The sequence below is a fragment of the Miniopterus natalensis genome, chromosome 11 (assembly GCF_054644295.1).
Source record: "Miniopterus natalensis isolate mMinNat1 chromosome 11, mMinNat1.hap1, whole genome shotgun sequence".
NCBI classification, from domain to species: domain Eukaryota; kingdom Metazoa; phylum Chordata; class Mammalia; order Chiroptera; family Miniopteridae; genus Miniopterus; species Miniopterus natalensis.
Genome location: NC_142091.1, coordinates 30,064,467 through 30,208,645, shown reverse-complemented (window position 1 = coordinate 30,208,645; position 144,179 = coordinate 30,064,467). Strand labels below are relative to the sequence as shown.

At 39.0% G+C, this 144,179-nt stretch overlaps 2 protein-coding genes, 1 non-coding gene and 1 pseudogene across 5 annotated transcripts; 3 read left to right on the top strand and 1 right to left on the bottom strand.

Moving 5' to 3' along the window:
- Positions 1–40,738: 40,738 nt before the first annotated feature.
- On the top strand, positions 40,739–40,863 carry LOC148091959 (U6atac minor spliceosomal RNA). Its single transcript, XR_015715352.1, has one exon. It is a non-coding gene; the product is annotated as a U6atac minor spliceosomal RNA (small nuclear RNA).
- A 30,256-nt stretch (positions 40,864–71,119) lies between these two features.
- Positions 71,120–71,219, bottom strand: LOC148091958 (U6 spliceosomal RNA; annotated as a pseudogene).
- Positions 71,220–73,145: 1,926 nt separating this feature from the next.
- On the top strand, positions 73,146–104,489 carry EED (embryonic ectoderm development). 3 transcript variants are annotated; one of them, XM_016206824.2, is made up of 13 exons: positions 73,146–73,259; positions 79,408–79,560; positions 81,651–81,743; positions 83,985–84,050; positions 85,181–85,306; positions 86,012–86,093; positions 88,827–88,918; positions 91,048–91,181; positions 93,690–93,795; positions 94,971–95,045; positions 102,457–102,615; positions 103,370–103,443; positions 104,080–104,489. In XM_016206824.2, the coding sequence occupies exons 1-13, from the start codon at positions 73,146–73,148 to the stop codon at positions 104,204–104,206; spliced, it is 1,401 nt and encodes a 466-aa protein (XP_016062310.1). In that variant the 3' UTR covers positions 104,207–104,489. The 3 variants fall into 3 exon arrangements, with proteins under 3 accessions (XP_016062310.1, XP_016062309.1, XP_087677747.1); XM_016206823.2 differs by lacking the exon at positions 94,971–95,045; XM_087821621.1 differs by lacking the exons at positions 83,985–84,050; positions 85,181–85,306; positions 94,971–95,045.
- An 8,294-nt stretch (positions 104,490–112,783) lies between these two features.
- HIKESHI (heat shock protein nuclear import factor hikeshi) lies at positions 112,784–142,649 on the top strand. Its single transcript, XM_016206822.2, has 5 exons — positions 112,784–112,904; positions 116,273–116,510; positions 136,567–136,718; positions 141,702–141,820; positions 142,424–142,649. Exons 1-5 carry the CDS (start codon positions 112,875–112,877, stop codon positions 142,476–142,478), a joined length of 594 nt encoding a protein of 197 aa, XP_016062308.1. The 5' UTR covers positions 112,784–112,874; the 3' UTR covers positions 142,479–142,649.
- Positions 142,650–144,179: the final 1,530 nt, after the last annotated feature.

Here is a 144,179-nt window from a genome sequence, read left to right as displayed (position 1 = left end):
GATGCATGAAACAGAATAACAGATCTAGGGGGTGGGAGGGGAGGACAGGAAGAGAGTAACCAAAGAATATTTATGCATATATGCATAACCCATAGACAGACAATAGCTCGGGGAAGGCCTGGGGTGGAGCGGGGGGTGGGTGGAGGGTGGCAAAAAAGGGGAAAATGGGAGACATCTGTAATACTGTCAACAATAAACTTAAATTAAAAAAAAAAAAAGAAAAAATACCTAAGGTTGTGATAACAACCACTTTCTTCCTAACCTAGTGGGTTTTTTTTGTTAAACTATCAAATAGCAGGAGCTTTTCAGGGAGTCGTTTTACTACACTATAAGGTACAGTTCAAGGCCCTGTGCATGGAAGTGAGTAAGACTGGAAACCAAATATGAAATGGGCAGGAGCCCCTGAACACACATGTTATTTGGCACGTAGGGCGTGGCATTCTGGAAAAAGTCCTGGACTGGTTGTCAGAAAACCTGGTCTCATTAACCAGCTGTGTGCCTTTGTGCCAGTCATTTCTCTCTGGTTCTTTGCTTCCTTTTCTGCCAAATCAAAGAAATGGCCTACATGGCTTCCACAATCTCTTCATCTCAGACACTTGAGGGGTCTATAAAGGAGAGCCTGTCTCGGCGGGCAGGGGAGAAAGGGATGTGCCACCACACGTAGCTGCCAAAGATCCTGAACATGTGACATCATAATGGAGGAATTTTTCCCTTGTCTGCCCAGACGCAAAAATGTTATTGGAGTGAGAGACTGGGAAACTTGCCTGGTATGAAACCCTAGTACCACGGCTTCCTGGTCTTGGCAATTTAGAGTCTTGGGAAGCTGTCCCAGCCCCTGTAAAATAAGGCAGACCATGTAAACAGGCTCTCCAAGAACCTTGATGGGGCTCTGGCAGCTTTCTGCTTCTAAGGTCCTCAATCCTTGGGGCCACCCTCAGGTTCCACCTCATTCCCCTACACTGATCAGCAGCCAGATTCTGAAGGCTCTTGAGCTTAAGGTCCCAGCCAAATGGCCCTACTGCCTTCCTGTTTGGGAAAGCCTCCAATTCCCGGCCAGTGGCCAAATCCAACTTTCGTAGCAACTCAACCCTTCTCCCAATAGCAACCGCGGGACCCCGAGTCTCCCAGACACCACAGACTCTATTCAGGCCTGAAGCAGCCAAACTGAAAGGAACTGGGCAGGGCAGACAGTGACCTTTCTCTACATTTAAGATAGTCCTATCCTCAGTGTGGGGATCGGCCCCTAGTCTGATAAGCACAGGGTGGGCAAGGGACCTGCTGCCGTGAGATTACCAAGACTCGGAGGCAATCTCCGCCTCACCCCTCAACAGACCTGCACTCCTGTGGCTTTTTTAGCAAAGACTCTTAAGTCACCTTAAAGCATGCCAGCGTCAGGAAGGGCAGCCAGACTCCAACCATGTTCCTGAGACCTCTGTCTCCCAGCCGACACTCACTCAGGGCTTGGCCTCCTGAGCTACCCACTTGGGGTACAGTGACCTGCAGGCTGAAGGAGTTATTTTTCTTTTTACCCTGGCCTAGGCTTAGCTGAATGTGGGGCTGGCTGGTACAAAGGCTGCTTTTTATAACGTGCTTCCTTGGTATTTTTGGTGTCTGGAAAGGGCCTCCTTTCCTCCCACAGTTAATTAGCAGCATCGGAGTATTTCCCTTTCCTCAACAGAAAGTCTGTTCCCGCCCCTGGGGCCAGGCAGAGGTGGCAGGTGTGGCTAAATGCTCCCTGAGGTTAACCTCAGACTCAAACTTAGAACCATACTTGGTGCGGAGCAACATGAAATGCAGGGTGAGTTTCCATTCGGGCAGAGTCGGCAAGCAGACGCAGGCCCCTGGCAAGCAAGGGGGTTGTTTTCTAGCCTCTGGATCAGGTGAGGGGACAGGAGGGGGGGTGGGGAACCAATGTGTGTTTGACACGTTTGTGAATTGTTCTGACAACAAAGGCTTTTTTGAAAACAACAGAGGGGAGCTTTATATGTTTGAATGAGAAGCACACAGAACCTATTGTCAGGAGGAAAGATTGCATGAGTAATTGTGCATGACTTCAGTCTTCCCAGTTGAAATGTTAGGCGTGTTAAGGATGATTGTGGACATTCCAGTGTTGTCAGCTTGGGAAGTGGGGGAAGGAACTCCAGGGAGGTGAGAAGGCACCTTGTCTAGCAAGACAAACAAGGCAGGAATCTGAGAAGCTCTTTCCCCACTTTTCTTGCTGCTTCCCTTTCTTCCTCTACTTAGTTGAGGCACCACCTCCTATAGGAAGCCTTCCTGCCCCTACCTCCTTCCCCCACCTCCCACTTTAGGTGTTACTGGCCCTTATGTCCTATCTTTTCATTATTTACTAGACTGTGATCTACTGATATAGGCTGTAGAGCAGTGAGCATCGACTCCACGGGCAGACTCCACCAGCTCCTTGGCGAAATTGCTTATCCTTTCTGGACCTCAGTTTCTTCATTTATAAATGGGAGTAATACCTACCTTCTAGAGTTGTTAAGAGGATTAAATGTATTAACATACAAGGCACATAGAACAGTGATTGACATGTAGTATCCACTCAAAAAATATTAGCAATTAGTATTTTTATTTGCATCCCCAGTGGTTAGCATGGTTTGTGATATATCATGGCTCAGTGGTTTTTCAACCTTCATATGCATCATAATTGTTGAGAAGCTTTAAAAATATATGGGCCTGGGCTCCACTGCTCTAGGAGTGAAATCTGGTCATAGCATTTTAAAAAACTTCCTGGCTGGTTTTATCATGCAGCCAGTGTCATAGGTGCTCAGTGAATATTCGTTGAATGAATGAATGAACCAAACGGGATCAAGATGGACAAACTCAGGTTTCTCCATCCTTAGGAATGTCAACATAATTCTGTCTCCCAGAAAGTTGGCTCTTCATGGGCAGGCTTAAAGAGAATAATGTGACAGTGAATATAACGGAATACATGAAAGAATGATAAGGCTAGGCATCTTAACATATTGCCATATTGAAGACATAGAGAGAAAAACATTAGCGAGAACTGATATTAGAGATCATTAGGTATTTCCCCCTGTCCTCCCTTCTGTTTAGGCAGACTTATTGCTCAGAGAGTTGCCATAACAACTCGAGCCAGAAGCTGCACTTTGACCTTTCCTCCAGTTTTAATTTTGATTTGCAACTCAATCGTTAATTTAGTGGACATAATAAAACATTTACAGACCACAAATAAAACATTTGCACCATTACTAATATATAATTATGTGCATGGTAATAGCATAATTGTAATTAACTGCTTTAGCTAGTTTGGTTTACAAAATTTAAACTGACTGCTGCTTATAGAATGTTGTCAGGGATCTCACAATAAAAATTAAAAACTATAGCTAGGGCCCCTACTTTCAAGAAACTTATATATTAATGGAGGAAGTAAAGATAAACATACTTAAAACTAGAGGAGACAAATATAACAGAAATATTTAAACAGTGTATGGAAACCTAAAGTGAGCTTTGGAGTCAGCCTTTAAGTCTATTTCTTATTAGCTGTATGACATCAATTCAATTAGCCTCCTTGGGTTGCAGCTTCCTCACTGACCTAATGTGGATTTTGGTGCCTCAATCACAGGATTGTTGTGAGGCTTCAAATCAATAATATATGTAAGTGTCTGGCACATTTTATTAAATGAAATTATTTTAAGTAACAGAGAAGTTGTATCCCAACAGCACACTTTGTTGTCAGAATTTCATTATCAAGAGGAGAGAGAATATGGACGAGAGGGAAGCAAATAAGATGGACAGCTAAGCACAAGCATATACCTGCCCTTCCACCATAAATCCCTTGAAAGACAGAAAAGATAGCTTTTAAAATCAGTAAGTCCTTACCAGCACCAGCAAACAAGAGAAGAGCCAGATGTTATGGTAAAAATCCGGACAGAAAGCATTTGGGATCCGACTAATAGAGAGCTGAGAGCAGAGTATTAACACACTCCAAACACTCTTAAGAGAAAATTACTTTGAAGGCAGAGCGGAGGATCTCCTAGCTCAGAGGAAGCAGATAGAAAAAATAGAAGGGAGTTGTGAAGCAGTCATCAGGGTTTGTAATCTTTTTTTTAAAGATTTTTTTATGGATTTTTTTTTTTTAAGAGAGAAAGGAAGGAAGAGGGAGAGAGAGAGAGAAACATAGATTGGCTGTCTCCTGCACACCCCCTACTGGGGATCGAGCCCACAACCTGGGCATGTGCAAACTTTCAGTGCAACCCACTGAGCCACACTGGCCAGGGCAAGGGTTATTAATCTTTAAAACCACCCTCTGAGCAACAGACCTCTCACTTCCCTCCATTTTAGGGAGCTGTAGGGGATGGGGGAGGGGGTGGATAAAACACAGGCCTTCACTCTAAGGAAGGAAATTACATCTGGGAAGGGCACTCGCTGGGACGTAAGAGCTTGTGAGAAAAGCAGGCTGGAAGTACCAGTCTGCTGACCTTCCACACACAGAGAGGAAAGAGGAAAATCTGTTTCTGCCCAGCCTGTCAACTGTGGCTATAGTGCAGTAGAGGTCTCCTTATTCTGGCTTTGGGGATGGGCAAAGGACTGGGGGGGGGGGGGGGGGGGGGAGGGACAGTTCCCAAGCCTGCTCTTTGCCTGTTCCAAGCACCTTACAGGGAAGTCTGCAGTCAATGTCCTACTCACAGAGTCCCAACTGACCCTCCATTCATCAAATGAGCCTGCAAGAGAAATGGATAGCTCAAAACTGAAATGAAAACTTAAACAAAATAGCTACTAATTAACCTAGTCTTCAAACGTAGAAGTGAATGAAAAACCAAGGACCACCAGATACTTGAGGAAATTCAACAATACTAAAGAAAAGGGCTAGGATAAACAAACTAAAAATCGATCTTAGAGAAAACACAGATAAAGGAACATAGAAGAATGTGTTCAGAAATCTAAATAGCATCATCCTCAGAGAGATGCTTGAGGATGTTGTAGCAGGCTACTGTGAAAAAGGAACAATTGCTGTGACAAAGGAAAACAACACACGAACAAAAAGGAAATAAAAAATTATGACAGTAAAACTAAAGAGGCAGTAGATGGGATGAATAATAAAATGGATATGACAAAAAATGGGGATGTTATCCAGAAGTAAGTGTGAGGAAATCCCCCTGAATATACAGGAAAGATCTGTATGGAAAAGCTGAGAGAAAAATTGACTGCTGTGGACTGAATTGTGTGCCCCCCCTCCCCCGGCAAAATTCATATGTTGAAGCCCTAACCTCACTGTGACTGTATCTGAAGATAGGGCCTCTGAAGAGGTGATAAAGGAAGTTTAAACAGGGCTATAAGGGCAGAACCCTAATTCAATAGGGCTGGTGCACTTATAAGAAGAGAAAGACACACCGGAGATAGCTCTCCTCCTTGTGAGGACACGGGGAGAAGGCAGCCATCTGTAAGCCAGGAAGAGAGACCTCACTAGAAACTGAATCAGAGACAAGCACGTTGTCTCATATCCAAAACTGTGAAAAAATAAATTTCTGTTGTTTGAGCCACCCAGTTACAGTATTTTGTTGTGACAACCCAAGCAGAATAATATAGAGACACAAAGGATACATTCAAAAGTGCCTCCCTTCACTCCAGAAGAGGTGCCAGGAGAGCACTGAGAACTGTGGAAAGGCAATCCACTAAGAAATAATAAAAAAAAATTTCCCCAACCCAAAGGAAAACTCAAGGCTTCAATAGGACCTGCCAAGTGTCAGGCAACATAAATTTTAAAAGATCCTTACTTAGGGATATTTCAGAGCCAAAAGGACACAGAAACAGTTTACCTACAAGCAACAAAAATGAGCTTGGCTTTCAGACTTCTGAAAGGTAACTGAATGCTGGGCTGCCATGAGGCAATAACTTCAAAATTTGAGAGAATTTAATTTTGAGCCTAGAATGATGTACCATGCTGGCCAAACTAGTATTCAAATGAGAAAACAAAATGAAGACATTTTCTACTTACCCTTCAGGGTGTAAAAAATGGATAAACTTGATAAAATCCAGCACTAGCAAGGTTTCAGGGCTAATGGCACTCTCATCTCTGTGGGAGGGTCCATTGGAAGTATGTATCAAAAGTTATCATGAGCTGTCTGCCCTGGGCATGGGCAATAAGTGGATTCATCAACGAAGGGCAAATTTAAACAACAACTTGAAAACAATAATAAATAATAATAAAATTTTCTTGGTCTGCTATTTATTATCACCATGAACAGTAAAAATAAACAATGTCAGTGATAAAATACTACTTCCTGCCAGGGCAGTCCATTCCTCCTTTCCCCCCAATTCCTATCCCTGTATGCTACTGAATCTTCCCAAGTGCATTAAAAAACTTATAGCAGAGACTTACAGTACTTACTAAATAGGAAAATAATTTACAGAAAAAAGGGGGTCCGGGAATAAGATTTTTACTTTTTTACTAGTTACCTGTTTATTTTTAAAAATTTTTTGCAAAGAATATATTCATTTATTTATGCTTACTTTCTTATGTAATTAAAACTTTTTTAATTTGAGAAAAGAAATAGCATGGTAGGCAGAAGGATTTATTCCAGGAAGTCAGAAAAACAGAGTACAAGGATAGCATACAGCCATTCCCCCAAATATTTTAGATTATGGAATATGGGTGAAGTAAAGTGCCTGCATTTTCAGAACGAAAAATCAGAACCCAGTGTCTGCCAAAGGATTTTTGGTGCAACTTCTGAGTAGAAGAGACAGCCTGGGACATCCAATCTGCATGCCAAACTAATGGAATTCCTGGGCCACTCTGATGGTTTATTATTACAAATAGACTATTTGAAACTGGGCCTGTCCATAAATCCCCAATCCCACTCCATTTTTGGATCCTGCTGGAACTGAACTCCTCCTGATATGATATCAACTTAAAACCTAGAATTCAGCGTGCCTTACTCGAACTCCCCCAAGTCCAAGGCCTTGCAGACTTTGCTCCCCCTGAGATCTGCCAGGAGCCCTGATAGAGTATTCCAAACTTCACAGTTGCCTCAGCAGCATCCCCAAGTACACTGTCTGCCGTTGCCCGAGAGGACAGCTGTTTTCCTGACTCTCTATCAGCTCTCTGGTTTCCTACTGGCCTCCCCCACCCCCAACTTGGTCACCTGCACCCACCACACACCCCACTATGCCTTCCACCCTCCACTCCCGACCCGACCCTTCGTGGGCCGTGGAGCCAGCCCTGCCTGGGCCGCTGGTACCAATCCTGCTGAGGCTAGCACAGACAGTCCCGGGCACAGAGCGAGCTGAGGCCATGGAAATGAAATTGCTGTGTACAGAAAGGACAGAGGATGACAGATCCAGAGAAACAGGAAAGAGTTTGCCAGGAAACCAGACTGACTCAGGCTGAGTGGAAAAGAGAAGTTGGAGCAGGACTCACAGACCATCCTGGGGCCGGGAAAGGAAGTGGGAGAAAGGTAAAGATTGTACACAGTAGTTGTAGTCCTAAGTGTGAGAAGGATGCAAGGCAAGTGCATGGACTCATCACCGAGAAAGAGACAATGAAAGGGGCCCCCCGAGCATTCTGCTGGGGAACTTGGAAAGAGCATGTGTCCCGAAGACCTGCTCCCAACCCTGTGTGACATGGAGCAAGTTGTTAACCCCTTGAGCATTACTTGTAAGCTGGAGGTTCTAACATTGAATGAATTCAGGCGAGTAAAGCTTTCAGGCCAGCATTCAAGAAATCTGAATTTCTTTCTGCTCCCATCAAAATGTAGATGGTGATGGTGGAAACCCTCCTGTACCTGTCACTATCCACTCTGTCCTCAGTGTGAGCAGTGGATACACCAAATAATAGCTAATTATGATAGCTGACATTTATTGAGGGTGTATCACTCACAGGCTCTGTTTTAAACCCTTTACAGCATTAGCTCAAGCCTCACAACAGGCCTGTGGGGTAGACAGTATTATTAGTTTACAAATGAGAAAGGTAAGGCTTAACAAAGATAACTAACTTGCCCAAGAGGCATAGCAGAACAGGATGAAAATCCAGCGCTAACTGCAAAACCTGTGCTCTTTTTCCCTGCACTGTATTCCTTCCCAGTAGAAAGGCAGAAAATAGAAAGAAGGTTAAACAAGCAAAGGCCCTATCAGAGGCATCGGCGGAGATGAGCAGGCGGGCTCCTATTAGCCTGTTCCCTCTGTGAGAGAGCAGCTGCTGCAGGAGGCTGTTAAAGAGCTCCCATTTGACAGTGGCACCCAGGGGAGATGCTACAGCTGAGATGAAGTCACAACCCCCTCCCCACTGCCAGAGATGGGTGATGGCATCCGAGAGCAAGCCAATCATATATGCAAACAGTGCAGATAAAGCTGTAAGCAGGGGCCCTGCCTCGTGTTATAAAAGTATCTTGCAATAAAGGATGTGGTAATAAGTCTGAACAGAAGGATGGTGAATCAGCAGGCAGTCTGAAACAAGCAGAGTCAGTGTGTCCATGTGTCCACAGTTCTGTCCACTCTGATTCCACTCTGGTGCTGTGGACAGAAAGCCTTGGGTTGAGAAGGGCCTGAAGGACATGCTGCCTAGGGAAGGTCAAAGCATGAAACAAGTAAAAGAAATTACTACTATTGATTTTATAATGCCAACGATATTAGAGGTTTTCATTAAGGTTATAGGCATCCCCACCACTTCATTTATTTACTCACTTATGTATTTATCCAGGAAATATTTATAGAGAACCTAGTGTGTTCCAGGCCTGCGCTAGGTGCTAGGACACTATAAAGAGTCCCCAAGTACTTACAGGGTAGTCAGTAGAAAGAGATTCTTCCAACATAATAAGGGAAAAGGTCTGCTATTGCCTGGCCTGGGTGGCTCAGTGGTTGAGCATCGACCTATGATCTAGGAGACAGCGGTTCAATTCCCAGTCAGGGCACATGGCCAGATTGTGGAGCTCGATCCCCAGTAAGGGATGTGCAGGGAGCAGCTGATCAATGACTCTCTCTCCCTCTCCCTTCCTCTCTCTGAAATCAATAAGGACATATTTCTAAAAAATTTTTTAATAAAAGAAAGGGCTGCTGTTGGTGAGGGCCTTCCACCTGCAACCACATGGCTCCCCCTGCAAGGAGGTGGTTGTGCTGGTGGGGAGTCAGGAAATACCTCCTACAATGTATAAGCTAGAAAGGGCCTTTGAGAAGTGGTCCAGCTCCCTCATTATAGAGAAGGAAACCATGAATCTAAGTTATAAAAAAGATAAACTGCAAATCAAGCCTGCATACAACCTTGGCTAGTGGGGCTCAGTTGGCTGGGCATCATACCATGCACTGAAAAGCTGTTGGTTCTGTTCCCGGGCAGGGCACATGCCCAGATTTCGGGCTCAATCCTCAGTAGGGGGTGTGCAGGAGGCAGCTGATCGATGTTTTACTCTCATATTGATGTTTTTCTCTCTCTCCCTCTCCTTTCTTCTCTCTCTAAAAATCTTTTTTTTTTTTTTTTTACAAAAGACTGCATATGATATCAGCTGAACAGGACTATTACAAGTAACTCAAAAGTTTAAGGGAGACAAGCATCATTGTAAATCAAGAAGGCTTCCTGGAAGAGGTGGGACTTAAGTTGTGCTTCCCTGGAAAAATAAAGTGTGTGTGTGTGTGTGTGTGTGTGTGTGTATGTAAAAGGAAGATACCTGGTTTTTAAGTATTAATTAAATTGTTCCTTAAAGCTGTCTAATTTCCTTTTATCTGGTTAATCACCAAAAGTCCTTCAGAACTGCAATTTTTTGTTTGTTTGAGAAGATCTGCTACCAGATGTGATATCATTTGTTGCACATGCTTTGGAACCTGATGGACCCGGTATCAAATCCAGGCTCTGCCATTTTCTAACTGTGTGACCTTAATTCTCTTATTTTTTTTAATGAAGATAATAATACCTACCATGTGATTGTTATGGACACTCAGTAAACACCTAGCACAGCTCCTTAAAGGTTGTGATAATTACCTACATGGACTCTAAGGCATTTACAGTGTGCCCTATATACATTAAGTTCCCATGAATTTTATGAAACAGTTGGGCACAGTGCCAGGCACCATGCTAGATGCTGGACACAGCCAAGTACCAGACAGACATTTTCCCTGCCTGCTTAGGGCTGTCTAGAGGGATGTCAGACATGCAGATGCATGCTTGGGGTACAACGTGAGGTGCACTGTTAATAGGAATAGGCAGTGGATACACTATGGACTTAGGGGGTCATACCAGGGCCTGAGGGCCTGACTTCTCCAGGTGCAGCTGCTCGGAGACCCAGCTGGCAGATGCTCCCACCAGCAAGTCATTATCACTTCTTTTTAATTTTTTAAAAATATGTTTTTATTGATTTCAGAGAGAGGAAGGGAGAGGGAGAGAGAGATAGAAACATCAATGATAAGAGAGAGTCATTGATCGGCTGCCTCCTGCACGCCCCCCACTGGAGACTGAGCCCAAAACCCAAGTATGTGCCCTGACTGGGAACTGAACTGTGACCTCCCTAGGAGGTCACAGTGGGTTGATGCTCACCACTGAGCCACACTAGCCAGGCCATTATCACTTCTTGACAGCACTTAGTTTGCTCTATATTGTCTACAATATAATATCCATTTAATAGCAGAAAAATCTGAATATAAAAAAAAAAGCCCTCTCTTACTAGTCCAGCATCCAGCAGAAACTACAAAAAGCAGTAAAAATGCACCTGAGCTGAAGCTTCAGAAAATTTTCCTGGCTCCTCTTTTATTCTGGTGTGCTGGCTGCCAATGGTAAAGAGCATCCAAGATTGACCCCAATGATCCCCAGCTCCTACAATTCACACACTTCTGTATTTCCCGCCTTCATTGTATCATGATTGGTCTTTGTGGCCAATAGAAAATGGCAAAAGTGATATCATGACACTTCTTCTTAATTTTTAATTTATTTTTCAACTACAGTTTATATTCATTATTACTTTACATTAGTTTCCGGTTTACAGTACAGTGGTTAGACAATCATAAACTTAGCATAGCACTTCTAAGGTGGGTTATAATCTTGGGTGCTCTCTCACATGCACACTTTCTCTCTCAGATGACTTGCTTTGGGGAAAGTCATGACTTGAGCAGACACATGGAGAGGCCCACATGGCAGGAACTGAAGCCTCCTGCCAACAGCCATGTGAGTAAACTTGGAAGTGGATTCTCTAGCTCTAGTCAAGTCTTCAGAGACTGCAGCCCTGGCTAACAGCTTGACCCCATGAAAGGCTCTGAGCCAGAATTACCTGGCTAAGCCATTTCCAAATTCCTGACTCTCAGTATATATGTGATAAAATAAATGCTTGTTTTAGCTACAAAGTTTTAGGATATTGGTTTTACAGCAATAGATAACTAATACAGTGCCCCTCCTCTGTGCTTCAAGCATTCTGCTCCTCCTCTCTCATGACTTACCACACTGTGATGTAATTATCTGTTTACATCTCTGTCTCTTCCTCAGATTGTGAGATTAGTGAAGATCTTGTCTTACTGTCTTTGCAACCTCATTTCCTGGCACATGCCCGGCCCATAGCAGATGGTCAAAAAACTTTGTTAGATGAGAAACTTGCATTCACATAGCACATTAGCGTGGCAAAGCATTGGTGCATTCATTCTCTCATGCAGCCTTCATGAGAACACTAGGATGTAAGCACTAGGATATGAGTACATTCAACAGGTAAGGCAATTGAGGCCCAGCGACTTGCTTAAATATCTCATAGCCAGTAATTAATAAAATCGGGACTCAGACCCAAGTCATCCATTTCCTAGTCTATGCTTCTTCCTCTATACCAACTGCTCTTCATTTAGCTTGGGTGGTGGGAGGGCAAGATGGGGATAGGAGAAAAGTTAATCTGGAGATGGGGTGCTGCCCAGTAATAATGGAACTCCACAGAAGGGGACCAGAGTGTGGCTCACTTATAAATAGACCAGGTCTCTGTGGGCCTTCTCTGCAGCCCACATTCACTATTTCATTCAATCCTCACAAAAATCCTGATAGGCAATCAGTTATTTTTATTCCCACTTTACAGATGAGAAAACCAAGTCAAGATCTCACCTATGTTAAGTGATACGACTGGCACTTAAGCAAATATATTCAAACTCCTAGTTTAAGTCTCTTTTTTAAAAACTCAAGCCACTTCCTTTTCCATGGGGTACCCAGGGCAAGACAGCACAGTCTCAGACAATGAGTAGACGTGACTAATGCAAGGATTCTACCTGTCTGGCTATGGCCCATCTCACCCTCGTGCTGAGCTGCAGTCAATTATTCTCGGGCCCAAGGTCAAAGGTTTCACAATATCCCTTTTATCAATAAAAGGAAACTGTTGTGCTTAGAGTCAGTTTCAGTCTGCACATCCTTAAAATGGGAAAGATAATTACATCGATGGTTAAATGTGATGATGTATGTAAAATGGCTGTAATAGGTATCCACGAGGATATAAATACCCTTCTCCCAGCTGGCCTTCCCGTCTATTCCTGTGGGACATTTTCAGGACAGGAGCACACATCGTTTTGTGAGCCTCCCTTCTCCCCATAAGCTGAGGGCTTAGCAGTGTCAGCGGGAAGCAGCGGGAGAAGAGGAAATGTCTGAGGCTCTGTGCCGTCTCCAGCCTGACGGGAGCTCACAGTGGGATTTCTGCTTTATGTCAGCTGCACAGTGGGGCAGGAAGACCTCCATCCTTAGAGAGCAGGTATCATGCTGAGGAGAAGAAGCCCCAGCTGCTCTGTGGGTCCTAATAGAATGGGGCTCAGGGCTGCCTGACGCCTGGCAGCCCTGATAAAGTTTGGATAGACTCAGCCTGTTCACTTCCATGCAACAGACCTTTCCCCTTGAGGACTCAGTGACCAGAAAAACATCCCAGAAGCCAATAATTTCTCATTCTCCAGGGATCCAGGGAGCAGACAGTTTCTGGGCTGAATGTTGGGGACAAACCAATGAACTGTGGGAGTCTCTGTGCTGAGGGCTCCACATGATCCCAGGGAATGGATGGCCGGTTCCATGTGCTAGAAGACAGCTTCCCGCCCGGAGGAGGACCTGGGCTTTGTCTCCATGTGTGCCAGCATGTAGATGTGGCTGTCTGGACTTTCATGGATGGCTGTGGAGACGGCTGGCCCCCAGCTGCAAATTGGAGTGAGCCTGACTCGCGGGTGGGGTCCTATTTGATGCAGTTCAGGACAATTAAACAACCCCATGAGAACCTACCAGGTCAGGTCTTGGAGGAAGCAGGTGATGTTGGGAAAAGGCCATGGGCTTTGAAGTTTGAGAGGCTTTGGTTTAAATCCTAGCTCCACCACCTACTAACTATGACTTAGGAAAGATACCCTCTTTGGGCTTTAGTTTCTTTATCTCTAAAGTAATAGTAATGCCTGCTTTGCAAGGCTGAGATAAAAATGAAATAGAGTTATCGTGTACAACGGGTATTGGATAATGTCAGCTGCCTGATCAGTGCTCACAAGCCAATCTTTCTTATTAGGTTTCTTGGGGAGGTAGAGGCGAGGTGAGTAACAGGCACAGTTAGGGAGATAGCACATGTAAAATTCAATATAACTGCTTTGATTTTTTTCAACCAGCACATGTTAGAGAACCGCTAGCAACTGGAGGGGAGATACAAGAACAATGGCCTCTGACCTAGAGGAATTCAGTTTTGCAACTGAGATGGATGAGTAAGCAAATAATTTCTATCATAGTAGAAGTAGTCTGAGATAAACAAGTAAAAATGCTATGGGAGCAGAGTGGAGGAGGTGCTTGTACTCTCTGAAGGAGTTAGAGGAGGACTTGCTGAGGAAGCAACTCTTGGGCTCCATTCGCTGAGTCTTAAAAGATGAACGAACAGAAGCTTAGCAGGTGAAATGGGGGTGGAAGGTCACTGTTGATGTCTGAAACAGTGTGGAAAAGACACAGAGGCATGAAAGAGCTTGGTTAGGGGAATTGGAACCATGGAGTAACTGGATACAAGGGACATGGTAAAGGACCATCAGCCTGGAGAGATACTAAAGTCCTTATTTGTTTGCTAAGGAGTTGGGACCTTGCTCAGGAGGCAGCAAAGGGATTTTAAAGCAAAAAACAAGAAGACTAATTTGTTTTCAGGAAAGGTAACTGGGTGGAGGGTGGAATGCAAGGGAGAAAGACTGGAGACCGGGAGACTAGAAGCATATGGAGATAAGAAGTTCATCTGGGTTACATAATCAGGAAGTTGTTGGGGGGTCAGGAAGAGAGGCTAGACCTTCTGGCTCTTGGTTTGAGCTTTTTCGATTAGATTGCTCCTCCTTTCACATCTCTGAAACTTGCCTACTAAGCATGCCTTGACCTAAAATTATAGTGCTCATGTGAACAGGAAAATAAAGCACACAAAACTGCAACTAGGTTTGAACTGGGCTGAGGTACCTGATTTTTATTCATGATTTACCACAGCATTAGGTATTTTTCTGAGCATCTACCCTATGAGGTCTTTATTCCTAAGAAGAATGCAAATCCTTACTGATTTAAGCCAGTCATTCATCCATTGGTTCAATAAATCCACCCATCCACAGAACCATCCATCCATCCATCCACCCACAGAACCACGGAGCCATCCATCCCTCCACAGAACCACAGAACCATCCATCCCTCCACAGAAATGCATTGCCAGCTACTGTATTCCAGTCTGGCTAAGTCCTGGTCATATAGAGAAGGAAGGCAATCTCTGCCATCAGAGAGCTCACAGTCTGGTGGAGAGGGAGACAGAAAAACAGACAGGGACAACCCAATGTGATGAGTGCTAATCCAATAAGAAGTGTGTGCTCATTGCTATGGGGGCTCAGAGCAGGCATACTCAACAGTCTGAGCCATCACAAAAGGAGGGGACACTTATGTCAAGCCTTGAAAGGCAAAAAAGAGGATGCAAAGGTACTCTGAGTGGGAGAGCGAGCATGTGCTGTTTGGGGTTACCGTGCAATGGTGAGAGCAATTAGAATTCGAGAAATCAACAGTCTTCCTAGTCCTGAGGCCAAACACTTGCTGTGCTTATTTTAATTACATGAACCACATTAATTCAGATTTAATTTATGGCTTCCCTCTGGCACCTCACCATACAAGACTAAGCCAGTGCCCACTTTCCCCAAATTTACCAAATAAACAAAGTTTGCTTGACATTTTCAGACCTATTCTTTCAGTGCTTGTCTCAACGCACCTCAACCTCTGGCCTCAATACCTTAAATTGTTCTTCCAACAACCAGCAGCCAATGTTAGTGCCTCCTGGGCAGTGGCCCAGGTTTCCAGTCTCTGTCCATTCTTCCTCACTTCCCTATCAAGCCTTAGCCTGTGCATCAAATTCTGTCGAGCTTTTAGATGGCTTTACATTGTTCATAACTACATTACTTTGTTCAGAACTACTGGCCAGCTTAAAGCATTACCCTGTCACAGATGTCTGCTCTCAATAGTCCTTTCCTCACCTTACTTGTCCTGTAAGGTACATGACCTCATCTTCCTCCACTCGTGGTTTTCAGTGACATCCCGTTCTCTGGAGTCACCGCCCTACCTCTCTGGCAGCCCCATAGGTAAAGCTCTATCAAACACAAGGAGTTTTAACTGTCTCCCTATTGTGGTCTCTCCAGACAAAAAGCTCTGTATCCTACTCAGTTTTTCTTTCCCCAGTTCCTCCACATAGTGGCAATAATAAACATCTGATGAATGAATGAATTCCTAAAGGAATGGACTGAAGTCTCTGAAACAAACTTCTGCCAATAGAATGGCACTCTGGAGGCAGGAATGGCCAGCATGGCAGGCAGGTTGGAGAACCAATGTTTGTATTCCTTCAGTGCACCTCTCTGCTACAGGCCAGGGCCCACTTTGCCTGTGTCTAAGATTTGTTGAGAAAAGAGAAATGCTGCTCTTGACACAGGGAGAAGATAGTGTCTTATACCGTAATTTCTTTGAGCCCCGCCTGGCCTAATTTCTCCAGGCCCATTTCCGTGGGCCTGTGCTACTTTGCATGGTTCCTATTCATGAACTAGGGACTATTAATGACACACCAGGAGCTGATATTATACTTGACCTCAATTATGTTTCAACATTAATGCTGTGAAATTGCACAGAAGAGAAGAAATAAATTGAAGTTAATGCTCACTAAAAAGAAAACGACTAGTCCCTGGTTTATTATTAGAAAAATCTTGGCCTTTGGTCTGTATTTTTCTTTTTTTATATATTAAGATCCAAAAATACTAAAAAGTCTGACTGACTAGCCATGGAAAACATATGCTGAGTCCTCAGCCAAAGCCAAATATAAGAAAAGTCAAACAGTGTATAGAAAACAAATAAATGAATCACAGTGTTGGGTAAACTGCTGTTTGGCACAAATCCATGAACACAGACCAAGAAGCGTCTCTGCAAAGACATGAGAAATATCTGTGCAAAATATCTCCAAAACAGATCTGAGTTTGATCTGAAATCCTGTCTACAACTGAACTTTGTCCTGCAGAAATAATCCATAATGTTTTCCTTTGGTACATATTTGTTCACCAATTTGTCCATGGATCATGGATGAGGCTGCTCCCTGCAGAGTGAACTGCACTCTACTGTGGCCTTGGTCGTCGTCATCGTGAGCGGCCAGCTGGAGCCAGCCTGACCCACAGCATGGGAAACAAAGGTGACAGAATCTGGCTGCTTGGAGGTGTGGCATGGGGCCAGGACTAGGAATTGGGGCCCTGGGTCAAATAGCTGTACACCACTTGGAACGCTTTTTAAAAGGCCCCATGAATTAGCATGCAACTGACTACAGACTGTTTAGTCTAATGTCCAACTTGACATTTAATTACCATAAGCTTCTTTAATTCTTTAATTCACGGAATCTCTTTTTTATGATTAAAGTCATCTTGTGAATCTTAGTGATGGAAAAAGAGGAGGGACTTAGGCTTAAGTTTTCCAAAATCTGTCAGATGACTAGTTTTGCGTGCTAAGTTGTAGGCACAACAGCAGCTAAAAAAAAAAAAAAAGAACAGGCACAAATCCTCTTGCTCTCAAGGAATGTAGAGTCTAGGAGGAAACATAAGACGGCGGTATTATATCTGTAAAGTGAGGTAGAAGGAGAGGAATAGTAATGATAGCTAGCATTTATTAAATACTCATTATGGGCAAGGCACTATTCTAAATGCTTTACATTTATTGGCTCTTTTAAACCTAACAAAAACCATATGGAGTATGTACTACCAGTAGCTCCATTTTACAGATGATGAAACTGAGGCATGGAGAGGTTTATAACTTGGCCAAGATCACCAGTAAGGTACCACAGGGATTTGAATTCAAGTGGTACGACCGCAGGCCCTGTGTGCCTAGCCACTGTGCTATTCTGCCTGCCGGGGACTATCTGAGAGGTGCGTATCAAAAGTTTTCTGGGAGCTCAGCTGAGGGAAATATTCGCTGCACACAAGGAGAAAGATTACCCACATTTTGTGGGGAGGTGACATTTACACTAAGCCTTGAAGGATGGGGATGGTTTGGACCCACAAATGGCAGTAAGAATGGAAGATGAATTCAGAGAAAAAGACAAAAACGTTTCCAAATTAAGAGTAGCATCAGTAAAATACGGAGCAGTAAACACGCAGGATCTAAGGAAACCGCCAAGGTTGCTGTGGTTGTATTTGAGTAGAGCGTGCAAAAGCAAAGCAGTGGGGGCTGGGAGGGTAAGCCGAACGGTTTGCTCAGAAAGATGATCCTTACTAACCTATTCCCGGTACTTTGTCAAACTCATTAACTTATCACCAAAAACCACTCTCAAAGAGAAACAAATTAACAGATGAGAACATTAAAAAAAAAAAGTCACCTTTCCCCAAGGACCTGAAAGTGCAAAAGGATTCAATTCTGGCTCCAGTTTTCTGCTTGTCAGCTGTGACTATCATTCCAGATGTTGCAGGTAAGCTATCCACTGTCAAACCATTAGATAAATAATTGGGGGTTGCCTTACTCTCACAGATATGCAAGTAACATGTAATTAGGATGTAAAAGAAATCTATGTATTTATTTTAGAATTGGTAGGGTCTTTAGAAACCATGTACTCTAATATTTTGCAGAGGAAGCAAAACAAACCAAAAAAAAGCTAAGAAGGTTAAATAGACTTACTTGAAGCCATCCAGCAAGTCAATAGCGAAATCATGTTTTGAACACAAAATTTTTGGAACATAAAACAAATGCTTTTATTGCACATGATAAAATCTGCTTGTGGATATATTCTGTGTCCTGCTGTTCCACCATTCCCTCTTGAATCTTTAAATTTTGGTTATAACACAATAGCCAAAGAAGAGGCTTTTAAAAATATTTAAAACAATTTTTTTTTATGTTCACTTACAAAGTGAGCTTTTTAAAAATATACCATGCCACAAAATAATTCAGTAGAGGTATTAAAATTAACAACAGCTGACACTGTTTGAGGACTTGCACAGTGGTGAGTGTCGTGCTGATCACTTAAAATGCTTTATCTTGCCCGGCCGGGAGTGGCTCAGCTGCTGAGCGTCGACCTAGGAACCAGGCGATCGGGGTTTGATTCCCAGTCAGGGCACATGCCCGGGTTGCGGGCTGCAGCCGATCAGTGACTCGCTCATCACTGATGTTTCTCTCTCTCTCCCCCTCTCCTTTTTTCTCTCTGAAATCAATGAAGATATATTTAAAAAAAAAAAAAAAAGCTTTATCTCAAATGTTAGGACAACAGGCCTCACAATGGTATTACTATTATCCAGATTCTGTGGTTGAGGAAACTTAAAGAGATTTAATAACTTGCTCAAGGTTTCACAGCTAGTGGACCACCTAACCCCAAATTCCATGTTATTAACTATTATAATATGTGACCTCCATAGATAGTAGTGGGTGAAACTTACCTTTTTATCAAGAAATATTAGTTATCCAGGCAAGGTGTAGAAATAAGAAGGCTTAGTTTTCAAGAATTTTTACCCCTACTGAAAGCCTCTTGGTAGATAAGACTTCTCACAGGTCTTCCTATCTGAGTATCACAACCAGTCTCCTTTGCTATACTAAAGGGTTAGCCTGCTGGGCAGGAGTCAAGGGTGTCTGGAAAAATAGACACCCTTAGTTTATCACAAAGTCAAAATTTCAGTGACTAGTAATGACTGTTAATGACTGTTAGCAGCCTGTGGTCTGGCGTGTGGCCATGAAACAGCTGCCACGAGTGAAGCCTGCTCAGTTAGCTTGGGACCCCAGGCAGGAGTCAAGGGCCATGAGAAGTTGTGCTCAGTGGGCCTAGGGCTCCACCTGGCCTCACCTGTGGTTCCACTGACCGTAGGCCCCACTGGCTGCATTTAAGGGAATGCCTTTGGGTCTCTTGCATCCTCATTGCCACTGCCCTTCTTTAGATCATCAGTCACCTCTTGCCAAGATTGCTCTTAGTATCTAACTCCTCATGTATCTAACCTGACACCTTCCAATCCATCTCCCTCTGCTACCAGCATGATTTCTCTAAAACCTATCATGTCAGTTCCCTCCTCTGAACTCCTTGATGGCTTCATGTTGCTGAGAAAATAGGATTCACACTCCTAAGCACGGCATCGAATATCCTTCACAATTTGGCCTTGCCTTCCCTTCTGGGATTCAACAAATACTTGGTGAATTAGTGAATGCTTTCCTGTCTAGGCAGCCTTTTAGCAAACATTTCCTCCACTTGCTATTCAATGATTGAATTTACCGAATGTCCACAATGTGTTGAATTTGTTTTGTTCTTGCTAATCCTCACCTGAGGTATTTTTTCCATTACTTTTCAGAGAGAGAGTCTGGGGTGGGGATGGGGGTGGGGGTGGGGAGAGAAACATTAATTTGAGAGAGACACATCAATTGGTTGCTTCCCGCACTCGTCTGACCAGGGTGGGGAGAACCTGCAACCTAGGTATGTGCCCTCAACTGGGAATCGAACACCCTGCCCTTCAGTCAGAAGGCTGATGCTCTGCCCACTGAGCCAAACCGGCCAGGGCCCCAATGTGCTGAATTTTAACAATCACTATTTTTTTTTTTTACAAGGTAATGAACACAGTTATAGACATAGAATCTAGAGATTTGGGTTTAGGTGCAGTTCTGGCCCTTTCTCTATATGTGGCTTTGGGCAAGCCATTTCCCTCCTCTGGGCCTCAGTTTCTCCATCTGTGTAAAAGAAAGATCTAAATTATCTCTAAGGCTCTTCCCGGCCCTGTCTGGTTCCTGATACTACAATCCCCTTGAAAGGAAAACCAAGAATATTAACCCATAGCCAGCCAAAGATGTGTGTCCCACAGCTAAGTCCCATGCTCAGCAGATTGGAGACAACCTTGCTTCCCCTTCCCACCACTTTAGCGCCGTCTCTTGGAATCTCTTGACCAGCCCTGCACTGAATCACAGCACTGGCATTTTCATCTTCACTGTAATGGACCCTAGAGCTGAGACAATGGAGCTCTTAGAGCCTTCAGCTATGATCTCATCTACTGACCAAGATTTTTCTTGGCTCAGCCCTTAACAAAAACAACCCCCAAAGCCCCTGCTTCAGGAAGTGCTGGTACTGACTCAGCATGCTCTAGGTCTAGAATTGGAGCAGGAACTTGTGTGGACCAGCAGGGAGGGATCTTGCAGGCTCCAGTAGGAAAGAGAAAAAGCCAGGCAATCCCAGAAGAAGCAATCCTGAGGGCAAAGAGACTTCAGAAGGTGGAAGGCAGGGAGACTCCTTTTGTTGTTGTTGTTGTTGTTAATCCTCACTTGAGGATATTTTTTCCATTGCTCTTCAGACAGAGTAGATGGGAGGGAGGGAGGTGGAGAGGGAGAGACAGAAACGTCAATGTGCAAGAGACACATGGACTGATGGCCTCCTGCATGGAAGTGGGGAGCAAACCTGCAAAACAGGTATGTGCCCTTGACTGGGACTAGAACCCCAGATCCTCCAGTGCAAGGGCTGATGTTCTAACCACTGAGCCACACCGGCCAGGGCGAGAACTTTTAAAATATATATATATATATATATATATATATATATATATATATATATATATATATATATATCTTTATTGATTTCAGAGAGGAAGGGAGAGGGAGAGAGAGATAAAAACATCAATGATGAGAGAGTCATTGATTGGCTGCAGCCCGCAACCTGGGCATGTGACCTGACCAGGAATCGAACCCAGATCTCCTGGATCCTAGGTTGATGCTCAAAGGCTGAGCCACGCCTGGACAGGCGAGAACTTCTTTTTTAAGAACCTTCTGTATACCAGGCACTTTCAATCTGGGCTACAGTTTTGCAAGGCAGGTATTATCCTATTTCCAAAGCTCAGAGAGATTAAACAACTTTTCCAAATCACATGACAAGTAAGTAGCTGTGGGGGTTCAAACCCTGGTCTCCAAAGACCTGCATTCTTCACATACCCTGAGAAGCACCTGGGAGGAATTTAGGAAGTCTGGAGAGTAAAGCCAGATGCTTAGGAAATACTGTATGCTTATTTCAAGGAATCAGGCAAAATAATGGAATAATAATGATGGAATAATATTGAGTCCAAAAATCGCCAACGCTAACTGTGAGAAAAGCTGGAATGACATTCACGATACTAAATAGCTTTAGGTCATAAATAAATGTTGTCCTTTAGGGGGAGGGCACAAAATGATGTTAATTCCTTGAACATGAATGTGACTAATGCACTGGGTGTGACATCAGGCATCTTGTCCGCACAGCTGTCTGGGTCTGCTAATCTGTCTTGTGTCTCCAGCTGCTGTCTGCCCAGAGGCACTCTGCTCTAATCTCCCGCTTCACAGTTTGCTTGACATTTTTGCTGAGTCTGGCTCACTCACTCCCAGCCTCAATTGTTCTGTGCCAATGCAGACTTCTTTTACAGTTGGCCTACTTAGAAACACAGGATGTTAGTGTTGGAAGGAAGCTACCTTCGAAGTCACCTAGTATAACCCCCTCATGTAACAGATGAGAAAACGGGCCCCAGACAAGGTTTGGTGATGTCTGAACCCGGGTGGGATTAGGTGTGAGGCATGACGGGATCTCAGCAACAGGGGCCTGCCAGGTAGGGGGAGGAAGCTGGGATCAAGCCACACTGACACTGGCAATACTAACTCCCCTGCAGGATTATTGGGGTGGTGGTGGCCACAGGGAGCAGACCCTCCCTCCTGGAAAAATGAGTTGTGATAGGGAAGCAGTGTCAGGGTCCTAGCCAAGCAGTCTGGAGTTCAGGGCAGGGCCTCTGTGCCAGCAGGGAAATGTGGGGCTGGGCGGGGGAACTGGACTGAAGGTCAGTTGTGAGGACTGGACCAACATGCCCAGGCAGGAGATTGGGTGTGAACAGAAAAGTCACAACTCAGAGGCTATCAGGGTGTGCAGAGTTCACCAGAAGCATGATAAAGTCCAGATTAGCGGCAGCATAGCCCAGCCCCAAGCTGGGTTGTGGTTGATGCACTCCATCCATTTTTGGAAGACTCCAGCGGGTAGCTGGAGGGAGAAAGTGACTCCAGATCATAGCTGGGGAGCCAGGGAGGATGGCACTAAAGTAGTACATCCATTCTGCCTCCCAAATGTGTCTGAAATATTCCTTTCTTCCATTTCTATCATCATCATCCTGAGCTCTGGTCATCGCCCAAACAAATTATTGCAACAGATTTTTTTCCACCTCTCTCCCTCTGCCTATAATAATGCACTCTTCTCTTTGTCACCAGAGAGATGTTTTTATGATGAGTGAGACTGTCACTTGCTTTCTATAAATGTGGAGTGGTTTACCATTGCCTAGCAGCCTTTCTCAACAAGGCTTCCGTGGGAGAATCAAGCCCTAGAGAAAACTGTTTGAGTGGCTGTTTTCTCAGTTCTTTCCAGGATGACGCATAGCTAGTACCAGTCTAGGTATACAGGAGAGAAATTGGTTTGCATATGGATGCCTCAGTCAGGAGGGAATAAAACCCAAATGTCTAAGCCTGGCGTGCAAGGTTGCACACAACCTCAGCCCAACCTTCCTCTAGCCCCCCTACCACACACCTTATGCTCTGGCCACACCAAACTCTTCCCATTTCTTCATCATGCTATTTTTTTTTTTTTTATGTCTTAATGTTCTTCCTTCTACCTGGCCTCCTTCTTGGTCTTGTAAAATCTTAGTCACCCTCAAGGCCTCTCTCAGATGTTACCTCGCTGAAGTGGTGCCTCTACAACCTTCTAAGGTTGATTAAATTGTTCCTTCCTCTATGTATCCATATTATTTGTGTGTGTGCACCACTGTTTGCACATCATTCAGAGCTGGAGGTTTACCTATCTGTGTGACCTACAATTTTGAGCACTACAGGCAGCATCCTGTCCCCTGACCTGAATAGATGTTTATCAAACCGAATGGCCCAAAGCTCCCTGAATAAGCAAAAAAACAATGCCAATTCTGGAACACAGGACTCTAGACTTTTAGTCCATCGTTACTTAGGTTTCTACGTGACAACAACTAGATCAAACATTAACTATGCTAGTGGCAGATACACAGGTGTGCATGGTGATAGCGTGGGCTGGGAGAAACCTTCTTGAGGAATTACTGACAGAGTGAGGGCGTGAGAGCTGGGGGGCCCACTGGGAAGGGAGAATGGAGCCAGGAAAATGTTTGGTAAGATACAGGAGTAGACCCCATCGGGCGTATGCATAGGACCAAACTTACCATTTTCCCAGGAAACAAGAAAAGAAGAATCAGGAGAAATGGTTGGTGGTGGGGTTAAGTGAAGGACACATGCATCAAGAACTGATGTTTGAAGTGACTCATCAAAGCTGAAATCTGATTAAAAAAGAACTTCCATTTGCATAGTGCAGAATATCATCCTATACATGATCTCATTTAATTCTTAGAATAACCATGTGGCAGGGGGAGGGTTGAGGTTAGGGTAGGAGTGGGGTGTGTGTGTGTGTGTGTGTGTGTGTGTGTGTGTGTGTGAGAGTGTGTGTGTGTGTGCGCACGCATGCGTGTGTGTGTGTATTGTTACACTCTTTCCTTTACAGAGGAGATGATTAAGGCTCAGAGAGGAGAAATGAGATGTCAAACACCCACTGGCCCTGAGTGGTGCCACTGGAACTAACAGGCAGGCTTGCCTGTCTAGGGTCCAGAGCCACATTCACTTTATTTAAGAACAGGGAGGTGCTGCTCTGGTCTGAAAGCTAAAGGCCTTTACAAAATCAAATAGCATGACCTGTAGAGGTTGTTCTGAGTCATGACTCAAGGGACTCTCCATAAACTCAAGACTTTTCTAGGCTGTTGTAAAAATGAAGATAGAAAACCGCTAGTCGGCTGACTCGCCGCAGGGAGGAGCTGACACAGAGTGATACTTGGCTTGAACTGGGCAAAAGTGTGACTTGACTAAAGAATCTGGGGCAGGACAGAAGAGCAGAGGGCAGTTTGCTCTCGCTCTGCCTGTGGCTCCAGGGGGTCTAGGGGACAGCAGATGAATACTAGGCTGCTGCACTTATTGGTCTGAGGAGGTTGGAGAAAGTGTCAGGAAGATGGAGAAGAAGAACTGGAACCACAAGAAATCACTCAGTTGGTCCTTTCCCTCTCGGATTTATCCAGGGACCTTGGAAACTGAGATCTTAGAATAAAAATACCACTGGTCAAAAAAAAAATTTTTTTTTTTAATAAATTAAAAAAACACTGTCCAGGCTCTGCAGGCAATTCCTTGCCTCATCATTTAGCATCTTTTGTATGCATTTCCTGTCTTTCAGGGGCACAGAATTGGTTTAAATAACTTTGTACCCCGCTGGTTAGTGCTCTGAATATATACAACAATTTAAGAAATGACCTTTTTCGGTTAAATATGTTTTCATTGATTTTTAGAGAGAGAGGAAGGGAGAGGGAGAGAGATAGAAATATTGATGTGAGAGAGAAACATCCATCAGCCACCTCCTCTACATACCCTGACTGGGGACTGAGCCTGCAATCTGGTCATGTGCCCTGACCAGGAATGAGCCGGAGACCTTCCAGTGCATGGGATGACACTCAACCAACTGCACTACACCAACCAAGGCAGGAAATGACCTTTTGATTACAATAAAGATTTCAAGTTTGTTAAAAAACATCTTTTAAAGACTTCACAGATGAGATTCCTTGATTTCTCTTCCCTCTCTTTCAAAAGTTACCTCGATAGGTTTTTTTAAAATCCTCATTTATTCATTTATACTAATACTTATAGGACCCACTGTGGGCTAGGTATTACAACATGTTAGGCCTCATGCTGGGTGCTGGGTACCCAGAAGTAAACAAGAGGTGGCCTACCCTCATGGAGGTTGGCGTTTAAGGCAACATGGGCTAGCATGGTTGAAAGAGACCACATAGATTCATTCAATTGCTTCATTTTAACAGTGAGAAAATGAAGGTCCAGAGAACGGTCATATCTTGCTGAAGGTCACACAGTTAGTCTATGGCAGAGCCAGATAAAGAAAACACTTCTACTTTTCAATTAAGATCCTGATCTGAAGTTATCCAGGAGGCCAAAGAAAGCATTATCTTCCTTCCCTTCTGTCCCAACCCAGTAAATCTCTTTCTTGGCTTCTTGATTATTGGAGAAAGTAAATATTTTCCTACCCTGTCTTTTCTGGAACTAAGCCTGGTCTGTTAGTAATAAACCAGAGTTTCCTTATTCTCTGGAACTCTATCTTCTGTGTCCTCTGTAAACCCCCCATCTCTACAGAGCCTCTCAGTCTTATAACCGCAGCTCCAGGACCAGGAAAAGCATGCTGCCTGTTTTATTTTTTTTCACAGGAAGCAGAATGTTAACTCTCTGTCAGAAAACATCATGAAGTTCTGTTTCACTGTTGTCTAAAAGATTTATACTGTAAGACATACTGATAATATTTGTATTAGTTAGTGTTGTCAAGAGAAATAGGACCAATAGGAGAGAGATGGGTGGGGAGAGAATTTTGGGAATTGGCTCATGCAATTATGGAGGCTGGCAAGTCCAAAGTCTTCAGGGCAGGCCAGCAGGCTAGAGACCCAGAGAAGAGCCAATGCTGCAGTTCATTTGCTGGCAGAATTGCCTCTTGCTAGGGAACAGTCAGTCTTTTGTCTATTCAGGCCTTTGACTGATAGGATGAGGCCCACCCACACGATGAGAGCAATCTGCTTTACTCAAAGTCCACTAATTTAAATGGAAATCTCATCCAGAAATACCCCCATAGAAACATCCAGAATAACATTTGACCAAATATCTTGGCACCATGACCCAGCCAAGTTGACACAAAATTAACCATCACAATACTATAAGCTGAAATTTTTACAACCCCAAGAATCGTGTCAGATTTCTGAAGTGGCCACATAGGTGTCAGTTGCTGGGGGAACCATGGATGTAAAGGCCTCATGAATCTATAGATAAACATCAGGGGGGAAGGAAGGAAGCCTGGCAAAGATGGAGAAACCATCTGCTGGACAAAAATGTTACAATTGGAAAAGGTGTTCAAAAGAGGGTTTTCTTTTGGCAAACCTAGAGACTCCTTAGCCCTAATCTTTTTCCTAATATTCTGTTTCATAGATGAAAAAGAGGAAAATCCAGAGACCAAAAACAAGTTAGGGGAGACATTGCCTTGCTCTTCCTTCAATATGCTTGTGGGCCAGAGTTCTAACAACCAGACCTTTGGGGCTGAGATATTTCCCCTCTTGACTCCTCTGTATGGGGGACTGGGACACTTGGCTTTGTGCTAAGGGAGTTAAAAAGCCTGTGGTTGTAGAAAAAGGTCTGTCAGGGCTCTGACCCTTTGCGAAGCAGCAGCAGTCTTGGAGCTCTGAACACACCCCGTGAAGAGCTAGGGAAGGGAGGTTCTTGTGTACAGTCAGCAAACATCTCTTATGCCAGGCACTGTTCTAGGAGCTGGCAATGCAGCAGTGGACGTACCCCACGAAAATCCCTGCTGTGCCGCAGTTCACATTCTACCAGGGGAGACAGACAATGCACAATATAACAATGTGAAATACAACATATAATATGCTAATGGCAAATGCTAAAGAGAAAAACAGAGCAGGGAAGGGACTAGAAAATGCTGGGAAATGGATGTTGCCGTTTCAAATAAGGTGGCTAAGGAAGTCCTTATTGAGAAAGTGACATTCGAGTAAAGACCAGAAGGAAGTGAGAGGGTGAGAAATGCAGACATGTGGGGAAAGAGTTCCAGGCAGAAAACGATTTTATTTTTACTTTTTAAACTGATTTTTAGAGAGAGAGGAAGGGGGAGGGAGAGAGAGAAACATTCGTGAGAGCAAAACATAGATGGGCTGCCTCCTGCATGCGCCCTACAGAGAATGAAACCAGCAACCTTTTGGTGCACAGGACAACACCCAACCACTGAGCCACACCGGTCAGGGCCAGGAGACCATTTTGTGGGTTGAACTGTGTCCCCAGAAGTTATATTGAAGTCCCAATTCCTGGTACCTGTAAAATATGTATGCCCTTGTTTGTAAATAGGGACTTTTGGAATGTAATCAAATTAAGATGAGGTCGTCAGGGTGGGCCCCAATGCAATATGTATGACTGATGTACTTATAAAAGGACACAGAGACACAGACAGATAGGGAGACTGCCATGTGATGACAGAGATTGGAGTGAAGCAGCTGCAATCCAGGAACGCCAAGGATTGACGGCCACCATCAGAAGCTAGGGAGAGGCAAGGAAGGCTTCTCCCCTGCAGGATTCAGACAGAGCATGGCCCTGCCGACGCTTTGATTTTTGAACTTTTGAACTGTGAAATAATAAATTTCTCTTATTTTAAGCTACCCAGTTTGTGGTACTTGGTTACAGCAGCCCTGGGAAAAGTGTATTTGTGCATCCTTTCCATCAGCCCTGCTCTCCCAGGGGCACATCTCTGAAATGACCAATCTCTTCCACATGCCTGTGAGTCAGCACCTGCCGCCCTCCTTGCCTGGAAGTATTTCCCCTTCCCTCCATTTATCTCCTAGCAATGCCTCCCTATCTATCAGCCTCCACCAGGTTTACGTCTTCTAGGAAGCATTCCCTATTCTCCTTTCTTCCTCTTCTGTTCTGTCCACACCGAACACACACTCACACACACACACACACATGCACGTGCACAAATACACGCATGCTGGGAGCTTGCAAGAAGAGCACCTAAATCAGATGTGCTTCTCGTTCTCATTGGGTATCACCTAGAACTGTAATTATTTGCTTTCTCACTCGCCTTCTTCACTAGATTGTGAACATCTGTGCAACAGGGGCTGTAGCTTTTGTTTTTACATTCCTAGTGCCTTACCTACTGCTCACCTCAAAAAAATTAAAATTATTATTTTTAAAATGCATGTGTGTTTTTTTAATCCCTAATCAGGACTCGAACCTGCATACTTTTGGTGCATGGGACAACGCTCCAACCAACTGAGCCACCTGGCCAGGGCAAAATTATTTTTTAAAATAAGTGAACAAAAACAGTTGAACTAGGGGTCCTGTCTCTACTTTTTCAGTGGAAGAAACAAGCTCAAAACTTTACGTGACTCCATTCAGGTTCATACAATTAATATAATACATGGCAGGAGAGGATCCCATAAGTGATCATTTGGTTTCAAAGTTGGACATTTCTTCTGTAGCCTCACAGTTGAGATGATTTTTGTGCTAGAGAGGCCCAGTTTCCTCAAAAGTCAAATGAGAATCAGAAGTATTCATTTTCCAGGACAGTTGTGGGGATGAGCTGAGATCAGCTTTGCCATCGCTCAGGGGTTGAGAGGTGCTGTGACTGCTGGCTTGAGGCGGTTCTCTGTGAGCCTGGGGATGAGGAGGAGGGCTCTCTGTTCTCCCCCTTTCACTCCAAGGGGTTTCATCCAGTGGCCAAGGAGATCACAGAAGGAAATGTCTCCCAGGAGAGAAGGGGCCTACAGACTGGGCCAAAAATCTGAGATCACACTGGGGTGAGGAGGGAGTGGAAATGAAGTTTACCTTGATCTGAGCCCCTTTCAAAGCCTGGCTCCTGGACTTGAGGAAGGTTTTCCAGTCCCATAAAAATGATTTCAAAAACAGCCTTCCCGGCACTAGGGATGTTTGCCTCTGCCCATTCTGAAAGGAAACAGTTTACCCAGATGCAGGCCTGGTCAGGCTCCCTTCTCTAATAAGATCAGGACGCAGAGCTCGGAAGGGTAGAGGGCAGCGCATCCGTTAACCAGCCGTTTTCACATTTTGTTCCCGCACAGCCTTCAGATTTGCGGGCCACATAGCAGGCTGAGTGACACTGGTGGAGTAACACTCTGTCCCTTCAGGATAACAGGCATGGTGGGGAATTTGCTACGGGCTGAAGCAGTTTTATAAATGGGGCAGATCCAGGTGTGAGAATGCTGTGGGGCTTGGAACAGACAGTAAATTATGTGAAGCACAAATTTAGATCTCCTTTCCAAAATTTCTGGTATACAACTTATTAGTGTCTTCTTACTAATGAACTGTAGTGTTCTATCCCAACCTCGGACTTCCAGGTAAATCCTGACCATTCATTCCTTATACAACTACATATGGAGCGGCTCCCACACGCCAGGCACTGTGAAGAGTGTATGGGATTTTGGTTCTGATTCTGAAGACGGGGGAGGAGATTGTTCTGTAAAAATTCAGAGGGCTTCTCCATTCAAAGCTATCTGTGGGGAAGTGAGAATGTCCCTCCTAACTGCATATGAAGAAGACAATTTCATGTAGAACGGCTTAGTTCTGGTGTTCACAGGACGCATCATCTCATCTGGGGGTAGCTCAGGATTGGGACGGGGAGAGCAGCGGAACAAGTTGCTGTGGTAACTCCCATTAACACACCTTGGCTCCTTTGCATTGCCCCCAAATTGCCTTTATAGCTAGTATACAATTTCAGAACATGGAAAGCTTTTCTTAATTTCCACACAGCCGGTTAGAAGGCATTTTCCAAGGCACACAGACAAAGGAGGGGTCCTTTGTGTTCGAGGCTATGCTGATGCTGTTTCCTAAGCCTCGAGCACGGAATCACCATTCAGGCTATCTTATTTTTTTTATGGAAGATTTCACTTTCAAATCCTTTTCACATGGTATCTCACTTTTTATTGCCACATTTTAAACCTGAAGCTTAAGCAATCCAAAATGGCAGGAAAATGAATGTACTAAACATTTATGCCTCAAGGTAACCACGTGAGGTAGGAACTAATATCCCTATGGTTCAAATGGGAGAACTGAGGTTCAGGGGGTTTCCATGATGTTCCCAAGGTCCATGATTAGAAATGGAAGGATTAAGAATGGAACCAGGCCTTTAGATTCCAAATTTGGTGTCTTTCGGTTCTACCTCCACTGATTCCTAGTCTTTTCCAGCCTTTGTTATTTTACAAAACTACAGATGTACGCAAAACAGCAGCAAATCTGTGCTTTGCTTTTTAAGAAAGCAGCTTAAAAACAGAGGACATTAATCTAAAAAAAAAAAAAAGATGAGTTTCAAGACAGCAACAGCAGAGCATAAGCATGAAGCTGGCCCTGGAATTAGGGTTAATGTTTATAAAATACTTTGTACAGAATGGATGCACATTAAATTGTAGCTATAATAACTGTATTATCTTCCTAACAAATTATTACAAACTCAGTGGCTTAAAACAACACAAATTTATCTCACAGTTCTGTAGATCAAAAGTCTAAAAGGAGTCTTATGGGGTTAATATCAAAATGTCAGCGAGGCCATGTTCCTTCTGGAGGCTCTAAGGGAGAATCCATGTCCATTCCTTGGCTATGGCCCCTTCCTTTATCCTCAAAGGCAGCAGTGCAGTATGTTCCCATCTCTCTCTCACTTTCTGACCTCTGCTTCCCTTGACACATTTCTGTCTCTGACTCTGACTGCTTTCCTCTTAGAAGGCCCCTTGTGATTACATTGGTCCTATCTACATAATCCAGGAAATCCCCCCATCTCAAGATACTTAATCACATCTGCAAAGTCCTTTTTGCCATATAAGGTAGCGTATTCACAGGTTCCAGGGCTTAGGACTTGAACATCTTTAGAGAATCATTATTCAGCCTACTACAGTAGCAATGAGGTGATGATGATGATGATGATAACAATGCTCTTCTTCTTTGATCCTTTGGTGATTTCGGGATAAAGTTCAAACTCTTTTGCAGGACATGGCCTGCCTATTGTGATCTGACCCACGCCTACATTTCTAGCTTCAACCCGTTCTACTGTCCCACAGTCACTAAACATTCCAGTAGCACTGAACCACTTGTAACTCTTTAATTGCAGCCTGCTCTCACTTACTGCTACCCTCTTTCCTACTGCTATTGCTGCACAGAATATACTTTTCCATTTCCCATCTTCAACATCCTTCTTTCCTTTCAATTCTTTTTTTTAAAGTATAGTTGGCATACAATTTTATATTAGTTTTATTAGTTCCAAGTGCACAATATTATGATTTGACATTTTTATACCTTACAATGTGATCACCCCACAAATTCTAGCAATTTTCTTTTAGCACTTAGCCCAAGTTTTCTTCTTGGGAAACCTTTAATCCACCACTTACCTGTGATCTTGAGTAAGTTACTTCACTTCTCTAAGTCTCAGTTTTTGTACCTAAGAATGAAATAATAAAATATTGCATACATTATTGTAAGAATCAAATGACATGATCAGTGTAAAGCACTTAGCAGTCTGCCTGACAGATGGTGAGTGCTCAAAAATAATCTATAATTGTACATATTTCTTGACCATCCCCTCCAATGTGATTTAAGAACTTCCTCCTCTGTCCCTCCTTAAGCAGTCAGTGCAGGGATGGTAGCAGCCTTTCTGAAATTGCCTGTTCAGTTGTAAGTCTCTTCTGCTAGACTGACCGTTCTTTAAGATCAGAATTCAATCACTCGTTTCCATATCCCTAGTGTCTAACACAGGGTTTGTACTGGTAGGTTAGTATTTATTTAGGCAAAATAGGAAAATAACTTAGGAGAACACATGCTAATTCTGTTCTCAGAATATTTCTGTAAAGCATTCCTTCCATTCTGATCTTCCTGCAGTACCAGTTCAAAATATTTCATTTGCTTATCTCCTGTTTAAATAAAAGTGCAGCATTAACAAAACCTACCCTGTTGTGCCAATTTTCCTTTTGTCTTTCTTTGCTCTAGCCACTTCCTTGTTTTTTCTTTTTACTTCCTCCTAGTAAAAGTCATCACTTTCTGTGTCACGATCCCATTTTTTTATTATTTTTTAAGAGTGACTGTCTTTTTCCTAAAATTTGCATTACTGCAAGCTTTACCGAAAGCTGCGTCATGATAGCTATAACAAAGGAACTCTCACCCTTAGCTTTAAGCCAAGTGCTGCGGTCCAAGGTCACCAGGATATCTGACCTTGAGCATAGATGGAGTCAGTCTGTGCTCCTTGTCCCGGCAGGTTACAGTCATGCTACAGCTAGACCCAGGGTTGAAGCATCCTGGTCACACACTCAGGAATTATTATAAAGCATGAAGCCAGTGGAGCCTGTGTGCTCCCTGAGCACAGGTTTGAGGAGGGTGTGGGGCTATGTAATGTATTCATGAAATCACTCACTTGACAAGCATCACAGAGATCCGAAGCTCGCCCTTTCACTTAGAGAAGAGACGCTGCACAGTTTAATGAAAAGAGTGCTAACTTTAGAGTCATGACTTGGCTTTCAGCCCAGCTCCATCACTTACCTGGCTGACTCCTCTTTTATCAAATCACCATCTGTAAGCCTCTGGATCTTCAACTTTAGGGTAACATTAGACCCAGTCCACCTACCTAATAGGGTAGATATAAAATTTTTTTTAAGAATGTAAAAAGACTGGTACTTAGCCCTAGCCGGTGTGGTTCAGTTGGTTGAGTATTGTCCCATATGCTGAGAGGTCACCGGTTCAATTCCTGGTCAGGGCACATGCCCTGGTTGCAGGCTCGATCCTCAGTAGGGAGTGTGAGGGTTCAGCCAATCATGTTTCTCTCTCAGCAATGTTTCTCTTCCTTTCTCTCTAAAATCAATAAAAACATTAAAAAAACACTGGTACTTATTGGTCACTAACTATGCACCAAGCACTGATAGGTGTGTTTTCCCTATTTTATACATGAGAAAACCAAGGTTCAGAGAGTTGTCATGTACTGATTCTTGTAACACATGGGGAGTCAGGATTCAAACACAGGTCTTTCCGCCTCAAGAGTCTTTGTTGTTGCTGTTGTTTTCCACTTAATTTAACCAAACTGATGCTCATGAATTATGCAGCTGATGAAGAAACTGAGGCCCAGAGCAGTGCAGTAACTTCCCTTAGAAATTGGTGGCATTTTTTAATCCAACAAATACTCAGTGAGGACTGTATGTGTGCAGGCCACTCAAGAATGAAGGTGTGGCTGCATCTAAGTGAAAGAGGGAAATCCAACATAGGGGGCGTGTATTTAAAACTACTTTCACATGGTTTCCACTTTGTGCTCACACTACACAGCTTAGGTGGCATAATCTCAGTGAACTGTTCAGGTCACAAGAGTTTCCAGGTTCCTTGTTGTGGGACACAGGAGGCCCTCAGCACAGTGACCGGGCCTCAGCATAAATCTCCTGCCTCATCTATTGTCAGGCTCCCCCTGCCACCACCTACCCCCAAACCTCCTTGTCAGTCAAATGAACCTACCTGGAAGGTACCCAATGGGTCGTGCCTCTGTGCCTCTGTTCCCTTTACCTGGAGTGCACTTCACCCTCTGAGTTCCCAGTGAGCACCTGTACTTATTTTCTAAGTGCCTAAATGTCACTTCCTGAATGAAGTCTTACCTAGCCTCCTCCCACCTCTCCCCACTTTAGATAGGATCAACCATTCTCTCCTTTGAGGCCTCTAGTATTTTCTCTACATATTTTTGTACCAATTTTGCTTTCTATTGTACCATTTTATGCAGTAAAAATGTTTATTACAGTGTGCTCTCCCACCAGGGAGCGTGCCCATGCCTTTCTTCCCTCTCAAGTGTGCATCTCCTAAATTCTGAGGGTCCCTATGAGACTTGCAACTGGCAATGGGCGGTGGCAGCTCATCCTGGGCTAGCCCCCTGAGCCTGTCTCCAAGTTCCCTTTTCTATGGAGACTGTAAAAAGATCAGTGATTACCAGGGGTGAGTGGGGAGAAAGGAATGAACATATATCACAGAAGATTTTTAAGGCAGTGAAATTATAATGGTGAATACATGTCACTATATATTTGTCAAGGCTCACAGAATGTATAACACCAAGAATGAATCCTAATATAAACTATGGACTTGGGGTGATAATGATGTATCAATGTAGGTTTAGCAATTGCAGCAAATGTACCACCTTGAAGCAGGATATTAGTAGTGGAGGTGGCCATGTGGTGGGTGAGGAGGAACTCTCTGTACTTTCCACTCAGTTCTTCTGTAAACCTAGAACTGCTCAAAACCTAAAGTCTATTTTTAAAAAAATAGAGACTAAAAGAAATGACAGCAATTTAAGACTTAGCCCAACATACGGGTATCACCAAAAAAATGTATACACATTTTAACAGTTGATAGCTCAATTTTGAAAATGAAATATATTTTAATAAACTCTGCCTTTATAATTATTCAAAGTGTGTGTATACATTTCATGGGACACCCCCTGCATTTATTCAATTTTTATTATGCACAACACAATGGTCTAGGTGCTATGAAGGTACCGTGATAATTAAAACATAGGTCCTGTTGTAAAAACTAAAAATTAATAAAAACAGTTCCTATTCTCAAAGAGCTTAAATATAACATGGTGAAGATATAAAACTACACCATATTGTAAAATCGAATTTCTAAAGTGCTATAATAAGAGGCACAAAGAACTGGTTATGAGAATCCAGAGAAAGGAATGATTTGCTCTGTTCTGATTAGTGGATCTTATAATACTTGACTGAGGCAAGAACACTTGAGTTGGAGCTTGAAACATAAATAAAATTTTGTCAGTCAGATATAGTGTGGCAAGAGAACAGAAAGAGCACTCTAGGCAGAGGGAACAGCATAGGCAAAGACATGAAGGCATGAAAGTCTGTATTGCCCTGGCCAGGTCGCTCAGTGGGCTACAGCGTCATCCCAATGCGCCAAGGTTGCGAGTTCAGTCCGGGTCAGGGCACATACAAGGTTCAACCAATGAATACATATATAAGTGGAACAACAAATCTCTCTCTCTTTCTCTCAAATCAATCAATCAATAAAAAACTTTAAGTGTATATTGATGTAAGGAATGGTGGCTGACTGTGTTGCTTCCAGGGATAAAATGGGAAATAAAATGTGTAAAATCTTGTGTTCTCCATGCTAAGTTGTTTACATTAATAAGATAAAAGGAGTCAGCACGGATCAGCAAAGTCTGGTAGACCTGGTTCTTTGTCCTGCAGCCAGGACAGGGTAAAGAGGTGCAGCCTTCAGTTGTCAGGGTCAGTATTCAGGGAGGATGGGACCTGGCAAGGCAGCACTCGGGAGCTGCAGCTCTAGCTCCCAGGAGAGGAGCATGGCTGGGGTTGCACCATCAGCACACTAAGAACATCTACTGCTTTTTGGGTCAGGGCAGCTCTGCCCTCCTTGCTCAGCCTCTCTCTGGCTGGGCAGAACTTCCATAATTAAAAATCAGGCTTTCTCATGCTTGCTGTCCTCTTTTAGGGTCGCCTTCTCTAGGCAGACAGAGGAGATTTGTGGGGATTTCTGGTGAGTCTGTTTTCTCTCCATTTTATTCCCCCTATTCTAGGAGTTAAGTGAGGGACCTGTCCCTTGATCTGACTCTCTCTGATCAACTGTATTTTAGTCAAAGAGTTGGTACTTTGGAATCTCTAAATTTTCCTGACTCTGGTCTTCGAAGCTCCTGACCTTATATTACTACCTTACTTTTTCCACTAATGTTCCATTTGTGTCCCTGGCTGATTCCCAGCTGTTCCAAAACTTCCTCGTTTCATGGCTTGGCTCTGCATTCTAACTTGACTCTAAACGTCCACCTCAGAAGCCTAAAAATAAGGGCTTGTCACCTAATATGCACTGAACTCATTGTTCCTAAGCTGCTTGTAACCTAATCAGGGGTGCACAATTTATGAACATTAAACAAAATGCAAGATTGGATGGAATTAAACTCTAAAATGCAATAGTTGGTAAAGGAAAGGCAGCAAGGTGAAATGGGAAGAAAGCTAAAGTCAGGACGCCTGGGGTCTGGCTCTAGCAGTCACTCACTGTTGGAAGGACCGGCCAGGTCTCTGAACCTCAACCATGAAACTGGAGGATTGTTCTATGCGATTTCTAAGAGAGCTTAGAACTTGGTGATTGATTACCAAGCCCCAGCTAGGGCTGGTGATCGAGCCTGCAACCAAGGTACGTGCCCTTGGCCAGAATCAAACCCGGGACCCTTCAGTCTGCCGGACAACGCACTAACCACTGAGCCAAACCGGCTAGGGCCATAGACTCATTTTCAGACATGAACATGCCTCTAAGATGAGCAAGTCTTTACAGGCAGTTAGAAATAAGCATATGATTGTCAGGACCAGATATATAGGGTTTCTAATCATTAGCACCAAGGCAGTAGTCAAAATCCTAAAAGTAGATACTGTGTATGAAGGCAAATATTACAAAAAGAAAGACATACAGAAATTATTGGAAGAAAAAAAAGAATAATAAGTCTTTTCCAATTCCCAGATTTCTGTTAGCTTTCACTGTATTATTTCCATCTCGTAGGGCATTCCTTTGACCTGTCTCACACGTCTTTTTCTATTCCATGAATGTTAGCGATCTTTTCATCTCTGGATAATTGTATTAGTAAGATAGATTAGCTTGTACTTACACTCAAAATCTCAGTGGCCGAAAAGTACTTCTAATTCCCTCTATTTGTCTCTCATTTCCATGCACATTTTATTGGCCAAAGAAAGTCACATAGACACATCAGTCTTCGGAAGAGGTGGGAAGTACAGTATACTCCCATGTGCATTAATGGAGAGTGGGAATATCTGTGAGCAGTTCTAGCTACAACCATAATAACAAATTTTTTTCCTTAGACTCCTTCTATCTGCAACCAAGCCTCCTCCACCATTTTATCTGTATCATCACTAAAATGTTGCTGGTATCAGCATTTTATAACCAGTGGTAACGCAACATAATTCCACCCGAGGATATTTTTCATTTATTTTTAGAGGGATGGGAAGGGAAAGAGAGAGAGAGAGAGAAACATTGATGTGAGAGAGAAACATGGATTGGTTGCCTCCTCCACGTACCCCACCTGGGCTGGGGATCGAACCTGCAACCTAGGCATGTGCCCTGACCAGGAATCAAACCCACGACCTTCAGGTGAATGGGACACTGCTCCTACCAACTGAGCCACAGTGGCCAGGGCTGTTTTCTCCTTATTTTGGTACTAAGTCTTGCTTCAGTTCCATGGTTGGCTCTTTTTTCCTTCCCTTCCCTATTCTTGAAACTGAAGACTCAAGAAAATGCTACACCTATAATCAAAACAATCTTTGGCCCTCTTTCTCCTCCCTGCAGTTCCGCTTCTTCCTTTCCCAAGAATAAGCCCCTTCCCTCTAGGTCCTGTCACACTTCCTTCTTGTACTTTCTCACTTCCCGATCACTCAGCGTTTACAGCCACCCCAGAGCAAAATAACCAGCTGACAAGCAATAGGTATTACTCAATCCACTATTTTTTTCTGTTAGACGTTAATTAGTTGGCTGCACTGATTTTCACAGCTTGTGCACATCCCATAAACTGTTGACTTGATTAATTCTGATCAGAATTAATTTTTCCCCATAGAATGTTGTTTGAATCTCTAATATGATTATCACAGTCTTCCCTGTCTCAGGGTTATCTTTGTATATGCTCCTTCACTAAATTGTGATATCCTTCTGTGTGATCTGTGCATAATAGACAATCATGGTTAACTCACCGATGAATGCTGTTTTTGACTTACTTCACCACTGGTTTGGTAACATTGGGATATATCTTGATTTAGCAAACAGCACTTACTGAACTCATGTTCATATCTAGGAAAAAGGGAATATACAGTATTTTTCCATTGATGACCTCTCTACTCTTCACCTCTCGTGTTAGACAGTAGTATTATTGCTTGTTTACTATCCATACTGCATCTACCTCCCACAGGGCTTTGAACAGATCTGAAGCATTCATTCATTCACTAATTTATTCAGTAATTACCTAATGAGTGCCTATTATGAACCAGAGATGGGTAGAAAGTCTAATAAGACAAGGTGGCCTCTTTCAAAATCTGGGAGCAGGTGGGAGACAGAATAAGTAAAGCAATTACTATAGTGTGATAAATGCTGTGGTGTAGAGGAGAAGCATCTAAATCAGACTGGGACTTTTTGGGAGATAGGACCCTGGAATAGCTTTGAGGTTAAGAGGAAATAGGTAGGAAATTGGGGTGAAACAAGCGCTCTTTATGAGAAGAAAACATGCCATGTGCAAAGACACTGAGATGGGAAAAAATGACAAGCTCTAGGAACTACTCAAGAAATTCAATATGACTGAAACATAACACAAGTTGAAGGATGGCAGACGAAGCTAGAAAGATGAGCAGGTGTCAGATCTAAAAGGGGCTTGTGTGCTAAACTAAGGCACGTTAACTTCAAAGCTATGGCACATATTTGAACTCCTCTCCCAGTGGAATCCAGGATGCCATTCTGGGATTATAGTTCCAGAAGCTGGTTCTGGTTATGGATAGGGTAAGGCTTCCCCATAAGGTGCAGGGATGGAACTAAGATTATCTGAAAGTGAAAGCACAGAGTCAAACCAGGATTTATTCAAGGTTGAGAGGAAAAATCAGGAATAATGAATATGAAACATAAACCGAAGGACAGAGCAAAGAGGTCAAAACAGAGGGCCAGGGGTGTGATTTCTGAAAGCCTCTTTTCCCATTCCTGGTCTCCTTCAGCCAGGTGTCTGGGTGGGAGAAGAATATTCTGAACCAATTTGGACCTGAGGCCTTCCAAGGATTTTAAGCAGAGAGTGATAGGGATTCTCTCTCTCTTCTTAATTCTAGACACACAGCATCTTGTCTTGTCCTGTGAGCCCTCCCCAACATGTATCTGGCCCAAAGTATCCTCAATAAATATTTAGTAAATGGTATGGACTTGCTGCTAATTGTTAAGTGCAAGAATGCTTTTGTTTAGTCTGTTCATATGTTATGTGAGTGTAATGCCACAGGAAAGCTAATTGCATACAAACCCACAAGGACTCACTCTTCTATTTTATTTTATTATTTTATTTTATTTTAAATATACTTTTATTGATATCAGAGAGAGGAAGGGAGAAGGAGAGAGAGAGAGAAACATCAATGATGAGAGACAGTCATTGATTGGCTGCCTGCTGCACGCCCCTGCTGGCGATCGAGCCTGCAACCCAGGCATGTGTCCTGACCAAGAATCGAATCACGATCTCCTGGATCCTAGGTCGATGCTTGACCGCTGAACCATGCCAGCTGGGCTATTTATTTTTAATAAATGTCAACTGAAATTGTATTATCTAACCAGCCATTCAAATGTAACACTAACCCCTTTTTCAACAGTGTCTCAGGTATGCAAATTTAAATCATATGCATTAAAAGAGAGAACAATAGAAAAGAAACCCCCAAAAGAAGAACTAACTAAAATATAAGAACAATATAACACAACTAGTTTAGCAGTCATATGGTATAAGTTTCTATAACAACAGTAACCCAGAAACAGTGGCTGAGATGATTGTGAAACATGAGTTTAGACAGTACAAAGCTGCTCACAAATCTCATGTGTATGTGTATGAGTCGTCAATCATAACTGAAGATGGGTGGCTAAAAGTCATGAAGGCAATAGCAAAAGCTAAAATCTCCTGGGCAGAAGCTTCACTGTTTGCCTGCCATTCCTTTTTTTTTTTTAATTTATCTTTATTGTGTAAAGTATTACCGATGTTCCCATTTTTCCCCATTGATCCCCTCCACCCCACACCCACCCCACACCCAGGCCTTCCCCATACCAATGTCTGTGTCCATAGGTTATGCATATTGCCTGCCATTTTTAAACTGGGGGGGAAATGTGCACTTTGGGGCCATCCATAAAGAGAGAAGGCTCTCTGAATAAATACCATTTGAACAGGGTGTGACCAGCCTGTACACATGTCACAATGGTGCCATCATGAGACAAGTCCATGTAATATAAAAAACAAGGAAGAAAATACAAAATGCTAAGAGCTGCAGAGCCTCTCGGATTACCATTTTTTCACAGCACAGGCATCAAACTTGCGGGTGTGCGAACATAATATCCAAATGATGTGCATCATAAGTTGAATCAACAGGCACTTAAACCTGCATTATGATTTCAGTGATTAATATGAACTTCCTGTTTTAGATTTCAGGATGACTTCCTCATGCTTAACATCATCAGAGAACAAAAAGCAGCATTAATTTTCTGCAAAGATATGCCTTGTGGTATAACAAAAAATAAGTATTTGGTCTTTGTCCTGGGGTTCCTGGCACACAGCTCCTAGAACCCTTAGAGTGATGAGTGTCTTTTGTATACTAATAAGATGACTGGTGGCCCCATAAATAGCTTCAGGATGTGGAGGGGGGGGGAGGGGGGAGACCAGGAAGACCAGACCTCGATTAGAAGCTTGGAACTTTCAGCTTCACCACTCCCAAGCAGGAGAGAGGCTAAACATTGAGGTCCATCACCAATGACCAATGATTTAATTAATTATACCTACATAATAAAACTTCCATAAACACCTCCAAATGATGGATGAGGATAGCTTCCAGGGTGGTGAACACATTGAGGTGCTGGGAGGATGGCACACTCTAACTCCACAGGGACAGAAGCTCCTGGCTCAGGACCCTTTCAGACCTCGTCTACCTATCTCTTCATCTGGCTGTTCAACTGTATCCTTTATAATAAACCAGAAAACATAAGTGACTTCCTGACAAGGATGGGAGAGGCTCTCAGACCTGACAACACGCATACAGTTAAAGCATTGCCACCTACTTCCTGGCATCTAACCATCATTTTGTTTTGTTTTTAAAGAAAGAAAAAAGAAAAAGCAGTAGAGGTACTCTAATTATTGTGTCTGACATCTGAAGTGAGGGGGTCTTGTGGGACTGAGCCCTGACTCCTGAGGAGTCTGACGCTAACTCCAGGTTGTTAGTGTCAGTATGGAATGGAATTGGAGGCCACCCAGTTTGTGTCTGGAGAATCAGAGGATTGGTTGGTGTGAGAAAAAAACACATAATTTTGGTGTTAGACATGTTAGAAGTAAAAACAGCTCACCCTGGTTAAATGCATTTTCAAATCTTACTGTTGTCTGTGTTAAAAAAAAAAATTAGTTATTTAGCAAAATCTCACAGGTTCTCTGTGTGTGTGTGTGTGTGTGTGTGTGAGAGAGAGAGATCATGAGAAGCTCAGAACAATGGCTTTGTAGATATAGAGGTGGGTCTGATATTTTGTCCTCAAATATTCCAAATCTAAGTTAATGCTGCTCTGTCATATTCCTTCCTTCAAGTAAATTTCAAGCTAACTCACAGCTCTTGGAAACGATCATCAACCCTTCCCACTCAGTTACCTCTCTCCTTTGTTCTGCCAGATGCTCCATTTCTAGCACAAGGGATGCTTTTAAGCCTTGAAGACATGATGAAATTTGCCGTGTGATTTTAGGTAACCACTTAGGTGCAAGGTTATTACAGAAGGTGGATCTGAGGAAGGGGGCTAGTGCACAAAAGCACAGGCTCTCGAGACAGCCCAGCCTGGGTCCAAATCCAGTTTCCAACACTTATTGAGCTGTATAACCTTGAAAAAGTTAATTATCATCTCCAAGCCTGCATCTCTTCATCAAGGGCAATAGTAATGGTTTTTAATTAAGGCGTGTTTATAAAGTGCTTAATGTAAAACCTGGCACAAAATCAGTATTCACAAATGGCAACATTAAGCTTAACTGTCCTGTTGTTCTGTGAATGTTTTTCCACTGGGTTTTAGCTAGATTTTAAACTCCTTTTTCTTAGCATATATTTTCTTTCTCATGAAGGGCACCTGATACAATGTCTGAGTCCCAGTCCTGACTAGAAGGTTGGTCAAATGTCATCCCACTCCAACTGTGGGACAACTTTATGTCAAAGGAACGTAGACTAGGCCAAGCTGGTATTTGACGCCCACTTCTTTCTTTCAGTGCCCCTGAGAACTTGTTCATTCTAGGCTTCCCCTTCTTAACTCACACCTTATTCAATGCCACCCACACCACCCTGGCTTGCCCTGTTAGAATGAGTCTTTCATTAAAACTTACTCTGGCACATCATATACCTTCCAGCTCTATCTGCTTACTAACTTATTCAATACATTCAACAAGCTCTTATTGAGTGCTTACAAGTTAGACAAACGAAATGAAAATGGTACAGTCTTTACACTCCAGTAATTCATCCTGTTTGTGTTATGATACAATCAGTGGTCATCAGCCCCAGAAGTAAAACCACCTGTGAAGTTTTAAAAGCCACAAATGCTTATGTCCCACCTAATATAGTAGATCTGGGTAGAGTTCAAATATATAAAATTTCTAAACCTTTCTCACAAATTTCACTGATTAGCAATGGTAAAGAAGAACCAAATGATGTGTTTATTTTATTTATTTTATTGTTATTTTTTAATCCTCACCAGAGGACATTTTTTCCATTGCTTTTTCAGAGAGAGTGGGAGGGAGGGAGGGAGGGAGGGAGGGGGAGAGAGAGAGAGAGAGAGAGAGAGGGAGAGAGAGAGAGAGAGAGAGAAAGAAGGAAGGAAGGAAGGAAGGAAGGAAGGAAGGAAGGAAGGAAGGAAGGAAGGAAGGAAGGAAGGAAAGAAAGAAAGAAAGAAAGAAAGAAAGAAAGAAAGAAAGAAAGAAAGAAAGAAAGAAAGAAAGAAAGAAAGAAAGAAAGAAAGAAAGAAAGTGAAAGAGACACATCAATTGGTTGCCTCCCAACTGGGACAGGGAATCGAGCCTGCAACCGAGGCATGTACCCTGGGCAGGAATCAAACCTGGGACACTTCAGTCCACGGGCGGAAGCTCTAACCACTGAGCAACCGGCTAGGGCCCAAATGATATGTTTTGAGTATAAAAGTGATAGGAATCTGGAAGTGTTGGGTAATATAGGGAAGGAAAAACTTTTCCTTCTTCCATGCTAGGTTATTTGGCTTTTCTAATAATTAAAGTGATAGAAGACAGGTTAACAGGAGAAAAACAAATTTAATTTTGTATGTAAGGGAGCCCCATAAAAATATGAGACACAAAGAAGTATCCAGAGCAGCAAGTAGACATCTATATCTTTTAGACAAAAACAAGCAAGCAAACAAACAAAAACCCCCACAAATTTGCAGAAGAATTGGCAAGACAAAGGGCTTTGGGCTAGGCATAGTAAAATGGTGAAGGCGTGACAAGACTTGTTCATGTAGCCTTCTCAACCCTGAGTTGCCTGTCTCTGGTGGGAAGGATGCCTTCTAACCTTCTGGCTCAGGGAAGGTACCTATCACATGCAAGGTGTACCTCCTGCTTTTAGGGGGACAAAAGAGGATCAGAGTGTCTTCTTGCACTAGCTGTTTTTCAAGTATCTTTAATTCAAAATAATCAATATGCATAAGTAACATTTTGGGGTGACATGTTCTGAACCCCTACAATGGAATACATACAGGAGGTTTAATTGTACGCTTAAGAATGAGTAGTTTTTCAGGGGGAGAAGAGCATTCCAGGGAAAGGAAAAGCATAAATTCTAAACTTTAGATCTTTGAATTTATAGTATAATTATTTTAATACGCTAGTGGAAATGGTTAGGAGACTCATTTATGAATAACATTTGTGCATATTTACTGTAAATTTCTGGGGGAAATGCCCTTACTTTTGTCCATCAATGGACAAATATAGAGAATAGTAACATATGGTATAGTAACCATTTTGTTTTTATGGTTAGTTTGGCCTATAAATTACAAATCCTCTCAGGAGAGGGATGCGTGACTTAGTTTGTAATCCCACAACTTGTACACAGTAGGTTTCTCAATTTATGGGTGTCAGATGAATGAATGATCTTAATAATGTGATTTTTAAGCCAAGTGAGATAGGAGGTATTTGGGGGGAGGCTAGCCTATCAATTCCACTTGTAAAGCACGAAAATGATCACCTGTTCTTTGTTTATGTGTTGTGGCCCTGTTGTGAAATATCCCAAACTTATCCATTTATTTGACAAGAATTTATTGAGTTTCTATTATTTACCAGGCCCTCTACTTATATATTTATTTTCAAAGAGACATGTATTAATTTCTTGGTTTTTAAATATGTATATTTATAAGTTAACATTAGGGAAAGGAAGTTTGCACTTAAATACCAACCATATGTTTAGTGTAAAATATATCTACATATCTGATCTATATAATATCATGTAACTTTTAGTCCTTACATTAATCTTGAAAATAATATCCCCCTTCCCACCATTGTTTTTACAGATAAGGAAACTGACACTCAAAGGTGCAAGGTCCAAGATCATGTGGCTAATGGGTTGCAGCACCAGAATTTGGACAGAACTTTGTGTTCCTTCAAAGCCCAGGCCCTTTTCCTCACATTACACTACCTCTTGAGTTTTCCCAAAGAGCCCTTTATATGGCTAAACAGGTTATTAGTAAAATATTTAATGAATCCATGAGCAATGCCAGGTCTGAATGACTGAAAAGTGACTACTCGAGTGAAGGCCTGAAGAGGGGGGGGCAGTGCAGGTGGAGGGGATCAATGGAGGGGAAACGGAGGGACATCTGTAATGCTTTCAACAATAAAGATAAATTAAAACATTTTTAAAAAGTGGCCACTTAAACAAACAGTCCATGTGGCACACATCAAAATGTTCACTTTAAAATAACAGATCGCCCAGCCAGGCGTGGCTCAGTGGTTGAGCATCGATCTAGGATCCAGGAGAACTCGGTTCGATTCCTGGTCAGGGCACATGCCTGGGTCTGTGGGCTCCATTCCCAGTCTGGGGCTTGCAGGAGGCAACCAGTCAATGACTGTCTCATCATTGATGTTTCTATCTCTCTCTTCCTCCCCCTTCCTCTCTCTGAAATCAATAAAGATATATTTAATAAAATAAAACAAAATAAAATAAAGTAAAATAAAATAAATAAAATAACAGATCATCCTGAAGACAACTGAAGTAACAATCAACTTCTCACCACTAATTTGGTGTTCTTGGAAATACAGTTTATGATTGAGTCTCTAAGCACAAAATGAAGTAAAACTTTGTCAGTTTTTATTAATGTAGATAATCAAGCCTGATAACTCAGGATGGCCTTTTTTTTCCTTTTGGACTCATTTTGCTTGATTGGTTGTTTTTAGGCTATTCCTTCATTCCATTACTTCTAAATAGCAAGACCTAGAGTGTTAGCAAATAATCGTTAATTTGGCCAGTGTGAACAACCAACTTGGATAAGAACACTGAATTGACTACCAGAAAGTAAATCAGGGTTAAACTCAAAATTACATTCTAAGATTGTTAGGTCATGCTAAAACTAGGCCAAAAGTCTTGAGAAATTTATCAAGGTAATTCCAAAATATCATGGGTAGGTATGAAAGTAGGGGAGGAAGATGGGATGGAACTAGTTAGTGCGCCCATCTCAGGAATGAAAGGATTGTACGATACACACCCTATTCTGTGCAGGTTACGCAAATCTCCCAAGGGCAGCTCCACACTGTAGCACTGGCCAGGCGCAGGTTTCCAGCTGGTTTATATGCCAGGAGGGCAATTCGCAGACAAATTCAAAACGCTGGCGTGCCTGTAGAGTGCTTTCTCTGGACTCCTCTTCCTTGGAGCCTGCTCTTTAAAACTTTCTCTTGGCTCCATTTGCTATCCAGGAGCATGCTGGAAACAAGTGCAAGGTTTTCATGCAAGGTTTCCGTGTGCATGAAATCTTGACTCCCTCCTTGGGAAGTTAGTGGCAGGACATGTTAGAAGCAGTGGTAGGTCTGGAGCAGAGACTCTGCTCTTTACCTCTAGAGAATGATCTAGATAAAAGGATTCTATTCAGGATTGGAAAGGCATCAGATATTCTAGCTCAGTCCCAGGACAGTAGTTGAACATTAACAAACAGGGATTCTCTTTAGTCAGACATTAAGTCGTGCAACTCGAATGTTCTCTAACTCAGGCTGTTGGGAAGGCCACGCAAGTTCTTTGAAAAAGTTCTTTAAGAAACCGAGGAAATGGACCTAATAAAAATTTAATTATAGTGAGGCTATGGAAGTCCAAGAGCAGGATTAGCTTATTTGGGAGACTAGTAATTACAACTCTGCCTGCCCAGTACTCCCCACTACTTCGAGGCAAGCAGCCTCAGCAAGCAGGGCAGTGTGTTTGAAGACAGGAGGCCTGCCCAGCCGGGCGTGGCTCAGCGGTTGAGCGTCGACCTAGGATCCAGGCGATAGGGGTTCTATTCCCAGTCAGGGCACATGCCCGGGTTGCAGACTCAATCAATGACTCTCTCATCACTGATGTTTCTCTCTCTCCCTCTCCCTCTCCTTTCCTCTCTCTGAAATCAATAAAGATATATTAAAAAAAGAAGAAAAAAAAGACAGGAGGCCTGAACTCAGCTGGTCAGTGTCCAACCCCACAGCCTGAGAGTGTCACTGGGAATCACAGCAGGAAAAGAGAACAGAGTCTATGAAGCAGTGAAATTAATAGACGGGCATTCCAGCTTCCAGGAATTTCATGGAGACCTGGGATAGCAGAGGCCATCCTAGGACTCTGCTTGGGAGGGAAGCACTTGGGGGAGCCAGGATTCCCGGTTTTGGTCTGGGTACCATTTTGCTTCCTTACAGTGACTTTGCATTGATTTGTTCTCATCTGTTGGTACTGGGCTGTTGTTATTTTTGTTTTTAATCAAATCTGATTTCTGCTGGTGTCTATGTTTTACCTATATTTGCTCTTATGTGATGACGTTGAAAATTAATACTTTAACAGATATTTATTTGGTAAGGCAGTTATAGCAAAATAGTTAATAGTTTGGGTTCTGGAGCTAGAAGGGTTCAAATCCTGATTCTACCACTGACTAATCTATATGTCCTTGAGCAAGTGCCTTAAACTTGATTTCCCTAAGCCTTGATTTTCTCATCAGCAAAATGGAAATAATAAAACATATGTCACAAAATTATTATGAGGATTAAATGAGAAGAATGTATGTAAAGTGCTCAGATCAGTGTCTATGTATAGTAAATCTCAATAAATGCTATTTAATTATCATCATCATCATTATTATTGCTGTAAAGTTCACAAAGTATTATCACATGTATTTTCTCATTGGAATTATTTAGTGTTGGCATACAATGCAAGTAAGGATGCAAAAGTGGATTAATTAGGGAAGAGAAGGGCTGGTAAAGTAGAGGTTCTTTCCTCCTTTCTCTGGCATCTAATATTTGATGAAGTTTATAAGCCGTCCCATAGAGCTGGGTCTCCTGTACTCTCCTCCTCTTAACCTTCCATGGGCTATCAGATCCCTGCTTTTAATGTCTTGGTTGGGAGGTCCGGCCATAGGGTCCATCATTGTTCCAGCACAACCCCACCTCCATTTCACTTAATCACCGAATCTTTCTCCATTTTACTCAGAAAATAGTTGAGCCCCTCTGAGGGGAGCAAAAGCGCAGCCTAAGGTGCTCACTCTCTGAGCAGGGCCTCTCTCTGAAGGAAATGCCCAGGCAGTGATGAGCACTGGTGAAAGCCTTGGTGTCACTGACAGTGTGACACCTTCCTCTTACTTGAGGCCTCTCCTGTATGTGGCTGGGGAAATCCAGCTCAGTCATCTCTGAATACCTTTGAATGAAGAGCCTGATCTTCCACTGTGGTTGCTTTCAGTGAGAAGTGGCTGAAGTAACTGTCCCCACCCACACCCAATATTTCATACCCTTCTACTCAAACCTTCCAAAATGCTCTATCACCTCAGAGAAACATATCCGTCCCTGTAATCCCCCAAGCTAATCAGAATGACTTATTCAGCTGCAGAAGAGGGTGCACATGGAACAGTTATTTTTGGTGTACTCTTCCCATAAGTCTTCTAGTCACCAGTCACCTATTAAAGATGATCACCCCATGAGCTCACTTCCCCTCCCACACTCCTGAAAATAGCACATGAAGACACAGGCTGGTCTGGCTTGACCCCTTGCTGAGCCACTTAAAACAAGATTATTACAAACTTAATTGGTAGAATATAATCAATAACTAGCATTAAATCAGCAGATAGGCTGTGAAAGCTAAAAATTCCCTGTGCTGCCAAAGCCCTATCTTTTGAATGCCCTCTACCTCACTCATGGCTGGTGATGAGATGACGAATCTTTCTGCTGAGACCTCTGTCTATAGCCTCCAGCCATGTCCTTTGATCCATTTTTGCTTCTGGCTCTTGCCTTGGGCCATAACTGTGGGCTCCACTTTTAGTTCTGCCATCTCAGGCACATTCTCAGTTGTGTTCAGCAACTAAAATTTCTGAAATCTATAGTCTACATGTAAAACACCCTAATTCTTAACTGATAAGAAGTCCAAATCTATACTTCAATTCCCTCAGTGTAGTCATCTTTTTCTTCTCCCTGATCCAATGTATTGACCTTGGCTATCATGGGTTTTTTTCCTAGGAAGTGGAATTGACCTTAGGGTTGGTGCCCTTGAAAGATCCTCCCCATCTCTTGTTCTTATTGCTTCACAGGATTTCCATTCCTGCCCAACAATGGCAGCTGCAATATGCTGAATAATGGCCCCAAAATATCCCTGGAATCCAAAAATGTTGCCTTATTTGGAAAAAGGTCTTTGCAGCTGTGATTAAGTTAAGGATCTTGAAACTGGGAGATTATCCTAGGCGATCTGGGTGGGTCCAAAATGCAGTCACAAGTGACCTCAAAAAGAGAGACCAAGGGCAACTTGACCTAGAAAGAATGTGATGTGAAGATAGATAGGACAGAGATTTGAGGATGCTGGTTTTGGTAGATTAGAGCCACACAGCCACAAGTTCAGGAATGCTGGATGCCATCAGATGCTGGAAAAGGCAAGGAATGGATTTTCCCAAAGAACCCTCTCCTGAGGGTGAGCGGCCCTGCTGACAGTGATTTTATCCCAGTGACATTGATTTCAGGCTTCTGGTCACCAGAACAGCGGCGGCTGTTTTAAGCCACTCAACTTGTGGTGGTAATTTGTTATAGTAGCCACAGGAAACTAATTCAACAGCCATGCCCAAACATCTTTCTACTGCCTTTCACTCACTGTTGCATGCTCAGCTTAATTTCAACTCACCCTGATTACCATCCCCTCCTTCCTCTCTTTTCCAGGAAAGGAAGCCATTCTTCCAACGATAGCATATGACATTTTCCAAAAGTTCTTTGGAAGATTGAGGCTGCTGGGATAGTGCTTTCTCTTCTCTTTTTTCTTGTACTCTCTCAATAATTACTGGAAAAGAAAGTATTATAAAAGCTAGTGCACTTTGTACTCTCTCAACCAAAACTCTCCATTAATGAACCAACGCTTCTGAGACGTTCAGTACAATGATGGTCTTCATAATGATGCCCTTAAGACTTGCAAAAGCCTGAAAAGTTTTTTAAGACACTGAAAGGTTACAGTCACCAATTTCTCTATATCTTTAGAAAAGGCAAAGCCATTTAACTTGTCTGGATCATTGAACAGTCTATATGCTACACAGAGAGGGTCTTAAAGTCAGGAGGCTGACAGATTGAGGAGAAATGCAAGGATCACGGGATTGGAGATCTTAATGAGGTAATAGTGAAAGCCAAGGAATGAAGAAGCTGGAACAGAAAGGGATTGATTAGAGTTTAAGAGGTGACATGGTGTAAGGGTTGGGGCTGTTGTGGGTGATGTCTAGGTCTCCAAGGAGGACTTGAATAGGTTAAGTAAGACGATGGCAAAGGGCGCTGGTGTCAGGAGGTCATGCAACTGGAAACTCAGTGTGTTGGGTTGATACTCCACATGGTAACTGAGTGTGTCTCGGATGCACGAATTTAGGACACAGAGGGGAGAGAAGCAAGAGGAGCACTGTGACCAGGATGTAAAAAGTCTCAGTAAAGGAAGATTGGTAATCAGGATATTGAAGGATGGTAGATTGAGGAGGAGTGAAGGGGATGGGGGGTGGGGTAAGAGTTCAAATTATCCATAAAATGAAAAAATTGAATGATGAAAATACTATTGCAATGTATTAAAACTGAAATAGCATCAATACATCAGATGTCTTTTAAAGGATAGAATTATAAGGTAAATAGTAAAAAGCTTGAGGAAATAAATTTGCAACAATATGACAATCAAAGGGTTGATATTTTTATGGTAAAATGAGATTTTATACTCTGATGAAGAAATAAGCAAACAGACTAATAGAAAAATAGGCAATAAATGTGAACAGGGGATTCACACACACACACAAAAAGAAATTCAAATGGCCAATTAACATTTTAAAAAGATAATAATAGTATCTACCCCTTAGGAATATTGTAAAAATAAAATAAAATAACTTAAGCAAAGTTATCAGGAATAATTTTGGAAAGTTGTCGAAATAAATTACTAAAGTGTTAATAGTAGTTGCCTCTAGATGGTGGGTTTTAGTGTGATTTATGCCTTCTTTTATACTTTTCTGTATTTAATTAAAATATGTATGAATAAAAAAATAAAATATATGTGAATATATTAAATTTTTCTCAAAGAAACAACAATTTATTTTTATTTATTACATGCAAAGAAAAAAAGAATAAAATATTTCTGTATTATTTGAAATTTTATAGTGAGAATGCATTTACTTATTTTTATAATGAAACTTTAAAAAAAACAGATTGCCAGGATATAGACTAAAATAATAAAAGCAATCAATATCTGGATGATAGAATTCTAGATGGCATTTCCTTCAGTACAATTTTCCCCCATTTTCTAAGCTCACAACAAAGATAATACCTGTGTAATAAAAAAATTATAAAGAAAAATCATGATGGAGATTATTTATTGACATTAAAATAGCCTCACAAGTAAATTACTAAGTGGAAGAAAAATTACAAAACAGAATGTTATAATTTTTATGTTAAAATATGCACATACATAGTAAGAAACAGTGAAAGTGCACACACCAAGATGTTAGTGGTGCTTATCTTTGAGTAGTAGAATTATGGCTAATTTTTGTTTTACATTGTGGTTTTTTTGTGTGTGTTTTCAAATATTCTCATTAATCATGAATTTTATAATGAAATTTTAAAATAAATATTATTAAATAAATCTAGAAAAGTTAGAAGTACATAAATGATAGAATAAGGGATTATTTGGGTTGGAACCCTTAGGCCTTCATATTAGAAAATCATGTAGCATGTGAGAATAATAATGCGCCTCCTATAACTGGAACATAGAAGAGAACAGAGAAAAAAATGCTTTGTAAATGTATGTAGGAAAAAGTAAGGTTAGGGTAAGTCCAACACCCACGTAGGCTGTCTGCCATCCTGGAGACTTGCACCTAAATGCCTCTGTGAACTAGCAAAACTAAGAATTTACAATACTGACATCTCTCCTTTTAGGTCATTGACAGGTCTCTTTCCTTCCTGTAAATTAAACACCTTTCCAGGGCCCTAGATTCATACCATTGCTCTTAGTATTTCCAGCTCCTCGCTCCTAAATTAAGTGAGGGTCAGCTCTACCCAACAAGACAGGCTTCATTTTAAAGAAGGTGTGTGCCTCACATTTGGCTTTGCATTTCTTCAAATGCCAGGCTTCTGCTGATGAGACTGTTCTAGTCCAAGAAATGGGTGCCAGCCAACACCAGATTCAGATCCCACCATGAGGTATGGAGCTGCACCAGTGTGCACCTAGGTGACTCTTTAGCCTTGAGCCTCTCAAGAGTATCTTTTCTGCCTATTGGTAATCACTAGCTGAAGCTTTGAGCAAGATCTCCTCTCAGCAAGAGTCCCAGCCATGAAATCCTGCCTTCTTAATTCTAGTCACCCGCGTGACCATACCAAGTACTAATCACGCAGTTAGGAGGGAACTACCTGCCCAGAGTCCTGAATCTTGCATGCAGCTACACAAGCTTATCACCAGACACATGCAAAAAGAGCAGTCCTCGAAAATGCCCATTTTTTTATTCCCAGCTCATGCTGGCCCCAAATCATATCAGGTCTCTTGCTCCAGTGGCTGGGTTAGAAAATGGGGACTCCCCAAGGATACTTTTGACCTTCTGACTTAAGAATACCCCAGGCACTCATGATAAGGCAGAGAAGAGGTGAAATAATAAGACCATTACAAGAGCTAACCAAAGCCAAGAGTTCCCTGAGATACCTGACAGGGAAAACAATCTCTTGGCCCACTGCCATTTATAATGACTTCATTCCTCCAACAGAATTTCCTGCAGAATCAGTGTTTCTATAAAATACCCATTTTGTTCCAGATCCACTTCAGGGTTCCTTTTTCTTTGGAAGGAAGGACAGAAACCTTGAGCTCCCCCTGGAGGCAGGAGTATGCCTAGTAAGAGTCTCTGGACTGTGGCTCTTGACTCGCCATCCCGCCCAGTTCATCTTGGCAGCTGAACTTGGTTCTGACTTTCACCCGTTTCCACTCAGCTTCTAGTGACTTGTCTACAGCCTCCATGACACCTGACTGGGGGCTTCCATCCTGTTTGTATTTTAGCTTCTCTAGGCTTTAGAACAGCAAGGGCCCTGGCCCACTAGCTCAAGTTGGTTAGAGCATCGTCCTGATACACCAGGTCAGGGCACACACAAGAATTAACCAATGAATGCATACATAAGGGGAACAACAAATCAATGTTTCTCTATCTCTCCCTTCCTCTCTCTAAAAATAGATTTAAAAAAAGATAATAGAAAGGGTCCCTAGTTCTGCTGCATAAAGAGCACAACCTATGTCTCTCAGTCTTGTCTTCCACTTTCTCCTCTAATACATATGATTCCACTTGACATCTCTTCAACATGCTCCATTCCCCCTTTTCTTTATTATTGCTCTTCATATTACCTAGGATTCTTTTCTTCCCCTCAGCCCTTATCTCTCTCTTTTTAAAAAAATACATCTTTATTGATTTCAGAGAGAGGAAGGGAGAGGAGAAAGAGACAGAAACATCAATGATGAGAGTCATTGATCAGCTGCCTCGTGCATGCCCCCACTAGGGATGGAGCCCGAAACCCAGGCATGTGCCCGGACTGGGAATCAAACTGGGATCTCCTGGACCCTAAGTTGATGCTCAACCACTGAGCCACTCCCAGCCGGGCCAGCCCTTATCTCCTTATGAAAATCTTTTCCATTCCTTAAAAGCCCCAGGTCCCAGGCCAGCTTCCCCACATCCACCTCTGAAATCCTATAGAAGTTGTTTACAAAGCACTTATGTACACTGCTTTCTATTTTAGTTATCTCTAAATAGCTTATCTTACTGTGTTCAACCAAATACCCAGCATGCCGTGTCTAGTTTACATAATTATTAGATAAATGTTAAATTAAGATGGTAGAAGAATGATTTCAAACATCCTATTTTCAAAGAATAGAGATAACTGCACTGTTAAAAAAGAGGAAAGGAGGGAGAAAGAAGAGAAAAGTGACAAGAAGATAAATGCCCTGAGAATCACAATGTGTTGTTGAAAGAGCACTGGACTAAGGACCAGTAACCTGAGTTCTCAGCTCACTTGGCTGTTAATGAATTAAATGACCACTACACTACTCCCTAAAGAACCAAGGCAGTGGGTTCTATGAAGTCTGAAGTTTATCGCCATGCTGAAAATTGTATGACCACCTTCCCATTTAGGCACACTGATAGTTGATTTAAAAAGATAGCATCAGATGGCACCTGCCACAGAGCCTAGCATAATATGTATGCTAATAAATGTTAGTTTCTCTTTTCTTCACACTTAATGAAAATGTTTTGCAACACTCTCAATTATTTATTTTATTGATTTTTAGAGAAAGAGGGGAAAGGGGGAGAGAGAGAGAGACATCGATCTATTGTTCCACCTATTCATGCTTTCATTCGTTGATTCTTGTGTGTGCCCTGACCAGGAATGGAAACCATAACCTTGGCACATTGGGATAACACTCCAGAGAACTAAGCTACCCCACCAGGGCCCATAATATTCTCAATTTTAAGAAAGGGAAAAGTTTGCCTTTATCCATTGAGAATGGATGCATACAGGAATATTTGTCTCATAATATGGCAATAGAGAACTGTACAACTTGTCCAATCAAAAATATTGCAGAAGTTGCCCTGGCCTGTGTGGCTCAGTTTGGTTGGGCATCATTCCGTGCCCTGAAAGGTTGCCAGTTCAATTCCCAGTCAGGGCACATGCCCTGGTTGTGGACTTGATCATCCATGTTTCCATCTCTCTTTCTCTCTTCCTTCCTCTCTCTCTAAAATCAATAAAAACATATATATTTTTAAATGTTGCAGAAGCATCTGTTTTCCCCTCTTGATGTGTAATTTATGAAAGAACCTTTTGGTGATTGGGTCTCTCGATAAGATGAAATGCTTTCTTATCATTTTTCCTCTAACTCTTGCCATATGTCATTTCATGTATAAGCTTCCATTCCAGCAGCTGGAGGGAAACTAAAAAAGAGCTATGCTAAAATAAATTCTTAGCCAATCACATCACAGTGTGGAGGAGCGAGAAACTTTCCTTTACCTGCAGCGTTCTTCAGGCTAGTCTAATTATCAAGTAGACAGGAGGCAGATTAGCAAGAGAAAATAACCACATTTATACATACATATGTCTGGGAGCCCCATACATGAGACAGTCAGAGACCCCACATGCAGGAGGGATTCAGAGATAGAAAGGGGGTCTAGCCCCAGCCGGTTTGGCTCAGTGGCTAGAACATCTACCCCCAGAGTGAAGGGTCCCGGGTTTCCACTCCAGCCCAGGGCACATGCCTCGATTGCAGGCTCGGTCCCCAACCCTGGTTGGGGTGTGGGAGGGAGGGAGGCAGCCAATCGATGTGTCTGTCTCCCATCAATGTTTCTCTCTCCCCCCTTCCACTCTCTCTGAAAAGCAATAGAAAAAATATCCTCGGGTGAGGATTTAAAAAAAAGAAGAAGAAAAGAAAGGGTGATTGTGGCATATAAGACATCCTGAGCTAGGGATGGGGTGATGCACCGGGGGACTTCAGAAGGTTGTTGCCGAAGGGTAAGAGCAGATGTTTAGTAAAGAGAAGTTTGTCCTGCCCTGTAGGTGGGTCTAAACAGGTTGGTTATCTGATAATCTCTTACTACAAGCAAGGCGCTTAATTCAAGTTCTTCTACATAGTTAAGGGAGGGGCAGAAGTTTCTCTTGAGCTCTTTTGGTCAATACGACCCCCGTAGTACCGAAGCACATCTTGGGGTGATTCGTTCTGAACCTCCACAACCGTTTGGGAAGGTGTGAAAGTCACTCGACAAAGATCGTTCTATGCTGTAAGCAAGAAAGAAGGGTAACACTTGGAAGCCAATAAAAATGGGAAAGAATTTAAATAAGGTGTGCCAGTGTGAGAATCAAACCTGGGACCCTTACTTCCATGGGCCGACCCTCTAACCACTGAGCCAAACCAGCTAGGGTCTCAATCCCCCTTTCTATTTCTGTACCTCTCCTGCATGGGGGTCTCTAACTCTCTCATGTACCGAGCTCCCAGACATACGTACGTATAAATTTGGTTATTCTCTTGCTAATCAGTCTCATGTGTCCAAAGATATGTCTCTGTGATATGCAGATTGTTTTAAGCTAAAGGCAACTTTAACTGCAGGCTCAAAAGAAACTTCTGCCCCTCCCTTTAATTACCAAGAACTTGAATTAGAGGAATTGCCCATAAGAGGGGATCAGGTGTAACTTCCTTAACAAATCCATAGGGCAGGGCAAACTTCTTTTTACTAAAGTTCTGCTCTTATCATCCTGCAGTGATATTTTGAAGCCCCCAGGGCCCCTTACCTCATCCCTGGCTCAAGATGTCTGGTTACCCGTGTTCCTTTTCTATTTCTGAACCTCTCCTGCATGTGGGGTCTCTGACTCTCATGTGTGTGAGGTTCCCATACATATGTATGTATTAAATTTGGTTATTTCCTCTTGCTAATCTGTCTCATGTGTATCTGATGTATTATACCAGCCATAAGAATGTCGAGGATAGAGGAAAGTTTGTTATTCCCCCACACAAGGAAAATAAACGGATTCCAGGGAATTAAAGTTTCTGGAACCTAGGACAGGTGCAGATGTTCAGATCAATACATGTAGTAACAATTCCCTGGCCAGGTAGCTCAGTTGGTTAGAGCATTGTCCCTATATGCCAAGGTTGAGGGTTCAACCCCCTATTGGGGCGTGAACAGGATCAAACCATGAATGCATAAATAAGTGGAACAGCAAATCAATGTTTGTTTCTCTCCCTTTCTCTCCCTCTCTAAAAAACCAAACAATAAAAAAACCCAACATGCTTTTATACAGTAAGGAGTTCTATCTATGGAAGTTTTAGAGTTCACTAAAGTGTTATACCCAGTTTTCACAAGATTAATTCATACAGAGACCAAATTGAGCATTTGGAATTTATTTAGCCAGCGGCTGCGAGGGGCTCAGACCCTAAACAGACTCACAGCCCCGACCAGTCTTCACAGGGAGAATATAAAGGCAAAACTGCATCCTGGTTGGCATGGAGACGGGTGGGAACCTAGCGAAGCAATGTACAGAAGCCGAAACAAGCACTGTTTAACCGTTACGGTTGGCTATTTCCTGGCACTAACTTGTAACTGTTTGTTCAGGGATATAGAACAGGGTTGACAGATTAAAAATGAGGGTTACATGCTTCAAAAGTTTAGTTCTTTCTATTTCTTTTTTTTTTTTAACTAATTTTATTTTTGAGTGTGAAGGAAACCAGTACAATGTCTTTCTCTCTTTTTTTTTAATCCTCACCTGAGGATATTTTTTCCATTGCTTTTCAGAGAGAGTGGAAGGGGGGGGAGAGAGAGAGAGAGAGAGAGATCGACATGAGAGAGCAACTGAGGTACCTGCCCTTGGCCAGAATCGAACCCGGGACCCTTCAGTCCTCATGCCAACACTGTAACCACTGAGCAAAACCAGCTAGGGCAGTTCTTTCTATTTCTAAAAAGCTGATTTAATTGCACTATTTATTATAATGTTTTCCTGACTTATTTAAGAGAATTCCAAACTACCTCCTGGCCCTACAAATATATGGTGTTCTTTTTTTTTTTTTTTTTTTAATATGTCTTTATTGATTTCAGAGGGGAGAAGGGAGAGGGAGAGAGAGAGCTAGTAACATCAGTGATGAGAGAGAATCATTGATCGGCTCCCTCCTGCACAACCCCCACTGGGGATCAAGCCCACAACCCCGGCATGTGCCCTGACCGAGGGAATCAAACCGGAATCTCCTGGATCCTAGGTCGATGCTCAACCACTGAGCCACACCAGCTGGGCTGTGGTGTCCTTTACAGCTCTGTGCCTTTGTGGATGCGGTTCCTTCCTCCGGGAGTCCTCCCCCCCATCCTTCAAAACCTATTCTAAATCTTGGTGACAACATCCCTGACTCAAGTCAGCAAAGTAAGTTGCTCCCACTGTCGTCCAACAGGCTTGGCTCCTAGCTCTATTATTTTCATAATCTCTGGGGCTCTAGCTGGCTGGATGCCAGGTGCACCCCCTTGAGAACATGGAGAGGAGAAAGCTGATCAGGACATCAGTACTCAATTATGAGAAGCTAGGGCCCTTTCTTTATTGAGCATCTAACACTATTATTTGTGGGTTTTTTGAAAAAAAACTTATGAAATATTTTCTTCTGATACTGTTCTAAGAGGCCCTTAATAGAAACCAAATTGTCTGGGAGGAAATCTAGAAGAGGAGGGTGCTGAAAGAGGAGGGTGAAGATAAAGAATTCTCACCCCCAGAAGACTCTGTAAGAAGCAAGGTCTAAGTTTCCCCCACTCCCACATCTTTGCTTAGCTACTGATCCTCCTACAGTTCGTCAGATGTCAGCTTCCCTAGGAAAGTGTGTCACGCTCTTTCCGATGAGAACAATCATAGCATCTTTTTCTTCTTTTTGTTGTTTTTTTTTTAACCGTAGCATCTTGTAACTCCCAGCAGTTATCTACCTGTACATGTGATCCTTTGATGGATGTCTGTTTCCCCAACCAGACTTAATGGGAGTAGGGACTCATACCTAGTTTTGCTAACCACTGTGCCCTAGGTGCTAGCATAGAGCCTGGTACACCATGGGATTTCAATATTTGCAAAACAAATTAATATTGTGGCATACAAGGCAATAGGGTAAAGGGAAGTGAAACAGAACTAAAGGGACTAGCAGTATTGCTAACGATCAGTATGACGTGATCCCCAGAATGAACAAGGGTGTAAGAGGGATTTTCCTCCTCACACCATATATGTGATGTCTTTTCTTTCTCTCTCTCTCACTTTTTTTTCCCCTTTTTACTGTGTGATGCCTTTTCCAACACTACTTCCTCAACTCACTGACACCAACTGGGTGTTCAATAATTCAATTCAATTCTGACACTACCTGGAGTTAGCTTCAGATCCTACAAGGCTCACTCAACAAAATTTCCCCCACTTGGAGACCAATTGCAAGTCCCAGGCTACTCATGATTCTGACCCACCAGATATAAATCAAGGATTCCCAAGACACCCTCCTCAGGTTCAATATTTGACTAAAATTGTTCACAGAACTTAAGAAGGCACTCTACTTATCTTTACTGGTTTATTGTCAAGAACACAAATGAACAGCCAGGTGAAGAGGTACATAGGGCAAAGTCCGGAAGGGTCCCAGGTGCAACAGCTTCTGTCCCTGTGGAACTGGGGGGTGCCACCTTCCCAGCACCTCAATATGTTTACCATCCTGGGAACTCCCTGAACCCTGTCATTTAGGGGTTTTTATGGAGGTGTCCATTACATAGGCATCAATGACTAAATCACTGGCCATCAGTGATTAAACTCAATCTCCAGCCCTTTTCCTTTCCTAATACGTGGGGCTGAAAGTTCTAAGCTTCTAATCAAGTTCTGTCTTTCTGTCTGCCAGACCCTATCCTGAAGCTATCTAGAGGCTCACCCAGAGTGGCCTCATTAAAGCCTCATTAAAAGATACTCCTATTAGCCTCATCACTCAGGAAATTCCAAGGGTTTTAGGAGCCAGGAACAGAGACAAAAACAAATGTTTCTATGATACTATAGGGTAAGAATTAACTTAAGGGTGTAAATGTAAGAGTATATACAGTTAATAAGTAGTTTGTAATGAGGATGCCAACAATGTTTTAAACAAGTTTTCAAAGGTAATAATAAGTCATTAGGTTACACTTGCATTTCATTGAAATTTATTTCCCACCAACTTCTTAAATAGGAAAATTAATGACATCAGCAGGTCTTTACTCAGTAATTATAGCATTCCCCTCCCCATTTCACCTAGGCCCAATACCATCTTACTCTGAGTCATTTATTTGATAATTAGACATTACAGACACTCATGAGAATGTGTGACTGAATTAGATATTCTGGCACTGTGATCGCTTCTCTAGGAAGAGAGAGGTAGGTGCCTTTTAACAACCTAAGGCTCCACACAAGATTGCTTCTCCTCTTCTCAAACACGGAACACGTCAAGAAATACATGCCCTTGACGGGAATCAAACCCAGGACCCTTCAGTCCATGGGCTGATGCTCTAACCACTGAGCCAAACTGACTAGGGCTAAATAAATTAATAATTTAAGGGAACAAATCAAGCCTCTCAATGTATACACTCCAGCTCAAAATTGTTACTAATTGGGTGACAGTAAATCATACATTCAATCATTTATTTTGTCAAGTATTTGTTGAAGTCTTCTCTATGACTGACACTAAATAAAGTGAAAACAGAAGACCTGTTGGAGCCCCAGCCGGTTTGGCTCAGTGGTTAGAGCGGTTGGCCTGTGGACTGAAGGATCCTGGGTTCAATTCCCGCCAAGGTCATGTACTTCAGTTGCAGGCTCGATCCTGGGCCCTGGTCAGCCATGTGCAGGAGGTAACCAATTGATATGTCTCTCTCACATCAATGCTTCTCTCTCTAAAATAAATAAAAAGATATTAAAAAAAAACTTAAGCAGGCTGAATTCAGTCTGCTAACCACCACTTTGTAACCTTTGATTGTTGTATATTTGATGTGTTTGCTTTTAGTTTGCAATGTTTTATTCAATGCAAATATTATTAACCCTTTATGTTCAGTAGGAACAAATGCAGCTACAGTGTTAACAGTTTTAGTAGAAAGAAACATACAACTTGTATAGAAACAAAAATAGATGTAGTAAAAAATTGGATGCAGCATTTAATCCATTTGCATTTAAAATAATTGTTGAATCATGGCTGCATGGTTCAGTTGGTTAGAGCATCATCCCGATACACCAAGGTTGTAAGTTCAATCCCCAATCAGGGCACATACAAGAATCAACCAATGAATGCATAAATAAGTAGAACATTTATTAATTAATTCATTAATCCTCGTTTGAGGATTAACAACAACAAAAACCCTTAGAAATATTTTCACTATAATCCATTTTGTGATAGTCAAATCCATTTTACTGAAATTTGACTTAAAAGAATAAAACTTGGTCATCAAGTTTCAACACAAACCCTGTTGAAATAGTACATTTCTCCTACTGATATGAACAGGGATTTAATAAAAAATTGCTATGTATACTATAAAACCAAATTATACAAGCGTGTTACAATTGGATTAATTCAAATTGCAGGTTTGAATATGATTATCTCACGGTCTTTTTACTTATGCGGATTAGTGAGCTTGTGGAAATGGTCTTTGCCCAGAAGCTCCAACCTGTAAAAGTGGTTTCAGTTGGTCAATTTTGTTCTCACCATAGGCAAAGTCTTTCAGTCGCTGTGAAAGCAATTCTAGGAGCTTGCCTCCTTTAAGTCCTCTAAACAAGTCAATATAAATTTAGGGTAGTAAACAGAGATAATATTGATTTTATTCATTCAGAAAATATTTACTGAGTGTTAAGGCACTCAGAAATGGCTCCAGCTGGTTTGGCTTAGTGGTTAGAGTGTCGGCCCACAGACTGAAGGGTCCCGGATTTGATTCCAGCCAAAGGACATGTACCTCGGTTGCAGGCTCAATCCCTGGCCCTGGTAGGGGCTCATGCAGGAGGCAAACAATCCATGTGTCTCTTTCACGTCAGTGTTTCTCTCTCTCTTCTCTCTCCCTTCCACTCTCTCTGAAAAGCAATGGAAAAAAATCCTTGGGGTGAGGATTAAAAATAATAATAATAAAAAGATGAATCAGAAATGGATTCTGCCCACAAATAATTTAGCCTGGGGTGGAGGTGTGGCTCAGCTACTTAGCTGTCATTTCTGTTAACTTGAAGTACAGGTATTTTGTGCTGTCAATCCATGAACTTGGGGGTATAGACCAATAAACAGGCGGCATGTCTCAAAGTTGGCATGCTGGCATAAAAATGGAAAGGCTTGCCCGGCCGGCGTGCTTCAGTGGCTGAGAGTTGACCCATGAACCAGGAGATCATAGTTCAATTCCCAGTCAGGGCACATGCCTGGGTTGCAGGCTCTGTCCCCAGTAGGGGTGTGCAGGAGGCAGCAGATCCGTGACTCTCATCATTGATGTTTCTATCTCTCTCTCTCCCTTCCTCTCTCTGAAATCAATAAAAACCTTTTTTTTTTTTTTTAAATGGAAAGGCTTGGTTGGTATTTTCTCATTGTTGCCTGGAGCCACTGCTCTTCCTGCTCCCAGGGAAGGGATCTTTCCCTGCAATTCGGGCCACCCTTTTTTGACCCAGTCAGTCACTAAGGGATTATAAATCTTTTTTTTTTAATCTTTATTGATTTCAAAGAGAGGAAAGGAGAGGGAGAGAGAGACAGACAGAAACATCAATGACAAGAGAGTCACTGGGGATCGAGCCCACAGCCCGGGCATATGCCCTGACCAGGAATCGAACCTCGATCTCCTGGATCTTAGGTCGATGCTCAACCGCTGAGCCACGCCTAGCCAGGCTATAAATCTTTTAGTCAACAGATGGTAACCCAGCTCCACTGAGAGTGTTAACTGGTACAACTTTACTACAGTGAAATGAACTTTAAAGGAGTGAGTTAGCTCCCCTCCCCATTCTCTCTCCTAAGGAAACTATCAGAGACAGATATAAACATGTATGTGCATATATATTAAAAAATCAGAAACAATTTAATTTTTGAATTGATTTGAGAGAGACATTGAATTGTTGTTCTACTTATTTACATATTCATCAGTTGCTTCTTGTATGTGTCCTGACTATGGATCTAACTCAAAACCTTGGCATGTTGGGATGACGCTCTAACTAACTGAGCTACCCGGCCAGGGTTAGAAACAATTTCAATGCTGAACAATTGCGATGTAGTTAAATAAATTAGGGATGTCCTTATGATGTAATACTATGCAGCCATTAAAATGTTTTAAGGAAAATATTCACCATATGGTATTATAAAAATTGCTTATAAAACTATAACATGGTATCAATTATATTTTCCAAATATGTGTGTATTCATGTTTGTGTACACACACACACACAAACCTAGAAGAAAGAAATATTAAGAGTGGTTATCTCTGGGTAGTAGGATTACAAGAGAGTCTTCATCTTTGTTGTTTTCCTGTATTTTCCAATGATCAAAAATGTACGTGTGTTACTTTCATTATTTGAAACAAATTATATTTTTAAAAAGGAAGACCAAAAAGTGGTCTAGCTCTTTCTATTCTGTAGCTCTTTTTGACAAAGAAGTTTCACCAAATCCCCAAGGGCTGGAACAGAAGGCTATTTTCGTGATGCCAAGTGTGCCAACTTAAAACATTACTCACAGAACCTGTATCTAGACCCAAAGAAAAGAGTCACTTCTCGTCCCTTATGGGGCACACTCACCAGAAGCTGCATGAAGTCTTCTCACATTTTTTTTGTTCAAGGGTTTTTAATTAATGGTATCCCTGGGGGCTCACAAGCAATGTCAAATCTTTGCCATCTCTTCCAGCATACTAGGTGGCCATGCGCAAACAGGATTATTGATGTCCTTCAGTAGGATCCCAGTTTCTTTGAGATGCTAGCAAAATAGGCCCTGTTTGGAGATAGAACAGCATATCAGTTATGAACATAGACTTCGTAGTTGAACAAATCTTAGTTAGAACCCTAACACTGAAATTAACTAATTGTGTGGCTGTGGGTACATTATTCACTTTCTTTATGTCTCAGTTTCCTCATATGACAATTAGATTATCTACCTTATAATGTTTCTATGATAATTAAAAATTATAATGCACAATCTGGCACATAGAAAGTAATCAATAAATGTAAGCTATTGCCCAGCCAGTGTGGCTCGGTGGTTGAGCGTCCACCTAGGATCCTGGAGATCTCAGTTCGATTCCCGGTCAGGGCACATGCCTGGGTTGGGGACTTGATCCCCAGTGGGGGGTGTGCAGGGGGCACCCGATCAATGACTCTCTCATTCATTGATGTTTCTCTCTCTCTCTCCCTCTCCCTTCCTCTCTCTGAAATCAATAAAGACATATTTAAAATATATATATTACTGTTTCCTAGGCTTCACAATTGAAAATAATATGTGCACAGTTTCCACTAAAGATAGACGTTTGTTTTTTTTATGCTGCCCCTTCCTAATTCACCTATCCAACACTTATTTATTTACTTCTTTATTTATTTTTGTTTAATATTCACCCGAGGGTATGTTTTTATTGGTTTTAGAAAGAGAGGAAGAGAGAGAGAAAAACACACATTGATATGAGAGAGAAACATCAATTGGCTGCCTCCCGCATGCACTCCAAGTGGGAATCGAACCCAAAACCTTTTGTTATATGGGATGATGCTTCAGCTGAGCCACTTAGCCAGGGCACTCCTTTTAAAAAAATTTTTAATTTATTGATTTGAGAGAGAGAGGGAAGGGAGAGAAACATTTATTTGTTGTTTCACTTATTTATGCATTCATTGGTTCATTCTTGTGTGTGTCTTGACCGGGGATTGAACTCACAACTTTGATGTATCAGGATGATGCTGAAACCAACTGAGCTACCCAGCCAGGGCCCGTTTATTTTGCCCTGGCCTATTTGGCTCAGTTAGAGCGTCGGTCTGCTCGAAAGGGTTGTGGGTTTGATTCTGGGTCAAATTCGGGGGCACGTGTGAGAGGCAACCAATTGATGTTTCTCTCTCATATCAGTGTTTCTTTCTCTCTCCCTGCCCCTCCCAACCTCCCTTCCGCTTTCTCTAAAAATCATTGGAAGAAATATCCTCCGGTGAGAATTTTTTTAAAAATTAAAAGCACTTTTATTTTTACTTATCACATCTTCATTTGGAAAAAAATCTATTCAAAGTTCTCTCTCAGATGTATTTTAATCTACAGGCTGTCCCCCCAAAATATATATACACTTTGAATAATTATTAATTTCAATGAGTTAAATCTGAAAAGAAATATCAATTGAGCTACTAGCTGTTAAAGTGTGTATATACAGGGTGTCCCAAAAAATGCATACACACACTTTGAATAATTATAGAGGCAGTGTTTATTAAAATACATTTCATTTTCAAAATTGAGCTATCAGCTGTTAAATGTATGTTTGGGACACCCTGTATATATCTTCAAACCAAAAGCAGCAAGTAATTTTTTTGCATAAAATATAGTAAGTATATTTATTTTCTTACCTTGGTAAACCAAGTTACATGGTAGTGGATTAGTGTCAAGGTCAGTGGCTCAAAATACAACCTTCTTAAAGGCTGTTTTTTGGTTTTGGTTTTGGTTTCCCTATAAGTGCCTCCTGTTGTTTTGCAAAGTCTGTGTAATTTAATACATGTAATCACCCTTTCAACACAAAAACTTCCCTGGTGTTGCCTTATTCCAGCAAAAATAGCACTATCTGATCCAACAGACTAATACTCCTGAGACATAATACAACAACAAACCTATATGAACACTGGGAAAAAGGAAAACCAAATATTGACAAAGAAATTAAAGTGCAATTTTGTACTCTTAAGGGGCTAACCTCACAGTTCTAAGTTAAACATCAGATCAGAACTGTTTGGGCACAGACTTTTAACTCACAGATAAGAGTAAATTCTTAGGGCTGAATAATAATCTTTCAGACAGTGTAAAGATTACAAATGTTTCTTTAAAAAACTCCTGTTTCTCTGGCTTTGGTAGCTAAAGTTTTATTTCAGAATTGTGCATTTACCAATAATATTCCAGACTCTAAGATAATAACAGTTAATTAACCTGGCAATAATTACAGTCTATTTTACAGAGAATTAACATAATAGGGACAAAACTTTGCCTTTGAACAACAATATACTTGGCCCTGGCTGGGTAGCTCAGTTGATTACAGCATTGTCCCGACACACCAAGGATTCCAGTTCAATCCTTAGTCAGGGTACGTACAGGAATCAACCAATGAATGCATCAACAAGTGGAACAACAAATAGATGTTTCTCTCTCTCTCTAAAAATCAGTCAATAATTTTTTAATTTTTTTTTTAAAGATGATACTTGGTAAGCAAAGGCACTGCATAATCACAAGGGAAATTTCATTCAGGGTCTCAATGATCCCCATAAACTTTCCTTTATTCACAATAGGGTGTTATTTTTCTAGTATTTGGAATATAGCATTTGCATCCATTGGCTTGTCTCTGCCAGATTCTATCAGGGACACAATGACCAAAAAAAGTTATTCTGCAAGCTAATTCCCACCTCTTCATGAAGCCTTCTCATTTTTTCACCCAGTTAAAGTTATTTACTTTCCTACCCTCTGTGCTGTATTCTGTGTTGAATATTTCTATTACAGAACTTATTAGTATTTTTAGCAATAAAATTAATTTTGAAGGTTGCTTTCTTCTAGATATACTCTAGTGTTAGTGATTAAAAGGACCAACACTTGGGTTTGGATTCTGATTCTCTTGCTTTCTCATTGTGGGGCCTTTGTCTGGTCTCTTAACCTCTCTGAGCAATAATTCCTTCATCTATAAAATGTGGATAATAGGGTATCAGTTTCGTAGAGCTATTCAGAGGATAAAAGGGCACGCTGCATGGAGAGCGCTATGCACAGGACTGGGCTCGTGGAAAACCTTCAATAAAGTGCATCTTATGGATCACCTTTGCATTCAGCTTGGCAGTGAGCAATCCTGTGTCTAGGATGGGATCCGTTATACAGCCTTGCTTTTACTCTTAGTGGTTTATCTACTTTGGATAGCAAGAGCGCTTTCTCTCTTTAAAGCTTTTAGTCCATTATTTAGTGACTTTCTAAGGCAGCTAGAAATACTCATTTGGTTTACCTTTGTCTTCCCTTATTAGACTACAAGTTACTAGAGGAGAGACATAATGTTTTCATTATTTTTTTAATCCTCGGCACCTAGAAAGTGCCTGGCACACAGTAGGTACTACTTAAAAAATGTTTATTGCCCTGGCCCATGTGGCTCAGTTGGGCATGGTCCCATGCACTGAAAGGTTGCTGGTTTTGATTCCCAGTCAGGGCACATGCCCCTGGTGCAGGATCGATCCCCAGCAGGGGGTATGCAGGAGGCAACCACTTGATGTATAGCTTCACATAGATGTCTCTTTCCCTCTTCCTTTCTCTCTCTCTAGAAACCAATAAAAAATCTTTAAAAAATGTTTATTGAATGGATAAATTCATAGGACACTGCTGATTTTATCATCTATACCAGTGGTTCTCAAAGTGTGGTCCTTAAATCAGCAGCATGGGAATCACCTTGAGTTTTTTGGAAATGCACATGCAACCTAGTATATCTGGGTATGGGGCCGAGCAAACTAAGAACAGTATTTTTCTTTAAAAGTTAATATCATTTTCCAAATCTAAAAAATATTACACTGAGCAAAAGAAGCCAAAGATAAAAGAGCCCACAATGAATTATTAGAAACCAGAACAGTGGTTGCCTGGAGTGGGGAGATGTTTGAATGGAAAAAGGCATAAGGGAACTTTCTAAAGTATTGGAAAGTTTTATCTAAACCTTGATGAGATGTAGATTACATGGTATAAGCATATATCAAAACTTATCAAACTGTATACTTAATACCTGTGCATTTCATGTAAACGAAATACAAACAAAAAAATTAAAATAAAATTTCTTAATGCCATTCTAATACTTTCTGTTTAAGTTTTATCAGCAAGAGGTATATTTTTACATAGCAATTTTTTTCTTTTTGTTTTTTTTAATATAATTTTTATTGATTTTAGAGAGAGAGGAAGGGAGAGAGGGAGAGAGAGAAAAGCATTGATTGGTTGCCTCCCGTACTTGCCCCAACTGGGGGTTGAACCCCAAACGTGGGTATGTGCCCTGACTGGGAATCAAACCCATGACACTTTGGTGCATGGGAAGATGCTCCAACCAACTGAGCCACACTGGCCAGGGCACCTAACAATCGGAAGATGGTCTACAAGATCTTACATGACCTGACCCCCTACCTACTTTTTTATTATTATCCGTTACCAAGCTCCTATTACTTTTTATACCTTCTCAAGCACTAAGCTTCCAGTTTTCCAATGATATATAGTCCTATTCTGCCCCAGGACCTTTATTCATGCTGTTACCACTCCCTAGAATGTTTCTCTTTCTTCCTTTCTACCTGGTTAACTCCCACTCTTCTTTCAGTTCTAATTCTCCTGCTTGTCCCTCAGGAAACCCTCCCGAATATCACTTTATTATCTGTGTCCATGGAAACTTTTGTTGTGCTTGTGCAGGTTGTTCATCTAAACAAAGGGTTCCAGCTGAGGTGATAACGGCTGAAATCCAGTTTGTGCTCCACTCACAAAGCTTTGCACGTGAAGCAGGGCTGTGACAACCTGAAAGAAGGGCTGCCTTTTTCTGCTTCATCAAAGGCATAATCTGCTTGCCAACTTCTGCTTACTCTGGGTTGTTTCTGTCTATGGGAACACCTTTTATATATAAAAGGTAACCTGACCAGGAATTGAACCTTAATCTCCTGGATCACAGGTCTGTGCTCAACCGCTGAGCCATGCCGCTGGGCGGGAACACCTTATTATTTTTATTTTTTTAATGTTTTTGTTGATTTCAGAGAGAGGGAAGGAGAGAGAGTGAGAGAAACATCAATGATGAGAGACAGTTATTGATGGGCTGCCTCCTGCACGCCCCTGCTGGGGATTGAGCCTGCAACCCTGGAATGTGCCCTAACCAAGAATTGAACCTCGATCTCCTGAATCACAGGCCATGCTGGCCGGGCTATGGGAACACCTTTTTAAAAATAGCACAAAGATACAACAGTGGCGGCAGCAGCCCTGACCTTGTACTTGCCCTTATTAGTACTTACCACAATTGTAATTTTACATTTATTTATGTGACTGTTTCCCCCACTAGCCAGTAAGCTCTATGACAGTAGGAAACGATCTGGTTTTGCTTATTATCCAGGATTCCCAGCTCCCAGAACAGTGCCTGCCACATAGTGGGTATTCAGGAAACATTTATTAAGTGCATGAGACATTTTTCAACGTTAAAAGAATATTAGGCTTTTTGAAGGTAGGGACAATGTCTAATTTTCCCTTTTTATTCCTCCCCCCTCTGCAATTTCCATACTGCTTTGCACATAAATGGCATTCAGTAAATTCCTCCTGATTGATTTAAAAATATTCAAAGAAGCCATATGATGTTCTGCTCATAGAAAACTGGATCTGCAAGCATATGATTACATGCTGCATGAGTGATGATGAACAGCTGCTCTTTATGAAGCTGAAGAGACAAAAAATGTTGAATGAATGAGAAATCGACTTCAATTGAAATGGGAAGGATTTAATTTAGCTTTTGAAACTCATTTCCTGATATGAAGCTTATGAGATACTAGACGACAATATCAAGGGAGGCTGTGAATTTTCTTTTCCTTTATAAGTAAATGATCTTTGAAAATTTTCCAAGATAGAACAACCACTTATTTGAAGGTTAAGGGGTATTTCTGACTTGAGTTCTTAGCAGTTTAATAGGAGATCAATTAAAAAATAGTAGTAATGTTTGGGGCCCTGCCGGGTAGCTCAGTTGATTAGAGCATCGTCCTGATACACCAAGGTTGCAGGTTTGATTCCCCTGGTCAGGGCACATACAAGAAGCAACCAATGATGCATAAATGAGTGAGTGTGACAACAGAAATCGATGTTCCTCTCTTTCTCCCTTCCTCTCTCTAAAATCAATTTTTTTAAAAAGTATTTTTTGGGGGAATAATTTTACAGAAAAGTTGCAAAAATAGTAAAGAGAGTTCCTGTATAACCCTCACCCAGTTTCCCTCATTGTTAACATCTTACACTCCTATAGTACATTTGTCAAAATTAAGAAATTGAAATATATACATAATTATTACCTAAACTGCAGACTTTATTTGGATTTTCCCAGAGTCTCCAGTTATGTATCCTCTTTCTGTCCCAAGTGAGACAGTTTTTGTTCTTCAATAGTGTATGAAAAACAAAAAAGAAAAAAAAAGAATGACAAAAAAAGAAAAAACCAAAGCAGCAAGAAAAAATAATAAAATTAAAAGAAAAAGGATGAGCTGCCCAGCCAGGTGTGGCTCAGCGGTTGAGCGTCGACCTAGGATCCAGGCAATTGGGGTTTGATTCCTGGTCAGGGCACATGCCTGGGTTGTGGGCTCGATCCTCAGTAGGGGGTGTGTAGGAGGCAGCTGATCAATGACTCTCTCATCATTGATGTTTCTCTCTCTCTCTGCTCCCTTACTCTCTCTGAAATCAATATATATTAAAAAAAAGGGTGAGAGATATAAAGGGGGATAGAATCCCCTACCCTTGATATCTGATCTCCCTAGATATCTGATCAAATTCCTCACCCCCTTCCCTTGTATCTGCTTGTCCTGGCAAGTTGGTTTAGGAAGAATTCCCCCTATCCTTGAAGCCTCCTCTAGTAAGTTTCTATCTACCAATCCACCCCCTGTAGGGGAGTAAAGCCTTCTTTCTACCCTCCTAGGTTTGATAGCTGGGTCTATGAAATAAACTGACAACAGGAAGGTTAATAAGAAAAAAGGTATCCACATTTATTAATTTTTAATAGTATATGTACAGGGGCATCACAGAGGGAAAAAACTGAATCCCCCAAAAAGCAGTGAGATTTGAGAGCTCATGTCATCTTTTTTTTTTTTTTAATAATGTTTTTATTGATTTTTAGAGAGAGAGGAAGGGAGAGGGAGAGAGAAATACCAATGTGAGAGAGAAACATCATCGGCTGGCTGCCTCCTGCACACACCCTGACCAGGGACTAAGCCCACAACCTGGACATGTGCCCTGACCATGAATTGAACCAGCGACCTTCTGGTGCATGGGATGACACCCAACCAACTAAGCCACTCGGTCAGGGCAGCTCATAACATCTTAATAGGGGAAGGAGAGGAGAGATGTATGCCACATAGGGGAAAGTAACTGTTATTTTGGAAAGATGAATGAGCCCTTAAAAGAGATGGGAGCTAAAACAGTTTGTGACAAATTTTGGGTGTGGTGTGGACTTCTCATCTTCTCTTCTGTGATAAGAGTTAGTCTTCCCTGGTTGATGAAACTACTGGAAAGGGGATTTACGACAGTTGAGTTCCTTTTGGAGGATCTGTCTTTAAGCAGGTAAGGGGAGTTCATAGAAAACCTGTTTTACAAGTGCCTTCAGCTCAAAACAATCAACATTCCAAAGCAGCATATTGTGGATGGCATGTCCTGAACTCCTTCACTCCCACTCTACTTCTTGATTACAAATCCCCTCCTGTCCTTGCTGAATTCAAAGTTGAACCCAATCTCTCTCCTGCTGCAAGTCTTGACATTACAATAGCCTTGAATAAAATTCCTTACAGTTTTAACAAGTGTGAGAATAATTTTTAACATTACTACTAATAAATATTAACTAATTTCTATTTATCTCTGAATCACTAGAAAAAAATTTAAATATCCCCAAGTTTTAGTAAGTCTTTAAAAATATTTTTGCTTTGTTACAGATTAACATGCATGTGGAAAGGCATTATACTTCGATGTATTTTTTACAACTGTTCAGCACTTTCTAATTTTATGACTAATAGGTGATTCCTATTTCCCACCTTCCACTGATCCCAGACATGTAGATTAATTTGTTTAGGAAATGCTTTGGTTGATTATCCTTTATTTTGTAGAGCTATGTTTCATATCTTTTTCAACAGAAAAGGGGAGCAAGCACATCTTACTTTCTCAGTGGCTGATGCCATACCAGTCTCATCTCTCTGGCACATAAGAAGGGTTCAACAAATAACTGCGATTAATATTACTAAGACCTGAACTTTAATTTTTTTTCAGCTTTCTTTTTCTTTTTTTTAAAAATATGGAGCGCTTCACAAATTTGCCTATCCTTGTGCAGGGGCCATGCTAATCTTCTTTGTATTGTTCCAATTTTAGTATATGTGCTGCTGAAACAGCTTCCTTATTTTTCTAGAGTCGTCATTGCAAAAACCTCTCATTCTGCCCTGCCTTTGCTTTACCTTCCTTTTCTCACTTTCAGCTGAGTTCTCTCCTTATCCTCAAACGGAAGAATGACTTGCAATCTGCAGATAATGAAACAGACAGCATGATATTCTCTGTTAAGGCATCATGCAAAAGTAATTCTGTACACTAGAATTTTATGGATGGAATACTCTATACTGGTTATCCACTGGCAAGGTAATGAGATCTAAAAGAGAAAATATACGTATCAAGTAGGTACTCAAGAAATTTTAGGTCCCTTCCTACATCACTTTTTTCTTTTTTTTAATATATCTTTATTGATTTCAGAGAGAGGAAGGGAGAGGGAGAGAGGCAGAAACATCAATGATGAGACTGCCTCCTGCACACCCCCAACTGGGGATGGAGCCCTCAGCTGGGGCATGTGCCCTGACCAGAACTGAACCACAATCTCCTGGACCCTAGGTTGATGCTCAACCACTGAGCCATGCCAGCTGGGCTTTCCTATATCATTTTTACAGATGAGGACACTGAGGCCCCCCAAAACAAGTAGTGATAACCAACTTCTACAAAAAAGAGGGTGTATATGTGGCTGTCATCGTGTTCCTTTTCCTGTGGCTCATTCGGTTTTGTGCCTTAATGACCGGTGTAACAAATCCACGAAGCTCACTAACATATTTGGCATGTTACGCACCTAGATATGGGAACATTTACAGTGATAAACATTTTGGTGAAGTATAAGTTTTGTTGCCTTCCTGTACAATTTTATTGTATCTGGTGTGCCAAAAAAACATTGTCCGTCGTTTAAGTCTGTTTCATACATAGATGGAAATAACCATTGGTTTGGGGGCCTTGGCATTGTTCAGGGCCTTGATAATTCTTTCACAGTTAAAAGGAGCACTCTGGACTGTAACTCATTTGGGGGCCCACAATCATAATTTTAGGATATTCCTACTTAAACCTTACCCAATATTGGCACCAATGAGGTTTGGATAATCATTCATTGCAATAAGCATCCGCCAAAAATTTAGGACGCATCCAGAAATTACGATCTGGTAGCCCTTTGGCACCCACCCAGAGCGAGGGAACCCCGACGACGACTACCTGGTTCAGAGAACAGGACTTCGAAGAGGAGGGGCTTGGAGGAGGCGGGGCCAAAGGACCGAGCGCGAGAAGACGCCCCGGCGCAGGCGTACTTCTTAGCCGGTAACTTCCATTTGCTAGATGGGGGAGGCAAGTGGAAAGCAGTCCACAGTTTTTGAATTTCTGTTCTTAACCAAAAATAAAATTGTGAACAGTAGCGTGAATAACTTGAGAGCCTTATCCTCCGAGTTCAAAATGAAGAACATTTGGCATCCACCGCTAATGCAAGAGGTTGCTTCTCGCATCTTCCCCGTCCCCTGGGACATCGGTGGTCTAGTCCATTCCACAGACTTTCGAGTCCTTGCAGCGGGTCGGTGAACGTAGGATTGGGCCAATTGCGACTGAAAGGTCTTTGGAAGGAAGGAGGGGGTGCGGGAGCATCCCTTTGAGTTCCGCCTCTCCTTTTTCAAGGCGGTGGTGGGGAAGGGCGACGTACGAAATACTGCCCTCGAAAGCCTGCGGATCCCACCTCTCCGTGCAAACTGCCCGGAGGGCGGCGGGAAAAGGGCAAGACGGGAGCAGGGAGAGGGAAGGAGCCAGGAAGCCGCGCGGGCGCGCGCGCGCGCCCCTTTTTCAGCAGTGTGGCGGGGTCGCACGCACGCCCGCCTCGGCGGCTGGGCGCGGTTTGCGACAGTGGGGGAAGCGGTGGAGGTGGCGGCGGCAGTGGCAACTTTGCGGCAAGCTCTGGCCGGGCTTGCTTGACGGCGGTGTGGCGGAGGCCCCGCCCTAGGCGGCAGGAACCTGGAGGGAGGCGGAGGAATATGTCCGAGAGGGAAGTGTCGACAGCCCCGGCGGGAACAGACATGCCTGCGGCCAAGAAGCAGAAGCTGAGCAGCGATGAGAACAGCAACCCGGACCTCTCAGGAGACGAGAATGTGAGTGGAACCCTCAGTAGTTCCGACCCGACTCTAGTGAAAGTTTTAAATTCTTTTTGAACTGTGGGAGCGGCGACGGGCGGGCGGCTGTGGGGGAGGGAGAGGTGTCATCCTCTCTACTCAGGAAAACGCGGGCGTGGGGAGAAAAATCGAACTTGTCTCTGGGGATTTTGCTCTGCGGCCGAGAGCCAGCAGGAACTTGGCGGAGAGTGGTTTAAGAGAAAGCGCGGTGGGCGGCGGGGCTGAGGGTCGCTCCGAGGTCCTTTCGCGTGGATGCGGTGTGTTTGGGCCTTTGGGGTATTTGGGAAGAGTGCGGAGCTGAGATTCCAGAAGTTTAAAAGGCAAGTTAGAGGGGGTTTTTGAGAAAGTTGGAAGGAGAAGCCAGCCTGTTATGGACTCTTTTTAAAGGAATTTAGGGACCGTGGCACTCCTAGACCCTTACAGACAGCTGGATGGGAAGAGTAGATCTTCGGGAGTTTCGGTGATTCTCTTAAAAAGGGGGTTTTGTGCCTGCTGCAGTCCTGTCCGTGGAGATGGGGTGTCCCGGACGGTCAGTCCCTTTTCCTAAGGAGGAGCCGAGTTGAGAGGGTCGTCTTCTGACTTGGAGGGGACAACCACCCTTGAGGGAGGAATGAGAAGGGTCTGTACTCTTCTGAAAGTTTTTACTAAGATAAAGGGACAACCTGGAAGATTGTAGGTAAGGGCGGTGTAGGTAGCTGTCTTTAAGGTGTGGGCTCATGGCCTCGCAAGTGTTTGGTTTTTGGAATTAGCTTTTTAAAAAAACAGATGAAATGGATCTTGGTAATCATCTAGTCCCGTGTTTAGGTGGGATGCCAGTAATAACCGAATTCACATTTTCAGCTCCATGTTTTAATATATCCAATAAGGTCTGCAGAATGTACTGACAATTCATTTAAAGATAGTCCTCCAAAATGTGAATCCCTTTTCATACTACACGGCAGAAACATCCGAATATCTTTTTTAAAATCTGTAAAGTGTTATAGGAGAGTGGTATAAGTTCTTCATTTTCTCATGTGGCTAGTTTTAGGAATAAATATAGCATCTTACACACCCATTTCTTAAATTCTACATCACTTCACTGATCGAAGCATATATATGGATGGCTTGGTGTCATGAGCAAAATTTTCGCTGAAGAGATGGGAAAAGAACTCGTTGTTGTTGTTGATCCTCACCCGAGGATATTTTTTTCCATTGATTTTTCTTAGAGTGGAGGGGAGAGAGGAGGGGGAAAGAGAGAGAAACATTAATGTGAGAGCCGCGTGGATTGATTGCCTCCGGCACTCTTCCCGACAGGTGATTTGGAGCCTGCAGCCCAGGTACTTGCCCTCGATGGGGCTCGACCCTTCGGCATGAGGGCTGGGGCTCCAACCACTGTGCCCAACCGGCAAGGGTAGGCAGAAGATTTTTAGGGCATCGTCAGTTCGTGGGATTTGGACTTGAAATTTCTGGAAAGCTTCCGTGTTGAATGTTACCTAAAAAAATTTTTTTTTCGTTTGTTCTTCCCAGTATTATTACATATATGCTGTATAAATAACATTTTTTACTTTTGTTCCAATCCTTGGGGCCTGTTTTATTTTGCCTTCTTGTAAATTTCTTTAGGCAGATTATGTTAGTAGTAGTAGCACGGACAGGATCCAAATGTAGGTTAAAATTTTCACTTTACTGCTGGTTGCCTTACCTTGAGCCAGGCAAGGTACTTGATTGTCAGTTTATCTTACAACTGGAGATAATAATGATGTTTACCTCGAGGGGCATTTGTAAGGATTAAGTGAAATAGTATAGGTAAAGTGCTGGAAATAATGCCTGCCTCATAATAAGTACTATTCAAGTGTTATTTAATTACTATTACTTATTTTGTGACCACATAGTATAAACTTGTGTTTCTGACCCTTCCACATACTAAATAGGCAGAAATGTAATGAAAATATAAATAATTTATTTTGACTGAGGAAAATTTCAGGAGACCAAATAAATTGAAAGCTTATTTCTTTTTGCAGATTTAGGGAATATATTTGATGCATTATAAATTATAAAGCTATTCACAACCAAATGATTGGATTAAGCCATTGTTTTGGTTCCTGCATCTGGATTGGGACTTTTAACCTTTATTGTTGTCTTGGACACCTTAGTGAATCCTGTGAAGCCTTCTCAGAATAATATTTCTAAATGTGTAAAATACAGTGAAAAGGTTACACTATATTGGTTAACAAAACCAATGATAAAATTATAAAATGTTATAAAATATTTTTTATATTTGTTTTAATAAAGTACTTTTTTATATAAATATTTGTAATCATATCAAAACATGAACATTTTTTTCTGTCATGAATGCTATTAGCATTCTTAAAAAAACTTATTGGGGTGACATTGGTTAATAGGATCATAGAGGTTTTAGGTGTGGATTTCTATGTTACAAGATCTGTATATTGCACTGTGTTCTCCACCCAAAGTCACATAATCTTCAATCACTGTATATTAGGTCCCCTTCACTCCCCCAACCCCTTCCCTCTGGCAACCACCACACTGCTGTTTGTGTTCACAAGTTTCAGTTTTGTATCCCACATATGAGTGAAATCATATGGTTCTTAGCTTTTCTGCCTGACTTATTTCCCTTAGCATAATATCTGTCTTTGCTCGAATTTCTCATTTTCTTTTTTTTTAAATTGAATTTATTGGGGTGACATGGTAGGGGGCGTGCAGGAGTCAGCCTATTGATGTTGTGATCTCACATAGATACTTCTCTCCCTCTCCCTTCTCTCTCTAAAAATCAATAAAAATATATTTTTATAAAGATGTTAGAGGAAGAAATGTGTTATTGGTTTGGTATTTGATATAAAGCTAAATATGAGAGACATATTAATACAAATTGTGTGGTTACTTTTTTTAAATTGATCTGAGGGAGAGAGAAAAAATCAGTTTGTTGTTCCATTTCTTTATGCATTCATTGGTTGTGTCAACGTAAAAAACATTCAAACTTGTGAACAAGTTTTGTGAGTTTTTTTGAACCAAACTGTCAACAATTGCCAGGAAGCAAAATCTCAATGGATTGAGATAATGCTCCAGAGAATGGCAGTTTTGCACCTTATTTTATACATTACAATCAAAAGAAGAGTATGTGGGTTACATGAAACCCATTGGTGATAGATTAGGGAGGCAGGAGAAAGCAAAGTGGGGAAACCTTTGGGATTGGATAAAAAGTAAAATGATAGACACTTCTTTTACATAGGTGCGTATAGGATAATTAACAGTCAATAATTAACTCAAAAACAATGAGATTTGTGGTCTCTACAGAGTGGTGCCTGTGCTTTGAGGGGTCCGGGGAAAAGGAAAATTACTTTGATATCCCGAAGATACGTTATTGTAGATGCAACAAGACAATAGACAGGCTTAATTTAGGGTAAAGATTGGCCTTTGTCAGAGAGGATGCCAGCGTAAGACATGATTACCTGCCATAAACTGCTTTTAGTTTAAAAGTTTTAATTTCAAACCATCCTTTGTGGTTACTTTAGGCCTCTGAGTTTGCATGGCTGCCCAGATATTTAACCCATAACCTTGGCGTATCGAGATGACCTTCTAACCAACTGAGCTACCCTGCCAGGGTTGTGTGGTCACATCTTAATGGTACATTTGGTATGTTAAACTAAAAAGCTGAAGACAAAGGAAGAAAAAAATACCATATGCCCTATTATTGACAATGTTTTGTGTGGCTTCTTGTTTTTTGTTTGTTTGTTGAATTTATTGGGGTGACACTGGTTACTAAAATTAAATAAGTTTCAAGGGTACAGTTCTATAACACATCATCTATATTGTATTCTATGTTCACCCCAAGTCAGGTCTCTTTCCATCACCATTTATTCCCTTTTTTACCCTCCCCCCAGTTGGCTTCTTGATTAGCAATTGAATGCCAGAATGTAAAGAATCTGGTGAATAAAATGTGTAATAGTTTTATTATTTCATTTCTCTAGTGTTAAAAAATAATTTTCAGAAAAAGGTAAGTGAATACATGTTAAAGTTTTTCTTTTACTCATGTGAGGGAACCTGGCAAGTGTAAGTCAAACACTACAAATTTATAAAGATTAAAGGAATGTTGAGGTGAAATTGCAAATGGGGACAAAAACTTTTTTTCATAGTGGAAGGGAAGACATTTTGAACCTCTACCTTGAGAGACAGAATTTGCACTACCAGTTATCTACAACATGAAGATATAAGGTTGGTCAGAGGCAACTGAGAGGGTTATAATCTGATAACATGGAAGAATGTACCCATAGATAATGCATAGTTTTTCATTGAAACCCAAAGTAGTTTTCTACACTAGATTTTAACTGTAAACACAACTGAAAGGTAGGGAGAAATTGGGAGAAAAACAGTGATTTCAGCCTAGGAATTTAACATTTTACATTTTTATATCTCTATAAAGGTGGATTATATTTGCATTAAATCACAATTCAGGTTTTTATTGAGCACCTACTGTGTGCCATCTCTCCACTTCATTCCTTTTTTTCACTCCAGATAATCAGTGTATTCCAGAATAATTGTGTATTTCTTTAAAAAGCATGTCATTGCCCTAGCCAGTTTGGCTCAGTGCTTACAGTGTTGGCTCAGGGACTGAAGGTTCCTGGGTTCAATTCTGGCCAAGGGCATGTACCTCTGTTGCAGGCTTAATCCCCAGCCCCGGTGTGCCAGCTGGAGGCAACCAATCAATTTGTCTTTCTCACATTGATGTTTCTCTCCCTCTCTCTCTCCTTTCTTTCCCTCCCTCCCCCCCTCTGAAAAGCAATGGAAAAAATATCCTCGGGTGAGGGTTAAAAAATAATTTTTAAAAATAAATAGCATGTCATTTTGGTAGGAACCGTTTGCAGTTTTGAAAGCCACCCCCAAGAACTACTGTATAATACCTTTTTGTTTTTAAGTGAATTCTTAATAACTTTTTGCCACTCTAGTTAATTTTAACCTTTATAATATAAAGCCAGCTTTAGGAAGCAATAATTTAGAAATAGTCCCTAAGGCAATGGTTCCTTGACTGTGTGTTCTCATAGATGTTAATAGGCACTCCATGAAAAAAAGCTTCTTCTGGAATGTATTTAGTTAACTACTGCTCTAAGGTGATAGGTTTAAATAAATCTCTATTACTAAGAACACATTGTAACATGTAATCAAAGGAGCTAGTGAAATCCTCTTCTGAGATTAAAGGGCCATTGTATTTTGTGGACTGGAGATTAGGTAAAAATTAGGTGAATTTTCAAGGTTTTCTGCTATCATCTCTACATTTGCAAGGTATTTACTTTATAGAGTTTCTGGAATTCTAACACAGGGTGAGGCAAGATTAGGTTTACAGTTGTGAGTATTTGAAACAGTTATATTAATTAGGGCATTATTTTCCATATGAACAGCTGTAAACCTACTTTTGGACCACCCTGTATTTATGAATATCATTATTTTAGAACTATGAGTCAGATTTCAGCTGTACAGAATATGTAGGACTTCTTAAAAATACTGAATGGTTTTTGTTATAAATAACAATAATTTGAATGATGAAAGGATTTTTGAAAACTGCATCTAAAGTAGAAAGCATAACTGTCCAGCCTCAAATGGCCACCCCTGCCCCCAATGCTCTGATCTGAGCAGCAAATAAATATATAAATTATATTAAAATATATTAAATTATAAGACATGCAGTTAAGTCAGATTTAGAAGTCACAACTTTGGGTTGGAATCCCAGCAACCCTAACATGCAGAAGACTACCTAGATTCTCTTTTTCGTTGTTTTCTTTCTTTTTTAATTTAGTTCTCCTTTTTTTTTTCTTTTCTACACAGGCTGTCTTACACTTATCTAACGGTACCTTCTGCGGAGAGCTATGAAGGACCAGTGTGTTATTTAAAGGCAGTATTATTTTTTACCGTTTTTCTGATTAGCTTTTTTTTGTTTATCTTTTTGCTGAAATATCAAATATTCACAAATCCTAATGTGTAGCTGCTTTGCTTTTTATCCTTTGGAGATAGGAATAAAATTTTCCATTACTTGCAGAATTTATTCTTTTAGGTCAATCAGTAGCTGCCCAGTAAAAAGTAATTTGCCTAAGTACAGTATTGCTGTTTTATGTAATTTTTTCTAACTTACTGCTTACAGGATGATGCTGTCAGTATAGAAAGTGGCACAAACACTGAACGCCCTGATACACCTACAAATACACCAAATGCGCCTGGAAGGAAAAGCTGGGGGAAGGGAAAATGGAAATCAAAGAAATGCAAATATTCTTTCAAATGTGTAAATAGTCTCAAGGTATGTGCAGAAAGACAAACCCTGTTAGCTCACTACTAGGCTGCAACATCATTTCTCAGTGGTAAACATTTTATGCTCAAGATACTTTGTCAAGTTAAAAATATTTTTAAATTACAGTACTTTGAAAAACATTTTTAAAAATATATCTTTATTGATTTCAGAGAGAGGAAGGGAGAGGGAGAGAGATAGAAACATCAATGATGAGAGAATCATTGATCGGCTGCACCCCCCCCCCCCACCACCAGGGACCGAGCCCACAACCTGGGCATGTGCCCTACCTGGGAACTGACCTGAGATCTCCTGGGTCATAGATCAATGCTCAATTGCTTAGCAGTGCGGTTTGTAAGGTAGACTGCGTAATTATTATAATTCATTCCACTTTTGTTTAGCTTTTTTTGTTTTATCTTAAATGGGTAATACCTAGTACTGTAGCCTAGTTTTTCTTTATTGTTGATATTCAAATAAAAGATTTTGGAAAATGTATTTTGATAAAACCTAAAAGTACAAGCCACTTCCAGGTACCTGTTATTAAAAAGAACTGAATGTGACTCATTAACTTTGAGTCAGCATAAATTGAAACAGGTGTCTTAGTTTCTGCAGTTTAAAAAGTTTTACTCTTGCCCAGCTAGCATGACTCAGCGGTTGAGCATCAACACATGATCCAGGAGATCTGGGTTTGATTCCCGGTCAGGGTTGTGGGCTCGATCCCCAGTAAGGGGTGTGCAGGAGGCAGCCGATCGGTGACTCTTATCATTGATGTTTCTATCTCTCTATCTTCCTCTCCCTTCCTTTCTCTGAAATCAATAAAGACATATTAAAAAAAAAATTAACTCTTATTTGTTGTTTTATTTGTAATTGTTTTCAAAGAAAAAGGTATACAATAAAAATTTGCCTATTCAATATATGTAGAAAACAAGTGGTTGGGGTTGTTTAAATTACTGCTTCCTCAGTAATATTTTTTTTAATTAAATTTATTGGGATGACATTAGTTACGGTGATCATATAGGTTTCAGGTGTAGGTTTCTATGTTATAAGATCTGTATATTGTGCTGTGTGCCCACCACCCAAAGTCAAATCTTCTGTCACCATATATTAGTCCCCCTTCACCCTCCACCCCCTCCTCAATAGTATTTTTATTTATAAAAGGGATTACTGGTATTTATTTAAAATGTAGTTACATGTTAATATTTAGTTATGTCAACCTGTTTTTAGAGAGTATGTCTGGAAGGTTGTTTTAACTGTCAGTTAAATATTTCGATTAAATATTTCAAAGCTTAAAGCTGTGGCTTTTCAAAGGGTAAGAAATGAAAGTTGTTAGACTTTAAAAGTGAAAATAGTGCCCTAAAATGAGTGTGAAAGTTACTGTTAAATGCCAAGAGACTGCCAGTAAAATCCTGAATGCTGAAAAGTAACTTTGTGAACAAAAGTGAACACTTGTTTTTTATACACCTCCTTGTAGCCAACCTGGTAACTAAAGATATATTCCATGGCTTCCCCTGCCCCCCATTGTTCAATTATCATACTTGTTTATTACAAAACTTGGGGTGTTTTTCTTTTAGGACCCAAATTCAGGGTTATTTAAAATTGTTTCGCTAGCACTAATAGAAAGCAGAGAGTTGAATGGAGTCTGATATCCTTCATTTTACAAGGGAAAAATTAACCTAATGAAGTTTAGTGAGTGCTAAGGAAGCTGTAGCGACTCTTACTTAGGTCATTTGTTAGTTTCCAATTTCAGAAAAATAATGTACTGAGAAATGCATCTGCCATAATCCAGTTTGTTTTGATTCAAAAAAATATGGTTAGGTGTAAGAAAAAAGAAGGCAAATATCAAAGTATTTTCATAGACAGGTGCTTGTTACTTCACTTCTGATTTAAGTCTTTGATTGATATAAAAATTTATCATATACCAATATTTTAAAATGTGAAAACTGAACCAATAGATATCTTTTTGGTGTCAAAAGTCAGTTTATGTGTGATATTACAAAATAATGGCTTCCATTTTGGAGAAAAGTTATAAGGATGGTCAGTTTACTACCATTTTTTGGTTTCTAAAATACATTAATTTTTCTTATTTCATGATTATTTTACAGGAAGATCATAATCAACCATTGTTTGGAGTTCAGTTTAACTGGCACAGTAAAGAAGGAGATCCACTAGTATTTGCAACTGTAGGAAGCAACAGAGTGAGTGTTAAGAGATCTGTTTGGCATTTGGTTTATTATTAGATTCTGGTGTTAATATAATAAGTGTAATGATTTTGAGATAAATTTTGTATAGCCAGTTTGACATTATTCCTTTATGTGAAAATGAAGCATTCTAGAAGTTGTCTAAGTAAACCTAGTGTTCATGACTGAAAATATATCTTTATTTCACGTATTACCCCTAATTGTTCATAAAACAGGTTTCTGTTTTTATTTTGTTTTAATACTTTATTTTGAGTGGTTGAAAGAATTGATGTTGCTGTTTTAGAAGTGATTTTAACACTTTGTCATTCTAATTTGGATAAGTAGTCTGTGATTTCTTAAAAATAAGTATAATTAGTGCCTCTATAAATGCAAAGCATAAACCTAGTGGATATATAATAGTTATTGAAAGTATTTTAATTATTTGCAGTAAACATTTGTTTGACTCATTTTTATTTAAGGAAGCCAAAAGTATCTTGAATTGGGAGAAGTGCATGGAAAAAAACATGCTGGGCACTTTTTTAATGTAAACCATTATTTTTTAGTTGAACCAGGGGATGAACATGTGGATTTTATTCATTCATGCCTTATACTTCTAAATAAGTGGAGAACAGGAAGATTCCCTAGTGCTTTTTGGAGAGTCTCTGGAATTTTCTATTAAATTGAAATCACTTCAGGGAAAAGTTGTTCTAAGTCTTTATTAGGTAGCATTCTGGGTATTCATTAATACTATAGTAGGAGTTAGGAATAATATAGAAATAGATTGGTGTATTTAGAAAAGAAAGATGGAGGAAATAGACTAGTTGGATATGGGTTTACAACAAATACAAGTCACTTCCTCTACCTTCAGCTCAAGAGAGGAAGTGAGGTGCATCTGATAAATTTTCCATATGTTATTTTAGTTGAGTAAAATAAAATTTTAGTAATTGTGCTAAGTTTCTTAAAGAAATAAAAGAACATGGTTTTTAATGCACACTGTTTCCTATTGTCTGGTGCATTTAAAATTTTCTTACTGATTTTTAGAGAGGAAGGGGAAGGGATAGGGGGATGTCAGACATGCAGACAGATGCCTGTGGTACAGTGTGAGGTGTACTGTTAATAGACTCGGGCATTGGCTATTGGTGGTCAGCTCTGGGTACACTGTAGACTTGAAGGGTCATACCAGGGTCTGTGGGGCCTGACCTCTCCAGGGTGCAGCTGCCCTAGAGACCCAGCTGCAGATGCTTCCACCAGCAAGTCATTATCACTTCTTTTTAACTTTTTAAAAACTATTTTTATTGATTTCAGAGAAAGGAAGGGAGAGAGAGAGATAGAAACATCAATGATGAGAGAGAATCATCAATTGGCTGCCTCCTGCATACCCCCTATGGGGGATTGAGCCCACAACCTGGGCCCCAATTGGGATTCGAACCATGACTTCTTGGTTCATGGGTCGATACTCAACTGTTGAGCCACACTGGCCTGGCAGCAGTTTCTTATTATCTAATGGCCACTGTAATAAGAAGGTATCTTCAGACCAAAAGAAGAAGCAGAATTAACAGAATAACAGAATTTTATTATATGGTAATGTACTTATGGGAAGATTTGTCCTGATCTGACAGACTGCCCAGTAGTTGTGCACAAATTCTGCGCTAAAGGCTTCTGTTTCTGTACTGTTTTTATAATACAGCTCAGGTATTATTGATTGACAAGACAAAGGAGCAAAGAATGCAGTAGTGCCAAGGCCCATACTTCCTGGTAGTCAATACTATCACCAGTTTGATATTCATCCTGGCCATTACTAACAAAAGTATTATGGTTACATTTTAGGGAACACAAATGATCACTAACTAGAAGGTTTTCATATGCTTACTAAGGACAGTGAGGTTGGTGAAAGGACACAAAGGTGGAGACGGTTTTCATATCTACACCTATACACCTACATTTATTTTCTGGGTTTTTTAATTGAATTTATTGGGGTGACATTGGTTCACAAAATGTTTTCTGTTTCTTAGTGTTGGTATTCTGTTCTCAAATAAAAATTAAGTTGATAGAAAGGGAGTTAGTATTACAATATTTAATATATTCCAGAAATTATGTAATATCTTAGACTTTATAATGGCTTCCTTAAATTAAAGAAGCCATTTTAAAGCAATAGTTTCTGTAATATCTTAAAGATACAGTTGTGACTAAAGTATATTTAAAAGCTTAAGAATGTGTTTCTGTATCGGGGATAAAATTTACTGTATTTTGTTTCATTAGGTTACTTTATATGAATGTCACTCACAAGGAGAAATCCGGCTATTGCAATCCTATGTGGATGCTGATGTATCCTTTCCTGAGTTTTTAATATCTTTGGCTAAAGAAATTGACTTTCATAAATACACTGAAACTTTTCTAAATAAATTACTTCCCTAAAGTTATATTGTTCTTTCTTAACCTTAACCAATGCTATTCCTTCACTACCACCCAAGAGATTTCTGGTATCTAGTTATCTAGTTTTCCTGATCCGTAGGAATCCATTGTAGGGTGGATATGAGGGAGACTGGTACAGGTGGTTAGAGATGTTTATTGGAAATCCAGTAATAGAAAATGATAAAGAAAGTAGCTAAAACCTCCTGTTTTTGAGTGAGTATGTGTGTTTTTCTTTTACCTTGCCTAGAATTTTATCATTTCAGAGTAGTTATATTGATGAACTCAGGTTGATCAGAAGCTAGGACTCAGTCATACTAAGGATTTGATCAACAAAGCCTACAGGGAAAAAATACACGTGTTCAGCTTGTTTAGAAAATAAAATATTGGAAAACATGGGTTCATAAAGATAAAGATTTAAAAAGCCAAAGGGTTAGATAGAAAAGCTTAATGATGAGATGTTTCTTTTAGATGCATTTAAAAACTTTGCAAACAAAAAAAAGACAAGGACTTTCAGTCTTCCCTAGATGATATGGAAAGAAGTGACCCGAAGCCATCTTGGAAAGGTCTCACACAAGAAAAAGTGGAAAATTGAATAGTTAATCATCTTTATCTAGAGGCACATAGTTAGAAGTATTGGGATAGAGCTAGGGTCTGCAAAGGACAGCCCCTGAGGGTGGCCATCAGTTTGCTTTTTTAATTGAGGTAATGGACCACCCACCTGTTTTTGTAAATACACTTTTATTTGGACACAACCATGCCCATCCTTTACATATTGTCTGGCTGCTTTCAAAACATGGAGTTGAGTTATGCAAACAGCTAAATAGTAACCAAAATTGAATGGAAGGACTGGTTTTGTTCCATTGTTTGGCATAGATTATAGGCCTAAAAATCTCCATTGTTTAAATCTGATAGGATAAAGAATAATGAGAACTTCTATGTCAAAAACTTTAGCAGTTCTTTGGAGGTTTCCATGTATTGTATTATAATTATTTATGTGTTTACTTTTCAAAAACAAATTACATTTCTTAACCAGCATTTTGTAGGCTGATGAAAACTTTTACACTTGTGCGTGGACATATGATAGCAATACAAGCCACCCTCTGCTGGCTGTGGCTGGATCTAGAGGCATAATTAGGATAATTAATCCCATAACAATGCAGTGCATAAAGGTGGGTTTTCTGATTAAATTGTAGATTTGCTTTCCTTTGAATGCACAGCTATGAAAATTTGTCATTTGAATTTAAAGGAATCAGTGTCTACAGTTTCTAGTTTGATTTATACTTTGCTTCTTTCATCCTTTAAACAAGTCTTTTGAGACCTTTGCTATTGGGTAATGCGAATTAAGGAATGAGTAGGAAAAATTTATTATTTACAATATTTTCTTTTCTTCTGCCTTGCCTTGTCCTAAGAGACTCTGAATGAACAATAACAGAAGAGTGATTCCATTCTCAAAGACACCCTAACTAGAGTTGCAGCCTTGGAAGGTGATACTAAGTTTTGCATAGCAGTTTAGTTAGAAGTTTTTAACCCTGAAGGCACAGTAGAACCACCTGAGGATTTTGTCTTGCCTCTGCTAATCCAGTCAAATCAAATTATCTGTAGGTGGGACTTGAGCATCTTTTTTTTTTTTTTTTTCCCTTCAAGTTTTTGGGTGATTTTATTTTATTTTTATGTGTTTTTTTTTCTCTTTGTTGGATGGTTTTAATATGCAGCCAAGGTTGAGAACCACTAAGTGAAACTTTTTCCATTCTCTTAAGACTAAAGAAAAAATTTATTATTATTTTTCTTAGCAAACATTTACTCACAGATTAAATATTTTACAATAGATTTTATTATTTTTATATGAAAGTTGATATGTTTTAAATTTATTGTAGCACTATGTTGGGCATGGAAATGCTATCAATGAGCTGAAATTCCACCCAAGAGACCCAAATCTTCTCCTGTCAGTAAGTAAAGGTAAGAGAAGGAAATTTTTTTATTATTTTTATTATTATTTTTAATCCTCACCCAAGGATATATCCCTCCCATTGATTTCAGAGAGGAAGGGAGAGAGAGAGAAACATCACTGTGAGAGACAAACAGATCAGTTGCTTCCCATACTCACCCTGACCAGGATGGAACCCAAAACCTGGGTATGTGCCCTGACTGGGAATTGAACCCGAGACCCTTCAGTGCACAGGATGATGCTCCAACCAACTGAGCCACACCAGCCAGAAATGATTATTTTTTAAGGGAAAAACATAGTTGGTACTGAGGATTAGTTATGTTACCCTTATTAACATATTGCATTATGATAGTTCTAGAACTTTATCCTCAACTGAATTTTTTTTCAGCTGAATTATGTTAAGCTTCATTAATTTTAAGTGGCAGATCATGTTACATTTTTAAGAGTTTTTAAGACAGTTTTGTAACTTTCACTCTGTCCAATCATGTAATAATGCATCTGAAAATCCATGTTGCCTTTATATATAAAAGCTTTTGTTTTATAACAGATTCCCAATAGAATTCCTTAAAATGCAGAGTTCTCCAGCATAAGCCGTTTGATATATTTTTCTTGCTTTTGGCATTGCCTTGCTCTGTATGCCTAACTCAGCATTATAAGTTTATGTTGGTTTAGACAGGCCTCTTTAACTTCTGAGCTCTATGAAATATTTGGATGGTTCTTATTGGCTACATTCTGTTCTTGATTGTTCATTCTCTTTTCACTTCTATATTATTTCTTTAGTCAAGTTTATCTTCTTAAAGGCTTGCCAAATCTATAGACCCCACCACCACCACCCAGTCTGCTCATATTAAAAGATATCCTCAAATTAAAACTCTTATGAAAATGTTTATTTTTGGAAATTGACACCTAAGAACTGATAACTTGGTAATAGTAGTTGGGCTCAGGTATTACTTTATAAGTGACAGAGGCCATAATGCCTCACTTTTTCTAAATATTACAACTTTTTAACCCTGTTCTTCCTCCATTGTGTTAGACATTTTTATTTTTCAAACAGCTTTTCAAATGAATAGGGATTTTGCTGTACACAGTTCCATCAAGAAAGTGCAAAGATAACCTACAGAATAGGAGAAAGTATTTCTAAATTATGTATCTAATAAGGGACTTGTATCAAGAGCTCTTACAGTTCAATAGTAATAAGACATCCAAATTAAAAAGTGGGTAGAGGTTTTGAATGACATCTTTCCAAAGAACATACACAAATGTCTGGTGAGCACATGAAAAGTCATTAAGTATCTTTAACCATTAGGGAAGTACTAATAAAAAATACATAAGACCACTTCACGCCTGCTAGGATGGGTATTACCAAAATGACAATAATGTATATTGACTAAGATGTGGAGATACCCCTCCTCCCCCGTGTAGCTAGTTGGTAGAAATGTAAAATGTAGCCATATTGAAAAACAGTCTGGCAGTTCCTTAAACAGTTCAGCAGAATTACCATTCCTGGGTGTGTGGGTGTGTGTGTATTCAAGATAAATGAAAATAAATATCCACATAAAAACTTGTACACAATTGGAATCAAATCGTTTTTATGGCAACGTTATGTTCAACAACATACTAACATAATGTATTACAGTGTAATATGTACATTATAATTAGTAATAAGTACATTGTAATTAGAGTAGTACGTTAATATTCAGATACAGTATGAACATTGTTATAAAGCTTTACATTGCATATATATGTATTATTGCTGTACATTATTTTGCTACTAATATTTAGAAAATGAGATTGCTGGAATTATAATAATTATTATTTTTACTCACCATCAGTATGCTTTATTTAGATTTGCAAGAAATAGAATGCCAGCTATCATGTTATCAGCCCTTTAGGTCTTTAGTAAAGAGTTTTACTTGTTTTTGTTTTTTCTTGAACCTATCAGGGTGACACTGGTTAACAAAATTATACAGGTTTCAGGTGCACAGTTCCAAAACATATTATCTGCACACTGTATTGTGTGTTCATCATCCTATACAGTTATAATTTTTTAAAGGTCTGTAATACTATACATCATGATAGATGTAGGTTTTGATCCTATTATTGGGTTTACCATAAAAATCTTCTAAATCTACTCAGTCCTGCCCTGGCCAGTGTGGCTCAAGTTGGTTGAGCGTTGTCCCATGCACCAAAAGGTCTCCAGTTCGATTCCCAGTCAGGGCACATGCGGGTCTGATTTTGTGGATTTGATCCCCAGTCGGGGCACGTGCAGGAGGCAACCAATTGATGTTTCTCTTCTCCCCCCTCCCTTCCTCTCTCTCTAAAATCAGTAAAATCATGTTTTAGAAAAATCCACTCCTTTTTAATATATAAGTGGATATGGTGGAAGGCAAAGCCAGTATCTTGTTCTATGGCATAATGTAAAACTTGCTTCTGTCAAATCCCTGTGTATTTTCTTATCTCAAAACATACCTCTATCAAATTAGGATGTTATTTAAAGGAAATTAGGTAAATAAGTTAAAAAATATTTTTTAAGACTAGATACTTCTTTTCTTGAAAGTTTATGCTAATTACCTAGCTAAATCTTTATGTGATGTAAATATTTTAAGTGATGTGGGTTCCATTCTTAGTCTTTATTATGCATAAGTTAAGTCCAAACTTTTGTAATTTTTACTTTAAAGAGGTTTTGAACGTCCACAGTAAATGAATGATAAAAATTCGTCCTAATTTTTCTGTTTCTAACCTAGATCATGCTTTACGATTATGGAATATCCAAACAGACACTCTGGTGGCAATATTTGGAGGTGTCGAAGGGCACAGAGATGAAGTTTTAAGTGCTGTAAGTTGAAAGCTGCAGGGCAGTGACTTTCAGGTGCACATAGTTGTGAACAATCCCCATGGAACTCTTTCTTTACAAGAAAGCATATGGTGGTGGTTTTTTTTTTTTTTTTTTCACATAGCCTGGTAGGCAGTCATTTCATTTATTGTGACAAGCAGGATTTTTATCTTGCAGGTGAAGGAATAAAGCAAGTAAGGCTCTTTGTGTTTAGTCTGTACTCATACACTGTTTTATACCAGTGCCTGGTTCTCATGGAAGAATACTGTGGACTTGTGTTTTTTCCTGTATTGATCGAAAATCAAGTTATCTTTTGTTTTGCTGTTTCTCAGTTATTAAAAGAAATGGTTAAACTAGTTAGTTGCTGGGTGCAGGGTGCAGGCCTGTAGTCCCAGCTACTCGGGAGGCTGAGGCAGGAGGATTGCTTGAGCCCAGGAGCTCTGGGCTGTCGTGCACTGTGCTGATGGGGTCTCCGTACTGAATTTGGCATCAATGTAGTGACCTCCTGGTAGCTGGGGACTACCAGGTTACCTAAGGAGGGGAACTTCATGTTTTATTTGCAATTGAAATAAGTTTTTCATTTTCAGGAATTGTTTTATTGTGCTCACACTGAGTTTTAGATAACTCTTTTTGATGGCATAGTGTTATCTTTATATTATAATTTACTGATCTATTATGATTATATAAGCGTTTTTGGTCAAGTTTCAGATTTTTACATTATTTTAGCTTTACTTATGTTTCATTTAGAGCTTATTTAGTAGTTTTACAGCTATTCAGTTCTTTTTCATTAAACTATGTAAAGGGGAACCATATTTTGGCACATGTAGCATTTTAATTGTAGGTACTAAGTATTCCTATAGTTGCAATGCGTATGCTTTTGTGAGAAACATGCCTACCTTAAGATACCCTGCCAACTTGGATTTTCTAGAAGTTGTAGTAGAATTCTCCATTTGACTTTATGTGTGAAAGAGCCAAAACTACCATTCTTTAAGAATTCTAAATTAGCTACTGGCTCAGATGGTGCCTTGTTGCTGTTAACAAGTGAGGTAATTAGGAAAAGTAGCAGCAACCAGACTTGTTAATTCAGTAAACAACAAACCTAAAGCTCTTAGGCTCTTGTGAAGCAGTATTTATGATTAATTCAAAGGTTGGGTTAACATATCTAGGTTGGTGAGGAAAATATCTTCCTTAAATAGAAGTCCCTACTGCTATTTCTTTTTTTTAATGGAAGTATTTATTTATTAAATTGAATTTATTGGGGTGACATTGGTTAATAAAATTACATAGGTTTCAAGTGTACAGTTCTGGAATACATCATCTGTATAATGTATTGTGTGTCCATCACCACAAGTCAAGTTTTCTTCCATCACCATCTACTCTACTGTTATTTCTTAAAATGAGAACAGGTGACAGTCTGTATTTCTTCTCTGTAATACATGAGTTCAGTGTTAGAAGGATTGATGTGTGAGATTTTCATTAACGTATGTACCATGTGCTAGATTAAATAGCATCTTTGTGCCACAGTGTCTTATCTATGAAATAAGATGGCATAAGGTTATTACAATAGATCATCTGTTAGATGCCTATTAAAAATTGGTAAACAGCAAATGATAAACTTATGGTATTTCCTTTTTAAACATTTAAAAAAATTCATTTAAAAAGTGAACTCTTAAGACCAATGTAACTGAAGTTTTTGACTTACATGTACAGATAAAATTTCAGTTGTTTAGTAGCTTCACATACAGATGTCAGTTTCATTGCTTGATTAGGATTGGACAGAGAAAAGTAATATAACTATTCAGGTTCTTGTGTCATACCTCAGCATTCAATTTATCTTCAGCATCAAGCAAAGAAAATATTTTAAAGTTCATTGAAAGATAAAATGAAATTCAAACACTATACTTTTTTGCCTTCCGTATCATAACCTCATCTGTGGTGGTGACAAATCACTTAAAACTAAATCTTGAGAGCATAAAAACTGTTTTATTTCCTACATAGATGAAACCCAAAATATGAGTCTTGTGGCTTGAAATACAGTTTTCACAATACTGTACATCAGGTGAAAATTGAATAGTATAGTTTGGGAAAATTAATTTAAATATGTAACTGAAGCTTTTTTGTTTCACATACAGGATTATGATCTTTTGGGTGAAAAAATAATGTCCTGTGGTATGGATCACTCTCTTAAACTTTGGAGGATTAATTCAAAGAGAATGATTAATGCAATTAAGGAATCTTATGATTATAACCCAAATAAAACTAACAGGTAACATTTGTGGCATTTAAAACAAGTATCTATCTCATGCTGTTAAATAGATGAGTTTTACTTTTTACAAAATTGTTATATAAGTCCCCAACACAGAGTTTAGAAGCTCCTCTTTTAAAAACTTTACATACCATAAAATTCACTGATTTTTCAATGGAAGCCATTTTTTTATTTTTTATTTTTAAATATATCTTTTATTGATTTCAGAGAGAGGAAAGGAGAGGGAGAGAAAGAGATAGAAACATCAATGATGAGAGAGTCATTGATCAAGCCCGCATTCCGGGCATGTGCCCCGACCGGGAATCAAACCCCAATCGCCTGGATCCCAGGTCGACGCTCAACCGCTGAGCCATGCCCTGCCGGGCATGAAGCCATTTATTTTTAATCTAATATATTTGTGTTTCATTTTTCAAAATCCCCTTGAAATTGTGTTTTCTCTAACTTAGTAGCACATTTTACTTATTTTTGTTTAGTTATGTATATGGTGAGCCTTTTAATTTATAAAAATGTTAAGCCTCTTAAATTTATTGTGGAATAGAGCAAAAGACCCTTCAGAATAATGTTGTTAGCATTATTAGTCAACAGTGTAAATTTTAATTCAATACAGTAAATCTTGCTTTTTAAATGGAGGTCTTAGCTTTAATTCATGTTAATATAATGCTTCCCTTTAATTGCTACTCATTTCATTAAATGGAGAAATTTCCAAAGTGGGAGCTTTGCTCTATGGGACTAAGAGGTGGGACCTTTGCAATTTTCTTAATATGTTTTTTTAAATGCCTGAGTTCTTTATTCGGTCACTATCTTTCCAGAATCTTATTTAGGCTATTACTATTATTATTAACATTTTCACTATAACTATCATAAGTCTGTATATTAACTTTGTACATTTGTTTTTAGCAAAGAGCTAGAATTTATTTTCTAGTTATCAAGCCAGACTATTAGATTATTAGTTAAATTTGTAGCCATCAGTAAATATTTCAGTGCACTAACATTCATCAAACCTCAGTGGCCTCTAAGGATTAACACAGCTTTCAGATTCCCATTTTAAAACACCAAAAGCTAGTACAGTACTAAATTTATGTTTTTATATTTTCTGGAGCTCTGGAATACATAGAAATTATATTTCACAGTTTATAGAAAAGAACAGTGGGTTATTCTGGTCTTCTCCGTGAGAGGTTTAACCACAGATTATAATATGTATTTGATTTAAAAGCAAATAACATAATTATAGCAGAGTTAAGAATTTATATCAGGTCATGAATAACATTTTAATTTTTTTAAACATTTTTTTATTGATTTTTAGAGAGAGAGGAAGGAAGAGGGAAGAGAGAGAAACATTGATTGGTTGCCTCTTGTATGCATCCTGACCAGGGATGGAACCCCCAACCTTCCAGTGCAAGTGACAATGCCCAACCAACTGAGCCACACCATCCAGGTCTAATAAAAGATCCCAGAATTTGTATTGGAAGGAATGTTAGAAATTATTCAGCCCAACATCCTTTTTACATATGTGGGAAAAGTAAAGAGAGGACTTGTGACTTGTTCAAGACATAACTAAATTCATGGCATATCAAACTTACCTGGTTATTTCAGTACAGAAAGTAAATCACTCACTAGATTAGAAATGTTAGGTATACTTTTAATTAACTATATGATTAGTACCAACTTCTAGTTTATGGTCTTTACACAAGACATTTTTTAATTTTTTTAGTTTATCTTTATTATTGAAAGTAATACAGATGTCCCCATTTCTCCCTCCATTGACCCCCTCCATCCCCCTCCTGCCCCTTCCCCAGCCCTTCCTCGCACTGTCTGTCCTTAGGCTATGGGTATAAGTTCATTGGTTAATCTCTTTCCACCCTTTCTTCCCCCTGAAATACATCATTCTGTCAATGACTACACTGCATGTGTCAAAGAATAATTTGACTGACAAAAAAGATCCAGAGTCATTGAAGCACAAAATGTTTTTAAGGGGAAAAAATGCCACCATATTTTCAGAAATTGTTACTCAAGGCAGGACTCTCATGTAACCTTATCTTTCACAGCCTTTGGAATGATGTGTCATTCACTGTTCCTAGAAAAATGACTATCTTTTGAAATAACCCAGATGTGTTGACTTTCATAGTCTAATTTTAAAGGATTAAGTATTTTCTATGAAAAACTTTCAGCTCTATAATCACATCTTTGCTTATCATTGGTTAGGATAGCCAGAATTGATTAATTTTGGCCTATATATATAGTATAGTAAGGTAGGAAGCTGCAATTTTTATAAATGAAATTTCATAAGATAAAAACAAAATTGAATTGGGCTGATAATGGAATAAAATATAGAAACAAAAAATGAAGTAAGACTAGCTCTCAGCTAGAAGACAAGATATTCATTTTTCAAGGATCAAAGAAAAATCAGTAGTCATATATTTTATTTTTCAAAGTTTTATAAATCCAAAAATAAAAATCAGTGTGATTCTACTATACTTTTTTCTCTTAACTTTTACATTTCCATTTCAGGCCATTTATTTCTCAGAAAATTCACTTTCCTGACTTTTCTACCAGAGACATACATAGGAATTATGTTGATTGTGTGCGATGGTTAGGTGACTTGATACTTTCCAAGGTATGGTAACTGCTGTTCAGCTGTACTTTCATTCTTTGTGTGAGTTGGATTTTTTTAGGGAGCATGATTTTTTTATGCAGTTTGGTAAATTGGATGGCAGATGGTAATTTTTTTTTTTTTGGTCTCATGATATTTGATAGGTTTGGAAACTTGCTTTAGGCATAAGACATCCCAATGAATTATTATAATTTGTGTTCCAATAAAATGAAAAATGTTCATTTGTAAGATGATATTATTGTGATATGTAGTGTTATTGTAAAATAACCAGTATCTAAAGCTAGTAGTAGGGTGTTCTGTTTTTTTTATGTTTGTGTCCATTTCAATAAACTTTTACATATAAAAACAGACAATTGGAGTTGGCTTATGGGCTGTAGTTTGCCAACCCCTTCTCTAGCATGTTGATGTGTGTGTGTGTGTGTGTGTGTGTGTGTGTATATATATATGTATTTTTATATATATTTATATGTGTATGTATTTTTTGCTGATAATTTAGAGAAGTTGTTGGTGATGTCATCTGAACATTTAGGATTGTCAAATTTGGAGAAATTGCTATCCAGTTTCTTGTGTGGATTTCAGGGCATTTCACATTTTCTTGGGCAGAGCCTGATTTATTTTTTCTTGATCTTGCAGATAGTTTTGTCCTTTTTTTTTTTTTTTTTTTTGATCTTGAAATTAGAATCACAGGAAGTTTCAAAGATAGTACAAAGGCCCCATGTTGCCCTTCACCCAGTTTCCCCCAGTGGTTACATAACTATAATTCAATATAAAATCTAGGAAATTGACATTGTATAATGTGTGTGTGTCATTTTATCACATGTGATTTTGTCATTGCAAGAATGTTACAGTATGGGGCTTTTTAAGATTGTTTTTTTCCACTCACTATAATGCCATCCAAATCCTTGTGTGTATCAGTACTTCTCCCTTTTTATTGCTAGGTAGTATTCCATGGTATGGGATGTACCATAGTTTATCTAGACATTCATCTATTGTAGGACATTTTGGTCCTTTCCAGAGTGGGGCTATTACAAATAAAGCTGCTAATGAACAATCGTGTACAGGTTTTGTGTGGATTTACTTAAGTTTTCATTTCTCTGGGATAAATGCCTAGAAGGGCAATTGCTGGGTCATGGTTAAGTTTGTTTAGTTTTTTAAGAAACTGCCAAACTATTTTCCAGAGTGGCCGTGCCATTTTACATTCCCACCAGAAATGTAAGAAAGATCGAGTGTCTCGGAAGCTTCGCCGGCATTTGGTATTGTCACTATTTTTTATTTTAGCTGTTCTGATAGGTGTGTAGTGATATCTCATCGTGGTCTTAATTTGCATTTCCCTGATGGCTAGTGATGTTGAACATCTTTCATGTGCTTATTTACCATCCATATATCCTTTTCAATGATGTCTCTTTATATCTTTGCTCATTTTCTAATTGGATTGGTTTTTTATTTTTACTGTTGAGTTTTGAGAATCTTAATATATTCTAAATATGAATCCTTGTGTCAGATATGTAGTTTACAAATATTTTCTTCCAGTCTGTAGCTTGTCTTTTCATCCTCTTAACAAGGTCTTTTGCAGAGCAAATTTCTCTAATTTCGATGAAGTTCAATTTATTGGTTTTTAAAAAAATTATTTTATAGATTATGCTTTTGATGTGTTTACAATGCTCTTTACCAAGCCATAGCTCCTAAAGATTTTCTCCTGTGTTTTCTTCATAAAGTCTTTCACTATTATGTTTTATAGTTAATATATGATCCATTCAAAGTTAATTGTTGTATGAGGTTTAGGTAGAAGTTTATTTTTTTTTAGTACCACTTATTGAAAGACTATTCTTTCTCCTTTTGCACCTTTGTCAAAATTGTTTGGACATACTTGTGTGAGGCTGTTTCTGGGTTTTTTTTTGTTCCAGTACTCCACTGGTACTACATACACAGTTTTGATTACTCTAGTTCTGTAATAAGTCTTGGAATGGATAGAGTGATTTCTTCCATTTTATTATTCCTTTTCAAAATTATTTTAGTTATTCTAGTTGCTTTGTGTTTCCACATAAATTTTAGAATAATCTTGTCTACATTTATAAAAAATCTTGCAGGGGTTATTTTGGGGGAGGGAGGATTTTGCTCAGAGTTGTGTTAAACCTATATGTCAGTGTGGTAGGGAATTAGTATCTTTATTCTACTTAGTCTTCTAATCCATGAATATGGTATCTATTTATTTGAGTTTTTTTATTTTTATGATCAGCATTTTGTAGTTGTTAGCATACAAGTTCTGTACCTGCTTTGTTAGAGTTAGACCTAAGTATTTCTCCATTTTTGAGTGATTATAAATGATATTTCTGATTTCCATTTCTATGTGTTCATTGTAGTATATAGAAATACAGTTGATTTTTGCATATTAATCTTGAATTCTGTGACCTATTAGACTTTATTAGTTCTAGGAGTGTTTTTTGTTAATTTCTTGGGCTTTTCTACATAGACCATCTTGTCATTTGCAAATAGGGACAGTTTTGTATCTTCCTTTCTGATCTGGATGCTTTCTATTTCCTTTTCTTGCCTTATTGCACTGGGAAACAACCAGTACTATGTTGATCAGCAGTGTTAAGAACAGACATCCTTGACTTATTTCTGATATAAAGGGGGAAAAATTTAGTTTTTCACAATTATGTGTATTAGTTGTATGGTTTTGTCGGTATTCTCTATCAAGTTGAGAACTGTCCCCTTTCCTAATTTTTTGTTTTATCATGAATGGGTGTTAAATTTTGTTAAATGTTTTTTCTGCATCAGTTGTTATGATCACGTGATTTCTTCTTTAGCTTGTTAATGCAGTAAGTTGCATTGATTGGTCATTGATTATTGATATAGCCTTGTATCCCTGGAATAAGTTTATTTGGTCATGTTGTATAATTCTTTGTAAGTTGTTGAATTCTCTTGTGCCTGAATTCATGAGGTATGATGCTGATCCGAAGTTTTCTTTTTTATACTGTTTTTGTCTGGTTTTGGTATCGAGAATACTGGCTTCATAAAGTGAATTGCAAGTGTACCCTCCTATTTTCTTGAAGAGATTATGTGGAATTGATGTTAATTCTTTAAACGGTTGATAGAATTCTGCAGTTAAATCGTCTTTGTGTAGAAAATTTTAAGGGGAACTTTTAAAAACACAGATTTAATTTTCTTGATAGTTAAAGGGCTATTCACATTAACTATTTCATATTGGTGAGTTGTAATTTTTGCTGTTTGAGGAATTGGTCCATTCCATCTAATGTAAAATTTATGTGTATGGAGTTGTTTGTAGTAGTCCTTTACTATCATTTTGATATCTGCAAGGTGTCAAGTGATAAGCCTGTATTTCATTCCTGAAATTGGTAATTTATGTCTTCTCTTTTTGTCAGTCCTGTTAGGAGTTTGTCAGTTTCTAAAAAAAAAAAAAAAACCTCTTCTTTTTATTGGTTTGCTATGGGTATATTTTGCACTTTTACTGGTTTCTTAAGGTGGGAGGTTAGATCATTGACTTGAGACTTTTCTAACATAAGGATTTGGTGGTATGAATTTCCGTCAACACTGCTTTAGCTGCATCTCATAAGTGTTGATAGGAAGTGTGTTGTATAGTTACTAGGTGTTGGGAGACATTTCTGTTACCTTTCTGTTCTTGATTTCTAGTTTGATTCAACTGTCAGAACATACTCTTTTCCCTTTTTTTTAAAATATATTTTTATTGATTTCAGAGAGAGGAAGGAAGAGGGAGAGATAGAAACATTAATGATGAGAGAGAGTCATTTATCAGCTGCCTCCTGCAGGCACCCCAGTCAGGATCAAGCCTGCAACCCGGGCATGTGCCCTGACCCGGAATCAAACCTTGATCGTCTAGATCATAGGTTGATGCTCAAGCGCTGAGCCACTCCGGCAGGGCAGAGCATACTCTATATTATTTTGATTCTTTTACATTTTTTAAAATATGTTTTTTATTGATTTGAGAGACAGAAAAAAGTATTGATGCAATAGAGAAACATCGATTAGTTGTCTCCCACACCCCCCCCCAACTGGGGATCAAACCCACAACCTGGGTATGTGCCCTGACCAGGAATCAAACCAGTGAACTTTTGGTGCATAGGACAATGCCAACTGAACCACACCAGCCAGGGTGGTTTTTTTTTGAGATTTGTTTTATGACCCTATTTTTGTTCCATGGGAGCTTGAAAAGAATGTGCATTCTGCTGTTGGATGGAGTGCTCTGTAAATATCATTTAGATTCTATTGGTTGATAATGTGGTTGAGTTTATCTATATCTTTGTTGATTTTTCTACTCCTTTTATTATTGCCATACGAGTGTTGAAGTCTCCAGCTATAATTGTGGATTTTTCTCTTTTGGTTCTGTATCTTGCAGCCCTGTTGGTTGGTGCATATACACTTTGCTATATCTTGGTGGTTTGACCCTTTTATCATTATGTAATATCCATCTGTAGTAATTTTCTTTGAAGTCTCTTTTATCTGGTAGTAATTTAGTCATTTTTGCTTTCTTTTGAGTAATGTTTGCATGGTATGTCCTTTTCCAGTTTTTTACTTTTAACGTACGTATATCATATCTGAAGTGAGTTTCTTGTAGGTGGCATATAGTTGGGATATGTTTTTTTAATCCACACTGTTGAACTTTTAGTTAGTATATTCAGACCATTTATATTTGAGCCTTAACATATCAATTATTACATTAAATCTGCCTTTTAATTTCTCTGGGTTTTTTTCTCCTAACTTTCTGTAGGTTATAGGAACATGTTAATTGCATTTTTATTTGCCAGTAGTATTTCTGAGTATATTTCTTTGTTTAGCTTTTTTGGGGTTTGCCCTGTATGTTATATGTATAACATATATGTGATGTATACATTTGTCCTTTGAACAGTCTAGTGGTTTAGAGGATGCTGACCCCCGAATTCATGTATAACTACAGTTAGCCCTCTGCATATGAACCTGCAGTTCAAAAATAACTTTTATTCAGTGGGCCTGCACAGTTCAAACTCTGCTGTTCAAGGGTCACTTGTGTGTCAGTCTACTTAACTATATCAACATTTTACCAGTTCAAGTGAGGTGTAGAAACCTTACCTTCCTTTACTTCACTTTTTCCTCCATTTATCATATAATTGTCTTAAATATTCCCTTTACAGTGAAGAACTACATCAAATAGCATTACAGTTTTTGCTTCAACCATTAAATATAATTTAAAAACTCAAGAGGGAAAAGTGAATGTTGTATTTACTCATTTTTACTTTTTTTTTTTTGTCTTCCTTCCTAATGTTTGATGTTTCAAGATCCCTTCTTATATCATTTCCTTTCTGTTCATAAAACTCTCTGTAGCTGTTCTCTTAAGGCAGGTGTGCTGGTGACAAATTCTCTTAGTTTTTCATAGTGTGAGAATCTCCTCATTTCCCCTTCATTCCTTAAAGGTATAGTCACTGTATATAGGATTTTGTGTTGTAGTTCTTTTTTTAAATATTTGAAAAGTGTTGTGGCCCCTCTTTCTGGTTTCTGTGGTTTCTGATGAGAAATCTGCCATCATTGAAATTGTTCTTCCTGTCTTAACTGCTTTCAGGATTTTTTTCTTTGTGTTGAGTTTTTATGTTTGATTATGATGTATCTTAACACAGATTTCTTTGAGTTTATTTTTTTTGAGGTTCAATCAACTTTTTGAATCTGTAGTAGGTTTTATTTTGTTTATAATTGCTCACTGGAGCTTTTTTTTTTTTTTTAATATATCTATTGATTTCAGAGAGAGGAGGGGGGGAGAGAGAGAGAGAAAGAGAAAGAGAGAAACATCAATGATGAGAGAGTCATTGATTGGCTGCCTCCTGCACCCCCCCCCCCCCACACACACACACACTGGGAATCGAGCCCACAACCCAGGCATGTGCCCTGACCAGGAGTTGAACTACTATCTTCTGGATCATAGGTTGATGCTCAACCGCTGAGCCATACCAGGCCAGGCTTACTGGAGCATTTTTATGATGGCGGCTTTAAAACCATTGTCAGATAGTTCTAACATTTGTGTCGTCTCGGTTGGCATCTATTTTCTCATTAAAGTTGAAATACTTATTTATTTACTTATTAGTGTTTTATTTACCTATTTATTTATTTGAGTACATTTATTAAAGCTGGAGACAGTGAAAAAGGGAAGGGCTTAGGGTAGGAGAAGCAACAGGAGAGAGCCGAGGCAGGGCTGCTATTAGCTCTCTGAAGTTAGAGAAGAGGGGCCTTGTGGACAGGTTTTCCTCTTCCGTTGGTTGCAGGTTTCATGGGGCCCCAGAGTTTAAAAAAACAGCAACAAACATGCCTGAGAGGAGGGCACAGGTGCACTTAATGGAGAGCAGGGATATTTTTGTTTCTTGATATAACAAGTGCTTTTTGATTGAGATCTGGATATTTTGTGAATTAAGTTTCAATCTCGATCTTATTTAGATCTTCTACAGTAGGCTTCCTCTGATAAGTTTTCAGCTGGGGAAGGGGAGCACTGTTTCATGATTGGCAAATAGCAGGGGAAGTTCATGTTCCCCACACTGTTGATTTGGTGATGATGTTTCATTACTGCTGGGGTGGGAGTTCAGGCTTTCCACTGCACCTCAGGTGACACTACCCTGGCAGAAGGGGCTGACAGGACTCATAACTGCGGTATCCTCTGATACCACCCCAGCCAGACGGAAGGGTTACCTCTTTACCATGAAGGGCAGAGGGAGTTAGGGTTATTATGCACTGAGATGCTTAGTTACCACCTGAAAAGGGTTTCCCACTGGGTCTTTGCTGGTTCACATGGGGGCAGGTCCACAGTTTTTTCTGTGGTATTTGGCTATAGTAGAAAATGTGTCTGAGATTTTTCTCTCTTGCTAGGTTGCCATTTCCTGGTCTCTACAGTTATAGAGAGCAGGCTTTGGGATATGGGCGTTGGGTTGGGTTGTCTTCACCTGTTAGAATTGTTGAGTTGCTGACTTTTCTAGCATCCAGCCTGAGAAACATACCAGGGAACTAAATTTCCTGCATATCCCTGGATTCCTAATCATCTGCCTCCTCTCTGCATTACAGACTTTGAGGTTGTACTTAGAAAGGTTGTACAAATAAGGAAAAGTATATCTAGTCTGTCATTTTGGAAGTAAAAAGGCTGTAAAATTTCTGCTCTTAGAACTTAATCAGATAATGGGAAAAGATTTCTGCCTTTTAGGTGGGAAGCTGGATTGAATGAATTATATTATATTGGTGGTCTCAAGTCTGGCTCTGCATCAGAATCACTGGGAGAACATTGTAAAAATAGATTCCTAGACCTTACCCCACAGATTCTAAATCTGGCACAAGGACCTAAGAATGTGTAATTTTAAAAATCTCTTTAGGTGATTTATGTGGGTGAATTCTTTACCTCCCTGTCCTTTAGTTCTCCATGAGGGGACTCAACTAGGACCCTTTATCAGTGTTGTCAGTGAGAAGCACTTGCACAACTATTTTACAGTTCTGTTTCAACCTCCTATCTCAGAGATTCTGATTCAGTAGTGCTGGGACCAGGATGAGTTGAGAAAGCTACAGGCTATCAACTCACTAGTGCTCTTAGTTAAGAGTCATCAGACTAGGTGATGTGTAAGGTACTTTACAGTAAAAGAACTTGTAAACATAGTCCTGGGATTTTATATAATCTAAAAAAGGCAAGAGAAGAAAAAAAGCATGCTGTCCTCACCCTAATCTTCCCGTGGCCTTAGAGTTCAACTGTTTAAATGCCAGTCAACACCACAGGGTTGCCACATGTGTTTATGTAGACTGTGTCCTGTGAAACTTCAGGAGGCACTCATCACCTCCTCCAGGCATTTTCCTTCCTGGCACCTATTGAGGTACATTGTAAGATGTTCAGCAGCATCTGTGGCCTGTATTTAGTAGAGGCCAGACACATTGCCAGATGTCCCTTAACTGACAAACCACGGGACCTACACAGTAATCTGAGTAGTGCCCACTAATTTGCAAATTTTCTTCCATTGCTTTCTTTACCATTGCTGCTTAAGAACAAAGATTTGAAGTTAGATGATGGGGGAGGTATACTTAGCCTATTTCAATCCCATCCCCATATCAATGTCTTAATGTTAAACCCACTGCTTTTATACCTTTATATAGTATGATCTTTAAGCCCTTCTGTGAATCCATTAGCTTTCCTATGACATCTGTTGAGCACCTACCATGTAGCACAGACACTGGGGATGAAGGATTAATAGTATAAAGGGAACCAGGTGGAGTTAGAAGTTGAAATGAGCAGTTGGGTAGGGAAGGAAAAAACTAGTGAAATAAGCAGGAGCCATATTGAAGAGCCATGTATTCTAATACAATGTTTGTAACTTCACCTTTGCTATAAAACACTTCAAGTATCTGAATGCTAATGTATCTAGAGCTGAATTTGGTGTGGTTTGGAAAAGCAGTTGTGACTTCCAAAATGAATAGTTTGGACATTGTAATGCTTTTGCATTGTCAAAATCTGTTGTCCTTAAATGTGGACATTGATTCTATAACTATAAATGAATGTACATCACTTTACTTAGTAGATGGATAACCAAGTTCTATGAGCTGTGGATTCTAAAATGATAATAGAGAAAAGCTTTGTTTTAATATTTATAATTCAGTTCTGTAAGTAATATATATTTTTTTCTCATCTGTTTTTTAAAGTCTTGTGAAAACGCCATTGTGTGCTGGAAACCTGGCAAAATGGAAGATGATATAGATAAAATTAAGCCCAGTGAGTCTAATGTGACTATTCTTGGGCGATTTGATTACAGCCAGTGTGACATTTGGTACATGAGGTTTTCTATGGATTTCTGGCAAAAGGTAGCAACATTTTTACATTTTGAAATTATTTGACTTAGAGCCATGGTAATTTTAGTTTTCTCTGTTATGCACCTGTATTCTGTTTTCTTTAAGAATCTACCTTGATGTTTTATATTAATTGCTTTGGCCTTTGATGTTATTTATTCTATCCTTGTGGCTCTGAACACCACCTACAGTGCTTATTATAAATGAAATTCACAGGTGTCAGTATTGACAGGTGTTTATTTTCTGTAACATCTGTTACTAAGATTTACTGTTTTTTAAAGTCTTATCTATATCATATTAGAGTTAATATTTTTATGAGGCTTTTTCCCAGAAAAATTAAAAAAAAAACCCAACATGGGAGATAGAGACAAAATACTAGTTATCTAAAAATTTTAAAGAAATTTGGTGTTAGGATTTTGTGGTAATTAATTACTTGGGTATTTATAGGAAAGTTTTTGTAAGGGCTTTCTATAGCTTTTGCTACAATTCTTTAAGGCAGAATAAAGAGTACATGTATATCGTATAAATTGTGAAGCTCATCATAAATTTGCAATATGCCTTCTTATTTATTCAAGACACCTCTGTGAAGCATTAGTTGCTCTTATCCCCACTTACAAATAAAAAATACAAGATGCAAAGAATTAATCAAGAGCATAGCCATAGGCTAAAGCTGAGGTTTTCCCAAAATAAGAAAGATGTCTTAGGATTGCTTGTAATCTTTAAAGCTTATTTTAACAATTTGGTGTTTTTTAAAATATGTTTATTACAGATGCTTGCATTGGGCAATCAGGTTGGCAAACTTTATGTTTGGGATTTAGAAGTAGAAGATCCTCATAAAGCCAAGTAAGTATTTAGAAATTCCTTTTTATAATTTCTGCCTTCATATTTTTAATGTTATACCAAATATAGAGGAAGTAATTTATACTTGCAATGCCATCTTTAAATCAGTTGTAACATTTGCATGTATCAGAGTATTTTAAAATATTTTTTTATTCTAATGATTGTTTTTCATGAGTACTTTGATAAGTTATTTTTTTATATAAGTTATATGGTGCCTCTTGAATTTAAAATAATACCCAGCCTGCCCGGCCGGGCGTGGCTCAGCGGTTGAGCGTCGACCTGGGATCCATCCAGGCTATCAGGGTTCAATTCCCGGTCGGGGCACATGCCCGGGTTGCGGGCTGCAGCCGATCAATGGCTCTCTCATCATTGATGTTTCTATCTCTCCCTCTCCCCCTCTCCTTTCCTCTCTCTGAAATCAATAAAGATATATTTAAAAAAAATAAAATAAAAATAAATAAAATAATACCCAAATTTTATGAAATTTGAGATTGAGCTCTTAGTGAAATGTATTCTGGTTTCAAATGCTTTCTGTGTGAGCTGGAACATCTATTCAGCTTCTGATTTATTGTTTTAAGTTAGATACTGGCAACATTATGAATGTATGGTATTTAACCTGTTGTCATGTTTTCTCCCTAGATGTACAACACTGACTCATCAAAAATGTGCCACTGCTATTCGACAAACCAGTTTTAGCAGGGATAGCAGCATTCTTATAGCTGTTTGTGATGATGCCAGTATTTGGCGATGGGACCGACTGCGATAAAATACTTTTCCTAATCCAATTAGAGTGTGTTTTCTGTGTACAGTAGAATTAATGTATCTTGCTAGTAAGGGCACATAGAGCATTTAGAGTTGTCTTTCAGCATTCAATCAGGCTGAGCTGAATGTAGTGATGTTTACATTGTTTACACTCTTTGTACTGTCTCCTGCTCAGACTCTACTGCTTTTAATAAAAATTTATTTTTATAAAGCCACGTGTTATTTTATTTTCATTGTGATGAAAAGAAATGTTGAAAGTAATAAAATTATGCCTTATCTTTTTGTAACGATCGTTGTTTTGTAGTTCATTTAACCGGAAAAAGCTATATAATGTAATAAGTAATTATGTTTAAAATTTTGTTGAGTTGTTTCAACAATAGGAAATAGGGGAGAAGCTGGGAGCTACATTGTGCTCTGTGAAGAGGGGGCCTGAGTCTGAAGAGGTCTTTGAGGCAGAGAAAGTATATGGTTGCTGTTGCAAAGATAGGCTAAGAAAGGACTGAGGTGTGCCTTTGTGGTTTGGGGCTTGGAACAGGACTGGATAGAAATTAGATGTCTTTAAAGTTGCTTTTTAAGCTAATACCTGAGAAGGGCAGAGGTCTAAATAATTAATGGTCATCTTGTCCAGAAATGCTTAAAGCATTAAAATGCTCATTGAGGCAAAGGGGAGAGTCATTTGGCTTAACTGCATATTCAAGCTTGGGTGAGGTACCATCTAGGACAATAATTTTTAAATTTAAAAAAAATGCAATACACAGGAAGAAATAGACTACATATATTATATGCCAATCTCACACATATACATAAACAAAATGTTCCATGAAACAATACACTTGTTTGATGTAATCTGACATTTTCTCTTTTTTTTGGTAATGCAGTGTGACTCACTAAATTAATTTCACAATCCAATAATAGATCTCAACAGTCAGTTTGAAACACACTGATCTAGGGGAAATGAGTCTAGATGGCCTTTACGAAGGACCCACATTGTCAGAAATACAAGCTTACATTAAAAATGTTACATGGTCTCTTTAACCACAGACCATAGCTCTAACACTATAAAGATTGTAACTTCACCTACTTCCATTTATCACCTCTGGGTTTCCCCTGTTGTGATTTGTAGAAAATGGCTATCATTCTGGAATTGAACTGGTGGATTTCAAAAAAGGGTTCTTGGTATTTTGTGGTCATTTTCTGATGCAAAGCAAGACTGAAAGCAGACTCATTTCACCTTCCTTTGGTTCATTTACCCCAGGCTAATGTGTAAAAAGTTGCATGATTTCTGTTATGTTTTGTGTAATGGAGTGTGTAGTATTTGTGTTTAATTCTAAAACTATTGTGAGTTGTCAGAAAATCACTGGTTGTGAGAAATGCATAGTACTATATTGGTCATTATATGATTTTTAAAATATTTGATGCAAAATTACTTTTTAAACTGCTAAAATTTTGTATTAAAAAAGGTTTGGTTTATTTTTCTGAAAAACTGAGAGTCAAGGTTTAATAATCCCAGTTCTGAGTAAGCGTTCTGCATTGTTTCCCTCAAATCCCTGAATAAAACTGGCTGCAACAGTGTTTGTAACTCTTGCAGGTCAAAACCCTTTGTGAAGGGCTCTCCAAAATAATTTCTTATCTTGGCCTTAAAAATGTGAGCTCCAAGTAGCCCGAAGAGAATCATTTATAATTTCATTGGCCAGGTTTGCAAAGCACTGCATTACTTAGGCCCCTGTATAGACCTGTGCCAAACAATGGTTCCCAAATGCCGGTCTGTGGAAAAAAATTATTTAGGGAGCATAAGACATCTCTGAGTCCCAACCTAAGAGATCTAAATTCAGTATTTTTTTTTAAAGCTTGCTCAGGTGATTCCAACAGATTAAGTTTATCTTAGCCCAGCCCAGCACAACTTTACACAGTCATTTGAAACTTTTTCACTGTGGCTAACTAGTGCCTCAAACTCACGTTCAAGGATACTGGTGGGAGTGGTAGAGAATTGTTAATTCTCAGTTCTGCTGTCTGTTGAATCAACTGCTGAGCCACACCAGCCGGGTAATTCCACAGTTCTTGGTGTTACAAGGGCATAATAGGACAGAGACCTTATGGCCTAGAAAACCTAAAATATTTACTATCTGGTCTTTTGCAGAAAACATTTGCTTGACCCTGACCTAAAGAGAACTTCTCTGATGACTGAAGCATATTCTCAGCCCTCTCTAACAGGTGCTAGAAGCTGGGACAGGACAGACATTGAGGTCCCTTCTTTCTCCTGAGCTCCCCACAGGCATTGCTGTGGTCTTTGGCTCCAAGTGGGGAAAGATGGAGGGGAAGGCAGCAAAGGAGAGGAGAATGAGCTGATAAAGGAGAGTTCCTAGAACCCAGAACACCTGGTTGTTTGCACCCCTCACTGGAGAGTGCAGAATTCTGTGACATATAACATTAATTCAACAAATATGTGGAGATTTACTGTATATTGGGTACTGGGTAGCAAAGATAAGAGTCCTGTTCTTGAAAGGCTCATAGTCAAGAGTAGTCAGGCTCCCTAAGCAGATCTTTATACTGTCAAGTGTCAACTACAGATGTGCTTAATACATAATTGTTGATATACTTTCATTCATTCAGTAAACCCCCTATTAAAAGCTTACTAGGGGTTAGATGCTGGGCTAGGCACTGGAAATATGATGGTAAACATAACAGATATATTCCCTGCTCTCTTGGAGCTTATATTCTAGTAAGAGTTGTGTTAGAATGCCCGGCCGGCATGACTCAGAGGTTGAGCATTGACCTATGATCCCGGAGATCACAATTCGATTCCTGGTCAGACCACATGCCCAGGTTTCAGGCTTGATCCCAGTTGCGGGCCTACAAGAGTCAGCCAATCAATGACTGTCTCATTGCTATTTCTCTCTCTCCCTCTTTCTCTTCCTCTGTCTGAAATCAATAAAATTACATATTTTTTAAAGAGTTGTGTTAATTATAACATCAGCTTTAAGTAATAGCCAATTAAAATTGGCTTAAGCAATAGAGAAATATATTATCATGCGTAACCATAAGTACAGAGGTAGGATTGGCTCCAGGGCAGGTTGGTTCAACAGCACAAGACATTAAAAAGAGTGCATAATCAGCCAGGGTTGGTGTTGCTCAGTGGTTAGCGCATTGGTCTGTGCACCAAAGGGTCATGGGTTCGATTCCCAGTCAAGGGTACATACCTGGGTTGCTAGTTTGCTTCGGCTACCAGTCGGGTTGTGTGCGGGAGGGACCCAATTGATGTCTCTCTCACATAGATGTTTCTCTCTCACTCTCTCCCCCTCCATCCCTCCCACTCTCTCTGAAAGCAATAGAAAAAATACGTGAGGATTAACAAAAATAATTTTTTTAAAAAAATTACATGAAAAATAAAGACTGTAATCATAAGTACAGAGGTAGGACAGGCTCCAGGGCTGGTTGGTTCAACAGCACAAGACAGTAAAAAGACTCAAGTTGGCCCAGCCAGTGTGGCTCAGTGGTTGAGCATCAACCTATGCACCAGATCAGGGTTTGATTCCTGATCAGGGCACATGATGGGGTTTTGAGCTCGATCCCCAGGAGGGGGCCTGCAGGGGGTGGGCAATCAATGACTCTCATCATTGATGCTTCTCTCTCTGAAATCAATAAAAAAGTATATTAAAAAAAACAAACCAGACTCAAGTTGTTTTTATCTCTTTGCTCTGCCTTCCTTCCTGGTCGTGCTGACTTTTATCTAAGGCTCTTTGAAGTTTTGAGAAGGTTGCTAGTAAACTCCAGGTGTCACTTTCAGATGTGTCAATGTACTGAGGTGATCATCCCTTCATGTGACTTTAAGACAAAGAAACCTTTCCCAGAAGCCCCCAGCAGACTTCCTCTCAGGTTTCATTGACCAGAATTGGGTTATGGGGCTGATCCTAAACCAATCACTGCAAAGGGAATGGAAAATTGTTGATGAGACTAAGCAGGGACTTCCTTTGGGGCTTCTGAGTCCCATGAAGGAGGGGTGGATTCCTGAACAAAATTGGGGTTCTGTTAACAAGGAAGAAGTGGAGCAGTGGATATTAAATAGTTAACTACCAGTATTTGTTATAGGGAAGGAAGATAAAAAGTAAACACATACTGTGAAGGAACTACATAGAAGTTAGCTTTTGCTGCATAATAAAACATCTCAAATTTATTTAGCTCATTTTGCAATACATTTTGAAAATGGGAAGTGTTAATTCTCCATTTTTTTTTTTTTTTCTTCAAGATTGGTTTGGCTATTCTTGGTCTCTTGTAATTCCTTATAAATTTTAAAATCAAGTTGTCAATTTCTGCAAAAAAGTCAGCTGGGATTCTAATAGAGATTGTATAGAATCTACAGATCAACTTAGGAAATAATGCCATCTTACCGATATTAACTCTGCTGACCCATGAACATGGGATGGTTTCCATTTATTTAGATCTTTAATTTCTTATAACGTTTTGTAGTTTTCATAGCACAAGTTTTACACTTCTTTGTTAAATTTATTTCTACATATTTTATTCTTTTACAATGGCATTGTCTTCTCAATTTCATTTTCGGATTATTCATTGCAAGTGTTTATACAGTTGAATTTTGTATATTTATCTTGTATCCTGCAACCCTGCTGAACTTCTTTATTAGTGCTAATATTTTTTTTAGTGGATTCCTTAGGATCTTCTATATACAAGATCATGTCGCAAGGAGATAGTTTTACTTCTTAATTTCCAATCTGGATACCTTTTATTTCTCTTGCCTAATTGCTTTGGCTGGAACCTCCAGTACAATGTAAAATAGAAATGGCTAGAGCAGGCATCTTTGTTTTGTTCCTGATCTTAGGAGGAAAGGATCCAGTCTTACACCATTAAGTATGATGCTAACTGTGGGATTTTTGTAGATGCTCTTTATCAGGTTAAGGAAGTCCCATTCTATTCACAGTTCATTAAATGTTTTTTGATCATGAAAAGGTATTTGTTGGATTTTTACATGATCCTTAAGAAATGACCCTCCTTCCCTATGGATGAATTAGTAAAAGATAGCTCTCTCTTCATGGATGATATAGAAAAAGATATATCCCACCTTCAAGCAGATGTTTCAGAAAAAGTCACTGCGCCTTCTGGTGGACACAGTCCCACACTGGTGTATTTGACTTGGTAAGCCAAGTGCTCCTCTCTCACCTGGGTACCATTATTCAGGGCCTAATTGTATATGATGGTCTTGCCATACAATCACTTTTTTCAGTACTTGGGGCCTCTTCTATTCAGAAATTTTTTCCAGAGATTTCATGTCAATGGGTGAGGTGTGGACGAGGGACAGATATAAAATTTAACATAGATTTTAACCCATCAATCTGTTTTCAGTCTATTGCCATACCTCTGCCTTCTGTGACCCCTGGTATCTCCAATTTCTGAGTTTCTCTGGTATTTATTCTCTTTCTGTATAGGTACCCGAGTTCGACCTTCCTCTGTTGTGTTAAGTCACTTGTGTGTGTTTTTTCTATTCAATTTCCATTGATAACTTTGAGACTTGGAGTTTTAAATATCTTCTAGCTCAAAGAAGATGGGGGTTGTGCTTCTATTTCCTGTTCTCCTTGTTTTGGAAAGGAAAAGTTACCTTAGAAGAAGAAAAGAAATATTTCTGCTCTCTTGAAATCAGAATTCAATGCCTTCATTCTAGAAGTGTGGAAACCTAATAGTCAAAATGATAAAATAAATTTCTTCATCCCTAGGCTAGTTAATGAAAGAGCTAAAACCAATTCAGCACTATAAGATTTTAGCAATGGTTAAAATAGAAATGTGAATGGGAGAATTCACTATCACATGTCTGTGTGTTATTTCAGAGAGCTCTGATTATTGAAAAGATTTTTTTCCCTTTGAAACATTTTTCTTCACTTTCATACATTGTATCTAGTCCTTCCCTCTCTAGAATACTAAACTCACTGCCTCTAATTGGTTGGCTAACCTAGAATTAGATAGTTCACCAGTAAAATGGAGAAAAAAACCTCAAATCTCACATCACAAAAACTGGGACAATTAATAAATAGCAACTGTAGTTTATAAAAAAATTTTTTCCTAGGCTAGTCAGCTCTCAATCCATCAAATAAGACTGCTGTATAAGAGAAGGAATGACTAATTTCATGTAGGTCAAGGAAAGCCTTCTGAAGGTAATATTTGAGTCAGTTGGGTGGACATGTAAGAAATTGCCAAGTGACTACTACAGATAGATAAAACAAGTTGCATAAGCAGAGAAAGGCTGAAAAGAATGTGTTGCTCAGAGAATAAAAAATATGGTTAGGGTATATAAAGGAGAAAAATAACCTGGAGCCCCTCCCAGGTTCCTCCTTCACTCTTACTACTGTTATATTCACAACACTTGTGACACCAGATGTGTGTGGGTTTTTCCCATACCAAGCAATTCTGTTACACCAGCTGGATGTTCTATAATTTAACTCAATTCTAACACTATCTACCTGGAGACAGCATAGGATGTCACAGTTTAAGGGGTCAGTCCCACGAGACTGTCCGCCACTTCAGATGCCAACTGCAAGTAGTAGGTCCCCAGGTTATCCACAACCTCTGTCCAACAGGGCTACGAATGAGAGGTTCCCATGACCTCCTCCTGCTTGAATCTGATTATTTACTAGAACAGCTTATAGAACTCAGGGAAACACTTACTTACATTTACCAGTTTATTAAAGGACACAGATGATTAGCCAGATGAAGAGATACATAGGGGCAGGTCTGGGAGGGTCCCAAGTGCAGGAGCTTCTGTCCTTTTGGAGTTGAGGTGCATTACCCTTCTGGTTCATGGATGTGTTGACCAACCAGGAGTCTCTCCAAACCCCATACAACTGGGATATTTATGGAGGCTTCCTTACATAGGCATGATCAATTAACTCCATTTCCAGCCTCTCTCCCCTCTCTGGAAAATGGCGGGGGAGGGGGGGTGCTGAAAATTTTAAGCTTCTATTCATGGCTTGGTCTTTTGGTGACCAGATTCCATCTAGGATCCATCCAGGAGACCACCCAGAGCCACCACATTAGGACAAAAGATGCTCCTAGTGGTCTTATCATTAGGAATTTACAGGAGTTTCAGGAATCCTGTGTTAGGAACAGGGACAGAGACCTATATATTTATTTCTTATTATTTCACAGAGTACAAGGTAGGTATGAAGACCTGGAAAATTAGTCAGGAAAGGTAATAATGTTAAGTGCTAATAGTTTGTTAAGCTATATTCTGGCTACTATTTCATACTTTACATGTAAAAACCTTCATAACAACCTTATGATATGGATACTATTATTACTGCATTTTACAGATGGGGAAACGGAGGCATGGAAGTATTAGGTTAACTCACCTAAGATTATACAGCTAATATATGACAGAGATGGGCTCTGAATTTAGGCAGTTTGTTCCTCATGAAATGGTCTCATCATGAATGGCCTCTTTATTCTGAAGGCTCTGGGACTTCTTAAGTGGAAGGTTGGAGACATGGGTGGAAAGATCATCTATCTTTTCATCTTTGGCTTGGCTATCTCAAAGGAGTATTTGAGATAGGATAGGTGGTCCAAGGTTACAGAGGCAGAGCGGAGGCCAGAGGCCTGTTCCAGACACTGATCCTCGTATAACCTGGGGCTGGGAGCAGACAGGCTGATGGCTAAGCTGAGACCCTCCCAGAGAGGATATCCTACCTTCCCATACAAGAGGAAAGGGAACTGAGCTCTGAAAGGGAGAATGAGAACTGATGGCAATCAGTACTTGATGCCAGTTGTTTTGCTTACTGTTTATTTCCTATGAACTTTCTCTGAAAACGCATATAAAAAATAAGACATTTTACAATAAAACTCCCATTAAGTAAGTACTGTCGAGCTCCATTTTAAGTGTTTTGTGTACATATTAATTCATTTAATGCTCACAGCAACCCGAGAAGAGAGGCACAATTATTATTATTTTAGAAATGGAGGCAATTAAAGCCCAAATATATAACTTGCTTACCGTTTTACAGCAAATAAGTAGGGGAGCTAGGCGAAGCTGGAAATAGCTACAAAAAAGGTGTCAATAAGTACAAAACAACTGGTTAAAAATTAGTACTGAGCTATTGCGTAGCACAAAGAATCCCGATTTGGATCAGAACTTGGATAAGGCTTCAGTACTTAAGTGTTGTGTAAAGACTTGGGGCTGGTCACTCTGGGCAATTTCCTCGCCAGCAAAATGCAGATAATAATGCCTACCTGACGGGGTTTTTGTAAGGATCTAGTAAAGTGATGGCTGTCAAAGCGCACCGTGAGAACCATCTCCCCTAGGCGCTGGATTCGGAAATTTGAGGTCCCGACCATGCATCCCAGCAGGTAAAAACTGCGAGCTCCCTTCCCGGAAGCCCGCGCAGAGCCCTCTGGGACTTGTAGTCTTGTACGGGCTCGGACCCGCCTTTCTCTCTTAATTGGGCGGCTGGGTGTACGCCCCGGAAGTACTTGTCAACTGAGCGGCGCGCTGGTTAGGAAGGGTGGGTCAGAGGTCGCGGGGCAGAAGGCGTTCCTTCAGCTACACAGCCGCTATGTAGCTTCGGGGCGGCGTCCTCTCGCACGTTCTGGAAGGTGCTTGGGTTCCACTGGCTTAGCAGCCCCGGGACTTCTAGTTCTCGGCTTCGGGTCCTCGCCGGCTGAGCGGATTCGCCGCCATGTTTGGCTGCTTGGTGGCTGGGAGGCTGGTGAGGATCGGGCCGCGTGGGGTCAGGCGAGGGTGGACACTCAGGACGAGGCTCCGGAAAGGGGAGGTGCTCGGGTTCGAGAAGTGCGGGGAAAACCCCTCCGGTCTACTTTCTGGCTGAGGGTGTGGAGTGGAGAGTGGGACACTGGGTGTACGTCCTGCTTCGCCCCAGCTCTTCACAGGCGGAGCCGTCACACACTTGCTGCGGTTTATCGACTGCAGTTCGTACTGGGGAACGCTCGCCTTTTTCCCCTTTCTGTCATTTTAACCTATTTGGCGCTTATTTGGCAACTCAAACTTCAACCCTCACAACTTGTGAGATGGTTATTACCATCCGATTCTTTTGCAGTTGAGGCAGTATAAGCACTCGCCTAAGCTCATAGAGCGAGTTAGATGTAAATTTGGCATTTGAATCCAGTCCGTAGCGTCCTGTTTATCAAAGATTAAGGTGCTCGGGCAGGGTTTATCTGCTGGGCCCTTTTGGAAGGTAATTGTAAGTTGGCCGATAGACACGCCTAAAACTTAGTGTGAGCCAAATCAGAGATGATTGTGGAAAGATGTGAGCAGCGAGATTCCTATTGGTCAGGAGAGATGATAACCTCGCTTGCCGGAGGATTAGGATGAAAGGAGACCCGCGCCTGAGATTGTTCAGGAATAATCTGGAAGGTGTATTTTGCTTGCCTCCTTAGAAACCATTTAGAGATTCATTTCAGACCTGCCTCCTCTCACGTGGAGTTCTTTTCCTTACCTTTTCCTCTCTGCTTTGTTAAATGTTGTAACCCCTTTGTTGAATGTTAAGTTTTTCATAATGTATTGTATTCTGTACACAATTCTAAGGAATCACAAAGATAAACTGGAGACGACTGGCCTCAGAAAGTTTTTTGTCTGTCTCTTCAATGATTGGGAGGCCTCTTTTGGTGATGGTGGTAATTGGTAATACTAGTGAGACAACTTTGGGTTGTCCCTGCTCTTGATGGGAAAAAGGAAAGGACAAACCTGGGATGAGCCCTTGGACTCGGATGAATAAGTGTCATTAATGAGTGACTGAAAAAAAAGTGTTTTCTTAAAGAGTGAAAAGGCCATATGAAATCCATGTCTCTCTTATGTCTTAAACTAATTTGGAAGGAAATTTAATTATAGAATACGTGTGTGTTTACCTAACACCACTGTAACGAATATCCAGTAGCTGTTCCTTCAAGACGATTTTTTTGGGGGGGGGGGGTGTTGACTCTTTAATTCTGGAGTGTTAGAACACGTTAATCAAAATGAAGGATGAATAGACCTAGCAACACCTCAAAACAACTACGTTATTTTCTTATTAGAAAAATTCACTTATCTAAAGTTATAAACTCAGTTTTCATTCCTTGAAAAATAAATTTTGAATAAAAGAGATAACGCCCTGGTTGGTGTGGCTCCGTTGGTTGGGTGTTGTCCTGTGCACCAAAAGGTTGCCAGTTTAGTTCCCCATCGGGGCACAAGCCTAGGTTGAGGGCTTGATCCCAGGTAGGAGGAGTGCTGGAAGCAGTGGATGGGTGTTTCTCCCTCTCCTTCTCTCTCTAAAAATAAAAAAGTTGTTTTTAAAGAATAAAATAGGTGCATTTTTTTCTTTCTTTTTTTTAAAAAATATGTTTTTATTGATTTCAGAGAGGAAGGGAGAGGGAGAGATAGAAAGATCAATGATGAGAGAATCCTTGATGGGCTATCTTCTGCTTGCTCCCTACGGGGGACTGAACCCACAACCCTGGCATGTGCCCTGACCAGGAATCCAACTGTGACCTCTTGGTTCATGGGTGGATGCTCAACCGCTGAGCCACACCTGCTGAGCTTAGGAACACTATTTCAACTTGGCTTTTTTAAACAGTCAGATCATCCTAGCCCTGGCCCCCCATAGCTCAGTTGGTTAGAATTTCCTTCTAGTACACCAAGGTTGTGGGTTCAATCTCCGGTCAGGGCACATACAAGAATCAACCAATGGGTGCATAAATAAGTGGAAAAACAGATTGATGTTTCTCTCTCAAGTCAATAAATAAAAAATTAAAATAGTCAAATCACCAACAAAAATACAAAAATGGCACTAAATAGACTGAAAAGAACACTTGTTTACAGTATGAGAGCTGAAAGGACGGTGTAGTTTTGTTCCACAGCTCAGAACATGTGCATCAGGCAACTCAAGTTTTTTGCTGCTTTGAAAGTACAAGGAATAGTGATTTTGGGGTTATAAATATATTTTAATGAGTAGGCAAACTAGCAAGTTTGGAATCTGCAAATAATGAGTGACTAAATACTTCTGAATTGCTTATCCATTTTAATTACTTGAGGTTCTTTTTTAAAAAAATTTTATTGATTGATTGATTTTAGAAAGAGGAAAGGAGAGAGAGAGAGAGAAACATCAATTTGTTGTTCCACTTATTTATTTATTTATTGGTCGATCCTTGTATGTGTGTGAGGGGGATTTAACATGCAGCCTTGGCCTACCGGGTCAATACTCTAACCAACTGAGCAACCTGTTTAGATTTTTAGTAATTAGTTTATGTGTGCCTGGAGCTAATTACCTGAGATTCTTTACCTTCAAATGAGAATATCAAGGTTTGGTGGAGTGTTTTGAACAACCTTTTATTTTTATAATATTCTGAAGCTGTAGTGATTTACTTTTGTTAGTAAAATCCTTTTAGGGGACTCCTGAAATTATTTATATGTTTAAAAGATCACATTAATTAAATCACTTTAAGGCTAAGTATTTTTGGATTCTCTATTTTTTTAAAAAATACTTTAAGTTTTCAATTACAGTTGACATACAATATTATATCAGTTTTAGGTGTATGATATAGTGATACCATATATAGTTATTACAACATTATTGACTATTCCCTTTGCTGTACTGTATATCTCATGTTTTAATAGGATTCACTATTAATATTAGTATTCTATCTGATATATTTGGTAATTCCATAATTAAAGTCTCAGATTAACCCAACGTTATACTTGGTATAATGACTGTAATTTACTATATTTGGTATTAGCTTATAGCAATACTATCAGGCAGTGATTTTCAACTGGTGTGTCACAAACATTTTTAAAACATGCGCTATCTGACTATTTTGTGAGGAGCACTGACCTCTTTTCCCTTAGATTGTCAAATAAGGACAATAGCCCCCACAACAATAGCTGTCTGGTGTGAATGAATCAAAATTATACCTTTTCTTTTTTTTTTTTTTTGGTCAGATTGGCAAAAAATAGTTTTTGGTATACTGCAGATTTTTACTAATTAGTTTATGTGTGCCATGAGATGAAAAAGGTTGAAAATCGCTGCTATAAGGGTTATAAAAACTCATCAAACTATTGAACTAAGGCGAGTTTCTTATTTTCTAGGTGCAAACAGCTGCACAGCAAGTGGCCGAAGATAAATTTGTTTTTGACTTGCCTGATTATGAAAATATCAACCATGTTGTGGTGTTCATGCTGGGAACAATCCCATTTCCTGAGGGCATGGGAGGATCTGTCTACTTTTCCTATCCTGATTCAAATGGAATGCCAGTGTGGCAACTCCTAGGATTTGTCACAAATGGGAAGCCAAGTGCCATCTTCAAAATTTCAGGTCTTAAATCTGGTAAGAGTGATATATTGAAATAGTTTCATAATTAAACTGTTTTCTTAGATTGCATAACATAGAATATGCATTTTAAAACATTTCATTATAGCCCTAGCCAGTTTTCTCAGTGGTTAGAGCGTTGGCCCTTGGACTGAAGGGTCCCGGGTTTGATTCTGGCCAAGGGCACGTACCTTGGTTGCAGGCTCAGCCCTGGTCAGGGTGTGTGCTGGATTCAAGCAATCAATGTGTCTCTCTCACATTGATGTCTCTCTCTCTCTCCCCCTCTTCCGCTCTCTCTGAAAAAGCAATGGAAAAAAATATCCTCGGGTGAGGATTAAAAAAACAAAACAAAAACACTTCATTATATTTTTCTGGTTGCTAACGTAATATATAACATTTTTTTGAAAAATTAGGTGATCTGAAACATTTGAAAAATAGCAAGCGAAAGACCTTAGCTACTCGCACTCCCATCCTCTGCTCCTGGAGAAACTATTCACTGTTGTTCTCTTTGTATGGGATTGTAAAGGGATTTTCCTGAATTAGTGGGTATTTTAATAAATAATGAGAGGAATCTTGTCATAATTTGTAATATGCACACCTGTGTTTTAAATAAACAGATAAATCAAGTACACTCATATAGGAAATAAAATGAGAGCCATTCTTTTTCTATGAAAGTGGTTGAACTCTTAGATTTGATTACCCCTTCAGTGTTCTTCTATTGGTTGTATTGGTGTTGCAGATTTTAGACCTTACGGGGACGTAATCCTTGCTTTGATGCTTTTGAGTTATTTTGTGGAGAAATGTGAGAATAAAACTAGGTACCATTTACTCCCATTGAATCTTCTGGTTACCTTGAAAATCTAGATGAAAATAGATATGGAAAATTCTTGGAATATAAATATACACTCTCTATGGATTATCTAGGGTCCAAGGGAAAAAATATATTTAGGCAACATATTTATATGTTTAACAAACATTTAGGTATTGTGGGGATTTAAAGATAATGATTAAAGTCTTGCCTGAGATAACTCCCATTCTTATAACAGAAGATAGTTCTGTAGATCAGTAATTAGAAGGTTATAAAGTAATGGCGGGTGTTTGTACGAAGTGCTGAGAGAGAATAGGAAAGAGAGCAATTAACTCTTAAGTAGGTTAGGAAAGGTTTCCTGGAGGAGGTGATATTTAACCTTTTGGGAAGATAAGTAGGAGTTTGTCAGCCCTGTGAGGCATGTTGGACATTCTTTTCTTGGTGGAGGAAATATGGATATAATGAAAATTTGAAAGCATGATGCACTCCGAATGGCACAGGCAGGGTGTATAAAGGTAGGAATAGGCAGGCATGGATCATGAAAAGCTTTATGCATCACACTGACTGACTCATTTGAATTTAATAGGTCAGCAATTTTTACCATGCTTACTTAGATCACAGACTTATTTGATAATATTATAGAAAGTATGTGTATCGTAATAGAAACACTAAAAATTTTGCAAGTACTCTGAAGCCCATGTGTCTGTCCCCATAAAAAACCCCTGCCCTGGCCCTTGTGGCTCAGTTGGTTCACTGTCATCCCTTGCACCTAAAGGTTGCTGGTTTGATTCCTGGTTGGGGCACATGCCTGGGTTATGGGCTCGATCCCCAATAGGGGGCGTGCAGGAGACTGCCAATCGATAGATCGATGTTTCTCTTTCTCTTTCCCTTCCTCTCTCTCTAAAAATCAATGACAATTTTTTAAAAAACTGCTCCTATAAGCCTGATATCCTGTAGGTATAGAGGAGCCAATGAATAATTTTGGGCAGGGGAATGATATGATCAAATTCTCTTCTTAGTCTGAGGACTGTGTGAAGAATGAACTGAAGCAGTTCAGCTCAGATTATGGACTGTTAGCTGCTGTTATTATATGTAGTTGAAATTATAAAGGAAGAAATGGGAGAGAGCAATATTTAAAGCTAAAAATAGTTTAGAATTGATGATGAATGCTAATCTCTAGATTTCAGACCCAGTACAAATCCCTAGACTACTCAGTGAGTGTTCCATGAGATAATTTTCCCTGATCCCTCAGGCAGTTGTTCTTAAAGCCTGATCCCTAATCAGCAGCAGCAGCACTGGCAGTGCCTGGGAACTTATTGAAAATGTGTATTCTTGGTAGGATCCCTGACGTACTGAATCAGAAACTGGGTGGAGTCCAGTTGTCTGTATTTAAATAAGTTTTCTAGGTGTTTGTGTTGCATGCTAAAGTTTGAGAACCACTGCCCTAGGGCACCCACTATATGTAATGAATTAATGCCTCTTTTACATATCACATGGTATTAGTTCTGAACAATCTTTGTGAGAATTAAGAAACTAGTTAATCTCAAATCACTTTTTTGTTCTCTTGGCTGTGCCTAAAAATACTAAATAGACAGTCTATAAGTAGAAGAGATACAAATAACAAATTCATTACATTCTAGTGAAATTACTGCATATTAAGTATGAAGAGAGTAATAAAGCAACCAGAGAGAAAAGACAAGTCATTTATAACCGAATAGCAATTAGTTTAGCAGATATACCAAGAGCATGAATAAAGGTCAAAAACCAATAGATTACTATCCTCAAAGTGCTGAGGAAAATAAAATAACCCTGAAAATTGTCATTTTAAAATGAAGGAGAAATAAATGTATTTTCAGATGGAGATAAGAGAGTTTACTACTCATAGACCATCACTGAAAGAATTCCTAAAGGTAATTGTACTTATGTGAGGAAATTGAACCCAGAATGTAGAAGAGGATGCAAGACACAGTGTTCGCAAAGAAACTGGTAAACGTGTAGACAAATCTGGGCAAGCTGATTTTATAAAACAACACAGTAAGTAACTTAAATGCACATAATTAAATACTGTACAGCAAATGGTGCCTGTGACAGGAGGGGTAGTGACCTGAGTTAAAGCTTTTTGAGGTTCTATTATTTAGAAAGAGTAATAGTACTGTAATTCTGTTAACATTTTAAGGAAAACTAAAATAAAAAAAGAAGGGAAAAGCATAATATATTAAAAACAAAATAAGGTGATGGAAATAATTTCAACTATACCAATTATCAAAATAAATGTAAACAGACTAGACTTACCAGAGAAAAAAACATGGAAACCGTAGGATGGGATTTTTTTTTTAAAGACAGCAAACAAATAATTATATTGCTCTTTATGAGGAATGGGTCTAAAACATTGTAATATAAGGAATAAAAAAAAAAGCTGCCATAGGTATATTAATCTTACGAACACTTAGAGTAATGCAAAAGCATTATCAAGGATTAAGGGATTTATTCACTAGGAAGGAGATAATTCACTAGGAAGATTTAAATACTTCTGGGAAAAGGTAAATGTCATGAATTTGTGTGTATATATGATGTAACTTCAACGTAAAAAATACTGGCATGCTGATAAATGGACAACCTTACTAATATTTTAATATACCTCTTGATAATTAACATATCAAGTAGATTATTAGTAAAGAATGAATATTTTAATAAAAGACTTAACAGGCTTGAGCTAATGGACATTTATAGAACTGTGCAACTGATAATTAGATTGTATAGGGTGGGGCAAAAGTAGGGTTATAGTTCATATGGAAAATAATACAATAAATTAATAAATAATAATACAAGAATAAACTCTTTTTCATGTACTGACAACTGTAAACTACTTTTGCCCCACCCTGTATACATTTTTTAAGTACACAGAACACATACGAAGTATCACCACATGTCAGATCACAAAGCACACTGCAGCAAATGGCAGTCATTACACAACCCACAATGAATGTAATTACAAATCAAAAGATAAAACATTGTGATGTTTAGAAATTTAAAAATATTTAACAGTAATTTATGGGTCATAGAAGAAATGATCATGGGAAATAAACTTCTATAGAAACCAAACCACACAAAAAACGACCACCCCATCACAAATCAAACCGTTTGAATGGAGTTAAGATAGTACTAAAGAGATTGACTTAAATACATATATGTAAAAAGAGAGATTGAAATCAGTGAATTAAGTATTTACCTTAAGCAACCCAAAGAAAGTAGAAGAAAATAATAAATGCTAAGAATAGAAATTAATAACGGAAAACAAAGAAATAACAGAGGAGCTTAATGATAGAAAAATATGACTTGAAAAGACTAATGAGCCACTGAAAATATGTATTGAGGAAAAAGAAGGCACAAATAAAGTTATTAAAAATGTAAAAATTGCCCTGGCTGGTGTGGCTCAGTTGGTTGGATGTTGACCCGAACACTGAAAGGTTGCCAGTTCGATTCCTGGTTGGGGCACATTCCCAGGGTTGCCCTCCTAGGGGGCTTGCAGGAGGCAGCTGATTTGATGTTTCACTGTAACACTGATGTTTCTCTCTCCCCCCTCCCCCTCTAAAAATCAATAAAAAATCTTTCAAAAAATACAAAAACGAGGACATGATGGAATTGGTTATTTTTCTAGAAAAATATACTAAAAGCTGACTAAACAATAAATTAAATATCCTGATTAGATATAATATCAATAAAGAAGTTAAAATCAGTAATTAAAATATACCTCTCCCTTCTACAAGCAATTATTAGGCCCAGACAGTTTTATAAAGTTCAGTTAAACATTTATGAAACAAATTGTTCTTATCTTTATAAATTGTCAGAAAAGAGGCAGAGTCATCTAGTCTATATTTTGAAGCTAATAAACCTTCATATCAAAAAGGACAAGGACAATACCAGAGAGGAAATTTGGCCTAAGTCAATTTTACTTATTTTGGATTTTTACATCTATGTACATAAAAAAGTTATAAAGTGAATTCAACAAAATATCTTATTTAAAAAAAATTTTTATTATAGAAAATTTAAGCATGTGCAAAAGCAGACCAGATGGAATATTGAACCCCTCTCTGCTCATCCAGCTTCAAAAATGGCCTACTCATGGTTAATATTATTTTATTTATAGTTCCACACACTTCTTTCTTCTTATGTTATTTGGAAACAGATTCCAGAATCACAACATGTAATCTGTAAATATAGTATGTGTCTATAAAAGACCAGGTTTTTAAAAAACACAAAACTATTATACTGTTATCACACCTAAAAACAAACAATAATTCCTTAATATTATTTAATCAGCATTCAGATTTCCAATGGTCTCAGAAGTCTTATTTTTATATATTTTAAAGTTTTTAAATACTTTCAGTCAGCATCTGTGTAAGGTCCTTGCATTGCAATTGGTTGATAGATCTCTCAAGTATTGTTCATAAAAAAGATTTAATGTATTCTCTTATCTATTTTCAGTAAATGAGTTGGATTTAGAGGTTTCATCAGTTTTCATTTTAGTTAATTATTTTTTAATCCTTACCCACGGATATTTTTTTCATTGATTTTTAGAGGGAGTGAAAGAGAGAGATAGAAAAACATCAGTGTGAGAGAGACACGTTGATTGGTTGGTTGCCTCTTACATGCACCCTGACTGGGGCCGGGAATTGAGCCTGCAATTGAGGTATTTGTCCCTGGAACCGAATCCAGGACCCTTTAGTCTGTGGGCCCATGCTCTAACCACTAAGCCAAACCGGCTAGGGCTAATCAATGGTTTTTTTAAAAGAATTATGAAATTATGGATATGTGTGTGTATTTATTTATATTGATGTGTTCCAACCATTGGTACACTATCAAGATCCATTGGACCTAATTTTCATTTTTCAGTTTATTTTTTAGACAGATATTGATATTTCATGCCTTGTCCTTTGTTTTATAATAATTTTAACAGTTTTATTGAGTTATAGTTGAATAAACTGCACATATTTAAAGTATACAGTTTGAAAATCTTGATACACCTATAAAACCATCACCACAATCAAGATAATGAACAAACGTATCTGTCACTCCTAAATGTTTCCCAGGGCTCCTTTGTAATCTTTTCTCCTATCTCCTCCTTCACTCTAGGCAACTACTGATCTACTTTCCGTCACTATAAAATTTGTAGAATTTTCTAGAGTTTTATATAAATGAAATACAGCGTGTGCACTTTTTTTTTCGCCTGGCTTCTTTCACTCAGCATAATTATTTTGGAGTTATGTTGGCAGTGTGTATCACTAATTCATTCCCTTTTATTGATGGGTAGTTCCATTATTGGATATACATACCACAATTTGTTTATCCATTTACCTGCTGATAGACATTTAGATTGTTTCCAGTTTTGGCTCATAAAATAAAGCTGCAGGGAACATTTGTGTTCATCTTTATATGGACATATGCTTCCATCTCTCTTGAGTAAATACCTAGTAGTGCAGTGGCTGGATCATATGGTACTTATATGTATAACTTTTTAAGAAACTGCCAAACTATTTGGAGTATAGTGGTTCTATTTTACATTTCACCCAGCTATATATGAAAGTTCTAGTTCTTCGACGTCCTTGCCAACACTTGGTTTGGTTAGTTTTAGGCGTTTTACTAGGTGTGCAGTGGTCTCCCATTGTGTTTTAAATTGATATTTCCCTAATGACTAATGATATTGAGCTTTTTTCCATGTGCTTTTTTGCTATGTATATATATGTCTTCCTTGGTGAAGTGTTTGTTAAAACCTTTTGCCTGTTTTTTTAAATTGGTTTGTATTCTTACTGGGTTTTGAGAGTTCCATATACATTTCTCAATACAAGTTATTTATAAGATACGTGATTTGAAAATATTTACTTTCCTGGTCTTTGGCTTGTCTTTTAACAGTGTCTTGTGTAGAGCAGAAGTTTTTAATTTTGATGAAGTCCAGTTTTTCAATTTGTTCTTTTCTGGGTATTGCTTTTGGTGGTGTAAGAAATTTTTGCCTAATGCAGGGCCACAAAGGTTTTCTCCTAGATGTTTTTTAGTTTTAGATTTTACATTTAAATCGGAATCCAATTTGAATTTTTAGTGCAAGTTATGGATTGAAGTTCAATTTTTTTTTTTTTACAGGTAGATATCAAAACTGTTCCAATACTGTTTGTTGAAAAGATGAAATTATGGCACATTTTTCTGCATCCATCATCAAGCATGTTCACTTGATAGTCTCTTGGGAGCTCTTAAACTCCCTGTTTTAAAGTAAAATATAAACATACACAAATGAATATTTATATGAGTATTTACTATAAACACACACAAATGAATATTTATGAGTATTCATGTGTTGACTTGAAAGAAAGAAATGGAAATAGATATTATAGAGTTTGGGTTTTTTAAAACAATAAATCACTAGTTGAAAAAATGCTAGTAGATTAGATGGATACTGGTAAGTATAGTAATAAGCAATACAGGAAGAAGAGCAACTAATTTTGGGGAAGAGAGATATGTTTTTGCTTTGGGTTTGAGGATCCTGTGGAACATGATATCAGTGCCTTAAATATAAAGTGAAGAATTTCTTTGTATAGCAATAGGCTAGTAGTTAGCTGTTAACTTTTTGCATAGTTGGAAGTGTAGGTTTATTTTGTACCCAGACTTGTATGCATTGATTAAGGTTAATATTGGCCACCAGCCAGTAGACCAGGACCCATTGGTTGTTTTTGGAGACATACCAATTATATTGTCATTTTAATTGTCTCCACCTTACCCTCTCTTGCTTTGCCCCAGCTCTGCCAACATTTTGAGTTGGGAAAGGGGCACAACATCACTTTTTTATTTATGATCATCACTACATTCCCTGCAGGAGGTGCTTTGGGAATAGTAAAAAGTGCTTCTTCCTATCCTTTTTGCATTGTCTTTGTCTATCTTTTCCCTTTTGTCTTGTGACACCAAAAAGGTTAGGGGTTAGGGGTGGGTACATTCTGGGATCATAAGAAGGTTCATCCAATCTGGAAAAAATTCAGCAAACAAAATTGCAGTGTAGTATTTGTAATGGGTAAATTCACATGCTTTATTAAAGAAAAATAAAGCAGCTTAAATTATTTAGAGACTTAGTACATATCAACATTAAACAAATGATAAAATGCCATTAAAATGTTTTGGGTGGGTTTTTGTAGTATTTTTGGAAAGTACTTTTTGAATGTTTAAAGTATTAGAATTCTTCTTAATTTATATAAAAGATTAGACTTGTTATTCATATTTGAGAATGGTGTATTATTAAGATATAAGAATAGGTGGGCTTGTAATAGATGTATATTTTTGAACCTTTGAGGTGCTCTTTATAAGTTTTATTATATTGAGCAAACCTAGCTAACTAGCACATCATGGTGGGAGAGAGATATATTGAAGTAACTTTAGGCAGTTGTGATTGAACTGAGATTTTATTAAGTTACAAATCCATCAGAATTTTATGGGAGTAGGGGGGTAGAAGTTTAGTTTAAGTGAAGCAGATTTCATGTTAAGTTTTGGCAGTGTTTGCAGTTCTTTGCTGGATGAGCAGATGTTTTAACTTTCACAGAACAGTTTTGTTTGGGAAAGGTCAAGAGAGCTCTGTTGGGAGAATTGCAGTTGGTATGGGGTCTTGAAACCAGTTACTGAGAGTTATTTTGATTGAAAGGAAACTTTGTGACTCTTGGATTCTAAAAAGGAGTTATGATAAATACATTTTTAGGCTGATGTTGGAACAATCTGGGTAATGGGTAGGACTAAACTTGAAAATATAAAAGGAAAGGTTTGATATTAAGAAACTTGCTTTTCTCCCTTCTTATGTGGGATACATACATCCTAAAATAGGCACAAGCTTAGGAGATACAATTTTGTGGTTAGAGAATTTGAGAAGTTTAAATGAGTTTCTTAAAATTTGTTTTTAGATGCTCATCTTGGTCTTTATAATGTAGAAGAGACATTTAACCAATATTTAGTAAAAATTATTAAATACTGTCAGTTCTATATAAAGAGATCTTTGCTTTATAGGAAGTGTAGTGCAAACTCAAATTAGCGCATAGAAGGAGTACTAACAAAATTAAAATTTGTTTGTATGGATCTTCTATATAAAAAAGTGGGTAGCTATATAGGTCTTTTGCTATACCATGATTTTTAAGTTGTCTTATTTACATTGTGAAAGCTTGGGAAATATACTAGGAATTACTTTAGTCATTTCCATTAAATAAATTACAGAAGAAAGTACCTGCTTGTGTTGTTAAAACTTTGTTGTAGATCTGTTCCTCAAGTAATATTGAACGTCTCCTTTATCCTTTTTAAAAAAATTGATTTTAGAGAGAGAAAGAGAGTAAGTGGGGGAGAGAGAGACACACACACACAAAAGAGAAACATCGATTTGTTGTTGTACTTAAGTACATTTATTGGTTGATTCTTGTATGTGACCTGGCCGGGTATCAAACCCACAACCTTGGCATATCAAGACGTTGCTCTATCTAAGCTATCTGGCCAGGGCCTCTACTTCATTCTTAGCACTTACTTTTCAGATTGATGATTGCTCTCAGTAGGATCTTGTTTGTGTGCGTAAAATCACTCCAACACTGTATTAAAATGAAACAGATTAGAGCTGAGATAATTGAAAATGGTGCTATGGAAGATTAGACTGGAGATGAACTTGAAGTATGAATAGGTTTGGATGGGATGGAAGTGGGAGTATGGGAATTGCAATTGGAGATGATCAGAATCATAAAAGTATGTACTGCACCTTCAAGTGACAGTGAGGAGACTTTTAAAGGTGGCATGATAGGTTCCCATTTGGGAGATATAGGGGGTGAGGTAAGGTTTTAAAGGTAGAGTGGAACTGTTGTGTGATGTTCACGCAACGTGAGGTTTAATTTTTTTTCTGGTAGTCAAGTATTTGAGCAAGATAATATCATTAAAAATGTTGTTTTAGGAGAATCATTGTCTGGGATGGCTTGCTGAGATTAGAGCCAGAGAAATGAGTTCTAGGAAGATTTTATAATGATTGAGGGATGAAGGAAAGGGTAACATTTGGAATATCTGTTTGTGTAATGCACCGTGCTAGGCTTTCAGGAGTATTATCTGTTTAATCTTTAACAACAATTAGAGATGTGTATTATGAGCCTCTGGTTTTCAAGAGGTTAGATGTCAGAGAAATTTAGTATTTTGTTCAGAGAAAAAAGTCTGCTAACTTTTAGGCAGTATGTATAGATCTACCTCTTTCAAATAGTTTTATATTGTTTGGTAATACCATAATTTATTTAACAAATACTTTTGATGAAAATTTGGGTCATTTCCATTTTTTTATTGTGTTACTAACAATGCTACAATAAATATTCTTACACTTATCTTTGTACATATTTTCTAGCACTGTATTTCTATAGAAGAAACTCCTAGAAGTGGAACTGAATTCCTGGATTAATATGGCCTTACGGTATAGGAGGCCTGGAGAAAGGGTACTGAATGTGGATACTCGATCATGATTGTCATGGCAGTTTTTAGAAAGTCATAATAAAGGTACAGTGTACTTGGTACTACATAAAAACTAATAGAGCAGCCTGGCTGCAGTGGCTCAGTTGGTTGAGTATCATCCTCTGCACTGAAGGGTTGCCGGTTCAATTTCCGGTCAGGGCACGTAACTGGGTTGTGGGTTCAATCCCTGGTTGGGGCACGTACTGAAGGCAACCAACTGATGTTTCTCTCTCACATCGATGTTTCTCTCTCTCCCTCCCCCCCCTTCCCCTTCTCCTTCCCACCCCCTTTCTCTCTAAGTGTGTCCTTTGGTGAGGATTAGAAAGACAAAACAAAAAAAACCCAAAACTAATAGAGCATATTCTTGCCAAATATGTTAACAGAGTAAGCCATAGAATATTAGAATGGAAGGCCTGGAAAGTAATTTAATCTAATCCTTAATTTTACTGTTGAGATTCTTGAGATTTAGAAAGTTTTAGTGTGTTCCTAAAATAGAGCAGGGATTAGGATCTAGATACTCATTTTTAGTTTAGTATTCTAAGTTAGTAGGTCTTTTCCTCTCCCAAAGTAAGTTTAGAAGAAAACTACATTCAAATTTCCTTTCCTTTGTTTTATGTGTATATATAGTTCATATGTATGCAACTGCTGGTTTGTACCATTTTTACTTAATATTTCATAATGGGTTATGAAATTTAAAAAAAATAAGTTGCCATCTTTTCCCCCCAAAGAATAGTTTGTTGATATTTAGAGAGAGAGGAAGGGAAAAGAGAGAAACATCGATGTGAGAGCATAACATCTACCGACTGTGGGCTATGAAATTTTGATGTGTTTAAAAGTATTAAATGTTTAGTTTTCCTTTTCTCCCTTTACTATTAACCAAGTAAAATGAGAAACAGAAACATTCTGATCTTTGGATGGGCTGGAGTGGGAATAGGAGATGAGATTTTTATTTTTATTTAAAAGGAAAAGGTGACATGAGTTTCAGAAACACTGATGTGTAGAGCATATGGTCCTTTTTCTACTAGTATAGTATTTTGTTGGTAAGTTATGGTTTGATTACCTATTCCTTGTCGGGCATTTTGGCTTTTTCCCCCCAAATCTCTGAACATACTTTATATTTTCACTTGTTTGTTGCTAGTTACATAGAAATACATTTGATTTTTTTAAAGACCATTTTTTTTAGAGCAGTTTTAGGTTTACAACAAAATTGAGAGGGCACATAGATTTCCTGTAGACCCCTGCCCCCTCTCTTATCAATATCATTTACCAGAATGGTACATTTTTTACCAAGGTTGAACCCACAAGGGTTTAAAGGTTTTTGGGTGAACTCATAATTACCCAAAGCCCACAGTTTACTTAAGGTTCACCCATGCTGTTGTATATTCTGTGGGTTTGGACAAAGGTATAATGACATTTACATGTAATTACAATATTGTAGAGTATTTTCACTTCCCTAAAAAATATATCCTCAGGTGAGGATTAACAAAAAAAAAAGAAAAAATGATTAAGATAAAAAAATATTTAAAAATCCTCTGAGCTCTGCCTATTCACTGCCCCACCCTGTCTCTACTCCTGGCAACCACTGATTTTTTTTTTTTTTTTAATGTATCTTTATTGATTTCAGAGAGAGGAAAGGAGAGGGAGAGAGAGATAGAAACATCAATGATGAGAAAGTTTTCATTGATGGGTTGCCTCCTGCACGCCCCCAACTGGGGATCGAGCCCGAAACCCAGCCATGTGCCCTGACTGGGAATCAAATCACGATTTCCTAGATCCTAGGTTGATGCTCAACTGCTGAGCCACACCCTGCTGGGCAACCACTGATTTATTTTTTGCTTTGACTCCATAGTTTTGCCTTTTCCAGAATGTCATATAGTTGGCATCATGCACTAGGAAGCCTTTTCAGATTGGCTTCTTTCACTTAGTAATACGCACTTAAGTTTCTTCCATGTCTTTTCATGGCTTGATAGCTCATTTCTTTTTAGTGCTGAGTAATATTCCATTTTCTGAACATACCACAGTTTATTCACTTACCTATTGAGGGAGATCTTGGTTGCTTTCAAGTTTTGGCAATTATGAATCTGCTATAAACATCCATGTGTAGGTCTTTGTCTTTCATGACAGTGACTTTAAAAATACCCATGAAAAAAGGCTTAGCACCAAAGAGGAATTTTTAAGGAATGTTAAATCATCATTTGAATTTCTTTTTTATAATTCTGCCCTATTTTGGGGGGAGCTTGCTGCCGTATTTTGATGTCATTGCTTTTGCTTTCTCTACATATGAATAAATGGTCTCTTCTCTTTTCATTTAACTTAGTTACCAGGAAAATACTTTTAAACTTATTCCAGTTTTCATTTTAAAAATGGGTTGAGCTTGTCAAGGGTATTAGGACAAAAATAGCTCAAGATGTTACTATTTGTCTGTTGACATGAAGTGGAGCTAGTGAGCCAGAATGGGAACCTTTTACTTCCCTACATTTCTTGACTTGCTTTCTTGGATAGCTTATTGTGAAGTAATTAATGAATTAAAATCAGTTAAGAGTTCATAGCATAAAATTTGGTGTAAACTGGTAGGATAATGAACTGTAATGAACATCAACTTTGGGGCTTGAAAGACCTGTTTTGAATCCTAAGGATACTTGTTACTAGCTGGGTGGTCTTCACCAGTTTATTTTTACCTTAGAGGAGAATTCAGGTGAAATGAACCTATAATGCAAGTATCTCTGTGGGCATTAGAGATAATGAATGCAAAACTCATAATAGTGCCTGGCGTGTAGTTGGTGCTCAGAAAATGATTATATTTTTATAAAATCATAGGAAGACAGCTCTAGGAGGGATCTTATAAGCCACCCAGGTAATGAAACCTGTGCAGAGAAGTTAAGTGACTGTTACTGCTCCATCAGAGTATATACTCCTTCAGAATAGGGATTGTTTGTATCTTTTGTGTTCTTTAGAGTATATAGAACACAGTGATGATGCTTGGAAAATATGGCTTGTTTAAATACATTTCAGACATCCAAATTCTAGACATTATAGTGTCAAATAAGTTAATCATTTTACGTGGTTTAAAATATTGTTGATAAACCTTTGAGAGTCACATAGATCTTAGAATATGAAAAATGTAATTTCAGGCTTGTCAGGCTATCAACAGAAATAAGCAAAGAGGTTTTAGAAATACAGGGTGGGGCAAAAGTAGGTTTATAGTTGTTTGGAAAATAATACAATAATAAATAATAATACAAGAATAAACTGTTTCATATACTCACAACTGTAAACCTACTTTTGCCCCACCCTGTATATGTAATTTCTAAATATTGACACTCAATACTAAGAATGCTTTTAAGTAGACATAGTTAAGCTGTTTTTATTTAGCATGTCATATTCAGATGCCACTTCAGAGTGAACGACTTATTTTTGGCATAACTGTTTCCATTAGCCGCCTTCTCTTTGTTGCCATGCACACCTACAATATCTTAATGAGTGGACTCACTTTTAGTTTTTTAGTTCCTTTTTGGGGGCACCTCTAACTCGTAGAAAGATTGGTACTTGAGTTTTAGTCTTTTGTAGAGGTCTTCCAAAGAACAAAGAGAACATTTACTTACACATTTTTAAAACTCATTTTATCTTGCAATTATGATATGGATCCACTGGACAATGTTATTTATAATTCTAAGCTGCATTTGGGGATATTAGTGATCTTATTTTTCCTGTATCTTATTTCATCCAAAGAATTATTTCATCATTACTCATCAGTTATTCTCAACTATGCAAATTATAAAAGGTTGAAATAATAAGAAATAGGAAGGATGATAAATTACTTAGAGCAGAGGTTGGCCAACATTTTTGTAAAGGGTAAGAGAGTAAATATTTTAGGTGTGTGGGCCACATATGGTCTCTGCATCATGTTCTTCTTTAAACAACCCTTTAAAAATATAAAAATCATTCTTAGCTCCCAGGTCATACAACAATAGGTCAGGGGTCAGGTATAGCCTGTGTACTTTAGTTTGCTATTGCATTATCCCACAGTTTTCATATTGTATTGTCCAACGGATATGTCATCTTTCAAGAAGTATAAAAGGAGACTGGAGACACCGTCTTCATTGTCTGCTTTTCACTTTTATTGAACAGAATTGGGAATTCATAAATTTTCATATTTTGTAATGGCTAAGAGAATACAGTATTTGGGTTTGCTGTACTTCAGTGCTTCTTAAAAATGTTAAAGTTACTTTTCATTATCTTTATGAAAGATAATGAAAAGTAACTTTTTTTTTTTGTAAAAAGACAAAATGTTTTTATATATTGGATGCATCATTTCAATTTATTACAGAATGTCAATAAGAATTATAAGTCTTGCCCCCCATACACACACACTTTTAAAATTGAAACCCATACCCAGCCGGCTGTGGCTCAGTGGTTGAGTGTTGGCCTAGGATCCAGGAGATTGTGGTTCAATTCCTGGTCAGGGCACATCCCCAGGTTGCGGGCTCAATCCCCAGTAGGTGGTGTGCAGGAGGCAACTGATCAATGATGACACTCTCATCATTGATGTCTTTATCTCTCTCTCTCTCCCTTCCTCTCTCTGAAATCAATAAAGATATAAACAAAATAAAATTAAAACAAAATAAAATTGAAACCCAGCATTCTTTTGGATTGCATTGTGTTATACTGGAGTTTTTCTCCAGCAATTAACATAGTTAATACTCAGCTCTTACTAAGAGTTCAATAAATATTTAATGGGCTTCATCTTTATTCTTCAAAGTGTTTTATTTAATAGAATAGGTGAATATTTGAGTAGACTGAGGTATTATTTTAAATCATCAAAACGGGGGGTGGGGTTGCCCTAGGCGGTTTGGCTCAGTGACTAGGGCTTTGGCCTGCAGACTGAAGGGTCCCGGGTTCAGTTCCAGCCAAGGGCATGTACCTTGGTTGCAGGCTCGGTCCTCTGCCCCAGTTGGGGTACATGCGGGAGGCAACCAATTGATGTGTCCCTCACATCGATGTTTCTATCTCTCGCTCTCTCTCCTTTCCATTCTCTTTGAAAAGCAATGGAAAGAACATCCTCAGGTGTGGATTAAAAAATAATAATAATAAAAAAACTGGGGTGAGATGTTTTGAGATCATCTAGTTCAACTGCCTCATTTTACAGATGAGAAAACAAACATTAGAGGTCTATCTAGTGGGTTATCTTCAGTATAAAGGCCAGTTAATGGCAAGACAGAGATAAAACCCATGTGTCTTGCCTCTTAGCTTCATGGTTTTCTTTTTATCCCATTGTATAGCTCTCTGGAAAATGTATCTGTTTTTAAAAAGAGTCGTTTTAGATCCAGATAGTAAATGATAATGGCTGCTCTTTCTTGTTACTGACATTAAAAGCCTAGTTTCCTGTAGGATTCCTTTCTCTGAGTTGTGCCTTGTGTTAGGCTCTTGACTTACATTGTGGAGGGACACTTCCATTCAGCCAGATTTCAGGCAGTTTTGAATGATGGTTATTCTGTAGTTTAGCAGTATTTTTGATGTGGTTGTGGGAGGATTCGAGTTAACTGTTTTTTAAAAAACAGAAACATTGCTGTGGTGCTAGGCACTTCCAAAGACTTCACTGACTTACCTACATTATTATTAGATATTACAATTTTGTTTTATGATTCAGAAAAACGCTATGGTAGTAAACAGATCCATTTGTTGCTAGAAAGAAAGAAAAGAAAAAGAAGAAAGAAAGAAAGAAAGGAAGGAAGAAAGGAAAAGAAAAGAGAAAAGAAAGAAAAGAAAAAGAAAAGAAAAGAAAAGAAAAGAAAAAAAAGAAAAGAGGAAAATCCTTAGTACTCTACCAAAAAAATGCTATGGTAATAAACAGATCCATTTGTTGCAAGAAAGAAAGAGAAAGAGAGAGAGAGAGAGAAAGAAGAAGGAAGGAAGGAAGGAAGGAAGGGAGGGAGGGAGGGAGGGAGGGAGGGAGGGAGGGAGGGAGAGAGAGAGAGAGAAAGAAAGAAAGAGAAAGGAAAAGAAAGAAAGAAAAGAGAAAGGAAAAGAAGAGAAGAAAAAAAGGAAAATCCTAAACACTCTACCAAAAAACTACTAGATCTAATAAATGAATTTGGCAGAGTAGTAGCAGGATACAAAATTAATATTCAGAAATTGGTGGCATTTTTATACACCAGTAGTGAACTATCAGAAGGAGAAAGAAAACAATCTCACTTTCTGTTGCAACAAAAAAGATAAGGTACCTAGGAATAAATTTAACCAAGGAGGTAAAAGACCTGTACTCAGAAAACTATAGGACATTGAAGAAAGAAATTAAAGAAGATACAGATAAGTTGAACATCAACATGTTCGTGGATAGGAAAACTTAACATGAATAAAACATCCATACTACCCAAAGCAATCTGCAGATTCAACACAATTCTTATTAAAACACCAATGGCATATCGAACAGATCTAGAACAAATATTCCAAGAATTTATATAAAACAACAGAAGACCCCAATAGCCACAGCAACCAAGAGAAAGAACGAAGTTGGAGGTATCACACTACCTGATATTAAATTATATACTACAAGGCTGTAGGAATCAAAACAGCATGTATTGGCACAAGAACAGGCATATAGATAAATGGAACAGAATGGAGAGTCCAGAAATAAACCCGTGCCTTTATGGTCGATTATTATTTGACAAAGGCAAGAACATACAGTGGGGTAAACAATCTCTTCAGTAAATGGTGTTGGGAAAACTGCACAGATACATGCAAAAAAGTGAAACTAGAACACCAACTTTCCCTATACACAAGAATAAATTCAAAATAGATTAAAGACTTAAATGTTAGATTCGAAACCATAAAAATCCTAGAAGAAAACATAGCAGAATCTTGGACATTTCTCATAGCAATTTTTTTTATGATATATCTCCTCAGGCAAGGGAAACAAAAGAAGAAATAAACAAATGGGACTACATTAAACTAAAAAGTTTTTGCATAGCAAAAGAAACTATCAACAAAATGAAATGAAAACCCACTCAAAGGGAGAACATATTTGCCAGTGATACATCTGATAATGGGTTAATTCCCAAAATATATAGAAGACCAACAACCCAATTAAGAAATAGGTAAAGGACCTGAATAGACATTTTTCAAAGAGGACATACAGATGGCCAATAGACGTGAAAAAATACTCAACATCGCTAATCATCAGGGAGATGCAAATTAAAACCACAATGAGATACCACCTCATGCATTTCAGAATGGTTATTATCAATAAATCAACAAGTGCTGGTGAAGATGTTGAGAAACGGGAACCCTCATGCACTGTTGGTGCGAATGCAGACTGGTGCAGCCACTGTGGAAAACAGTATGGAGTTTCCTGAAAAAATTAAAAATGAAACTGCCTGTTTGACCCAATGATCCCTCTTCTGGGAATAGATCCAAAGAATCCCGAAACACTAATTTGAAAGAATATATGCACCCCTGTGTTCATTGCAGCATTATTTACAGTAGCCAAGATCTGGAAACAGCCCAAGTGCCCATCAGTAGATGAGTAGCAAGAAAGCCATGGGCCCTGCCGGGCGTGGCTCAATAGTTGAGCATCGACCTAGGATCCAGGAGAGGGAGGTTCAATTCCCAGTCAGGGCACATGCCGGGTTGTGGGCTCGACCTCCAGTCGGGGTTGTGCAGGACGCAGCCAATCAATAACTCATCATTGATGTTTCTATCTCTCCCTCTCCCTTCCTCTCTCTGAAATCAATAAAGATATATTAAAGAAAAAAGCCATGGTACAGCCCTGCCAGCATGGCTTGGCAGTTGAGCATCATCCTTTGATCCAGGAGTTTGAGGTTCAATTTCCAGTTGGGGTGTGCAGGAGGCAGCTAATCAATGAGTCATCATTGATGTTTCTATGTTTCTCTCCCTCTGCCTCCTCTCTCTGAAATCAATAAAAACATATTTAAACAAAAGAAAGGTGTGGTGCATTTACACAGTGTATTACTACATCGCCATAAAAATAAGGAAATCTTATTTTTTGTGACAGCATGGATGGACTTGGAGATTATTATGCTAAGTGAAAATATAAGCAGTCAGAAAAAGACAAATACCATATGATCTCACTTATATGTGGACTCTAATGAACAAAATAAACTGATGAACCGAATAATGAAGGCATGGATACATGGAACAGACTGATATCTGTCAGAGGGGAGGGCTTGGGGGGCTGGTTGAAAGAAGGTGAAGGGATTAAGGAAAAAAAAAGTATATAACACCCATAGATACAGACAACAGTGTGGTGATAGCCAGAGGGAAAAGGGGGTGGGGATAGGTAGAGGTGGGCAAGGGGGTAGATAAATGGGGATGGAAAGAGACTTTGCTTTGGGCAGTGGGCGCAAGATGCAGTGTGCAGATGATGATTTGTTGAGTTACACTTGAAACCTGTGTGGTCTTGTGAACCAATGTCACCCCAATAAATTAAATTTTAAAATGATGGGGAGCCCGGCCGGGTGTGGCTCAGTGGTTAAGCGTCGACCTAGGATCCAGGTGATCGGGGTTCGATTCCCGGTCAGGGCACATGCCCAGGTTGCGGGCTGCAGCCGATCAATGACTCTCTCATCATTGATGTTTCTATCTCTCTCTCTCCCTCTTCTTTCCTCTCTCTGAAATCAATAAAAATATATTTTAAAAAATAAATAAATGATGAGGAATTAAAATGGTATACTAGTGAGTATCTATTTAACATAAAATTAAACTTTCCAATTAAAAGGTAGACATTTTCATACTGGATCAATAAACATCGTCTAACTATTGATTTAAAAATACAAATTGTTGAAAGTAAAGGATTAAAAAAAGATCTCTGCAAACAGAAACCAAAAGGGAATTGGTGTGGCTGCACTAAAAAAGCCTAAATACGCTTAAGGCAAAAATGGTTAAGGGAGATAAAAGAAGGATATTATATAATGATAAAAGGGTCAATCCATAAAAAAGATATAATAGTTGTAAACTTGGGTGTACCTAACAACAGAGCAGCAAAATACCTGAAGCAGAAACTTACAGAATTGAAGGGAGAAATAGTTCAGCATTAATAGTTGGAAACTTCAATACCCTACTTTCAGTAATGCATAGAACAACTAGCTAGGAGATTGTCAAGGAAATAGAAGACTTGAACACCACTACAAGCCAACTACCCCTAACACACTTGTATAGAACATTCTACCTAACAACAGTAGAAGACACGTTTTATTAAATATCTTTTATGAATAAGCTGCAAATTTCTTTATTTCCTGTTTGATAACAGATTATCAGGTGCTGAGTGGTGTGATCATGACATTTAGTAAAATATGCCATGTTGTTTATTAGTAAAGGCAATTTAATGGAATAATCAGAAAAATGTTAAAACTAATTCTCAAACCCTTTAAAAATATTATTTCCTCAGAGTTAGCATTGAGAATCTGATCTAATTAATGCTTATTCATTTATTTTTCTCTCATTCTGTTTATTTCTAATGGAAATTTAATCACAATATTTTAGTAAAATAAAATAATTTCAATAAGTTTTAATAAGCTGCAGTAATTTTAGTTTTAGAAAGGTAACAGCTATTTTTCTGGTAGGGAAAATTTTAGTTTTCTTATTTTTTGTTAATATGATAAAAACTAGGTAGCTTTTTACATTTATCTGAAAAGAGACAAACTTTCATGTAGGAGAACTTTTTTGAGCATGTAGATCAGAGGTTCTTTATATATTTACAAAGGAATTTGTATGGGATAGACATTAAACTTGAAATATGTGGCACATGTTAATTTCTTTCAGGAGAAGGAGGCCAACACCCTTTCGGAGCCATGAATATTGTCCGAACTCCATCTGTTGCTCAAATTGGAATTTCAGTGGAATTATTGGACAGTCTGGCTCAGCAGACTCCTGTAGGTAATGCTGCTGTATCCTCAGTAGACTCATTCACTCAGGTAATGCAATGCACATTTTATTATTTTTCGAAATAATTAAAAAATTATATTGTATACTTTAAAAATTAGCCTGGTGATAGAAAACGTAAAAATGAAGGTAAACTGTACAGGGTGGGGCAAAAGTAGGTTTACAGTTGTGAGTACGTGAAAGAGTTTATTCCTGTATTATTTATTATATTATTTTCCATATAAACAGCTGTAGACCTATTTTTGCCCCAGCCTGTATATGAAGTAAGTTATTGGCATCTGTGGATATTTTCCGTTTGTCTGCTTTCTCTATAGGTATTTTGAAACTTGTAAATGCTTTTATGAGACTTGTGTTTTTATAGGTTTAATTATGAGTTTTTCCCTTTTCCTTCCTCAATTAGTATGCTAGACTGTGGGTATATAGTTGTGAACATAATAAGCAAGATCCTTGTCCTCACGGAACTTAAGGGGATATAATTCTGTAAGGGTTGACTTTTAACTTCTGTATGACTAAGGCCTTAAGGGAGGGGGATCTAGGCAAAGATATAGCTAGTCCAAAGGCCCTGAGGTAGAAATCTGTTATGTTTGAGGAATAACATGAAGGTCCTTGTGAATGGAGTAATGTGAGCAAAAGTGAGACATGGAAGATGAAGTTGGAGATTATAGGGACGATGGCTGCAAGATAAATCATATGGGACCTCAATGCCTTTTGTAAGGACTTTGGTTTATATTCTGCGTGGAGGAGAAAATATAAGAGAGTTTTGAGCAGAAGAGTAATATGATCTAACTTAAATTTTAAAAGGATCACTTTTGCATCTTTGGAAATTGAAGCAGGGCAAAGATGCAAGGAAGAAGATCAGTTAGGAAGCTCTTGTGAAAAATATGAGAGATGATGACTTGATCCAAGGGGTATGGGAGGTAGAAGAGAAGGTGATGAAAAACAGTTGATCTGGAGATAATTTGAAGATGGAGCCAGTAGCGCTTTATGGTAGGGATCACATCTGTGATCTGAGATAAAGGGAGACATTAAACTATTGCTCCAAAGATGTTGGCTTAAGGAATGGAACACAGAAATATTGTGAAAAAAAACAAGTATGGGCTGGGAGTGGAAACAGGAATTGGATTTTGGTCCTACTATGTTTGGGATGTCTGTTAGATATCGAACTGCAGATGACAAGTCTAGAGTTCAGGTAGAGGTCGAGTTCAGTAGGAGGAGGCCCCAAAAGTGGTGTTTTTGAAGCCAAGTGAAGACTTTTTTTAAAATAAATTTTTAGAAGCTAATCTTATTTACCGGAGAGTACAGAATGGCATACAGTTCCCATATAGTTCCGCCAGTATATTCTAATATTAATCTATGTGTCTTCCTTGCTAATCAACACTGGAAGTTATTTTTGTCATTATCTTCTAAAAAGACTGGTTTTTAAGAAGGAAAAAGTGAAAATAGTGAAGGGAAAAAGGTGAAGGAAATAGTATCACACTGCTGATGGGCCAAGTAAGGCAAGGGCTAAGAATTAACCATTGGATTCAGCAGGTAGAAGTCACTAAAGACTTGGACAGGAATTCGGAGAGGTTAGAATGAGTTTGAAGAGAGGAAATAGAAACAGTGAATATAGGTGACTCTTGATGCATATTTGTTAGAAAGGACAGCAGATAAGTGGTTTGGTTGCTTAAGAGGGCTGTGGGAACAAGGAATTTTTTTTCTTGTTTTTTTTATGGGAACTATTACATCATGTTTCACTGACAGGAATGAAACATTAGAGAAAAATGGATGATGCAGGAGAGCTGGGAGAAGTGCAGAAGTGGTGTCCTTGAGTAGGAAATGGGAACACATGTGGGGTTTTCACTTCAGACAGTATAATGGATAGTATTTATATAATGGATATACGGGTACAGGTGCAGAATGTTGGTAAATGTGGTGATGAGAACTTGTGCAGGTTCTCCTTTGGATTTTTTTCTCTTTGCTCAGTGAAATAGGAAGCAAGGTCATCAGCTAATACTGAAGGGAAAGGAAATATTGGAAATATAAATGAAACAGTATTAAATAAGTCCTCTTGGGGAGGAAGGTGAATGGACTCGGGAAACCTTATGAGTTTGCTGGGCAGCACACTTTTGAAGGTTGTGGCCATGAATTTGGTCAGGCTTGTCATATGATCTCTTGAGACTGGGCTGAATTAAAACTGTCAGAGTCTAGGTCTTAACAATTTTAAAAAATAAAAAAATAAACTGTGCTGAAAAAAGTTGTAAAATGTCGCTTGAAGTATCCCTTACAGACTGTAGTAGAAAAATGTCTGGAAAATAGATATCAAAATGATTTTATCCTTGGAGAGGGGCAAGAAGACATTTTGCTCTCTATATTTATAAAACACAGTAGTCGTCCTTATCTGCAGTTTTGCTTTCCACAGTTTCATTTATGTTCAGTCAACTGTGATCTGAAAATATTAAATGGAAAATTCCAGAAATAAGCAATTCATAAGTTTTAAAATACATGCCAATCTGAGTAGCATGATGAAATCTCTTGCTGAGCCATGTGTAGTGCTATAATTACCTTTATTGTGTAACTTCATTCTTCCCGGTTAATAAATGCTTTATTTTTTCCCTTGCATGGATTTCTATTTTCATATCTACTTTATGCCTAAACTCTGCCAAGTATAAATTCCCATTCAGTATATTTAAACATAGCAATTTAAAATTTGTCTTAGAAATGTCTTTTTCGGAACTCTTGTTGTTGTTCTACTGTTGACTCATTCGTCTGTTGCATAGCTGTTGTCAAGATATTTTCTTTCACCATTACTGTAGAAATTCATTTTATTTCTCTTCTGTGTTGACTCTTCTTTCTCTGGTTCCTCTATTTTTCCTTCTTGTTGATTTACTCTTTTATATGTTTTAAAAATGCATATAAATGTTATATTGCACAAACTTCTATGTCTTGCTATTATTGTTCACTCAGCATTAACATTATTTTAAAGATTTATCTGTTGATACATGAAGGACATCTAGTTTGTTTTTACTAGTTGTATTATATGCCACTGTATGAATGAGCCACAGTTGTTTTCTTAATTTCTATATTGGTAGATGTTTATACATTCTCACTAATATTTATCAGACCTTAACTTTTTGCCTACCAGATTATATAGAATATAACTATTGTTTTGGTGTGTATTTCTTGACTACTAGTGAAGTTGAGCATCATTTCACATTCTGGTCTGCATTTGTATTTTCTTTAATAGGAATTGACTGTTTATATATTTTGCCCAGTTTTCTATTGTTATTTTTTGGCACTTTTTAAGTTTATCTTTTTGGCCTTTATGTGTTCAGGATAATAATCTTTTGTTATATATGTTGCAAATTTTTTCTAGCATGTTGCATGTCTTTTAATATAATTTATAGTTTCTTTTGTATACAGACATAGTATATTCTTATGTAGACAGTTTATCAATTGTTTCTGTTATAATTTGTGATTTTTTTTTTAAATTTGAGAAATTTTTTCCTACCCTGATATGTGAAGATGTTATTGTTAGTTTCTTTTATAGTTGTTAAAACGTTAATGTTTTACTTTTTGAATTGCGTTTGTGATATAGGAAGGTATCTAAATTCATTTTCCTCTATGGAAAACTAGTTGTCCTAGTCCTATTAATTAAATGAGTAGTCCAATTTTTTTATTTTATTTTTTGCAAGTAATAGCATCTTTGTTATATATCACATTGCCACATATACTTAGGTTTGTTTCTGGACTCTTCTCTTTTATTCCAAGTAGTTTATTTGTCTGTTCCTTTCCCAGTAAAAGTCTTACTGTTTGATAGGCCAAGTCCCTTCTCCTAATCATCAAAATAGGCTTAAATAGTCTTCACAATAATTTTAGTATCATTTTGTCGAGTTCCATGAAAACCTTGTTGGAATTTAGTTGGAAATATAGGTTTTATATTGGGTTTTATATAGGTTTTTAATTGGATTTCAATGTTTAATATGGGGACAATTGCTGCCATTATTATGTTGTCTTCCCGTCGGTGAACATGTTTTATCTTTCCACTGAACATGGTATATAGGTCCTTTTATTTATTTTCTTCAAGAGAGTCTTAGAATATTTTCCACAAGTCTTATTATCAGCTTGTTTTAGTGTTTTTCCTAGGTATTTTAAAGACTTTGTTTCTATTCCAAATTGGATCTTACTAAAGTTTACATTTAAAAATTTTTGTTGCTGGTGTGGAGGGTTGCTGTTGATTCCCCTCACCCTCTTCTGCCAATACTGATCTTTTAGTGATCTTACTGGACTCTGATATTAGTTTAAGTACATTAACAGTAGATTCTCTTGGATTAAATTACCTTGATATTATTAAACAAACAAAAATCCTAATAAGTTATTTCTTCTTGTGTAGAAAAGAGACAGCAGGAGCCTTGTTTGCTAGTTTTGTGTTTCTGCATAAGTGATGTTGGGAAGATTATTTTTGAGTGAATTGAAGCTAGTGTTATCTTCCGTAGTTCATTTACTTTTGGGCTTAGTGCTTAAACCCAGACGTGAAGGATATTAGTGGATTTGCCCACTTGAGGGCTAATGAGAAGAAACAGGCCAGGAAATAGAGGAAATGGAATAGTGTTCCTTTATTATATTTACATTTTATCTTTCTGGCAAGAAAAAGATTTCTTTGACATGGTTATTGCTTTATATGAGAAAATAGGTTGATTTGAAGAGGGTGACATTTGAGGAGATGAGCATAGTTGAGACAGAGGTGGAGATCGAAGATGCATGAAGGAAAAACATTTTTATTTCCCCCCCCAAATGAATGTTAAGAACATAAAATATTTGATAAATTCATTGAGATATAAAGAACGTACTAAAGGCAGATTGATATGGTTGTGTTCCATAATGTCATTTTATGACCTCCCTTAACTTTCAGCATTAGACAGCCTTAGAACTCAGTCCTTAAAACCGAGTTAATGTGGGAACATTTTAAATTTAAAATATTAAGGTCTTAGTGTATTAAGTATAATACACTAATGTATTCATTATTAACTTTTCAGTTCACACAAAAGATGTTGGACAACTTCTACAATTTTGCTTCATCATTTGCTATCTCTCAGGCCCAAATGGCACCAAGTCCATCTGAAATGTTCATCCCAGCAAATGTGGTTCTGAAATGGTATGGGGCATTTTCTAGCTCTAATATTAAGGATTGTGGTAACCATGTGTATTTTTGTCTGTGAATGTATGTCTTCTTTGACATTTAAACATATTTTATTGTGGACATCAGTGTTAACATTTGCATGCCATTACAAAGTATGTACTATAGAGTTCAGATTAGGAATGATTCTTACCCTAAATATTCTTATATAGTAGCCATTTTGAATTTATAAAGACAGAAAAATATAATTACTTATGTTTTAGAGACCATGATTAAGGATTGTAAATTTTTTTAACATTTTGACTTATAAGTACTATATATGAAGCTTGAAATACCAAGTAAAACTTATTTTTTACAAGTTTAGAAAGTCTTGACCAAAAGTAAATATGTTTAAGGCATCAGGGTGGTTTATTCTGCATCCTGTACATTAATGCTTAAATCACTATGATTGCTTTCTTTTTATAAATTAATAGTTACTCAGATTAAGTTTTTAGCTTTTTAGGTTTTTGTCTTAGCTATTTAGAAATGACATGGAAAATTGTTTGCTTTTTGATAAGTCCTTTGGCAAATTATGAGAGATTCTGTTTTAATTTTTTTGTAAATATGTTTTCTCTTTTGTAGGTATGAAAACTTTCAAAGACGACTAGCACAGAACCCTCTCTTTTGGAAAACATAATTTGAATAAAATAATTTTTAATGGATTCTGAAATTTGTCATGTTTTGAAGATAAATGACTCCATTTAAAAGCATGAAATCAAAAGGATCATGAAACCTAAGTTTAAAAACTGCTTAGTGACTGTGAAGCTTAATTAAAATCTTTATAAAAAATTAAAAATTGAAAAATGAATATATGTTTCTCATTAATGACTTTTCCCCCTTAAGCTTAAAATACTATTCAGAGGCAGAACATTTTGCTTTTGGCTATGATTCATTTTTTTACTTAAAAATAAAGCTTATTTACAACCATAGCATGCCAAATGCCGTTGCATTGATAATCTTTTGTTTTTATACTAACTTGTTAGAATAATTAACTTCAAATCAACTATATAAAAAATGTATACAAAGAATTATATACCACAGCCAAGTTGGATTTATCCCAGGTATACAAGGCTGGTTCAACATTTGAAAACCAGTTAATGTCATCCATCACATCCATAGGCTGAAGAAGAAAAACCACATGATTATAGCAATAGATGCAGGAAAAAAATTTGACAAAATCTGACACTCATGATTAAAAACTCTCATCAAACTAGGAATAGAGGGGAACATTCTCAACCTGATAAAGAGCATCTACAAAAAATCCTATAGCTGCCCGGCCTGGTGTGGCTCAGTGGCTGAGCATCAACCTAGGATCCAGGAGATCTAGGTTCGATTCCCGGTCAGGGAATATTCCCAGGTTGCGGGCTCGATCCCCATTCGGGGGTATGCAGGAGGCAGCCGATCAGTGACAACTCTCATCATTGATCTTTCTACCTCTCTCTCCCCCTCTCCCTTCCTCTCTCTGAAGTCAAAGACACATTAAAAAAAAAAATCCTATAGCTAACATATGTAATTGTAGAAACTAGAAGCTTTTCTGCTAAGATCAGGAACAAGGCAAGAATGTCCTCTCTCACCACTCCTTTTCTGTATTGTACTGGAAGTCCTAGTTAATGCAATAAGACAAGAAAAGGAAATAAAGGGCATACTGATTGGGAAGGAAGAAATAAAATTTTTTGCAGATGACATGGTCATCTATGTAGAAAATCTAAAAGAACTGACAAACTCCTGGAATTTCTAAGTGATCATAACAAGGTTGCATGACACAAGGTTAATACACAAAAGTCAGTTGCCTTCCTGTATACTAGCAATGAGCAAGCAGAATTTGAAATTAAAAACACATACTGTTTACATTACCACCCTAAATGAAATACTTAGGTATAAATCCAACAAAATATGTACAATATCTACATGCGGAAAACTACAAAATTCTGAGGAAAGAAAGCTAAATAAATTGAGAGATGCTCCATGTTCATGGATAGGAAGATGCAATTTTGTCAAGATTTAATGCAATCCCATTAAAATCCGAGCAAGTTTGTAGATATCAACAAACTGATTCTAAATTTCATTTGGAGAGGCAAAAGAGCCAGAAGAGCCAATTCAATATTGAAGAACAAAGTTGGAGGACTGGTAGTGCCTACTTTCAAGACTTACTTTAAAGCTACAATAATCAAGACACTGTGGTATTGACAAAAGAATAGACAAATAGATCAGTGAAACAGACTAGAGAGCCCCAAAATAGACCCTCCTAAATACAGTCAACTGATTTGCAACAGAAGAGTAAAGGCAATACAATGGAGCAAAGATAGTCCATCTTCAACAAATCGTGCTGGAACAACTG

Coding starts and splice junctions, on each gene's coding strand:
- HIKESHI (XM_016206822.2), top strand. CDS start 112,875: ATGTTTGGCTGCTTGGTGGCTGGGAGGCTG. Junction 112,905..116,272: donor GCTTGGTGGCTGGGAGGCTG/GTGAGGATCGGG, acceptor CTTATTTTCTAG/GTGCAAACAGCTGCACAGCA. Junction 141,821..142,423: donor GCAAATGTGGTTCTGAAATG/GTATGGGGCATT, acceptor TCTCTTTTGTAG/GTATGAAAACTTTCAAAGAC.
- EED (XM_016206824.2), top strand. CDS start 73,146: ATGTCCGAGAGGGAAGTGTCGACAGCCCCGGCGGGAACAGACATGCCT. Junction 93,796..94,970: donor GTGACTTGATACTTTCCAAG/GTATGGTAACTG, acceptor ACTATTTTCCAG/AGTGGCCGTGCCATTTTACA. Junction 95,046..102,456: donor GGAAGCTTCGCCGGCATTTG/GTATTGTCACTA, acceptor TGTTTTTTAAAG/TCTTGTGAAAACGCCATTGT.